At 30.5% G+C, this 141,791-nt stretch overlaps 15 protein-coding genes, 1 long non-coding RNA gene, 1 other non-coding gene and 2 pseudogenes across 28 annotated transcripts in view; 10 read left to right on the top strand and 9 right to left on the bottom strand.

The window, feature by feature from the left end:
- The window catches only part of SRD2 (snRNA activating complex family protein), a 5,599-nt gene extending 1,888 nt beyond the window's left edge, over positions 1–3,711 (top strand). Inside the window, exons 3-12 of one of the 2 annotated variants that reach the window (XM_089759991.1) lie at positions 118–170; positions 292–358; positions 458–519; positions 816–999; positions 1,347–1,435; positions 1,522–1,612; positions 2,198–2,293; positions 2,628–2,753; positions 2,848–3,108; positions 3,348–3,711. In XM_089759991.1, the coding sequence (XP_089616117.1) occupies positions 118–170; positions 292–358; positions 458–519; positions 816–999; positions 1,347–1,435; positions 1,522–1,612; positions 2,198–2,293; positions 2,628–2,753; positions 2,848–3,108; positions 3,348–3,629 (1,311 nt within the window). In that variant the 3' untranslated portion in view covers positions 3,630–3,711. Of the gene's footprint in view, positions 1–117; positions 171–291; positions 359–457; positions 520–812; positions 1,000–1,346; positions 1,436–1,521; positions 1,613–2,197; positions 2,294–2,627; positions 2,754–2,847; positions 3,109–3,347 lie in introns of both variants that reach the window. The other variant, XM_022877649.2, reaches the window with a different exon arrangement.
- A 360-nt stretch (positions 3,712–4,071) lies between these two features.
- LOC111287254 (REF/SRPP-like protein At1g67360) lies at positions 4,072–5,182 on the bottom strand. Of its 2 annotated transcripts, none has more exons than XM_022877656.2 (3): positions 5,047–5,182; positions 4,711–4,941; positions 4,072–4,634 (listed from the first exon to the last, which is right to left on the bottom strand). In XM_022877656.2, exons 1-3 carry the CDS (start codon positions 5,053–5,055, stop codon positions 4,257–4,259), a joined length of 618 nt encoding a protein of 205 aa, XP_022733391.2. In that variant the 5' UTR covers positions 5,056–5,182; the 3' UTR covers positions 4,072–4,256. The 2 variants fall into 2 exon arrangements, with proteins under 2 accessions (XP_022733391.2, XP_022733390.2); XM_022877655.2 differs by having other exon boundaries at positions 4,711–4,944; positions 5,047–5,181.
- Positions 5,183–8,217: 3,035 nt separating this feature from the next.
- On the bottom strand, positions 8,218–15,373 carry LOC111289022 (meiosis-specific protein ASY1-like). Its single transcript, XM_089760270.1, has 24 exons — positions 15,329–15,373; positions 15,010–15,224; positions 14,429–14,447; positions 13,183–13,239; positions 12,425–12,521; positions 12,260–12,328; positions 12,064–12,156; positions 11,843–11,969; positions 11,661–11,730; positions 11,521–11,562; positions 11,120–11,248; positions 10,921–11,034; positions 10,753–10,795; positions 10,601–10,642; positions 10,294–10,418; positions 10,127–10,139; positions 9,917–9,993; positions 9,733–9,828; positions 9,259–9,409; positions 9,086–9,162; positions 8,945–9,002; positions 8,692–8,858; positions 8,467–8,595; positions 8,218–8,356 (listed from the first exon to the last, which is right to left on the bottom strand). The coding sequence occupies exons 1-24, from the start codon at positions 15,371–15,373 to the stop codon at positions 8,303–8,305; spliced, it is 2,109 nt and encodes a 702-aa protein (XP_089616396.1). The 3' UTR covers positions 8,218–8,302.
- Positions 15,374–18,067: 2,694 nt separating this feature from the next.
- On the bottom strand, positions 18,068–23,087 carry LOC111287253 (uncharacterized; annotated as a pseudogene). The gene is made up of 8 exons (XR_016341893.1): positions 22,948–23,087; positions 22,374–22,450; positions 21,530–21,680; positions 20,498–20,637; positions 20,130–20,266; positions 19,817–19,901; positions 19,295–19,690; positions 18,068–18,761 (listed from the first exon to the last, which is right to left on the bottom strand). The product of XR_016341893.1 is annotated as an uncharacterized LOC111287253 (transcript).
- Positions 23,088–26,921: 3,834 nt separating this feature from the next.
- On the bottom strand, positions 26,922–29,826 carry TOM20-2 (translocase outer membrane 20-2). Of its 2 annotated transcripts, none has more exons than XM_022879416.2 (6): positions 29,593–29,826; positions 29,255–29,333; positions 28,990–29,159; positions 28,851–28,898; positions 28,192–28,278; positions 26,922–27,301 (listed from the first exon to the last, which is right to left on the bottom strand). In XM_022879416.2, exons 1-6 carry the CDS (start codon positions 29,689–29,691, stop codon positions 27,173–27,175), a joined length of 612 nt encoding a protein of 203 aa, XP_022735151.2. In that variant the 5' UTR covers positions 29,692–29,826; the 3' UTR covers positions 26,922–27,172. The 2 variants fall into 2 exon arrangements, with proteins under 2 accessions (XP_022735151.2, XP_022735150.2); XM_022879415.2 differs by having other exon boundaries at positions 26,980–27,307.
- An 883-nt stretch (positions 29,827–30,709) lies between these two features.
- Positions 30,710–33,744, bottom strand: LOC111287409 (uncharacterized). Of its 4 annotated transcripts, XM_089759990.1 has the most exons (6): positions 33,520–33,709; positions 33,313–33,412; positions 33,101–33,195; positions 32,752–32,789; positions 32,250–32,326; positions 30,996–31,253 (listed from the first exon to the last, which is right to left on the bottom strand). In XM_089759990.1, exons 3-6 carry the CDS (start codon positions 33,134–33,136, stop codon positions 31,180–31,182), a joined length of 225 nt encoding a protein of 74 aa, XP_089616116.1. In that variant the 5' UTR covers positions 33,137–33,195; positions 33,313–33,412; positions 33,520–33,709; the 3' UTR covers positions 30,996–31,179. The 4 variants fall into 4 exon arrangements, with proteins under 4 accessions (XP_022733685.1, XP_022733686.1, XP_089616116.1 ...); XM_022877950.2 differs by lacking the exon at positions 32,752–32,789 and having other exon boundaries at positions 30,710–31,253; positions 33,520–33,744; XM_022877951.2 differs by lacking the exon at positions 32,752–32,789 and having other exon boundaries at positions 30,710–31,253; positions 33,313–33,409; positions 33,520–33,723.
- Positions 33,745–58,666: 24,922 nt separating this feature from the next.
- On the top strand, positions 58,667–59,305 carry NF-YC13 (nuclear factor Y, subunit C13). The gene has a single exon (XM_022879564.2). The coding sequence runs from the start codon at positions 58,763–58,765 to the stop codon at positions 59,192–59,194; it is 432 nt and encodes a 143-aa protein (XP_022735299.1). The 5' UTR covers positions 58,667–58,762; the 3' UTR covers positions 59,195–59,305.
- A 7,662-nt stretch (positions 59,306–66,967) lies between these two features.
- Positions 66,968–76,855, bottom strand: LOC111288157 (flavonoid 3',5'-methyltransferase-like). 4 transcript variants are annotated; one of them, XM_022878930.2, is made up of 6 exons: positions 76,460–76,855; positions 68,645–68,678; positions 68,434–68,519; positions 67,939–68,083; positions 67,665–67,796; positions 66,968–67,258 (listed from the first exon to the last, which is right to left on the bottom strand). In XM_022878930.2, exons 1-6 carry the CDS (start codon positions 76,717–76,719, stop codon positions 66,968–66,970), a joined length of 948 nt encoding a protein of 315 aa, XP_022734665.2. In that variant the 5' UTR covers positions 76,720–76,855. The 4 variants fall into 4 exon arrangements, with proteins under 4 accessions (XP_022734665.2, XP_089616112.1, XP_022734662.2 ...); XM_089759986.1 differs by lacking the exons at positions 67,939–68,083; positions 76,460–76,855 and having other exon boundaries at positions 67,665–67,789; positions 68,482–68,519; positions 68,645–68,658; XM_022878927.2 differs by lacking the exons at positions 66,968–67,258; positions 67,665–67,796; positions 67,939–68,083; positions 68,434–68,519; positions 68,645–68,678 and adding exons at positions 72,913–73,777; positions 74,260–74,355; positions 74,449–74,745 and having other exon boundaries at positions 76,240–76,823.
- An 8,853-nt stretch (positions 76,856–85,708) lies between these two features.
- Positions 85,709–93,903, top strand: LOC111287506 (uncharacterized). The gene is made up of 21 exons (XM_022878116.2): positions 85,709–86,048; positions 86,334–86,419; positions 86,533–86,634; positions 87,319–87,425; positions 87,516–87,616; positions 88,014–88,101; positions 88,422–88,510; positions 88,749–88,888; positions 88,997–89,159; positions 89,280–89,415; positions 89,609–89,705; positions 89,816–89,945; positions 90,370–90,429; positions 90,524–90,642; positions 91,316–91,440; positions 91,745–91,969; positions 92,188–92,348; positions 92,891–93,054; positions 93,155–93,237; positions 93,325–93,410; positions 93,522–93,903. Exons 1-21 carry the CDS (start codon positions 85,836–85,838, stop codon positions 93,663–93,665), a joined length of 2,619 nt encoding a protein of 872 aa, XP_022733851.2. The 5' UTR covers positions 85,709–85,835; the 3' UTR covers positions 93,666–93,903.
- A 217-nt stretch (positions 93,904–94,120) lies between these two features.
- LOC111289021 (respiratory burst oxidase homolog protein C-like) lies at positions 94,121–97,215 on the bottom strand (annotated as a pseudogene).
- A 3,076-nt stretch (positions 97,216–100,291) lies between these two features.
- On the top strand, positions 100,292–102,266 carry LOC111287361 (large ribosomal subunit protein uL22y-like). Its single transcript, XM_022877875.2, has 7 exons — positions 100,292–100,371; positions 100,455–100,491; positions 100,593–100,633; positions 101,367–101,597; positions 101,684–101,786; positions 101,867–101,934; positions 102,022–102,266. The coding sequence occupies exons 1-7, from the start codon at positions 100,369–100,371 to the stop codon at positions 102,088–102,090; spliced, it is 552 nt and encodes a 183-aa protein (XP_022733610.2). The 5' UTR covers positions 100,292–100,368; the 3' UTR covers positions 102,091–102,266.
- Positions 101,007–101,136, top strand: LOC149519350 (small nucleolar RNA snoR74). The gene has a single exon (XR_016341963.1). It is a non-coding gene; the product is annotated as a small nucleolar RNA snoR74 (small nucleolar RNA).
- Positions 102,267–113,298: 11,032 nt separating the features above from the next.
- LOC111288162 (signal peptidase complex subunit 1-like) lies at positions 113,299–114,775 on the top strand. 2 transcript variants are annotated; one of them, XM_022878934.2, is made up of 2 exons: positions 113,299–113,601; positions 114,249–114,775. In XM_022878934.2, the coding sequence occupies exons 1-2, from the start codon at positions 113,440–113,442 to the stop codon at positions 114,522–114,524; spliced, it is 438 nt and encodes a 145-aa protein (XP_022734669.1). In that variant the 5' UTR covers positions 113,299–113,439; the 3' UTR covers positions 114,525–114,775. The 2 variants fall into 2 exon arrangements, with proteins under 2 accessions (XP_022734669.1, XP_022734670.1); XM_022878935.2 differs by having other exon boundaries at positions 113,550–113,789.
- A 316-nt stretch (positions 114,776–115,091) lies between these two features.
- Positions 115,092–117,437, bottom strand: LOC111289020 (small ribosomal subunit biogenesis GTPase RsgA 1, mitochondrial-like). Its single transcript, XM_089760269.1, has 5 exons — positions 117,249–117,437; positions 116,608–116,700; positions 116,287–116,420; positions 115,908–116,102; positions 115,092–115,272 (listed from the first exon to the last, which is right to left on the bottom strand). Exons 1-5 carry the CDS (start codon positions 117,435–117,437, stop codon positions 115,092–115,094), a joined length of 792 nt encoding a protein of 263 aa, XP_089616395.1.
- Positions 117,438–124,077: 6,640 nt separating this feature from the next.
- LOC149519349 (uncharacterized) lies at positions 124,078–124,642 on the top strand. The gene is made up of 2 exons (XR_016341734.1): positions 124,078–124,142; positions 124,421–124,642. It is a non-coding gene; the product is annotated as an uncharacterized LOC149519349 (long non-coding RNA).
- Positions 124,643–125,266: 624 nt separating this feature from the next.
- On the top strand, positions 125,267–127,665 carry LOC111287471 (F-box/kelch-repeat protein At1g67480-like). Its single transcript, XM_089759984.1, has 2 exons — positions 125,267–126,110; positions 126,815–127,665. The coding sequence occupies exons 1-2, from the start codon at positions 125,581–125,583 to the stop codon at positions 127,440–127,442; spliced, it is 1,158 nt and encodes a 385-aa protein (XP_089616110.1). The 5' UTR covers positions 125,267–125,580; the 3' UTR covers positions 127,443–127,665.
- Positions 127,666–127,800: 135 nt separating this feature from the next.
- On the top strand, positions 127,801–131,279 carry LOC111287472 (nuclear pore complex protein NUP54-like). Its single transcript, XM_089759985.1, has 9 exons — positions 127,801–128,433; positions 128,532–128,585; positions 128,837–128,896; positions 129,011–129,121; positions 129,715–129,780; positions 129,853–129,939; positions 130,298–130,399; positions 130,486–130,635; positions 130,865–131,279. The coding sequence occupies exons 1-9, from the start codon at positions 128,047–128,049 to the stop codon at positions 130,979–130,981; spliced, it is 1,134 nt and encodes a 377-aa protein (XP_089616111.1). The 5' UTR covers positions 127,801–128,046; the 3' UTR covers positions 130,982–131,279.
- Positions 131,280–133,279: 2,000 nt separating this feature from the next.
- Positions 133,280–134,445, top strand: LOC111289019 (receptor-like protein EIX1). The gene is made up of 2 exons (XM_089760268.1): positions 133,280–133,784; positions 134,144–134,445. Exons 1-2 carry the CDS (start codon positions 133,280–133,282, stop codon positions 134,443–134,445), a joined length of 807 nt encoding a protein of 268 aa, XP_089616394.1.
- Positions 134,446–136,652: 2,207 nt separating this feature from the next.
- Positions 136,653–140,487, bottom strand: LOC111288093 (uncharacterized). Its single transcript, XM_022878856.2, has 4 exons — positions 139,972–140,487; positions 138,298–138,375; positions 137,620–138,061; positions 136,653–136,863 (listed from the first exon to the last, which is right to left on the bottom strand). The coding sequence occupies exons 1-4, from the start codon at positions 140,135–140,137 to the stop codon at positions 136,845–136,847; spliced, it is 705 nt and encodes a 234-aa protein (XP_022734591.2). The 5' UTR covers positions 140,138–140,487; the 3' UTR covers positions 136,653–136,844.
- Positions 140,488–141,791: the final 1,304 nt, after the last annotated feature.

Below are 141,791 nucleotides of genomic sequence, written 5' to 3'. Positions count from 1 at the left end.
CTGCTATGGATTACCGTTAGGTTTTTTTTTTTTTTTTTCAGTTTCCTCTTTTAGTCTTCATTGTTACTTCTCTCTATGCACTTCTGTTTTTACGATAACTTTTTGGGCTGTTTATAGGAATTAGAGGTTGAATTGGATTCCTTTCAAATTGCTGAGTATGAGGATATTTGGTTAGTATTACTCCATTTTCATTTTAATTTTGTTTCTTCTCTCCTAAAACAATGTACTCACGGCATCTCTGTCTATCTTATGATCCTGATTCATTTTTACTATTAATTCTACTCTTTTCAGTGTTGATGACCTTAAAATTATTAAGGAGGAAGAGTTAGTAGAAATGGCTCTCAAGGAAGCGTTTAAGGTATGTGCTGATATTATAATAAAGGATAGTATCTAGTACTACAGCTAGTATTGCACTAGTTTAGTTTGTTTTCTGATTTATTTATGGGTTTCATTGCAGGAGGATGAGGATGAGCATGCTGCAAATGCTGCTCAAGTTTTAGAAAATGGCTCCAATTTGGGGTGAGCTATACGTGTATTTCTTGTCAATCATCTTTACGTTTTCAATTGATCTAAAATGCAGCTCATATTAAAAAATGCTTTTGTATTTCTTCGAATGTATTTTCATGATTTTGGGATTTCTATAATGATTTTCACTTCCTCCTTTATCCTTGAGTAACCACCTTTTACTTTTGTGTCTCTTAGCTTATGTTATTTCTTTACTTCTTAGCTATAGATAGGGATCCTCAATTTTTTCAGAGTGATATCAATCCATTTTCCAGCTTTAGTTTTACTCACTTGTACAATTTATGCAGCAGCAATCGTAGAAAATCTAGAAACAAACATGCAAATCTAGAGAGCTCCGTAGTCGAGAATGCTTCAACTTCTATTGAGTCCTTAAATGGGTGTCCTTCTAATACTAATTTGGATGGAGCTGCAATGGAAAGGAAAAATGGCTCAAAGAATCGAAAGAGAAGGAAAATGAATAATCACCTTGTTGAAGTATGGTACTGGTCATGTTGAATTTCTCTTACATTAAAGTATTATGATCTAATCATATTGACTATTATATTATTATTTTATTCTTATTTAATTATGTAGAAATTTGACGTTTTGAAATTTTAAATTGTTTGCTGTTCCTGCTAAATGTTTAGTTTTCTAGCTTGATGATTTGTATCTTTGTTGTGTGTAAAGTCTAAATGTGAATTGTTTTCTCATCAGTTGCTTTCTTGGCTAGTATATCGTTTTAATATTGTTTCTATTGAGTCCTAAAGGAACCCTATCAAACATATCTTATAATCTTTGTTTCCATTTCCTTCTTAACAAATTTCTTGCTGTTGCATTTCCAGAATACATACATCAAAAAGGTGGAGGAACTTGCAAAGATTAAACAAAAGCAGGATGAAGACAAAGCAACAGCAAGGCTACATTCTTTGAAGTTTGTGTTGAGATCTGTCTGTGATATTCTCTAACTGATAAACCCTTTCTGATCCCTGCTAACTGTTGTCCATAAATTTGGTTCAGTGCCATCAGCAAGATCAGTGATTGTGCCATTCCATCCTCCGATAAAATTGAAAGGATGAAATCCCTCCGGTCTATGAATTCCTCTGGAAAGGTTTGTCAAAAGGTTCCTTTGTGTATTTATTGCGGATGGTCTTTTCTAAATTTAACTTTGAAAATCTGAAGTTGAGCTCAAAGGTGCTTTAAGATTTTTCTTGTATTGACACCTTTTTGTTATGAAGCATTGGTTAATTCTGTGATTCTATTATGCCATTGACTTGTTTAATACTGTGATAAATCTAGAATGCTTCACAATATATGTTACTATATGACATTTACATCTAAGTACTAAACAGACTTGAGTTTTAAAAACACTTTCTCTAATAAGAGGAGTTTGTGGATGGCCTTATAAATGTAGTGTTGGAATTTATTACATTGATATTCTTATTTCACTTTGTTCTTTAAGAGAAGAAATTGAATTGATAATAAATTCAACTTGTGTTCCAATTCAAACCTTTGGATACCTGCCTCTATGGTTTGAATAAAATTTATTTGCTGTGATCATTTAAGATAACACAAGGATGGCAATCTTTAAGAGGTTCTGAGGCAAGTCAATTTTAGGACTGAAGCTTGGGTTTATTGTTTTCATTCTTCATGATACTTAAGTATTCTTTCATATTTTCCTTCTGATGAATGACAGGTGAAGTCAGTGGATGCTGAGGAGCACATACCAGTTTTACACCCTGAAGTTGTTCTTTGTGTTGAGGTCTACCATAACATACGAAAATGGTCAAAGGTGAGGTATTTTGCCTCTCATTTCTAAATCACATAGCTGTTTGTATCGGATTTTTATTTTTCTTTTCTTCTAATCCACTTATATTTGTTACTAATGAGTTACCAGATAATAAGCTTCTGCTTGGTTTATTTCTGAGAGTATTCAGTAGATGAAATCAATAAGGTTTTATTATATGCTTGAAAATACCTTAGCATATATAAGAACCATCAAAAATTAAGTTCTCTTAGTTTGTATAATGTTGCTAACACTCAACTTTTACAGTATTATTTCTTTAACCATTTAATCTTTTGCCCCTTTCATCTGCTGGTGTTAACATCTTCTTGAATTGTTGTAGATCCAAGAGTTCTTGGTCTTGGGCCATCAAACCTTGACTGAACTTAAGGACAAGATATATTGCCTGACAGACCAGGTGATGCAGAAGGCTGGCCAGCATGATCCTTCTGGATATTTCCTTATAGAAGTAAGAAACCCGATTCACTCAGGACATTGTCCCTGTGGAGAATTTTTTTTTTTTTGTTAATTATAGTATCTAATTGACGGTTATAATTCTGCAGGATATATTTTTCAATGATTTGAGAGATTCCTCTGCTATAGATTACAGTAAAACTATATTTGATTGGCTTAGAAACTCTAGGGATGATGCTCTTAAAAAATGGGAAAGCATTGTAACTGGTGAGTTGCAACAAAAGCAAAGAGCAATTTTAGGCAGTGTAGAAGCTTCAAGATTGCCCCACTTCAAAGCTGTTGACATGCACAAGACGCGGTTTTGTGACTTCAGGTTTCAACTCGGTGCTGGATATCTCTATTGTCATCAGGTACAGCTTTTTATTGTTCCCTACTTTCATTAACTTCTAAAGTAGATGTATTCATCTTATCAATTTGTTTTGTCTTGATATCTCTGCTATGTTGGTAGACTAGATGTCATTTTCCAAATCAATGATCAAAATTGGATTATCGGTTTAAGATATTGAATTTCTATCTGGTATTAAACGATGATTGTGCCCTTTGATGTGTGTTAGATCAACTTTTTGTTTGATGGAATCAATTGGTACAGGGTGACTGCAAGCACACAATCGTGATTAGGGACATGAGGTTGATTCATTCCGAGGATGTACAAAATCGAGCAGCTTATCCGATACTCATCTTTCAACTAAAACCCCGTGTTCAGAAATGCCATGTATGTAACATTACCAGAGCTACAAAAGTAACTGTCGATGACAAGTGGGCGAGGGAGAACCCTTGTTATTTCTGTGATTATTGCTATTCCCTTCTCCACTCCAACGATGAGTCTCCTCTATATGCCGAATTTTCTGTGTTTGATTATGTTCATGATTAGATGTCCAATTTTCATTGTAAGGATTCTATTAATCTACTGGTGGAATACCCAAAAATAAGTAAATTCATGTTTTTAATCCCTAGCCAAAGCCCCTGTATCTTTATTATATATGTATAAATTGTATAACCTGTCATTGGTCATTTCTGTTGTTTCTATTATAATTTTCTATAATATCAAAATTGCACTATCATATACTATTTTTTATTAAATGGTCATGGATTGTTAGATTCTGATTAACACATCCTCTTTTTGGGTAAATTCAAACAAATTTATTTTTCAACTTCTTGAACGAATTCAAACCAACCATCTTGGTACTAACTTGTACCATTTGGAATTGAGCAAACACAACCTAGGAGGGATTGTTACTTAAGACAGCAGTTTGATAAGATCTAAGAGTATGTGGAAAAGCATGTGGCTGGATGATATGATCAGGGACAAAAAATGACGTCATTTATAAGTAGACAAAGCACCAAAAAGGACAAAATTCACATTGATTCTCACCTTTCAAAGAAATAAAACCAAAGCCCAAATTTACAATGGCAAACTATCACACTATCCACATTACCCCACACCACAATAACACCCACCAACCACTTCTAGATTTCTCCAGACTAGAGACAACCATCCCTAATCTGAATCTGGCTCATCAACAGGTATCAAAGGCGGATAGTCAACCACAGAATTACCTTTCCCACTGTTGTCCTTAACTACGTGGTTGTACTTATCCGACAAATTTGTAGCTGTGGGAATAACTTTCTCGGCCACCGAGTGGAAAGCTGAATTATTATTCAATTTAACCCATAACTTGGTTGAGGTCGCCAGAACAAACTGCTTCAACTCAGCTGCGGCGTAGTGCAAAGCTCCTCGCGCTCCGTTGGTTCGAGCCTCACCAACTAATTTCTGAGCCTTTTGTGCTGCCTTGTGAACCAAATCTTGGGCTTGGCTAACCACTTGCTTAGCTGCTGCTGGTCCATGCTCATCAAATTTGTGTGAAGCCTCATCTACCTGCAGTTATTATAATCAATCCGGTCTTTAAATTCAGAAACTTTTGATCCAAACAGGGTGTTATAAAAACCGTTACCTTCTTATCAAGAAAGCCAAGAAGATGATCGGGAACGTCCTTAAATTTCTCGTAGACGGGAACCACGACGGTAGTAACGGCGCCCTCGACGGTCCCAACCGTGGATTTTAATGGCCCGGAGTTCTGTTTGGCGTACTCGTAAAGGTTCGACAGGCAAACCAGCGCGTGGATCGCAGCCACCCTCACGAAGGATAGGTGCTTTAGGTCTTGATTCTTGTTCTCAAACTCTACCTGCTAAAAGTGTAATAAAAGAAAAAGAAAGCCGTAACGTTTGCAAAGCACAGAAAAGGAGAAGACCAAGAAACAAGAACAAAGGGAAAAAATGGAAATTAATACCTTCTCCATGGTTGTGAGCCTTTTGATCTAAGATTATTGCTGGAGTTTTTTTTTTTTCAGTTTTCTGAAATGCGCGAGTGTGCTTTGGCAAAGGGACTTGCGCTTTATTTTATAGAAGGTTAATGTTAAGTAAAGTATAACGTCTTATCCTAATTTTAAAACCGCTTAAATTCGTTATTTGAATTATAAATTTATTAATTAATATAATATTAAAAATTATTTATATATTGTATATCAGTATTTAAAATTAATTATATTAAAAATAAATATTATATTAAATATTTCACAATAATTCTTTTATAAATAAAAATACAAAATTCAATTGATACAAAATTAGAGCTCGTGAGTTATAATGATAGATTTAATAATTTATATATTTGTATAATTTAAAATAATAAAAATATTTATATTAATATTATATTTTATATAAAATTTATGTACCATAATTAATATTGACATAAAAAATACAAAATACATATTTTTGTTTTAATTAAATTCATATATTTTTTGTTAAAATTTTATCTTATGTCACTTTTATATATTTTTACGTATAATTTTTATGTAATGTCATTATATTATATTTTGAAATGCTTTGTTTAATTGCGAGCAAAATTTTTTTATTTTATCATATATATTCATTGTATTTCTATTTTGTAAAAAAAAAAAAAAATAATAAGTGAGTTATTTAAAGAATGAAATTTAAAATATTATTTATTAAATATATAAAAAAGAGAAAAAAATTCAAAACTGAAAAAAAAAAACACACGACATATCTTTAGCGTAAGGGAATCTAACAAAAAAATTCTAAAAGATAAATTAAGCTTTTCTGAAAATTAAAAAAAAATGATATCAAATGGATTCGTAAAAATATATATTAAACATTTTAAAAAATAAATAAAAAGCGCGGCACAAAAAAAAATTTTAAAATGCAAAGAAAAGGCGGATCTCACAAAAAATAAAATAAAAAATTATATCAAAAATTAAAAAAATTATGAATTATTAAAAATATTAAAAAACTATATAAAAAAAAAACTCAACAATAAGTGGGTTTCACCGCGTAATAAACCTTTAATATCAAGTGAGTTACTATAAAATATAATTTAAAATTTATTTATTAAATATATAAAAAAAATCAAAAAAAAAAAAAAAACTCACCAATACCCTTGGTGTCAAGTGAGTTTAAATATATATATATATATATATATATATATAACATCAATTAAATTTGTGAAAAAGTTTATCATCAAGTGAATAAAAAATTATATATTAAACATTAAAAAAAAAAAACACGGGACAAAGAAAAAAAAAAGCGAATCCCGCATGCAAATAAAAAAATTAAAGCACACAGTTAAAAAAATCATGAACCATTAAAACAAAAAAATTGAAAATGAAAAAACAAAACAAAAAGTGGATCTTACAAAATAGTAAGGGGCCATTAAAAAAATAAAATAGATAAAAAATAAATCTTAGAAAAATAAAAAATAGACACAACTATAATAAAATATAAAAAATAATAAAAGGAATATATAAAATATAAAAATAATTTTTTTAAAAAATAAACAAAAATGAGAAAAACGATGTGGGTCCTATTGTAAAAAGGGTTTTTTAAATAAAATATATAAAAAATTAAAAAAAGAGTGGATCCTACAATAAAGTTTCGAGCTCCACTGAATTTGTTTTTATTATGAAACATATAATAAAAAAAATGAGTAGGTTTCACTGTTTAAAATATTTTTTATAATTAAAGAAATTAAGCAGTCAACGCATGGTCTATACAGTACCAATCGATCACAATATTTATATAATAGATATAAAAAGTAAAAAAAATAAAATATAAAAAATAAAATGTTCAAAAATCTAATTAAAGGAAAAAAATAGATTTCACCATTCAAAAAATAGTAAGCTCCGAAAAAATAAATTTATAATATTATACATTTAAAAAATTTAAAAAGGAAAACATTACAATATTAAAAAAGTCAAAAAAGAGAAAAATAATAAGTTAAATTTAAAAGTAATAAAAATTAATTTAATAATATTTATATTAAAAAAAAAAAAGAAAGTTGGTTCACAAAAGTTTGGAAGACCTATTTGAAGAAAATTAATTTAATAATTTAAAAACAAAAAATGGAAAACGAAAAAAAAGGACGGAGAAGTGGGTCCCACACAAAATGATGACTCCGCTTGAAAAATAATTTAACAATAAAAACAAAAAACAAATAAAAAAAGTGGGAGTGACATGTGGCAGACAGTACCGCCGTACATCTGCAATATTTGTATAGAAGAAGTGTCTAACGGTAATGGTGCAAGTGACAGTGAGCCTTAGACAAAGGTTTCTCGTAGAAAAAAAAGTGACCATTCTCGTATTTCGTCATGTTTGTGTCAAACAAAACATGAGACGAAGACACTATATAAATTATTAAAAAATAAATATTATAAATTATTAAATAAATTAAAATTTTAAATATAAATATAATTTATTTATCATATATATTACATATGATATAATATAATTAAAAATTTTAAAATTAATTTTTATATGTTTTTTTAAAAATTAATAAAAAATAACTTGACATGATTAAATATAATTAATATAATTAAATACATTAGAAAGGACTAATTTTAACATAACATATTTATAATTTATTTAAATAATTTTTTTTATTAATAATATAATTTTGATATAAATATAAATAAAATAATAACTCTATAATTTACATTCAAATTAAAATTTTAAATGTACCATCCAATGCTAACTTTTGCCCAAAATTTTTTTTCTTTTGAAAAGTTTACAAGCTAAGATAATGATAACTGTTGTTTTGAAAATAAAATGGGTTGCCATCCTTTTTTTGCCACTTGTCGACAATAAACAGTCAACAGATTGTCATTTCTTAATTCATGAGCCACTGCCCTTGTTCAGTCTTTTTTATATTGAGAACGACATGGCCATGCCAATGACTTCCTTTACATGAATCTCTGCTACATTTGCATATAAATCTCACCTTTGGGCAAAAAATATTTACCATCTATCAAATCACAAAACATAGCACTAGAAAGGCTGCATTGGTAAATTCTCATTTACTAATACATCATTTTGGGAGATAAAAATTGAAATAAAGCAGTTGATATTTGCACTTTGGTTACCAGAGTCATCGGTAGAGAATGGGAGCGGTAACTTGTCTATTATTTACTTGAAAAGGAAATTCACCAACCAATCTTGAGTTTGGTTCACCCATTGGCGTTACATTCCCCATTCCTTTCAAACAGCTTGAGATTTCTGGCGCTTCGTGTACTGTAGGATAGGCTCCTTGACCTGCCAAAGAATGAAAAGGGCAAAAGTGCCAATATATGAGGATAGAATTCTAGTAACCGCTGTTGGAGCTTCATGCGGCAGTAAACTACAAGGTATTTAAAGCGGTATACCGTGCTTGCTTTCCTGGCTCGCTTGTCTTGGGATGTTCTACTACACACCACGATGTCTACCTCATCGCAGTTTCCATTTACTCTGTTGGTCTCACATCCTGGGACAAAGCTCTCCCTTGAAGCTATTGGCTAGACAATTCCAAGGGAAGTATCTTAGTTAGCTCTGCACAATACTGTCAAATCAGACTAAAAACTTGCTATGATGATTCCAATTTTGGCACTAACCTCAGTCCTGCTTATGGGGGTGTTTCCATTATCCCACGTCTTTGAGATAGTCTGCTCACTTCTGATTGCACCTTTTTGGTTTATGTCAGATCGGCCCCTCATGCGTGTGAGATCTGAACCAATGGACCGGAGGACACCGCAAGTAGACGTATCCCTGTTGTTGCTTCCTAATAAATAGAGAAATATGTTCCTAGTTCGAAACTTACATTCTCGGCTAAACTCTTGACAATAGGAAATAGGTTCAATGGAGTACCAGTTGTAGGAAATTCCAGATGATTGGTCTTGTTATGTGGTTCATGGGCATCCACATCCTGCTCCATTAGGAAGAGTTGGAGAATAATTAAATATTATGCAGAAGATGCATTGTAGGACAAGTAACAAAATTAATCATCACCATAGCATCATTGTTTAAGGCTCTCTTGATTTCCAGTAGCTTTTTCTCAGTCAGAATGGAGTGGATGACACGCTTACCTGTGTTAACAATGGATCGACGACAAAGTAAATTTACCAGGATTAATCCTGCAAAATCATGTCGAGCACATGCTTTACTAAGGTGGCAACACATACCTAGCCTACGGTTGCCTTTAGCTGCAAGAAAACCATCTCGAATCATCTTATTTATAAGTCTTCGAACAACAGTCTGATTTGCGTGTCCGTCCAGCTTGTTCTGAAGCTTTGCAACCGACACATATTTCATTGGAAGAGCATGATACAAAGCCTAAAGTTACAATAGTGAAGTCAGAATGTGCCATAGGAGTCATAGTCACAACTCACAAGATTGCTATGGGCTATGATATATTTGCAAGCTAAAAAGACAACAATTAGGCAACGCTATGCAATTCGTAACTGAGAATCTCCGTGCAATTCGTAACTAAGGATCCTAATAACAATTTGGTTGTAGTTATAAAATGTGAAAAAAGGCATACGAAAACAGTGCAAAACAATATGTTTCAGATTGTAACAGATCATACAATTGGCCAAAAGACAGTTAAGCTTCTTATTGATCAGTCAGAAAATATAAACAGAACCAAACTCGACTACCTTCAAATACATGTGATCATCAACCTTTGGAGATCCCTGAACAATCTGGACTTCACCATCCATTTCTTCTTTAATTGTTAACTCATATTCAGACTTCTGGCATTCTCGTTCATCAGATCAAGGAGAGTGATAGAAAGCAGGAAACGAGGATACACATTTTAAATTAAGCCCAAAAGAAAATAACCTTCTGATTGTTTATGATGTAGCTGTCTTTTCCAGCGCTTTGTAAAACGCCTTTCTTTACTAGTTTGTCCACTATTTCTGAAATCAATCAAAAGAAATTAAAAACATTAGCGGCCAAAAAATAGAAAAATTATAGAAGTTGAAATCCAGCACAGTAGTGTACTCCCTTTCTGTTAAAACTTTAACATGGACCACCAAATCTTTCATTTACCTTCAGTCAAAACCTGTATTTGTGCAACATAGTATGATTGAAGTCTGAAATATTATGAAAATAAGAACGGATAAAGAAACTGCGGGATATAAAAAACAAAACTACCCTACTAATTTCTGGCCCCATCGGTCAAAAATAAATTTAGGAGAATAAAATAGCACCCTTACCACTGAGATATCTGGGAAATTTGAGAGAACATCAGTAAGTTCAACAGTATCAAGATGATGATTATTGATCCAATCTTTCACCCTTGTCAATTGTTTTTCATCTTCCATGGGATCTTGAGTATCATCTATGCGACGGGTAAGAGATTATTTGTTGTAAACGAACCCAGCCCAGATATTATCGAAGAACTTAAAGAGTAAGAGGTAAGGTGGGAGGAAAAGCGAGAAAACCATTAATGGCTTTTTCGTCATCTTATCAATTTCAAGGGATACAATGTCTGACTCCTTGTTGATAATTTTAAAATGTTACCTTCATCATCCATGCTACTATCTTCTTCTGGTCGTTGCTTATCTGGCAGAATAATCATTCTTACTCGTTGATCAAATTCTCCCAATAATAACTTATAGGAACAAGATAGGGGGATAGAATGACTAGTAGGATCTCTGAAACAATTTAATTACCTACTGGTAACACAATAAATGGGTCTTCCTGTGATTCATTAACCTGAAATCAGGAGAAAAAAATTAACAACACCTCAACACAACTCAATTTATTTTATCATTTGGTTACATGCAAGTGCTATACATGCTTTCAAGGGCAATGGTTCATAAATTATACTGTCATTTTACCTCACTATCAGAGTCGGAAGATTCATCTTTTTGAACAGAGTCAGCACCTAGGCTTTCTTCATCATCTCGAATGTCATCATTTTCATTCCCACAAGGATCAAGTACACTTTTCACCTGTATAAGTTACCAGTTATGAAAACTTTGATTAATATACGAACCACAATCTGATCCTAGCATCCAAAAAGCCTTGAACCCTAACCTTGAGAGCTAACACAAAGTGCTTGCTGTTGACATTTCCAACCTCCATCTTTAAAGGATTTTTGGTCCACGGGTTATGAGCTTCCTCTTCCGTGCAGCCTCTAAAGAATGGAGGCTCATAGTCCAGTGGCTGTGTTTGGTGAAATTAATGCGTTACCGTCTTTGTTATAGTTGAATACTTTCATTTGGAGAAGAGAAAAGAATCTAAAAAACTTTGCCAAAACAGTTCTATGAAACAGGAAAAATGACCACATAGACAAAAACAACGTTCCCTGAGTTCCAATGCATTTCGTAAATAATTTACCATCCCTTATTGAACAATTGGAAAGTTTTAAATAAAATTAGCCACCAAGTTCAGGAACAGGAAACCAAGCCTTCAGGAGGAAAATAAGAAAGGTATACCGTCACATCATCATAGTAGAAGAGTTTCATCAATATAGTACGCTGAAACAGAAGATAGAACAAATTTATCACAATTAACAACAATAAATATGGTTCAAAGTAAAATATAACATTTAAAAAGCTTAATTGCTAAAATTTACCTCTTCAGGCATCCTATCCAGAGTTCTCATCAACTGAACGAGAGTACGGACCATTTTACAAGCAGAACTCCTGAAATTTAACAATATCACAGAAGTTACAACTTAAAAAGGGCAATCTCCAAAATTCCAAACAATAATAGACAGAAAATTATACTATTTTGAATGAATCGTATTTACATCACCTCATTTGATTGGGAGTAACTTCAGTGGCGGAGTTGCACTTGAATGTTCCCCCTTGTTTCTTGTTTCCAGTGCGATTAATATTCATCGAAACCTCTTGGCTATCAGAATTGGAATAACTAAAAGAAACTGCATTGAGAAGGCAGATTCAATTTGTTAAATAAAGAATTGAAACACTAAAGCTTTGAAAATGATTGTGGAAAGGGTGACTCAAAAACTTTACATGAGTATTCCTCAATCATTACTCCATCTGTTGATTCGCATATGCAGAACAATAGTGTTTTCAGGTATTTTTTCTGTAATGCATCGTAGACACCTGAGAAGAAAAGATAAATTAAATAATTAAAATCAAGGGGGCAAAAACAATGACAAAAGAAATTTTTTTAAAAAAAGTGAAGAATCAGATGAAAACAACTTGCCTTTCTCCATCCAATCAATCAGTCTACGAGACTCTGCATCCAACGGCATTAGCTTCTTGATCTTCATCTCTGTTGATAATTATCGCAATTTTTTAAAATAATTATCCAAACGGATTTTGGAAATTTTAAAATGAAATTTGAGAAAATCTTAGAGGAAAAGCTAACCTAAAGCAGGAATGGATTTATCGTTGAAATACTTTTCGGGAAAAAGGCCTCTGACATAGCTAATATTGAATATAGCAATACGAAGCAAGTTCCTCGTCTGTTCAGAGAAAAAACAATCAAGAAAAATGAGATCAACTTAAAAATATTTATTATCAAAGCTTCAATTTCAAAAGCTCCTAGGTCTAACTATTTGACAATAAAATAAGAAAATCTGATCCATTTTGCAGCAAAATTCACTAGAAAAAAAAAAAAGAAAACAAAAGGATATTTTCTCGTGAAGTTGGAGATGAAATAAAAGAAAACAAAATTTAAAGAACATAAACGGCGAGCTTAATTGTACAGCTCAAGTCACAAATTATTGGAAAACAGACTAGAGATGACCAATCATTGTCAGCCTTGCGCAAAAACTTCATCAAAGTTACAAAGCGAACGCAAAATGTTCAGATCTGAAGTATATTAGGTGCATATAAAAGCGTTTAAGATACGAGTTTCTTAGAATGGTTAAATTTCAGCGAGAAAACGAGAAGGGAGATTTTGATTTCTGCCTATGTTGCATTTATCAGAAAGACTATGATCGGCAAATTTAAATTTTGAAGGGGAAAAAAAAAGAACTACAATCCAAACGAACAAGTAAAAACAGAAAACAATTAACCAAATTAGTATAAAACAGAGAACAAGCAAACTCGATGCTGTATTGAGCAATCAAATAAAGGCCAAGAAAAAATTGAGCTAAAACTGGATGATTTGAAATTGATTACCAGAAGAAGCGAGTCCTGCTGGGTGATCTCTGCTTCTTTAACTTGTTGTGCAACAACCTGAAACGATAAGCCAATAAAAGTTGAAACAAGACTGAACTATAAAACAGAGAATATAAAGAAAACCAGAGACCGTGAAGATGAACCGAAAATGAATGAATTCAAATGGATTTCAAAGCTCACCATTGTTGTAGAATTCTAAGAGACAGAAGGAGAATTTGGGAGACAAAACTAAAGACCGTTTGGCTTGGAAATTTGAATCAAATTAGAGAAAAAAAAAATTGTAGGAATGGCGGGAGAGAAATGAAGTTGAAGAGGCGTTAACTCATAATAGATCGGCAAATGGAATTTAACCAAGGTTGTGCGATGAATGAGGGTTGAAATTGTCATTGTACATAAATACTAAGGGTGTTTTGGTCTTAGAGAACTGACGTGGTAGCTTCTACCTGGCTCATATGTCATCGACTAAGCACTCATTGTGTGTTGCAGCATTGGACCCACTTTTCAAACGGACGTCTCAAGAAAAACGAGAAACGGTTACATGAAAAATTCACGTTGGTTCAGCTCCAGAAGAGTTGCAACTCACAAGTGAGCTCGCTCATGAAGCTTTTGTCACCATTTTAAAAACCAAAAAGCATTTTACGATCAAGTCTCCCAAAAATTCTCAAACGTTTTTCAAATAATGGTATTGATACCATTGGAGCATAAAATGTTTTCGAAGAATGTATTAATACTATTAGAAATATAAATAAATTATACTGTTCAAATTAGATTCGATAATTACTTAAATATAATTTATTTACTGTTAAATTAAATTCAAGCTTAATTATTTAAATAATAAATCAAATTGAATACTATAAAAAAATTCACAAATTTAATCAAAATTTTATTTTATAACATAGTTAATATATATTTATGTAAATAAATAATGAAAATGTAATATTTATATTCACATCTTACCGAACTTAACAATCAAAACTCGATAAATTAAAATAAATTATAATCCAAACTTGACCATGCAAAGAATCAAGGAAATTAAATTATATGTCAAACTCAAGCACAAAAATTAGAATAAATTACAAATCAAACTTAAACGTTAAAAAATAAAGCCTCATCAAGAATAGACCCTCGAGTTTATGGTTATTTTGGCTTATCTCCATTTAAAATGTGCTTAACAGATTATTCAAACACCTATGAACAGCCCAACGCCAGGGGTGAGAAGGTTATTTTGAACTCATCTCCATCTCACCTTGAGCAAAGTAGCAGGTCTGACAGAAGAGGTTGATCCCAGTCAAGCACTCACAGAAGCATTTGAAAAGAAAAAGGAAGCGCTGATTTGTTTTCTCAGAATAGTCATTAAAGAAATTAGCAAATAACAATAATGTAATTTCCAAGTCCAAAATTTACAGAGGCTCTTGATTGGTAACAAAATAATCCAAGAAAGTTGTGAAAGAAGGGATATTTTTAATTACTTTTCAACCCATAACATAATTCTATAAATTCTATTTTTTTTATTACAAAAAAAAAATAAATTTCTAGGCTAACATCATTCAGAGAATGAGAGTTACCTACAAAGTAGTTTTGCACACTGTCAACGTTGTTAATCTTCTCCGCCTGCCAGACGCACGGCTGCACTTTGATCTATTTTTCTCCTGTTCTGGTTGGAAACTTGAAATCACACTTTTCATTCCAAATCTTTGATCATGCGGACCCTCAGGAATCAACAAAGAGAATGGTATTCCTAGAAATAACTGCGGATGGTACAGAACATATCAGTTCCATTCAAACAATATAGCCTGCACTTGCAGTTCAGTTCACACTGAAGTTCACCTTTCAAAGGGGTCTCCCCTGTTCAAATGTAAAGGAGGATACACAGCCACAGCTATTTTCTCCCTAAGATTGAATCTCCTTGCAATCACTGGCCTGACATCTTCAAATCCAACCAAGCTCACCAAAAATGGAAGTAGTAAAAGCAATTCTTGATCTGTATGGTCATCAAACCAGCTCTCAATTGGTATTCCATTGTCTACTTGGAACCCAAATGCCTTAGAAGAAAACCAACAAGCACATTGGTTAAATTTCAGTAAAAATGCTTATCATGTCTTCAAAGAGTGTACACCAACTTTAAGAACTTGACAAAGCTACATACAGTTTCAAATGCATGAGAATTTGTGCCATTATCAAGAAAGATCATTACATTGATCATGATATTTAGAGTGTTATTCACCGACAGGAGGAAAAATATCAGACTCCGCACTCTTCAATTCTCAGTGTTCTTGGGCATGATCCCCAGAACCCCGTAGTATAGATGCCATCAGATAGACAAGCATAGGAAGGATTAAATTATACTCACTTTAAACTCTCCTTAAGAAAAATATTAACTGTCTGCCAAAAGACAGACTAAGAGTTCCACAAAGAGATTGCAACAATGGGTGTAGGCACCAATTTTGTTCTTCTTCTTCTTCTTTTATTATTATTATTATTATTATTATTATTATTATTATTATTATTATTTAAAACAAAAGGGAAAAAGTTTAAAAAAAAAGATCTTTGATTTCAACTATGGCAGCGGAAATCAAGCTGACGGAGTGATCTAAATTTCTCTCTGACATTACCTAACTTGACAGCATAAAATTCGGTGACCAAAAGTCACCGGATATACCTTCAAATTTTTCACAAAATGATCCCAAAAGATTTGGGATCTTGAATTCCAAAAGCTCTGCAAATAGAGCTAAATTTTGCAAAAATAGAGAGAGAACAAAAAAAAAAAAACACAATAAAAAAAACAACAGCAAACAAAAAAATAATTTTTTTTTCGAGAATAAAATTTTCGATCTAGGGAGTTTGAGATTTTTTTGAAAAATCTAGGCTTGAAAAGTGTTTAGAAAGCAAAAAGGATTATTGGGAAAATTTTTGAGAATTTTTGAAAATTTTTTTGGGTCGCCGGAATTTGAAAAAGTTTGAATTTTTCGGCCACCGAAATCTGGGATCTTTGAATTTTCGGTGCCGTTGGAGTTTTCGGCCACCGTTTTAAGATAACGACAGACCGAAATCTGGGTTATCACGACGGCCGACAAAGGATTCTAGGATTTCCGAGAGAGGGTCTCTGGGTAGAGAGAGAGGGGAAAGAAAAAATTAAAAAAAAAAAACTAAAACAGGCCTTTTATAGGCCATCCAAAACGATGTCGTTTTGGCATTCAGACCAAACTCGATCCGCGCAGGATCCGCACATCGACCCGACCCGTTTCGCGGGTTTTTCTTCTTTTTTTTTCTTTTTTTTTTTCGTTTTGATTTTGATTTTGATTTTAATTTTTTTATGTTGATTTTTATGTTATTTTTTTATGATATTGTTATTATTATTATTTTTATTTTATATTATTACTAATAATAATTTTTTTAAAAAAAATAAATAAATAGAATAAAAATAAAATTGAAATAAAATAAAGACCTAAAAAATATAAATAAAAAAATTTTATAATAACAACTACTTAAAGGAAATAAAATTTTATTATAAGCAAAAATATTATTAAAATTTCACTAAAGTGTTGGGATAATTTTTTTAAAAAAATATTTTTGCTAAGTAAATAATAATAAAATAAAAATAAATTGTTTAGATGAATCTTCTAAATGTAATTTTTAAATAAAGTTAAAAGAGTTTAATTTTCTTTAATTATTACAAGTAAAAATAATTTTTTCGGATTTCACTAAAGAGTTTGAATAGTCCAAAATTATTTTTACTAGAATAAATGTTGATTTAAACAATGTAAAGCAATAATAAAAATAAAAAGAAAAAATAATAATAATTGATATTTTGGATATTTCGTTTTTCTTTAATACGAGCAAGTTATAAATATTTAGATTTATCTGGTGATTTGAGATAATCTAAATTTTATAATAAAATTAAAAAAAAAAAATTGTTTAAATGAATATTTTAAATGCAATCTTTAGAGAAAGTTAAAAGAGTTTAATTTTCTTTAATTATTACAATTAAAAATAATTTTTTGGATTTCACCATGAAATTGGGATAATCCAAAATTATTTTTACTAAAATAAAGATTGGTTTAAACAATATAAAACAATAATAAAAATAATAAAAAATAAAATAATAATATTTTAAATTTTAAATTTTTTTAAAAAATATAAAAATTGAAAATTTTTGATTTTCTTTAAACTGAATATTAATATTTAAATTTCACTAGTGAGTCGAAATAATCTAAATTTATATTTTTATAAAAAAATATAAATAATTAATAAATACTAAAAAAATTTTAAAAATAATCATAATAAAATTAATTAATAAATTCCTTTAAGTATATAAAAAAATGATTTAATTTAAGATATTGTCAAAAAAATTAAGATAATCCTAAAATTTGCTCAAATTTTGTAAGATTTCACTAAAAAATCGAGATAATTGTAAAATTTATTTAATAAATTTTGAAAACTTATCAAAAAATTGAGATGTTCCTAATTTTTTTTAAAACAAATAAATAAAATATCTTATGATGAAATTTCAAAAATTTTATAAATGATCAATTTTTTCAAAATATTTTCTAAATAATAATTCTCTATAAATTCCATCAAAACGTTTGAAAATTTATAGAATAATAATAATAATAATAATAATAATAATTTTACAAAAAATATATTTTTAAATAAATTTCAAGAAATTAATTTTAAATAAAAAAAATCATATTATCAAAATTAAAAAATTATACATGTTTAATTGATATCATTCTTCAAATGAGTGACATAAATCCTCAGTCGTAATCATATTCTCATATCTAACCTTAATTTCACAAACCTAAACTTTTTTTAATAATTCTTAATTAATTTTAAAATTTTTACTAAAAGATAATATTTTGAATAATCACTCACATTCTATAAAAGATTAATAACAACTTTGAAAAATTTTTATTAAATCTAAGGAATGAGTCCCCCCAAACAATAAATCATTACAACAATAGATTTCATCAAATTTTATGCCAAAGTATAATCAACCACACAATTAAAGTAACCAACAAGAAGATATATTCATGTGTCTGCGTCTGTCTTATGTGTTAAGCCTGGAGAGGAGAACCACTGTAAACATCATTTTCTTAATGCTAATTCTGTGACATTCATGCTGAGTGTGCATTGGTGTATTTGAAAGTAAGGTTTCCACCCTTGTTTCAGTCCTTTATTTTTTCCAGTGCGTAGCAGAAGCACTAGAACAAAGTCCATGTAAGAAAGGAACTCTGAAATTACCTGCGGAGAGTTATCAATAATGACAACACATGCCAGATCACGGCCAAGGACTGACAAATCTTTAAGGTAATTGCCATCCACAAAAATACATGATTCTCGGAAAACACGATGGCGAAAAACTCTCCTCTTTGGATCAAGCACATTTAGAAGTTGCTCTGCATAAATATTTTGACTAGCTGTAAATATAATAATCTAAAAAAGACTGGAAACTCTGTCCATGAAATCTCTTAGGTGAGGACGGCATCTAACATAAACAGTGTATTCCTGGAGATTAAATTTTACAGGGAATGTGAAATCTGCATCTTTGCAAGGTTCTAGCAAGGAATGCACCAAAGTTTCTGGCACACAATGCAATTGAATCAATACCCGAGGATACTCATCACCAATTATAGAAAGAAAATTCAATGCTAATATACAAATGTTAAAAACAGACAAGCCTCGTAAATGTTAAGGAATAGGAATGACACTTGAAAGATAACATTCCAACAACCACACAGAATTATAACATGCTATGCCACTAATCAAGTAACATAATATTCATTTTGGAATTCAGATTCTGATGAATTATTATTGCAAGATATAAGCTGCCACGAAATTGACTGGACAACTCTAAAAAGAACCCCAAAAGATTTCTTTGATTGGAGAAAGCAGAAAAAACCTAAGGAGAATAAGCTGCAGAAAGTACTACACTATAATTAGCATTTAAACTAATTCAAGTCTAGGAGCTTGAGAGGAGATTTAAATATCAATCCAAAACTTGTTGCATGAAGGTAAGACTTAAAGAGTCAGAATTCATGTTTGATAAATGCTGCCAAAATCACAACTGTAAGCATAAAAATTCTTCCAAGTAATCATCTAATAGTATTCCTACCATCCAAGTCCAAGACAAGAGTGGTGGGCGGGCAACTCCGGGTCTGCTTAGGCAGAAGCATAGGCCGAAAAGTAGGGACAACAGATGACAACTCTGGTAAGTTCTTTATAAATAAATAAGGATCAAAGTCATCAAATTCCTCATAGTATTTATCCTCCACACAGACATCAGCTGACATAGATTCTTTGCTATGCTCATCAGCACATTCTAATTTTGAGTTTTTCATGGCAAGGTATATGGGTGAAACTTCAGATGAAAAGACAGCTCCTGAATCTGCATTACAAATCACAGCATTTGTGTCTACACCAAGCATCTCCTCTCCAGAAGTAGACCTAAGAGCATCTCCAGTAACATGAGCATCCAGCATATCAATCTGTGACTCATCTATTCCCCTGTCTTGATGGATTTTTGAGTGTTCCCTCAAAAAGAATTTGATAAAGTCAACTAAATAGGATATATGCATTAAGATCACTTAAGAGAAAGCAAAAGCACACTACAGGTATAATGCTAAATATAACGTACCTCCACCTTCAATCTCACCTCCACAAATCTTATGAATGTGAAAGCGTGGAGAAAATATAGTACCTGTCAGATGGTGATCCCTGCCCTGCAATATAATTAAGAAAATAAGCAAAATCTTAACCGCATAGATGGTTATCTTTTTCTTTTTTTTTCTGTTCTTTCTTTTTCTTAGGAATTCTCACCTTCCTAACTAATTGCACCAAGCAAAAGCATATTTTAAGTAAAAATATGAAAAAGAATCATAGTCAATCACTCCTCTCCCTCAGCAACATCAAAGAAGATGCATAAAATAAAATAGCGCTAGACATATTACCTTATGATCTACATGAGAACCATTAGCTGAATCAAATCCCAAACAAGCATCAGAAGTTTCATCTCGCAGCAAGCCACATCTAGCATTTAAATTTGTAGGCCCAACAGGCTATTCATTTTTCTTTGGGAATGTTCCGGCTGAAAGTTCCATAAATTTCATAATTTAATTACACAGCAAATTTGACAGTCAAGAACAGACTTAGAATTGGAAACCAGAGTACATTAAACCTATTGAAATTTTTTAATGGTGCCAAAATTAAGAACAATAAATAAACCATTATCACTGCAATGTTTTCCTTTTGACCAAAAAAAAAAAGGAACACCCTTTTAACCAGAATACAAACTTAGGAGACAAATTTAGCAACATACCAAGTTTCTGCTTCCTAACAGAAGATGTAATTAGCTCCGATACTTTCTTCTCTGGACCTTGTACCTTTTCAGATTTTTTCTTCCGTGGTCTTGAAGCTTTGGGACTGGCATGTTCTCCAGAAGCATTTCTTCCAGAAATTCTAAATAATTAAAATTTCCAGGGTTATGATTCAAACTTCATAGCATTTAAAATACACTAAAAGGTTTTTAAATGAAATTAAACTCCCAATATACTATGTTCTGGATGTCTAATGTGGAGCGTGGAGTGAAACAATTATAATAACAACTATGTAAAACCTTCAGCTTTAACTTTTTCTAAGTAACTTTAAAAAAAAAAAAATTGTCATGGAAAACTCTTAGCATAAATAAGGAAGCTCATTCAAAATTTCTAACTTACATTACCCAAAACAAGTGGCTTTTTCTCATTTAAAATTATCTTCGTACGCTAAAAACTAGATCATACTCAGAACCCTCCACCAAATTTAAGTGTATAAAATGCAGCTCTCATTCTGGGATCTTAACTTTTACACACTACAGCCCCCTAAGGATTCAAATTTCCCTAGAACATGCAAGCCAACTTCAACATGGTAAATACAGTGTACCCGAAAGAACAGCAAATTACTAATATGAAAGAGTCTACATCTAATAGAGCAAACCAAATTAGGACATGCTCCAGCAAGAACATTTCCGATTTGGATGAAGAAAATTAGAGCAAACCATTCTATTTAAATCACCGAATGAGGACAAAATACTAAAACCCGAACTAACAGCAGCTCCCTCAAACAGAACATTAAACATCCAAATTTTTTGAAAAAAAAAAAACCATGATAAATGCATCAAATCAACTAAAACCTATCGATTCTCGAACAAGAATCACGAACCAATGCCAAAAATAGAGCATTTCAGTTAAGTTAAATAGAGTAAGCATGACAAAAAATTTAAACCCAAGAGAGAAAGAATGTACATCGAAACTAAGTTGCAACCAATAACTAAAGCTACAAGCTTAAGCTAAAGGTGACCTTAATTACTTACTTGAGAACAGAGTCGAACCAGGCAAGATCAAGAAATGAAGAACAAGCAAGTTCAAATAAAAGAATTGAAGAGAAAAATAGAAGCAAATTTGAGTAAACTAAAACCCTAAAATTTGTTACGAGTAGGAGAGAGCTTTGTTTTTGGGGGTTTTCTTTTTAGGAGTTTTCCTTTCCCTCCAAAGACGGGAGAAGAGAGGGAAAAAAGAAGAGGATTTTTGCTTGAAAAAGATGTTCGATCTTAAAACATTGAAAATAATTTTAGAAAATATAGTGCTTATCAGAAAACCACCTACTCGCGATTGATAATGAAAAGAGGTTACTCGCTGCATTTGGCTTACATGGAAAACCCGGCCGTATTGTAAGGCGAGTGCCTTTAATTGCTATATTTGGGAGAGTAGGACTTAAGGTTCTCTGTGCTTGCTTCAGCCTTACTAAGCTTAAAACGACGCCGTTCAAGAGCGGTTTCCTTCTCTAATTTGCCTTGGGGAGAGATTTTTTAATTTGCTTTCCGTTTCCAATTTATTTTCTTTTATAAATTCCTTCTTTTTTTTTTACTTTGGATAATTGTATATTTGAATCAAACTTCTGGTAATAAAAAATATTTTTAAAAAACATCTCGGTCAAACATCTATCTTTGAAAAAGATGAAGGGTCATGGAAAGAAATAACTTTACATTGGGTTGCTTAGGTATATGCTTTTCGTTAAATTATTGCAGTGGCTCGTGAGACGAATCTTTTTTAAATTAAAAAAAATTAAAGTTAGCATCGCTGTCTGCACGGTATCAACAAAAGATGACCTGTCAGAGATTGAAAATGTGCCGAACAAATTTGTATGCCGTATATTACGCCAGGCCCGAATCCAGGACTCTGCAGATTCTGTACTAACAGCTAGCTCGGAAGAAAGCGCACTCCCAGTACGATTGCTTTTTCATCAAAAATTAGGCGTAAAAAATTAATCAGATTGACATGCTAAATAAATCAAGAATACAGAAACAAAAATAACAATTAAATTAAATAATGCAATTGCATTATAAGATCGTAATTGAACATATCGTGTAAATTCAAATTCAGGTAACATAAAATTTATTAATCCGAAAATATCGTGGTGAGCAACAAATGTCCACAGACCACGATATAGCCGATGCTTCAAAGCTTAAGCATTACCCTTTATTCTATTAATTTTATTAAACTCCAAACAAACAATATAAATCCACGAATAATCGTTACATTATTTGATTATTATTCTATATATATCAGGGTGACGTTTTTAAACTTCCTTAAACGGAGTTAAGGTATTATCATGTGATAATCCTTTAACTCCGTTGATGAAATTTAAAATCTCTACCATGATATATTATTTTCAATAATTTACTCATCAATGAAGAAAAGTCATTTCATCTCTTAGGCCTCCTCTTCGAACGCTGTCACCGGAAAACTCTTTGACAGTCCCATGGGAGTAGTAAAAGTGATTTTGGTAGGATTATTATGATCCACGGAAATATCAGAAAGAGTAATCCAGATCATCATCTCCTCGCTTTTGACACCTGTCAACTTCCGCATCCTACGATCCTCAATAAACGCCGTAATATCGGGACCAAACGAGGAGACTCCAAGGTCCTTGAACCAAAACTTGAAAGTCTTGTGCTGTTTCAGCCAGATGAAGCCTGTGGTCCGGTTGAACCCGACTTCGTCGAGGTTGCTTAAGTTATTTATATCTATACAATACTTTTAAAATAATTTTTAGAAAATAATTTTTAAAAAATGTTTGGTATGAGGTGATTTTTTAAAAAATTATAATAATTTATATTCAATAATTATATCATTTTATTTTGTAACAATTTAAAAATCTTATATGGTCATGATCTTAATTAGTAGGATAATAGGGAGTGATTTGATTTTTAACTTAAAAGATGAAAATGTTTTATTGCTACTGAAAAGTAATTTTTAATATTATTTTTAATTAATTTACTCTCACAAAAAATATATTTAACATTACCTCAAGAAACTGGTCACTAAAGCTTTAAAAATTGATTTCTTTAATCGCTTATTCTAAAAAATTTATATTATAGATTTATATTGATTAGGAAAAATATAATGAATTTATCAAATAATTTTTTAAAAAATTATTTTTATCAAAATTGATTTATACTGTTTAGTTTTTTACAAAATAACATTTAACTAATTTATAACTTATTGATTCAATAAGTATTAAATGTTTTACTTTTTTGCAAGATTATTTTTTATATTTTGTATTATATAGCTTATTTTTCACATAATAATACATAATACAGTTATTTATAATATTGTATCAAACAAAATAATTTAAGATCACTTATAATTAAATTACTTTGGTGATCTTATTACTATGATTATTAGATTACCGTGATTTTGAAAATGATATCAAACTTTATCTTAATGTAGTTTTTAACATTTTTGGTAAGATTATCATGAAAATGTAATCACTAAAATGATTTTATTACTAAAGCAATTTTATCACTTGCAAAATTAATTTATTTGATTAACAATTATTAATTTTTAAAAATTAAAAACAATTGTATTTGATATTAATAAAAATTAAATATTATTTTATTTAAGAGTATGAAAGTTAGCATGTATATTATAATAATTACTCAAATTAATAATTTTAATATTGTTTAATGATAATAATTTATAAAATATTAGTAATATTTAATTTATTTTATAATAAAATATAATTAAATTAATAAATATATTTATTAACAGGTAAATTAATTTTTATAATATAAATTATTTACTTTGTTGACACATGGCAAAAGTTTAAACATAAATAAGGCTTTTGATATCTAACAATAATCTATTTGAACTTAGAATTTTCTACCATGATACCATGTATCAATTTTCAGTCTATTATTATTTTTTTTTTGGTAAGAAAATTTTGAAAATAAATACGTTTACTTAATCCTTCAGGTCAAGATAAAATGTGTCGTATCTGATAATTTAAAACAGGTGACTACAGATTATGTATTCGAGATGATTTTAATAAATGATCACCGATAAAATTTAAACTTAAAATTTATTTGTCAAGAAAAACGAATTTAACCGATTGAATCAACTACTTATAAATTTTTAATCTATTATTTGAAACCTTATGTCTTTCATTTTCTTTATTTATTTTTTGCATTTATTAACCTGCCATTGTTTTTCGAAAAATGATACTCTTTCTGCAACTCATAACTATACCCATGCAATTAATTGAAAAAAAAAGCCACCCAAGTTCTTCTTCTTCTTATTTATTCTCCACTCGGCCGCTAATAATTACACCATTAACATTAATGGGAAAAAAAACCCATCCAACTTTTTTTCTTTATTCTTGATTTATTTATTTATTATAAAAAATTCAATCATAATATATTGCATTTGCTTATGTTATTTATTTATTTATTTTTTTTTTTAAATTCAATGGTCACTCCTTGCAACCTTTTCAAGAAAAAAGTTTCCTTATCCCCAGAATTCAATTGTTTGATTTTTTATTTGCTTAAAAACAAATGTTCTTTTATCTTTCATTTTTCTTTTTCCTAAGAAAAAATCATCATAAACAGCATTTCATTCAAATTGAAACCGCTAAATATTAAAGATTGCCAAAGAGATCTACGTTATTTTGTCACTAACATTGGAAATTTAACTTCGAAAAAAGGTAAAATTTATTAACAAAATATTTTTTTTACATGATTAAATAAATGGGTTAGTTTTCTATTTCAATCTTCTTTGGTTTTCTCTTCTGATTTTTCTTCTTGCATAAAAAATAAAAAAACAAATTCTGTGATAATACAACATTTTTAATTATTTCTTGTAGCTTTTTTTTTTTATTAAGTGAAAAATAAATTTTAAATCAATTAATTATTGCCAAGTATAAAAAATATAACCTGGGGATTCTTTTCAATATTTTATTAATTTTTTTAATTTACTTAATTTTATATAATAAAAATATTATTTAATATATTATTTTTTATTATTTATTAATAAATTATTTTTTGATATAAAAATAATTTTAGATATTTTTAATATTTTATTAATTTTATAAATATTAAATAATTTGAAATTTTGTTACATATAATTTTTAATTTAATATACTTAATTATTTTTTTTTATAATTTATCTTACCGTTATGTATTTGCATCAAAACATATCTTTATATTATTGATTTTAATCTTACCATTATAATAATCAAATTTACCTCTATGACTATTTATCTCACTGTTACCGTTACATTTACATCAAATCACTTATTTTTATTATTGATTTTAATATCATCGAAATCAATGTCAACACCTATCCAAATGAACCTTAATTTATCTTACCGTTATTGATGTATTTGCATCAAAACATATCTTTCTATTATTGATTTTAATCTTATCATTATAATAATCAAATTTATTTTTATGACTATTTATCTCACTGTTACCGTTACATTTACATCAAAACACTTATTTTTATTATTAATTTTAATATCATCGAAATCAATATCAACACCTATCCAAATGAACCTTAAATAATTTAAATCTTTTTATTGTGACTGACCTATTTGTCTATGAAATTCCAAGTCGTGATTAAGGATAAAAGCGAACAGAACTTTTAGTGAACCATTCATAGACATGTTTAATTTTTATTCGTTTATATTCATTTCTTAAATTTAACAAACAATTTTAAATTACATTATCATCATTTACCTTAATTATATTTTAAAGTTCGTTTATATTTGTTTAAATTTATTTATGTTCATTTAAGATCTCTTGTTAAATTTATTTATTATTTATGAATGTGTTTATTTATTTATATTTGTGAAAACGAGCTTATTTAATTTAATTGAACAAATACAAACAGTATATAAACAACTTATTATTTAAACAAATAAACATGAACAAATATAATAATTTTTTTAATAAACATGAACCAAACACGAACACTTTTAAAAATAAATGAACAAACACAAACATACATACAATCATTCATTCGTATTCAATTCGTTTACAACCTCAAGTCGTGGCTTAGAGTATTATGCCGTGGTTTCGCATATTATGTTTTGCCCATTTATCAAAAGCAAAAATTCCATTAAAAATAACTTTGTTATTAAAAAAAAAACCAATTGCCTCGCACCAATTCACCTAGTACTAAATGACTCTTCAAAAGTTAAAAGTAATATGATTATTCTAACCGGGTCAGCTTTTTATACAATTATTCATCATTATTGGCAGTAACATCTGGTGGAAAACAATTTCTCTTAATAGAAAATGCTACAAAAGATATTTGCATCGTGTCGTGCAGCAACAGACCCCTCCATAACTAAAATCATCAAAAGTCAAGAAAAGAAACATGCAAAACTAACAAAAGATAAAGGCAAACAAGGAAAGGCCAAAGTCAAAACAAAATACTTATTATATCTATTAAATAATTAATTCATAATCAATATCCGAGATAGCCATCCTAATCAAATTGTAATAACATTAAGGGAAAAGAAAATGTACTAGAATCAAAATCAAAATATGACAGCAAGCCACTTGCTCCAATTTTCTAAAGCGAACCAGGGTGAACTTTCTAATGAAAAAGGTATGAACCTTCCACCAAAGTAACCAGAATGGTTACCTCAAGTACTAGTAAAGCAAGACTTTTTATCTTGGAGGAGGTGGAGGAATATGGGATTTCGCCATTCCCACCCATGCAACAATTCCAACAGCAAGGATTATCCATCCAAATATGTCATACTTTAAATCACTGTTCTTCTTCTTCTTTTTGGCAGCCTGAAACTAAAAGAAAGAAATCAGCAAGAATATTCTATTAACTTCATGTATGCATAAGTTCATAGACAACATAGCCATCAATTACGAATCTATGATGCATTGAAGGCTTCTCCTATTAACGGCTATTGGCTAATGTCAGGACTCCGGACACTGTTACATGGTTCACCTTAGGGTGAGAGATGGAAGCAGGGGGCGGTTAGAGTTGAACTTTTGAAATACTCAGATTCAGTTCAAATTCAGTCCACTTGGTTAAGAAATGTAAGCAAAACAAAGCTCAAGACCTAATACATTATAGCATAAATTATGTTTATTTTAACGTTTTCAGTCATTTAACAAATCAATCAATTTATAGTAAGGATGTATAAAAAAACTGGGAATGAAGCCTAGAAAATGTTTTTTCTTTGACAATTATGATTCCAAAAACTAGAATCAGGCCTGCTAAGCAGCTCTATTTCATTACCTAAACCTCACAAAAGCCATCATCAAAATCTTAATTAACATCTACTTCAATAAAGAGATGGTTTATCTTCGCAGGAAAATATTGTCAGTCCCTAAAACAGCCCTATGCGAGCCAAGCCTTTAACCTTCCATTACAATAAAGAGAAGAAAGAAACCCTAAACCAGAGGATTGTTTGTGCAAAGAAAGGAAAGGTTTCAGAGAGAAAACAAGAGACTCTAGTTGTATGCAGCCTATAACAAGAAAAATTTTCAGGAAATTTAACAGTTCAGAACAGAGATAAATGATATCCTATTATAGAGATGGACCTATAATGAAGAGGCAACCATGCCTCATGCATCAGCCACAAGGCAGAATATGTCCATTTCATGTATGAATTGGATGCAGTCGCACACTGGGAATCAAAGATGAATATAACAAGAAGAAATCTCACATTTGCAGTTGACGAAGCAGAAGGTGCCCCAGCCATAGCCTGTTGATCAGCTGCAGCCTTTTGGAACTCCATATGTAACTCTGGGGCCTAAGAAAACAAATAAAATCATCAACAAATATCAGTCATCAGATAAACAAGATACCCCCTGTAAAAACTTAGCCAATTCACAGAATATAGTATCATGAATAGCTGTCTGCATAAAGTCCAAGCTTGTGGTATCACCAGGACCCCACTACTCAACCCGCACTCATTTTGATAATATTTCTTCCTTTTTTCCAAGAAAATAAAGACGGCCATTCGATGCAAAAAGGGACTTATAGAAATTCAAGCCAATATATATGTAAGTAAAACAAAAGGAAAACACCAATCTGACTAAACTTATCAAGCACAGGCTGCTAGAAAACCAGATATACACTAGCCATAACCTTATCATTGATGAAGCAACCTGCTTCTTCTCTGTAATCTAAAGTCCAGATTATCACATCATCAAAGTTTATACCAAAATAATGAACACGGTAAACAATGCGGCTAAAAAACATATATAAACTGAAGTTTTATATTTCTGAGGTTTATTCAAACTGAAGCATACATCTTTATCCATGAAGGAAAAATTCTCAAGTTACAGCAAAACAAGAAAAATCAAGTATATATGTATATACCTTAGCTGCAACTTCTAAAGACTTCTGATATAGCTCATTGTCCGGATCCTACGAAGATTTTACAAAAAAATCCCCAGAATTAGCCTCCAAAACCTTCAGATTCGGAATTTCAAAATATACAGAGAGAAAAAGAAGTTACCGCATCTACTGCTCTTTGAAAAAACTGAGCAGCCTTATCAAAAGAAACCTTAGCCTCATCATGATCCGTAGTCATAAATGCAGAAGTGGAGTACGCATTTCCCATGCACCACAAAGTTTCGTGCTTGGAGGGATTTATCATCAAAGCCTCATCCAATTTCGAAATTGAATCTATAGGATCAATATTCATTGCATTAGCAAAATAATAATAAACAAAAAGAGAAAAAAAAAAACATCGGAACAAATTCAAGAAAAAGATAGAATACCAGTTATCATCTTCTTTGCATCTGAAACGGTCTGAAATTGAGCTAGTTCCAGTAACGCTCCTCCCCATTTCGTTAAATTCTGCAACAATTATTTTGAAAAGATAAAGATGAAATTCGAAGTAAAACAAAAGAATAAGACAAGAATTTAAGAACCAGATAACTAAAATTTCATTAGTATAAAAATTAATGAACAGAGAATAGAATGAAAATATTTAAAAAGAAAAAATAAAGCAATAAACAAGAAAAAAGATAAACGTATGGGACTAAAGTTGAGTACGTATTTGCAATGCTTTACATGGAAAAGGAAAGGAAATTTGAAAAAAAATAAAGAAAAAAACCTCGGCGTCAAGAGGGTCCTTCGCGTAGTTAAGTTCAGAGGCTTTTCGCGTGTGTTCGGCGAGTAATAGGCGATCGAAATCGGCTTGAGAAAACTCCATTTTTGCCTTTTTTTTCAAGTTTCTAACTACGAGTGCAGCCGCTAGGGTTTTTTAGTGGGTAAGAGAAGTAGAGAACGGAACAGAATAGCAAAGCGAAGTTGGATAAAAAGACCGGATGGCCCTTGAAATTTGGCGGTACTTTCCTTTCGCCTCCTCACTTTTCTCTCTCTTTTTTTTTAACGTCGCGGACGGCGAAGCCTAGCTTTAAGTTTGGAATTTGCACATTGAACACCTATAAGAGGAAGACGTGCAAATGAGTAGAACTTATAATATATTTAATTTTTGTTTGTTTATATTTATTTATTTATTTTAATAAATAATTTTAAATAATATTTTATATTTATTTATTAGATAAATTAAATATAAATAAAAATTTATTTAATTTATTTATATTTATGAATATATTAGTTTAAAATTTATTCATTTATAATAATATTAATACAATTATATTTTTACCTTTTACTTTTATCTTATTTTACAATTTAATTATATTTATTTTGATTAATTTATATTCATTTAGGGTTCAATTTGTTTAAATTTATTTGTTATGATTTACTTATTATTCATAAATATATTTATTTATATATGTTTGTAAATATATTCATTTAATATTTATAAATAAATTCATTTAATTTAATTAAATCAAACGTAAACATTTCATCATTTAAACAAACTGAATTCAAACAAACAAAATGCTTTTATACCGAACACAAATCAAATCCGAACACTTTTAAAAATAAACAAACTATAAACATATATTTATTTATATTCTATTCAATTACAACCTTATTAAAAAACAACTCTTACAACCAGCTCAACTCTTCACTTTTTTTTTTTTTTTTGTAAAATATAAAGATAGTTATTTAATTTTGGGTTATTTTTTAAATTAATCATTAGTTTATGAAATTTAATATTTGATTAATTATTTTTTCGCTTAACCGTTTGTTAAATTGCCACATTCTTTTGATTATAAAAGTATACAATCATACCAACTAAAAATATCATGAGCTCTTACCACTTAAAAAATCAATAAATATATCAAATGAAAACACCATTACCATAGCAACATAAACCATGCTGGCACAATTCATGATGGGCTAAACCGTGCTGTGCGCTTGGGTTGTTTGCACCTCTAAGACACACGAATACAATTAACATTTATTTTCTCTATTTACTACTACAATTAATTCATCGAAGGATGGGTTGTACTTTGTAAATATCCAGTGTCTTGAATAACTATAATACTAATACTAATACAACTCAAGAGTCCTAACATTATGTGGCCAATTTGAGTTGCACAACTTACTTAACAATGAAAACAGCTTCTATCCGTTGCTTCAACTTGTCACCCAGAAAACAACAAACGAGTCCGAAGAAACAATGTGATTATAATCCTTCATGAAAGCGTTCATATGACAAAAGCAGACTAACAGCACTTAAAATGGAAACCCACAATGGCAAGTTTCTTAGTAGACTACTTGAATGATATCAAGCAGCATTTGATGCAAGAAAAGTTCTAATCTTATGTAACAGTTCGGCCTTCACAGAATCAGGAACAGATGCTGCACAGACACGAGTGATGATAGGAGTAAACCTTAAGTCAAAAAATTCCAAAGCAAGCAAGAAAATAAAATGTATGGCAGATATGGTGCATATTTTTTTTTTTTTTTGTTGGTACATTGCAGATATGGTGTATATGAAGACACTAACTAGTAACTAGCAACTGGTAACAAACAATTAGCCATCCTAAAATAAATAGTTAATAACATTCTTTTTGGATCATACAAAAACAAAAAGGGTAGGTGACAGCCCATTGCAGTGAATTGGTAGCTTCAATACATAGGTTACGGTGAACATGAACAAATGGGTTCCTATTAAATTATTTCTGTAGGTCAATAAATAATGTCTAAATCATATTCAAAGAACCAGAATGGTAGTATATAAGTGAACCTCAAAGAATAATAAGCATAACAAGTAATCAAAAAGACAAACAACTTGAAGGCAGTGATCTGTCACAGCTTTCCAAACAAACCTACTACTATCATAAATAAATTGGAAAAGCATTAGAGTCATCGTATTTTCTTGTACTTTCTTCTCCTGATTGAATTACAATTAAACTTGAATGCCTGATCAAATGCATCTTTGCAGTGAGTTTCTTCCACTCTAAGCTGTCTCACTCTCCATTTTCAACAGTATTGATTTTAACACAATCAAAATTGAATGCTTAAGCTCAATTTGCAAACGTTGTTGCAACTTGCAATGCACTCCTTTAGACAGTGGAAAACAAATACATTCATTTTAATTGCAAAATTAAGCACCAAACCCAAAAGAAAAAACATGTAGATAATAAGGAAGCAAGTTCTCAAATAATAATCAAATACTCAAGCATCCTTTCACACCAAACTGCTATGAATACAGGATTAGAAGTAGCACATTCCTTCAATCCCTCCCTCTCTCTCTCTCTCTCTCAAAGTTTTTAAGGTATTCTTTTGTGTGTGTGTGTGTGTGTGTGTGTGAGTGGGGGATTGAATAGAGAAGAAGGAGAAAGATAGACCCACCTCTACCTTTTGGGGTGATTACATGCACTAGGTCATCCACTGTAACATTGTTCCTTCCTTTCTTCCTTGTAAATGCCCTTGGACCAAATTATAGATATAAAAAAGCATGTTATTTTAGGAGTTTGAAAGACTAGGTATGGAGAAACACAAATAGTGGAATGGAAACAATCAATGTAAGAAGCAAAACAAAAGCCAAGACTAGCATATTGAAGCACCTGTCATACAAAACAAAGGAGCTTGTTATCCATTATCAAAAGGGCCAAAAAAAAAAGCTATAATTACACCTAATTTTGTGCCTGAGATAGTGAGTGATATAACCTCATAGAATCCATTAAAGAATGATACTTGATATCAAAGTTGAAAGCAACACATTACAAGTGCACTTTGCATCAATTCTTAGACTTAGATATACAGAAATCTTATGTCATTCATAAATGTCTGGCAAGAAGAAAATACTATATATGCCTAGCCAGCATACCAAACAAGCAATTTGAGATGATACCTTAGAACACCATTGGAGTTGGACATTCGAATGCAGAACTAAAATATCAAAGAACACCTCATTAGCAGATGTTTTAGCGTCTATGACAAAATTAACAAGCAAACTAAAAACCTACTTAGTTATAGATCTTCATTGATTTCTGGATTTATTTGTTCATATCAAAGAACAACAGAGATAACCAGATAAGTTAACAGATTTTTGCACACACAAAAAAAAAAAAAAAAACCCATTTTAAAAACGGAAACATGCAAAAACGCATTCATTCTTCAAAAGCCTAGAATAAATAACCAATGTAAGAAATTAAAAAAAAAAAAAAAAAGAGATTATCGAAAAGCAAAAGAGGGAAAACCTGCAAAGAGCTTTCATCTCGTCTCTCCAACCGCATTCTATAAGCCTTTCCCTCAAAAGCTCCTTCAGCCGCTCTTTTTCTCCGCTCTCAATGAACTACATAGTAGATTTTTGTGAATTTTATTTTATAAAATTTTTTTAAATGCAAAATAACGCAGCATCAAATACAGAAATAATATGTAGAAATTCCAGCCAATGAAAAAAAATAAAAACCTTGGTGTTGATTTCTTGAAGAGAGGGCTTTTGATCTTGATGATCCTTGTTCGCATCTGGTGTTGGTGTTGGTGTTGGGGGACGACTGACTGAAGACCTCCTTTTTCCAATTACAAAACAAATAACTAGTTAAAATATAAGTATGCATTGTGGATGTAGCTAAAAACTTGATAAAAAAAAAAAAAGAATTGGGCGATTAATTATTACTTGATGACCAATTTGTGAGAGTGAGACATTTCCTAGCTGGGAATTACAAGTTTGGGATTGGGACGACGAGGAAAATGCGTTGCCCCACTTACGCTCGCTCCGGAACAGGTAGAGCTGCCTGAGTTGAGTTACCGAGATAAGCACAATTACAATTTACAACTCTATTCTCCTTCCCTAGGTTTTGAACCACATATGGATACGGACTCCTAACGACGAGAAAACCCCAGATTTTTTTATTCTCCCTTTTTTTTTTTTCTTTTTTCTTTTTTTAAATTGCTTCTAACGGAAAATTAAGATTTAAAATTATTTAAGTTTAATAGCAGAGGTAGCGCTTAGGGGTGTAATTGAGTCAAGTAGATATAATGATAAACTTAAGCTCGAGCTTGACTCTAAACTCGTTATTCGATACTTAGTTCGAACTCGATCGAATTTTATTTTTTTAGTTCGAGTTCGATTCGTTATCGAAATCGAGCTACTCGAACTCGCTCGATCAAGTTGGATTAATATATAAAAAAAAGTTTGATTTTTATACTAAAAAAAATCGATTATTTATGCTCGAGCTCGAGATCTTTTACAACTAATTTTTATCAAACCTAATAAATATTATGTTTTCAAGATAATAACAATAATAATAGCAACAATAATAACAATAACAACAATAATAATAATAAAAACTTACACACAACTAAATTTAAGCAAATAAAAGTCTCATTAAATGATTCAAATGCAACACACAAATATAAGACATAATGAAACTTAAAAATTAAAATCCTAATTGAAAGATATTAAATAAGTTCACAAATAAGTTACAATAAACCAACAACAATACATATGCTGCCTTTACAATATTATGTTTTCAAATAAACATTGAGCTCATATTGTTTTTCAATAAACATACACAAAAGGATAATTACAAAATAAAAAAATTATAATTAACAATAAGAATAACGGTAAAAGCACCCATGTAAGAAAAAGATTGTAATATTATTACAATGATCAATAACTTTAAATTTTTAACATTAGCATCAACATGGATTTTATCTTGTTAGTTGCCTTATAATCAGAGCAAAAAAATATAAACAGTATCTTGTCAATTGCCTTAACATGAGTTTCTATCATTAGTTAACCTATGGTTCGTAAACTATAATGCAAAAAGCTTAATCTAGACTTTTGGTTTATAAAATTCAGTATTTAAATGCAACTTCACAAAGAACATACTGTTTTTCACAAGTTTGCAACAAAAATAAAAGTATAATGTGATAGTGTTTGACAAACAAATCAGAATTGAAAAGATCAATACTAACAAATAGCTATAGCACCTTGCCCCCTTTCATTGTTGTTCTCGATCTGTATCCCCACAATATTCATAAGTGTATTTAATTTAGGCATTCGTAAGGGTATTTAATTTAGGCATTCTTATTTAAACCACCTTTTAGTGTGAATTGGAAGCCTAACATAAAAACATTTAATAAAAAAATGGCCCTCAAAAAGTATGTCATGGAAAAATATCCTCCCTAACTATATCAAACCTAAGTACCCATCTTCAGGTCCTAAAGTTCATGCTACCAAACAAAGTCCTAACCAAAGGCTATCATTCTCTATTATTAGCCACCCTAACTTTTCACTTTCACTGGGCAATCGTTCAAATTCTCTTATAAGCCTTCATATCTTTACCTTTAATGAGCTAGAAGTGATAACACACAAGTTCTCAAAGAGTAATTTTTTCGGTGAAGGTGGGTCTGGACCTATATACAGGTGATTCATTGATGACAATCTCAAGCCCTATTGTTGTAAAGGTCTTTGATTTGGATGGCACTCAAAGGCATAGGGAATGGCTGGTGGATTTTGACGGTAGCCCTTGTTTTGTCTTTCAGCTTCATTTCTCGAACCCGATGTGGAAATGAATACTTCCTATGCACTTTCAAGTCTTTCATCAACTTAAGGGTTCTCTCGGGGAACTTGCCCTTGAAAGTGGGTAGTAATAGATTAATAGGTAGCGGTAGGTGGGAACTCTTCTTTCTCACAACTTCAGTGAAAGAGGTTTTTTTCTTACTTTCGAGTTGAGACCAAGTCTCAACCCGTGATCCCAAATTTTCATGAAGATATTTGGAAAAGCTCTAACATAATGTTTTGATAAACAAAAAGGCAGCATAAGATAACTTTGTAAAACTATAACTATAGGACAAATCAAACACAAGAAGGGCAACACGCAAAAAAGCACTTACTGTGTAGAAGGGCAACACACAACAGCTTGTTTCAACTTTGATTTGTCTTGGATTTGAGTTGGTTTTGGTCTAAGCTAGCTTGGAAGACAGTGGAGTGGGACTCAGGAGGAAATTGCACCGCAAGGGTTTTTTGGTGAGTGAGAGAGACTAAAAGAAAAGAAAGAAGGAAAGAAAATAAAATTTTAGGGTTTTTTAAGTTAAAGGTAAAAAAGTAATTTTATAAATAAAATAATAAAAATAAATATATAATAGAAAAGCTCGATTAGACTCGTGAGCTATTCAAGCCAGGTATTAATATGCTCGAATTTAACTCGTTCGTTAAGTCGAACTACTTGAGCTCGAGCTCGACTCGACAATTATCAAATCAAATTCAAATTTTAATCAAGTCGAATCCGAGTAGCTTTCGAGTACTAATGTCTCATTTACACTCCTAGTAGCACCTAAACTTTCATATAAATTTTATTTCGATTTTTAATATTTAAAAAGTTATAATTAAATTTTTAATTTTTAAAAAAATTTTTATTTATAAAATTATCTAAATTGACAATAAATGTTAAACATCAAACACTTATATGGTACAAAAGATAAAAATAGAATTATCTTATATTTTAACAACTAAATGTAAAATTATTTAAAAAAATATATGTATTTCATATATATCTTATTAAAATTAAATTTAAAATTAAAATTATATATATTCTTTTGTAATATAATTTATTAGTTAGATGTTTTTCTTTAGATGAAAATTAGATATTCAAAATTTAAAATTAAATTAAAATTTTTATAAAATTCAATATGTTTTAAAAACAATAAAATAATTTTTTATTAAAAAATTATTTTTACTTATAAATCATAATAAAAAAAATTTACTTTTTATCCAAAATTTTTAATTTTTTAAAAATATTAAATATCTTTAGTTTTCCTTTTTAAATATATTTTATAAAATATGTTTTATAAAAAAAAAAAGATGTTTTAAATTATATTTTTATTTTATCTCAATATAAAGTTTTTGACAAAAAATAAATTCAAAATAGATTTTTTAGATAGAAAATAAATTTTTGAATAGATTAATAACCCTATTTTTAAAAAATGATATAGAAATTCGTACATAATATTTTAAAATGATATTAAGTTTTTATTCAATTTTTTAAACAGATATAAACATTTTTACTTAATTTTTTTAAAAGATATGTAATTTTTTAAAAAATTAATTTGAAATTTTTAACTTAATTTTAATCTTTTAAAAATCTAGTTTCTATTAAACTACAATTTATTGATAAATCATATTATAGTAAAATTTAAAAAATATATATAAATTAATTTTTCTTTAACTATTTTTACTTTTTACTTTTTTATTTTTATAAAATTAAAAATATATTTAAAAAGGAAAATAAATTATATTTAATATTTTAAAAATATATTTTTTGAATGGAAAATAATATTTTAATTATGATTTATAAGTGAAATAATATTTTTAATACAAAATATTTTTTTTGTTTTCAAAATGATATTAAATTTTTAAAAAAGAATTTGAATTTTTAACATAATTTTAATTTCTAAAAATCTAATTTCTATTAAAATATATATAATTAATAAATTATATTACAACAAAAAATATAAAAATATAATTTTAAATTTAATATTGTTTAAAACATATGAAACATATAAAGTTTGGAGATAGTTTCGTTTTTAATCCTTAAACTTTGATAAAATTATATTTTGGTCCATTTTTTACCACATGAGATGTCAATTTTTGTCATCACGCAAGTTGACATTTATTGTCAATTTAAACGATTTTATAGATGAAATGACAAAAAAAAAAAACTATATTGAGTAATTTCGATTAAAGCTTTTAAATATTAGGGATTAAAATATAATTTTGGATAAAATTTATGGATTACAGGTGCTATTAACTTAATTATTTAAGAAAAAATAAATTTTCAATCCATTTGCCTTTTTAGAAAAAAAAAATTGAAGGTGGCGTAAATAAAAGAAAGAAAATAGTGGTGAATAAAAGGGTTTAAGAGAAATAAAAAGAACTATATAATTAAAGTATAATTACCACAAATTAGAGAAAAATAAAAAAAATGAAATAAAGTATAGCTGACAACTTGAAAATACTACATAAATAATGTTAAAATTTCTTAAATATCATATTTAATGTATAAATATGTAATTAAATTTCATTAAGTATTGAGAATAAGAAAAGGTAGATTTGGAATATAGTTTTGCTTTTTTGGATTTTGATAATTGCTATTTTGAGGTTTTTTTTTTTTTTTTTTTTTAAAGTTTGCGTTAGGTTTAGATTAAAAAATTTTAACAATATTTTTCAATATATTATTTTATACATATATACATTTTTTTTAATGTACTTCTATAGGTTTTTGTCTAAAGTGTAACGTAAAAATTATAACACTCAAAATGTGTCTAATTTAATATATTTTACCACCGGTGAGTTTAAGTGGTAAAAAAAATGTTTTTTTATATTTTTTATAAATTGAATTCGTTAGGAAAATGTGAAAAAATAATTCCTCGTAAATCCATTAAATTAGTTATAAATAAATTTTTTTGAATCAAGTTGACAAGAAAATATACTGAACATGTCTAAAAACTTTGCTAAATAAAAAAATGATATATTTTTTGTTGTTTGCTTTGCTAGGATTATGGGTGTAATTAAGTCGAGTCGATACAGTGAGAAGTTCAAGCTCGAGCTCGAGCTTGACTTACAACTCGCGATTCGATATTCGGCTCGAGCTCGAGCTTGACTTACAACTCGCGACTCGATACTCAGCTCGAACTCGATCGAGTTTTATTTTTCAAGCTCGAGCTCGATTCGTGATCGAATTTGAACTACTCAAGCTCGCTCGATTAATATGTAAAAATAAGTTCGATTCGTATACTCGATAAGAGTTTGATTATTTATGCTCAAGTTCGAACTCGAATTCGAAATATTTTATTAATTAAAATAATAAAAATATATTTAAATATAAAAGCTCGATTACGCTCATGAGCTACTCGGGTCGGATATAAGAATACTCAAATTTGGCTCGATCGATAAGTCGAGCTACTCGAGCTTGACTCGATAATAATCGAACCGAATTTGAGTTTTCTTCAAATCGAATCCGAATAGCTTGCGAGTACTAATGTATCATTTACACCCTAGCTAGGATTAAGTTCAACTCTAATTATTATTATTATTATTATTATTATTTACAAAATGGTGTAATACAATCAAACCATATCAATAAAGTCTTTTTTCTTTTATATTTTATGCATGTAGTTATATATCTTGGAAAATATCAAATCTTATCTATATATAAAAGTCAATTAATTTTTCATAACTCGTTAGTAAATATTTTTACATTTGATGACTCTGCAATGAAATACTAGCCATCGGCTAGTTTTATATATACTATGAGGTTGATCCACGTTATGCTATGAGAAACATTTCTTTTTTAAACCATAAATGATTTAAATATTTGATTATTAATGGATTTAATAGATACATTATTTACATATTATTCATGTCGTAAAGGTTTTGTGTCTGTCTGACGAATTTGAAAAAAAATAAAAAAAAAGAGTATCCACTAATCTTTTTTTTATTAGATGCGATTGGTCACCTATTAAAACATATCATTTTAATGAAATCTTAAAATTAATTAAAATTTATCAAAAAGATAATTTTATGGTCTACAAAACAGTCTGAGTTTGGGAGTCGGTTGCGCGTGAAAAAAGATTAGCACCCTAACAGCACCCGTTTAAAATAGTACCAATTAATTATGTGTTATCCATTGATTTTAATAAAAATAATCTTATTTTCGGTGTTTGAAAAATAATTTTCTTGATTTTTCATTTATTGAAAATTGATTTTTTAATTTTATTATATTTATTTATTTTTTAATGCTCGAATTTTGTTCAGGAAAAATAAATTAGTACCCTTTTTATCGAAATAATTCTTAAAATGTTTTAGTATGTTCGTAACATTAGAAGAACATTTTATCACCTAGAGATTTCTGAGACATTGCTTCTCGAAATACCTTAGAATCTCATTCTTGGACTCTCGAATTTACTTTTCATAAAAACTTTATTAAGCATGCAATGCAAAATGCTGATATGTTGATGCATGTATTTTATTCTCTTTTTTAGAAAATTTATTGATTGTTTTGTTTGATTTTTTATTTAATTTAAATTTTTGTAGAAATTTTTTTTATTATATTGAGGTTTTTCTATAAATATTTTAATACACTGATAATATTTAAAGAAATCTTCTCACCTAGGGATTTCGTAAAGCATCACTATTTGTAATACTTTTAGAATCTCATCATTGGATAAATTTTTATTATTATTATTATTATTTTAATTTTAATTTATTAGTAAAAAAAATTTTTTTTATTGTGTTGAAAATTTTTTATATATACTCCAATACATTGGTAGTATTTAAAAAAATTTATCACCTAAAAATTTCATAAGTATCACTACTCGGAGTACCCTTAAATCTCATCATCGAATAAAAAAATTTTTTTCTTAATTTTTTATTATTTTTTAAAATTATTTAAGGTTTATTTTTGTTTTATTTTTATTTTTTAGTTTATTTTAAAATTATCAAAATTACAAAAAATTTTAACAAAATTTATTCTAACAAATACAAATAATTTAATATGCATAAATATTATAAAAATAACATATAAAAAATAAAAAAATAAAAAAAAAATTTTTTTTACCTAAATCGGACCAGTCAATGGTCCGGTTAACGAGGGTTCGATCGGTTTAGCAGCTTGGACCGGTCTAGTTGGTTCAACAGTTCAACACCGGTTTGGGTCAGTTTAGCTGGATTGGTTAGTGGTCAATGGAAAAGTGGGTTTATGGGTCGGGTGTGCGGACCTCGAGTCAGGTTACAAGTTGACGTGCGGATCCTGACTTAAAATGGTGTCCTTTTGGGCATTTAAATGAAACGACATAGTTTTGGGTCTAGCCTTCTATATAAAAATCAAAAAAAAAATTTCTTTCATTTTTCCCCCTTTCAAAAAAAAATCTCTTTTTCTCATTTTTTTTCAAATCGATCTAAGGCCGATGATCGTCCGCCTTGATAATCACCATGTTCCTCACCGTCAGTGAGCTTCGATATCTATTGTCGGTGTCGAAAAATTACAAGAAAACACCAAAATGCTCCTTACAACCTTCCAAGTCTAGATTTGAGCTTGGTTTTTGGAAAAAAAGACTTCAAAAGACACATATATGGCCTGAAAGTTTCAGCCAAAATTTTTTTTTTATGTTTGTTTTTTTTGTTTGGTGCTATGGTCCTTGTTTCCAGAGGCTGAGTTTTTTTTTTTTTTTTTTTAGATTTGTATTTGTATTTGTTTGGCTTGTTTTGTCTTGGGTTTTTTTTGTTTGACATAAAACTTTTTTTAGGCGAATCTACATAATTTTTTTTTTGTTTTTGCAAAGTTTTTAGGTATTTGAATCTATCGCCTTTTTTGTGCAAGAATCAAGCTCTATATATAGAGCTTTTTGGGATTCAAATCTCAGATTTGCAAGTCAAAATCCATTTTGCCAAGTTAAGTAGGGTGTCAGACGGCTATCGGTGGTGGCAGTGGCTGAAATTTTAAACTTTCAAAGAGGGTGCATTTAATGCATTCATATTTTAGTCAAATCGATCAGAACAAAAAAAAAGAAGAAAAAGAAAAAAAGAAAGAAAAATAATAATAATAGAAAAAAATAATAATAATACAAAATTGGTGTTTACAGCTACCATTTTTTACCTATTTTTGAGAATAAAAAATAAGGTAAAGACAAACAAACAACCATTTTATTCAGAAAAAAGAAATATTAAGCACAAAACCCTTTTTTTTAATTTAAAAAGCTCATCAATCAGAAGCTTAACAACTTTAAAAATTTATTTTGAAAAAAGCTTCTCTCAGCATAGGCTCAACAACTTTAAAATTCATTTTAAAAAAGAGGCTCAATAACTTTAAAAATTTATCTTGGAAAAGGCTCCTCTAAGCAAAGGTTCAACAACTTTAAAAATTCATCTTGAAAAAGCTCCTCTAAACAAAGGCTCAATAACTTTAAAATTCATCATGAAAAAGTTTCTCTAAGTAGAGGCTCAATAACTTTATAAATTCATCTTAAAAAAGGCTCATCTAAGCAAAAGTTCAATAACTTTAAAAATTCATCTTGGAAAAGGCTCATCTAAGCAAAAGTTCAATAACTTTAAAAATTCATCTTGAAAAAGGCTCATCTAAGCAGAGGCTCAACAATTTTAAAAATTCATCTTAAAAAAGCTCTTCTAAGCAGAGGTTCAACAACTTTAAAATTCATCATGAAAAAATTTTTCTAAGTAGAGGCTCAATAACTTTAAAAATTCATCTTGAAAAAGCTCCTCTAAGCAGAGGCTTAACAACTTTAAAATTCATCATGAAAAAATTCCTCTAAGTAGAGGCTCAACAACTTTAAAAATCTCATATGTTCTCAAAACTGAGTTCTCATCTTTGAACAAGTAAATTTCTCTCTTTTGAAATCTTTTATTTGATTATTATCTTCATTCGAATATCAAAATCTTGTTTTTCATTAGAAAATGAAAAGTCTCTATCCCTATATAACTGCTCATGGATGCATGTACTAAATGCTCTAAATGCAATACGTGTAATGCAATCAAAATTATTTATTGTAGTAAAAATGTTCTCGAAACTCTCACTTTTTGCTTATTTTATCAGAATTCTTCACAATTGCCATATGACCAATCTGTTATTAACATTTAACCATTGTATTCTCTCTTAACAATATTTTTTTTCTTTAAATAATGTCTTGTCATGTTTTTCTCATCTGCCTTTGTCAATTTTTAAAAGGTAATGTTGAGATATCTCATGTTTGTTTTTCTTTTCATCATTTTAAGTTCAAGACAAACAAAATGCAATCATACATTTTTCCTATTTATACGATGAATAAAAATATCAAATGAGAATAAAAAAATAGATAGGCATTATTTTCAAATAAAAGATAGCATATTTCATTAGACTGATAATAAGTGCATGGCAAAGTATTTGAGTCTAAATAAAGGTGCCCAAATAATGATCATAAGATAATCATGAACAAAATATTCTCAAATTTTTTTTCTAAAACTAAATCAAATGACTTCCTTGATCTTTTAAAGTTCATCAAACTACACTGGCCTTTGTGTTGTGGGATCTTCTCTTGATGATGTTTATCTTTTGCATCTAAGCAGCATTTTTTAGGTTTTTAGCTTAGATACGACATTCTTTTTCACTTATTATTTATTTATTTCTTTTTTTTTAAGTAAAATATTTATTTATAGCATCTGAATTTATCGAAATAGGTAAATCACCTCAATCCATCTCTGTCAAAATTAATGCCTCACTAGAAAAGACCTTTTTCACCACGTACGGGCCTTCTTAATTTGGTGTCCATTTCCTCGATTGTCATGTTGATTTGGAAAGATCCTTTTCAGCACTAAGTTTTATTCCCTAAAGTGACGGGGATGGATTTTCTTGTCATGTGCTCTCATCATCCTTTTTTGATATAATTAACCATGACAAAGTGCTGTAAATATTTTCTCTTCAATGAGGTTCAATTGTTCGTAGCAATTTCAAACCCATTTTGCTTCCTCTAACTCTACCTCCATAGGACTCTTAGCGAGAAAATTTTCACTTCGACTGGTAGTACAGCTTCTATTTCATATACCAAAGAAAATGAGGTGGCCTCAGTAGATGTTCGGACTAATGTTCTATAAGCATGCAAAGCAAAAGTTAACTTTTCATGCCAATCTTTGTAAGTATCATTCATTTTTTCTAAGATTCTTTTGATATTCTTGTTTGCAGCCTCCACTGCCCCATTCATTTTTGGATAATATGGTGTCGAATTACAATGATGAATCTTGAACTGAGTGCACACTTTATTCATTATTTTTCTGTTCAAGTTTTTGACATTATTAGAAATAATTATCTTTGAGAGCCTATATATGAACTTATATACCATTGATCAGGTCACACTAGCATATGATACAGTTTCTATCCACTTCATGAAGTAATCAATCATCACAAATATGAATCTATGCCCATTTGAAGTTTTTGAAGTAATAGGCCCAATGACATTCATGCCCCACATAGAGAATGGCCAAGGAAGAGCCAAAATGTGTAATGCTATTGGATGAGTATGGATCTTGTCAGTATAGATCTGACACTTATGACATCTTTTAGCATAACTAATACAGTCACTCTTCATTCTTAACTAATAGTAATCGACCCTCATAATTTGTCTAGCCATCATATGACCATTTGCATATGCCTCATAAATTCCATCATACATTTTTTCAATAATTCTCTTCGCTTTAGTTGCATTCACATATTTTAAAAGCACTTATCTTGACCCTTTTTATACAGGATATCTCCATCAAGGAAGAAACTCATAGCCAAACTAGTCCTTTTATCATTTTTTGTTACATGTTTTGGGTATTACTAGCTATTAATGTATTGCATAATGTCATAATATCATGGCTTCCCATCAATTTCTTTTTTGATACCTGAATAATATGTTGATTTATCCTTCACATCTAGCTTGATGGGTTGGATTTCAGTATTTACATCTATTTTAATCATTGCAGCTAGAATAGCTAATGCATCAACAATTTGGTTCTCCTCTCTAGGAAAATACTCAAATTGAACTTCTTCAAATAGTTTAACCAACTCAGAGATGTATTTATGGTACCATATCAACTTGAAATCTCTTATTTCCTATTTTTCTCGTAACTGATAGATGACTAGAGCTTAATCTCCAAACACATCTAACACTTTAATCTTCTTTTCAATCGCTACTTGTAGACCATAACATAGGCCTCGTATTCAGTCATATTGTTTGTGTAATTAAAATTCAACCTGGTTGTGATAGAATAATAATGTTTTTCAGGAGATATTAAAATTACTCCAATACTATGGCCTAAAACATTAACAGCTCCATCAAAATACATCCTCAAAGACTTCTCAATAGGTTTATTTTCTTCAATGGCCATCATATCTTCATAAAAAAAAATTCAGTTTCATTGGCTCATAATCTTCAGTTGCATGATTGACAAGAAACTTGACTATTGCATTTTTTTAATAGCCTTTTGACAAGTCTTCTCTGATCTTATCAAAAGTTTCTTAACATTCATCATTCCATTCTCTTGGATCTTATTTTCTAAGAAGCTTAAAAATGAGATCGCACTTATAGGTGAATTGAGAGATGAAACAAGTAATATAGTTCAATCTTCCTAGGAAACCTTGTATATTTTTTTTTGGGTATGAGGATGAGATAAGTTTTGGATGGCTTGTATCTTATTTAGATCCACTTTGATTCCTCTTTCACTGATCACAAAGCTCAATAATTTTTTTTAATTTAACACTGAATGTACATTTGACAGGATTTAACTTCAGTTGAAATCTTTTCAACCTGTCAAATAGCTTTTTGAGATTAACTACATGATCCTCTTATTTACAAGATTTTACAATCATATCATTGACATATACTTCTATCTCTTTATGCATCATATTATGAAAAATAGTCACCATTGCTCTTTAATAAGTGGCACTAGCATTTTTAACCCGAAAGGTATAACTTTGTAATAGAATGTCCCTCACATAGTCACAAATATGATTTTCTCCATATCATCTCAAGCCATCTTGATCTGATTGTAGCCTGAGAAGCTATCCATAAAAGGAAATGTAGAATACCTAGTAGTATTATCCACTAGAGTATCGATATGAGGCAGAGAAAAGTTATCTTTGGAACTCGCCCTATTCAGGTCTCGATAATCGACACACATTTATACTTTTTCATTATTTTTGGAAACTGGCACTATGTTGGCTACCCATTTGAAAAATTTTATCACCTCTAAAAATCTGGTATCAAATTACTTTTTCACTTTTTCTTTAATTTTTAACAGTATTTCTGGCTTTATATGCCTTGGCTTTTACTGTATTGACTTACATTCTGATTTCAAAGGCAACTTGTGCTTTATAATATCAGTGCAGAGTCTTGACATATCCTGGTAAGATCATGTAAACACATCTATATATTCTCAGAGTAACTCTTTTAGCTTCTGTCTTTTAACTGGTAAAAGAGATGCACAAACTTTAACCTCTTTTTTTTCATCATCTCTCAAATTAACTAATTTGATAATTTTTTGATGGGGTTTAATTAGCTAATCTTCTTGTTCTATCAATTTTAACAAATTAAGAGGTAGTGTGTAATTATCTGAATCTTCCTCATTATCAAGTTTATCAATTGAATTAAGTTTTCAAAATTAAATTTGAGATTATTGCCATGATTATCTTCTTGTTTATTATTGGGGACCCTGTAAATGATAAGATGAAGAGACTATTGGCACACAAAAATAGAATGACAAAAAAATGATGGAAAGAGAAAATAAAAAGCAAAATGAAGATAAAAACAATAGAAAAAATACTGATGCATCTTCTAAGTCTTTTATTAAAATGATAAATATAAAGACACCACAAAAGATCACCAATTGCTCATAAAAAATAATTATAGATTTAAAGTTTCACAATACATTACTTTTCAAAAGTTTCAAAGACAATAGGTAGCTCTATAATTTTCTAGTTATTCAGCTCAAAATCTAAAAGACAATGGTGCATGAACAGCTCTTCATCTTGCCTCTTATTTTTTTCGTCATCTACCATTTGAATGGCCAGCTCAAAAAACTCTTCCATGAATCCTACACTTAGGGCTCTAGATAAATCTGGGTAAATATATCCTTCCGAACGAAAAAAATCATAGAGGTATGAAATAACCATAGGCTTTGACTTCGGCTTATATCTCATAAGATTAGTCATTCTCTTATTTTTTTTCTCATTTACCATTTTCATTTTATCCCCTCTTGTTGGCTTATATCCTAAGCCAAATCTATCTTTCTTCTTATATACTACTAGTGGCTTTATGATTTTTTACAAGTTCTTTCTTAGTCCAGTTTCAGGTTATCATCCATTCCAGTAAGCTATTTAACGACTATTTTAAAAGTTGTAGACAGGTATGGTGAATATACTTTAGATCTTTTAACTACATATGTGATGTTAGTAATCTCAAAAGATCTATATGAACCTTCAAGGGCTTTATCTATTACTTTTACATAAGGAGTATTTATCGGTTGGGTGACCAGTAAATATTTTTCTCATACCACACATGTCAATTTTTCATCAATAATGAATTTAACTTTTTGATGTAATGAGGATGAAATAACACCCTCCATATGAATCCGTGAGCTATCCAACAAGCAACTGTACGAGAAAAAGATATCCATAACTTAAAATTTTACGTTAAAAGTGCACGGGTTAATCTGTAATGGCATTTTTATATCTCTTAGCATCTTTCTTTAGGTCTTATCGAAAGCTTGAACTATCATATGACTAGGCTTCATATAAGATCCATTAACAGAGAGTTTTGTTAGAGTAGTCATAGGCATAACATTGATGGATGAGCCATTATTAATCAAAACTTTAGCCATTATATGACTCTTACTCTTTACAGTAATATGGAGAGTCTTAGTACTTTTTCGACCTTCAAGAAGAATCTTTTCATCACTGAAAGAGATATAGTTTGAAATTGTTAAATTACCAACAAGCTATTTCACGTATTCAATAGATATATTATGGGACACATATACTTGATTCAACACCTTCAGTAGAGCATTATGGTGTAACTCTGAGCTTAATAATAATGATAATAGTGAAATTTTAGCTGGCATCTTGTTAAGCTGTTCTAGCACGTTATATTCGATATGTTTTATTAGCTTTAAAAATTCATAAGCTTCACTCTTAGAGATCGACTTCTGACATTCTTTTTTTGAGACTACAACAAGATTATTCTGATTTTCATATTCTTCTCTCACATTTACTTTCTCTTTCTTGGCTTTCTCTAAAGCTTTTAGAGTATAACATCTTTCACTTCAAGTCATACCTCCTACACCCATTATGTTCACAGTATCTGGGTTGACTACGATATCATAATCGTACTTTTACGATACTGCTTTGTCATTCTGATATGAAAAAAAGCTAAAAACTTTAATTATCACTATTGGTCAGAAGATGGATTTTTTTGGCCTCAATGTTGACTTCTCATCATAATAAATTATCACTGGTCTATGCACAAACTTATTCGTTGAATCAATAATAGACACTTTATTTTTCATCAACTCTTTTTTTTATTCGTAAAACTCTATCCGACGTATATCTATCGACTTCTACACCTCTTGACAAAATTGGTGACAACTCTTGATAGAATACCTCAAAGCACTTTTGTGATAACTATAGCTCTCGATTAAGTTAATCGCTTTAAAGTAATTCTGAGGTTCTATTGACTTTAATAAATCAGCCTTAACCATGACTTTAAACACTTTAGCCATTGGAGTCTTAACTTCATCTATATTTATCTTCACGTAACTTGCTTGCCTATCAATTAAAGCATTTATTGATGGTCTGATATAGTTTGGTAGATTCTCATTAACATTTAGAGTCCCTTGTTGGCTGATTTCAAAGTTTAATATCCCTTCATTGATTAACCTTTACACTTTGTGCTTCAAAGTAGTATAGTTCTCAATGGAATGACCTGGGTTTCCATTGTGATAATCACAATGTGCATTGGGGTCATACCATTTAGGAAACAAAGGTTTTAAGGGTTCAACAATAATAGCAGCTAATAAATGTTTCTCAATAAGTCGATGATATAAATCCATATATGTCATGGGAATAGGGTCAAAATAGGTTTTTCTTGGGTATTTCGTAGGGCTTTCAAACCATTATCTGGTCTGACAAGTGTAGCAGGACGATTGTAGAAATAGATAGGTGTTTAAAATGATGTCTAAAATTGAGGTGAATAAGCTGGTATGACTAATATAGATGATAAATAGATGTAATATTATTTATGAGAGGGTAATGGGTTTGGTAGATTGGTACAGGGTAGGGCATGAAACCTCTGAACTGTTACCCTACATAGTTCACCGTTTGAGCTTCATTTTTTTTTTTTAGAATTCCACCTTTTTTTGCTTCGCTTGTCTCTCCTGCATCGAGCTTGTCGTTTTTTATGGCATTTTTGATAATCAACCTGATATCACTATATCTGTAAAGTTCTTGATTGTATTACCTATCAGTCTCTTATAATATGATGCTTTTAGAGTGTTCATAAATAAGATAGTTATTTTTTTCTCAGTGAAGAGATGTTGTACTTGTACGATGATATCTCTCCATCTTTATGCATATTTTTTTAAGCTCTCAGTTATTTTTTTTTCATACTCTATAAAAATAGATGATCTGGAGCTAGATCCTTGACATGTTAGTATTATGTAAGAAATGCCATTGTGAGTTCTTGTCAGGAATGAATACGAGTCCTGTCTAGTTAAACATACCATCTGGTTACAAATCTAATAAGGTTATCTTGAAATACGTGCATTAATAACTTTTCATCACGAGCATGTGCCATCATCTTACAATAATATATGGTGATATGGGTCATTGGGAATTCGTGCCATTATATTTTTTAAATTTAAAGACCTTGAATTTAGGTGGAATGACCACGTCTGAGACCAAACAAAGGTCGGTTGCATCCGTAGAGCCATAAAAATTCATTCCTTCTATGGCCATAAGTCTTTCTTCTAATACTTTTATTTTCTGTTGGGCATTGGTATATTTTACTTTTTTAAGTGTCTTCATCCCTAGCTTTTCTTTTTCATTGGGATCATCCAAATCAAGAACTGGGATTGACTCAGGTGATTTTTTCATCATAACAGGATTAACAAAATTTTGGAATTATCCTGAAGTAGGTGTGGATGTCATTCCTGGATAAAGATAGGAATATCCACCGGGAGTAGGCATTTATACTCTAGTTCTTTGAAAAGATTGGGTCGGTCGTGGCTCAAACCCTAGAGGGTAAACAGGATCCACTATGTCTGGTGATTACTCATGAAAGCTGGGATTTCCTTCCATTGCTTTTCTCTTGTCAAGTTTTTTTAGCATATCCATTATCATACTAAGTCCCCTCTTAGTTCTTCTTGAGCTTTCTCGATTCTTTTCAAATCGACTGGCTTGTTTTTATTTCATGATTCTTGTTTGAGTCCTGGTATTATATGAATGACGAGTGGATTGAGTCAAAATTTTTGGTGGGTAAGCTATTCTTGAACTTTTATTACCATAAATTTTTTTAAAAAAATTAGAATGTCATGTGTTGAAATTTTTATTTTTTTAAAAATGATGCAGATGATGCATGAATGCAAGTAGAAAATATTTGCTCTTAGATAATTTTAACACTATAAATTTTTATAGATTTCATACAACTATTATTATATGAAATTTATCATTCGAGAATTATATCCATAAAAGCATTTGATTTATTCATAATGGTCCTTCACCTCATCTAGAAAGTTTACTATGCATTGTCTATATTCTCATATAGGATTGACCTCTCTTTTTAACACTTTTACCTTTTCAACCATCTCCCATACCTTTTTCACTGCCTTGTAAACTTGATTGGCCATGTGCATTATGTACTGTTGCCTCTTCCAATTTTCTACTTTCTATCTCATACAGGCATATCTTTTCGAATCACATGTGAAGATCCAATCTTTTTTCCTTTTATGCCATTCATATATTATTGTTAAAATATGATGCTTGTGGTCTTGCAATTGCATTTCTAACCCTTGGATCACTTGGTGAAGTGATTCTTTTTCATTCAATACTTTAAAGTACTTTTTTCTTTCTTTTACAAGCATGGCTTTCAACATTTCCTTTTCTTTTTGGCATTCCACTAATCTTGCTGAAGCTGTGGAATATAACCCCATCTAATTATGGCATTATTGAGAAATTCTGGTGGCCTCCTCTTACTTTTCTTAAGCTTTACCTTTCCATTAGTTCATTTCTTCTCGGAGCTCATCCATTTCATGTTGTTAACTAAGGTAAGACTTGGTGACTTTTCGTATTTATTTATATATGTTCGTGAACATGTTTATTTAATGTTAACGAACGAACTCGTTTAATTTAATTGAACGAACTCAAACAACCAATTATTCAAACGAACGAACATGAACAAATAGAGTAATTTTTTTAACGAATACGAACATCTTTAAAAATAAATGAACAAATACAAACATACATTCGTTCGTTCATATTCGGTTCGTTTATAACCCTACATGTATCAAAACCAATTTCCTTGGTTACTCTTGTTTTTTGTAACTATAGCAATCAGCTTAGAACCAAATTTGTCTTGAAGTTGTCTATGTCATTCTCTCATCATATGAATATCCTATGTTCATTGACATCAAGACATTAGAAACTTGATTTCTTGGAAAGAAATAAAAGAATGAAAAAGGAAGAAAAATGAAATGAAATTATTATACACACTATATAGCTATGTTTCAATCATCAATTAACAATCTGAGAAGGATTGGGTCTTTAATCCTTTGAATTTGCATAATAAACAGATTAAAGCTGCAAGTAAAACTTCTTTTGTCACTAAATAAGTGTAAATAAAGGAATAGCACTACACCTTACTTTGACATGAGTGATAGTCACTAAAATAAAATCGATCAACATATATTGGTCCTATCTGCAGCAAGCTCTTCACTGCATAACAGGCAGAAATGGAGAGAAATAAGAGATGAAATGAAACTTCTAACTAACTGGCATCAAACAGTAAAAAAAAAAAAAAACTTTTCCACCCCTTGCAAAAAGCATAGCAGAACCAATTGCTGAAACACAAAATACAACGGCATTATGCATAACTCCCAAATGCATCTTTATGCTTATATTTCCCACTTCAATGAAATGTGAAGGAGACATTCTGGTGTAGAAAATAAAAGTGACTTTGATTTCTTGAATCACTAACTTTGCAAAGAAACTTATATTTTATTAAATTATATTTTAATTTTGAACCTAATTTACGATAATGGCAAGTAACAATGGCTCTTACATTTGTATGGGTCGAGACTTGAGATAACTTGAAAAGGATAGTAATATGTCATCATTTAGCTGTATGTAAACACATGAAACACAAAATCTAACAAAAAGTGAGTTAAATCTCGTCTTATACAAATTGTACATTAACTTATTCCGATTGTCATTGATAGCAGCCTGCCCAAATATTTCGGCACATTTAATTCCTTTTCTCAATTGCAACATGGAATTTACATAAAGCATGCATTCAGAATAAGAGAAGTATACCTTGTATATCAAGTATAGAGTCATCAAGTTCATTCTTCTGAACCTTTGAAGTCTTATGTTATCCTCATGTTGCTTGATTTTAATCCTCAAAATTCTAAGATTGTCTTGATATTTCTGTATAGATCATGTTATATTAAAATTTACCTTAAAAACGCACAAACATAAAGCAAAAAAAAAGAATGTTTGCATTTTTTATGACTTCTAATGTAAAAAGAACCATATAAGAATAGATTACTGTTATTTTTAGTCTCAACTGAAACACCGCAAAAGAAAGTTCAAAACCAAAATAACCTCAGAACTCTCAATGATGGATTTAGTTTATGGAAACCCTCAATTTTGCATTTCATCCTGCGCAACGAAAAAGGCTTCATTCAAATCCACTTGCATTGGACTTGTGGAATCAACAACAGCTAATGCCCTCGATTGACTTGAAAACTGCAAAGAGTGAGAGTAATTAGCTTGCATCTGACAGCATCATTTCGACAGCATAAACAATCGAAACTCAAAAGCAACTTAGGCTTTAACATATCAGGAAAAAAAAGCCTAAACTAAAAAGTCTTTGACTTCAGCATGTGCATTACCCTTTAATGCATTTGCTAATCAATAGTTGTCTTGTATCCCAAAAAATTTTTAGTTAAAAACAACAAAAAATAAAGTTATATGAGTATTTGAACAACGTCCAAGTGAAATGAAAAGAGTACTCCAACTTAAAATTTCAACAATAAATACTAATAACTTAATTCATGAAATCAAAAAAATCTTTCCATTAAGATAAAATCTACTATCAAGAAATTTAAGAAATATTTTCTAAATTTTCCTTTAAAAAAGAGTTACTATCTTTTTATTTCTTTTTTTTTCCTTTTTGAATTGCTTGCCTTTGAAATTGAAACAATAAATAAGTAAAAACAAAGGAAATGAATGCATGCATGAGATTTTGATCTCCAAACGCCCGTTTGATCCAATACAAAATATCAAAAAAACTAATTAACAAAAGAATTTTGCATTTTAAAGTAATAAATGATAAAATTTGTGCATGAAATTCCAAAACGAAATAAAATTTTCAATTTTCTTTCTTTCCCCTTTTAAGCTCATTTTCTGAGTAACCGAAAAGAGCGTTGAGTAATTGAGAAGAATCGAAAGTAAGTGAGTGAACCCACCTAGGGGTTAGACGAAAATATTGCTGAGTTTAGCTTTGATTCACCTCTTTCTGGTTTTTCACTTTAGGAAATGCAGAGAGCAAACAACAGTTAAATTTTAATATGGCTCATGGAGGCAGAGACAATTTTATTCTCAAATATATGCATTAGTTTCAAAATTATCCCTCAAATCATTTTTTAAGATAAAAAATGATCTATCCTTTTTTTTTTTTGTCATTTAAAGGGGGCAGAACCTTACATTAAGGGAAAATGAGAAGGTTGGGATTTGAACCCCAACCTTGATGTCTTTTTGAATGCTGTTTTGACATTAGACCAAGCAATTGAAGACATCTATCTTTTTGTTATAATAAGAAGGGGACAGTTTTAATTTTAAGTATAGATATAAATAAGAAGGGGATAGTTTTAATTTTAAATATAGATGGGTTCTCGTGAATATTTATGCACTGACTAGAATTAAGGTGTTATTTTTTTAAAGATAAGGTTAAATAATTTGAAATTATCTTTTGCAAATACTTTTAATTGGTTTGATTACTTTTGGTTCTATTTTTTTTTTAATTCATAAGCAAAGTGGCAAATAAAATTAGATAAAGGAAGAGTAAATTGAGTTACTATCGTGGTCACCGATAGTGGCATAGCGATTATTAGCGAGAAGGCAAGAACTATGATTGCAGATCCCAGTGACATTATAAAGGTTTCTACAAAAAATCCCAATAGAGATTCTAAAACAAAAAAAAAAAAAAAACCATTAAAAATGATGATACCCAGAAGGTAATCTAAGCTTAAAAAATAGAAAGAAATGACTTCTTTGAAAAAGAACTATACTTGGACATGGAATTGCAGTGCTTGTGCCTAATGACCTGCCATATCACCTCGTCGTGCTGTAATTCACTTTTTTTTAATTTACTAACTCAATTCAAAAAGAATGGTAATGAAAATCTTGATATTCAATTTTCAAAAGCCCTGTACTTAGAGCAAGAAATTTGACAAAAGTAAAATGACGGCAAACAAGAAAAAGGTATTAGGATTTTGGGGTTTTACTTTTTATTTTATGCAAGTCAATAACCTGATTTTTAAACAAATAAATTGAGTGAAATACCATCAATTATTCATTGATTCAAACACAGGATTTTTAGGCCAAAAAGGGTACCATTGCATGTCTTTTTTATGGGCTAAAAGGCATTCGAGAATGCATTTTTTGTGAAAGACTTGATATTTTTTGCGAGACATAAAATCAATGCATCATGAATCATCAACGGCATGAGTTCTATTAGTGTTGAAACTCATACCAATTGGGATGTCAGATTAGGACTAATCTTTTGGACCCATTCAAGCCACTGCTGGTCTTCGATTTCTTTTCTCTTTCTTTTTTTGTTTGCTTTTCCCAAATGTCTCCTTCCATATGCTGGTGTCGAAGCTTATGTTGATTAGAATGCATGCATCGTCTAGCCATTGAGATTGATATTTTGATCTCCCTCCATAAGAATACTCAAACAGTCTCGATCTTTTGAAACAAATAACCATTTCAATCCACCATCATCATCTGTTAGAAACAATTTTAGAATTCAAATATAAAAAATCAAAATAATTTTTCAAATATAACAAAATTAATGCAAAAAATTATTTTTCTTACTTTTTTCACTTCCATGTCCTTTTCTTTCAATTCCCTTTAAATATCAATAAGCAAAGAGATACTTGACCTCTATAGCCCAGCTTGTTTCTCCCTTCCTCCCTCTTACACCACCTCTCGTTCTTTCTTGCGTTCTCTTTTTTTTTTTTTTTTTTTTAGTTTTTTCATGATGGTTTGTTTTGAAAAACTTTTGGTATTCAATCCTGCTTTTTTTCAACAATCAAATAAATCTAGAAACTTTTGAAAATATTTAAAATGTTATTCACCCGATGAAATCAACAGATGTCATAATGATTTTGGGACCGTCAAACGTAAAGTATTTTAAAATTGAGAAAAATAAAAGAAAAGGAGTTGAGACCAATCTTTGTTAGGGTGTGATTGGTCACCCAAAAATTTATCTTTTTAATAAAACTATAAAAACGGGTTTAAAGTTTATCAAAAAGATAAATTTCAGTCTATAAAAAATCAGGTTGGATCCGGAGGTCAGTTACGTGTGAGGAAGGATTAGCACCCCCACAACGCCCATAAATTGGTACCATTTAATTACGCGCTATTTTTGGTATTGGATAAAAATGATTTCAATTTGAAATTTAACACCGATTCCCTTCATTTGGAAAAATAAAATTTTGCTAAAATTTTTATTTAGAAATATTGAGAAAATCTTTAAGTTAAAGAATTATCTTAAAATTCTCTAACATCTTGGCATAATTTAAAATAACTATTTTTACTTAAGATTTAACACAATAATCCTTAAAATGAAATAACAATCTTTACAGAAAATAATTGTTAGTGACTCTCCAACATCTACTCAGAGTACCAAGAATTATTTCTTTCGGAATGTTATTTTTATTTTATTTTATAATATCACAAATTTTTTTTAAAAGTATTATTCTTTTTTATTATAAAATTTTTATCATCAGACAATAAATTAAAGAAAGAATAATACAGACAATTATCGATGATAACATGTTAACGTATGTATGCTAATGAATGTCATGTAAAATGAAATGCAATTTAAAAGTTGGGTTTTTAAGTATAATGAGACCACCTCGACTCTCCAATATCTAGACAGAGTTTAGGTGTGACTATTTATATTTAATATTCTAATTTTTTATTATATTTTTTATTTATTAATCTTATTATTAATGTGAATTAAGAACTCGTGTGAAAAATTTAATGAAATGAAAATTTTTAAATATCCCATCATTTAGACAACATTCGGGAACAAACCATTTCATGTGAGATTTTCACACGTATCCTTAAAGTTTTGAAATAGATTTAAGGTAAAGGTTTAGGGTTTAAGTTTATGGTTTAGAGGTTTGGGGTTTAATTAAAATGCAAACATCTCTAAAAATCCCTAACGTCTAGGTGGATTTTCGGAGCAAATTCAATTTTTATAATTTTTTAAAAATTAATTTAAGAAACATAATTTTTTTTATAAAAATGTTTTTTTTTTGAAAAAAAAAAACTTTTTTATGAAAACTTATTATCAAAAATATTATTAACTTATTTAGTATTTTTTATAATAATAATTCTCTAACATCTAGGCAAAATTATTATTTTTGAAACATGATTTAATTCCCTCCAACATCTAGGCAGGGAAAATAAACAAAAAAAATTTATTATTATTATTAATTTTTTTAAGCACTTTTAATATATTTCTAATTATTATCTTATTTGTTTTCATTTTTATTATTATTAAAACAATTAAGTATTTATTCTAACAAATTTAAGAATTTATCATGCATTGATATAAAAAAATACTTAAAATAATAAAAATAACAATATATAAAAAATTAGAAAATTTTAAAAAAAAAATTTTTTACCTGAATCGGATCGGTCAACGGTCCGATCAACGACAGTTTGGTTGGATCGAAAAGGGGTCAGTTCGATGCGCTGTTCGGTTGAGCTGGTTGAGGAGCGGTTCGAACCGATCTAGAAAGCGGCTCAGTCCGATCCGATCAAACCGATTCAGGGTTGCTGAGGAACCGAGTTGGCTGGTCGATTGCACGGATCCCGGGTCTGGTACGGGTCCACGCACGGATCTTCCCTTGCCTAATACGACGTCGTTTTGGCCTTTAGGCCTTTATATATAATTGAAAAAAAATTTTGTTTCAATTTTTTTTCTGTTTTAGGAAAAAAATGGAAGGGAGAGCTCCAGAGCTTCCTCACCGTCTGGTTGCCGGACCGTCGCACCAGTCGTCACTTGTTCACCGTCGACGGCATTGCCGGTGGTCGAAAAACTTTCAAAATACCCTAAAAATTTCTTTTTTTCGTTCTCTTTTCGGATTTGACTTTATTTTTACTAGAAACAGCTCCGATTGTCGTATATCGGGGCTTGAAATTTTTTGTCTTTTTTTTTTTTTTAAAAAAAAAGAGACTAATATGATTTTTGCTTTTGTAGGTAGTGTGGTGCTGGGTTTCTTCCTGCGATGAGGATTGTGTTTGTCTATTTTTTGTTTCTGTTTTCTTTGGTTTGGGTATCTGGGTGTGGGTTTGAAATTTGAGTTTTTTTTTTGTGGGGATGAGAGTTCTGTCTGAGGCTATTGAAAGTATTTTGAGAGGGATAATTCGTCTGAGCTCGAGGGTTTATGATAGGGGTGGATTGAATGGGCCTTTGTTTTTTTTTCAAAGAAAGTTTGAAACGAAAATGGGTCGGAGGTTTTAAAAAGTTTCAAATAAGGAGATTTGGGTGATTGTAGTCTGATTGTAGGTGAGCTGAATAAGGGGCTGATCAGGGGACTATTTGGGGGTGACAACGACATCGTACTAGTCATATGATTTCTGTCTTTTTTTTCTTTTTTTTATTATTATATTTTTTAAAATTATTATTATTATTAAAATTATTATCATTAAATTAAAATGAAAACAATAAATCCAAACAAAATCGATGTTCACAAAAAAAAAAAATTTAGATTCATCACAATAAAAAAAATGGATTGTACTTCAAATGGTGAATTGGCTGTACCATTCATTATATTTTTAACTCCACGTTAAGTTATTAACTCAAAATGTATACAATATTTTATTAAACGTACTAATTAACAAGTTATGAATTCTACGGTCTTGAAAAGATAAAAGAATTATTAAAAAAAAGGATGGGATAAAGGTGAAATTTTCATTACATTATAGATCAAAATTAAATTTATCATTATATTTATATTTCAAATTCATTGAACTTTTAATCTTATTGAATTTTGTCACAATACTTTTCAATTTCGTTGATTATTTTATATTTTTAATTTTATTGAATTTTGTTACAGTACTTTTCAATTTCGTTGATTATTTTATAAAAACTTAACAAAATCACAATATTTCATTAAATATTTTGTTAATGCAAATGTCAAATTTTATCATTATATTTTTAATTTCGTCGATTTTGAAAAAGCAAATAAAATATTTCATAAAATATTTTGTTAATAATAATAGTAAAATTTCATCATTTTTATTATTTCGTATTAAAAATCAACGAAATTCAACATAATTAAAACTATAATGAAAACTTTCAATATTAATATAATAGCCAAATCATTTTTCTTCTTTAATATAGTAATCTTAAAAAGTTTATGTTTAGTAAAACCCTTAGATTATACAATATTTTATTAAAGCAATTGTTATTAAAATATAAATAAATAAATATGTTAAGAGTTTACAATAATGTACATTTTAATATTTGTTGATTTAATTAGATTGAACAAAGTTTCATATGTGTTTTAGATAACTTTCTTTTTGGTTTTTAGATATTTTAGAAAAGCGAAAATATTCAAAATTATTCCTTTCACTTTGGCGCGAAAAATAGCACGATATATGGCGCGTAAAGTTTTAAATGGACGAAAAAACCCTCATCAATTGCCTAAAAAGACTTCACGTAATTGTTGAAAAACAATGTAATTTAAATTCGTCAAATGTACTTTTACCATTACAAAGAAAATTTTCCCGCAAAATTCCCGCCAATTGGAAACCCTAAATGCTCTTTTTATATTTGTTTTCTTTTGGTTCCAAGTTTCTTACTTTCCATCAATGGCAGACGATGAGGCCGTCAATCTTATTCGACCTGAATTTCCGACGGGGAGGGTCAAAAAGATCATGAAACTCGACAAGGACATCAACAAGGTCAACTCTGAGGCCTTATTCCTCGTCTCCTGTTCCACCGACCTTTTCCTCCGATTCCTCGCCGAGAGATCTGCCGAAGTCGCCACCGAGAAGAAAAAAAAGACGGTGAAGCTCGATCATTTGAGAACCGCCGTTAAAAGGCATAGACCAACAAGCGATTTCCTTCTCGACTCACTCCCGATGCCAGCCGAGTCTACGCAAGCCGTTGGTCGCTCGGTGACCGATCGAGATCGTTCCCGGCCTGTCGCTGATAAGCCCGCCCCGACTGGAACTCGCCGCATAGACCAGTTCTTTTGCAAGCCCGGAAATGAATCTCCGATTAAGATAAACGATACATAGCTTTTCCTTTTTGTTAACAAAAATTGCATTAAATGTTAGTATGGTTTTGACAAATTCCCTTGTAATCGAATGTTTTTTCGTTAATTAAATTAAACTAGTGCGTTCCAGTTACTTGTGCATTAAATCAGAATGGAATTGCATGATTTCAAGGTGACAAGGCGAAATTAGGTCGAGGAAATATCCTTTTTCCTCGCAATTTCTTTCCTTCTTTGATGACGGATATACTTCAGTTGCTGAGTTTATGCTGTTTGATCCTAACTGTTGGATACCCATAGAAAGCATACTGTTTAAACGGATTGCATTGCCAAAACCTCCATTTGAAAGGCACCGATTACTGGTGGCAGGCCTGGATGCAATGAAAATTTCTAGCTCAACGACTGCCTGGCTCTGCACCTTCATCTCCTGAAAAATGCTTCACCTTATTGGAAAGTAGGTATGGGTAACAGCTCATTATTAATGTTGAATTCTAGTTTGGTTGAATGAGGAATTATACTGACCCGTTGCCTTTACTTTTCATCTTCTCTTTCTTGTCTAAACATGTTGTACTCTTCCAACATCTCCAAAAGAGGGACCTAGATAACCATAGATGTCGTATCCCAAATAGCAGCTTGTTTTGTTTATTAATTAATCCTTGAGATATTATATAAAAGGGTTAATACGTAATTTCACCATTGAACCATTTTAACTTATATTTCTGCTAATCACTTTGCACCATTGATTAAGAGTTAAAATGATGTGGTAGATACATGATTTTGTTGGTTGATTTTTTACATGTATTATTAACGAAGTTGATGTTTTGGGATATTAAATCCCTGTGAAAGAAAGATTGCAAATTTGTTTGCTTGAAAAGCTTTTTCCCATTCTCTAGAAGGTTCCTACCTTTTCTTTGTTCCCAAAAAGTAACACATTTCCAAGCTTAAAATGTACATTTTCTCGAATTTAATTGTTCAATCATTTTTAATTAAATTACTGACATGTACAAAAAATTGGAGTTTGAGGCTCCTTTTATTGTAAGTAATAGATAGTAGATGTGTTCAAGATGCTTCTAATTTAACTTATTCAGGATTTTTTTTATTTCCACTATAATTCTTCCTTTTAGATGTATAACTAATGAATTTATCAAATAACATGAACTTCATGTCTAGGTATAACGAGCCTATTGTATGTAATGAACTTTGCATCATAGGCATAGCACACTTATCATGGAAGAGATAAAAATGGGAGCAGTGCTTGCTATGATACCATATTAAATTTTCTGTAGACATCTAACCTTAAATCAATCAATAACAGATTAACAAACTCTTATTATATTTTTATGCTTAAAAGATTTCTAATTTACCTAATTTAAGAATTTTTTTAGAATTAATTACATTTTTATACTTAAATTTTGAGAAATATACAAATTGGTATCTAAAGAAATAAAATGTACAATTTACAACCTAAATTTTCAAATTATATATCACATTAACCTACACTTTAATCCTGTTAACTACATTAACTTCTATATGTGGCATTTGAATAATATTATCAATTTATGTGTTTATTGCACATATTATCAATATCTTTTCTTTATATAAATTAAAAAATATATTTTTTATTTGAACCGTAAAAATATTTTTCGAAGAACGACTAATTATTTTTTTTCACACAACATCCACATGAAATTTTTATGAAATTTTAACATTTTTATTTAATAAATGACAATAATATAACAAAATTATATTGGTTAGATGCCTTATAGACAAGTTAAGTTAATAGTATTAGAACTTAGATTAAATGATACATTATTTAAAAGTTCAAAATGTAAATTGTACATTTTATTTTTTTACGTACCAATTTGTATATTTTTTAAAAATGTAAGTACAAAAAAATTTAATTAACCTTTTTTTGGCTAAAATATTAAAAGGGCTTATGAATTTTATCATTTTACTTAGATAAACCTTTATATTTTTATTATACCTAAATAATCATTTATTCTTTGATTTGTATTCAAGTATGCCCTTATTTCAAACAAAATATTGATATATGTTAAGGGTTTATTTAGGTAAAAATTAAAGGTTAATGACTTATTTGGATACAAATTAAAAGTTTGAGGGTTTATTTGTGAGTAAAATAAAAATTAAGGGTTTATTTAGATGTAATAAAAATTTAAAGATTTATCTAAATAATATGATAAAGTTTAAAATTTTTTTATTATTTTAGTTTTTTTTTATCGTCATACCCAATAAGTCTTACGTAGCCAGCCTTGGAAAAAAGAACACTATCGTTCATGAATAAGTTTCAATAATATTATCTTCCTTAGACCCTTATAATGGTAAAATCAAGGGATAATATTCCATTTAGCCCCTCAATTATTGTATTTGTTTTAATGTGGTACCTAAATTAAAAAAATTACTAATTAACTCTCAATCCTTGTATCAATATAGTCTAGGACTTAACTCCATTTGCAGCTTTGTTGACTTGTCCATTTTAGCCAATATAAAACAAGCATTTGGCCATAAAATGACATGTCATCTTAAGTGATTGATTACATGTCATCTTAAGTGGTTGATTACATGTTATGTTTTTGTGGCCAAAAAATTGATTGTCTGAAGAAAAAAAGTAATACTTTGAATGAGGCTTCCCTCTTAAATCGTAAACCCTCAAATTGAATATCCATGCCATCGTAAATCCCAAATTAGAAAAACTCTCTGAAATTTGAGCAAATTCAAAGTTGTTGACTTGAGAAATTGAAGTTGTTAGCTTCATGAAATCAATGGCAAATAAAGAAAGCAATATGGCAGAAAGAAGATATGAAAGTTCTATTGAAGATTCATCGAAAAGAAATGGACATTCTGGGCAATCATGATCAAGCTGTAGCTCGAGAATAAAAAATCATTTTATTTTAATTAGTTGTTATTGTGAAGTAATTAATGGCTCTAATTCATAGGTCAACAACATTGAAGAATCCATGAAGAAAATTTTATAAGTATGGAAAGTTTAAAGAGGTTTTTCATAAATTTTGCTGATTTATGTAGAGCTGGTTTTGTGTTGATGGATAAAATTGATTTTGTTTCTTTAAACGTTTTGTAGGGTGTGAATTGTGATTTTTTTTAGTGAGTTGAAGATGAGCATTTGTTTGACAATGAAAATGCAAATTAGAATGAGGAATTGAGATTTGAAAAAGATAAATTACTGGCTGAGAATAAACAGTTGAAGAAAGAAAATACTGCATTGAAGAAAAATGTAATAATAATGAAGTTAATAGGCTTTTGAATGAAGTTTGGGTGCTGAAAATGAAAAAAAAATCATATAAAGATTTGGTAGCAAAGGGTCGAAGACTAATATGATATTGCAAGATTTTGTTGCTAATGTCTTGGATGGTTTTTTTATTTCATTTTCATTTTAGGTTTAATTTTATGATGGATTGAAAAATTTTTAAAATTTCTGAACTATTGTATTTTTTTTGTAAGAATGAATTAACGAAATGAAAGCAATATCAAGTAGTATGATTAGTTTTCTTCATTTAATTTGAGTAGCCAAGCATGAACACACTATAAACAAGAGGAAACCAATTGATCATTAGACAAACAAGATGAAACCCAATTCATTGATTTAGATCCATCAATGATCCATAAACAAGATGATGTATTGGTTTCATCATCAATCCATAAACAAGATTATCTAATAAGATGAAACCAATTAATCAATTTCCTGTTCATTACACAAACAAGTGGATCATGATTATCCAAAAAGAGCAGAAACAACTTACATAATTGATCCATAAATAAGATGAAACAAGATCAAACCATAAAAAAGATGAAACCCATTCATTCATCATTAACTAAAACCAATTCATACAATATCCAATAGTATACCTTCATCACTACTCATTATACAAATCAATTGATCATAAATATCCAAAAAGAGCTACAACATTATTCATCTTTATCATAAACAAAAATTACAAAAAGGTATTATGTTCAAAAACAACATTCATATTAGTTCTTGAAAGTATTGTTGGACTTGGTGCTCTTTAACCTTTTGTTCCCAGCTTTGCTTTCTTGTGTACTTTGTATTGTATGTAGAAGAGTTAGAGTGTCATCAAGTGTTATTGAAGTTTGTCTTTTCCTTTTGAGGCCCTACAAGCCATTTCTTAAATCTTGTATTGAAATCATTAAAGTATTACCAAACAATGTATAAAAGTCTGGTATTACAATAACACATATAAATAGGTTACCTTGAAAAAATCAGATTCTTCATCTTCATATCCAATAACACCATCTAAATGGCCATCAATCTCTTTATTCAAAGAGCTATCTACAGTTGATGTTAATGTTGATACACCCTTTGCATTGATTAGAGTATAGATCAACATTTGTCTTTTTTGCCCAAGCTATTTGGTAAAACTTTATTCATTAGCAAAGATACATAAAATCATAAACAATCAAATAGCAAAACAAAAATTACATAATAAAGGAACCTTATATTTAATATCTGTAGTCCTATATTCTCATTAACATGTATGCCCATTCTTTGCATGATTTTCCTCCTATTAGTTCCAAGTGCTAAAAATTTTTCCATAATTTTTTGTTTTTCTTTTCGAGGAGCTAACTTTTAAGGTTGTGTGGCCTTTGGTACTACATTGGCTACTATTGTGTTTCTTTGTTGTCTGGCTACTATAGGTTGTCTTGATGATGTGGCTGCTATAGTCTATGTGGATGTTGTGGTGCTATAGTGTGTTTGGATGGTGTAGATGTACCCATTGTAGGTGGTGTGGCTGTTACTATAGTCTTTTTAAGTGGTGTGGCTACTACTATTGTTGTAGTCCTTCTAGGTGGTGTAAGTGGAGTAACTGCTGCTTCTGATGTTTTAGTCCTTTTAGGTGAATGAGGCATAGGTCTATTTCTATCTTCAACTTATCTTGTGTTACTACTTTGTAAGTTGTAAATTAAACATAAATAAAATAAACAGATGATAATGTACATTTTTGTGTGGACACTTTCGTGAATTGTGAACCAAACTTGAAATAGATTCAACACCTTAGCTTTCTTCTTTTCTTTGAAAACTTTGTCTCATTTAAGATTTCACCCTCTTATTTATTTTTGTTCTTTTTTGATCTACCAAGCATCTTTCTAGGTAATGGCAGCTCTATGTCTCCTATGTGTGAGGTAAGCCAAAACTTGTATCTAGGAATAGGTGGCAACACACAACTATGGCATTTCTCATACATTTTTTTCTTATATACATGTGTAACATATTCTTCAATTTTTTTCTTCTTAAAAATTATGACACATATGGCATGAGGACATAGTATCCCAATCAAATCTCATGACCTACATGTGCACTTCCTCATACTTATGTCTACCACAAATCTATCTTTATGACACTTAACCTCATATCCATTAAGACCATTCCATATGACATGACAAAAAACATTAAATTTTTTATGCTATTTTATTTTCTCACAAATTTTGAGACACAACAACTTAGTCCACTCAGTATATCTAGTCATATTATCAATAATTATTTGCATCACATAATGCCTAATTTCCTCAAATATTGAAATGATGGACATATGCCTAACATGAATAATCCTAGCATTGCATGCCTTAGCTATATTGTTATCCACAACATTAAACAAACATTTAGTACTAAAAAATACCTTTGACCAATGCTATAGACCTCTTTTTAAGATATCAGTTAATGATATACCTTTCAAATCTCCAAGTTCCTTTGTTCTTACTTCGATTTTAGCCTCTGTTGTAACTTTATTACACATCCAAAATTGCTTGTCTCTATGGGTTTTTTTTAATTAACAAACCAATGTCTTGCACAGAATCTGAGTTCAACTTCAGAAATAATAAAACTTATAGCATCAAATAAACCCTACAAAAGTAAATGAAAAATGTTAATTAAACATTCAAAATTATGACTAACCTTGGAAAGATCATACATACCTTTTGTTTGTTATTCATGATAGTGAATCTAGCACCAACCTTCATTTCAAGATTAACTTTCAAATTATCTAGAAACCATTATGCTTATTCTCCACTTCTACAAGTGCTTAAGCAATAAGATATATTTGATTATTGGCATCTCTACCAATAGCAATTAAAAGTTCGGCTTTTAAAGGTCCTTTTAGAAAACATCCATCTACACATTGTAAAGGCCTATAGTATTTCTTTAACCCTTCCCCAAGTGCATAAAAATAAACATACAACCTTAAAAACCTTGGTTCATGGTTTGGTGTTGGCCTTTCAAACCACCAGATCTACATGTCTTTTTCGATATGCCTTTCTTAGAATAGTAACATAATCAAACAACCTTAAAAACTCATAATGATATCTACAATTAATGGTTTCTAGAGCTCTCAATTTAACATTCTTACAAATTTTTATTGTGACTGTAGATGCCTAATTTTATCTAAGATATTTTATTTTTTAAAAAATTGAGTTTGTTTTTGTATTTGGGCTTCAATCATCAAATTTTCAAATTTATTAACGGTCTATTTTCAAATGCTTAAGTGGAGGCCTAATGTGGTCCTATAGTGAGATCTGTTGTGTGGGCCCTAAATGAATACCCAAAATGGCCTAATAAAAGCCCATCCTCAAAACCCAAATAAAGCCCAATATAAAAATAGAATAAACCAAACTTTAACAATATAAAAAATACAATCATGCAAATAATAATGTAGACAAACTGAGACCATATTGCAACATCCAAAAACAGAGTCCAACATGCAAATATTGACCAAAAGAAATGCTATGCCCACATAAAAATGTATATGACCCTAAACTAAACCCTTGAATAAAAAAGCATTTGAAATAAAAAAATCACCATTTTCAAAAAATGAAAACCTAAAACTAGTGAATAAAAAATTCAGCATACCTCAAGGGATTCAATCTCCAAATCAATTCTGATTATGCTCCACAAAATCGAATCCAAATACTCTCTAAATCTCCTTATGTCAATCGATGCTCCAGAATTGTCTTATTCCAACGAAGAAACCCAATACTTAGATGAGATTTTGTGATCAAATCTAACCTAAAATTTTTCAGTTTAACATACTTTCCATCAAATTCTTAAAATTGTTTGGGTTTTTTTATTGACAGATTAATAATTATGGGATTTTTTTTTTTGACAAATGAGATTTCAACATTTTTTTTTTTATTTCAATGTAGTGTTAGTAATTGTTTAGGGTTATAATTTTTACTTAATTAATTTTTTGACCCTATAAGCATGACATGTAATCAACCACTTAAGATGACATGTCATTTTGTGCCTAGATGTCAATTTTTTATTGGCTAAAATGGCCAAGTCAGCAAAGCTACAAATGGAGTTAAGTTTTAGACTATATTGATACACAGATAGAGAGTTTAAGGACCTAATAAGAAATTTTTTTAGTTTAGGTACCACATTAGAACAAATATAGTAGTTGAAGGGCTATATGGGACATTATCCCTTAAATTAAAAAACATTGTTGAAAGGAATACTTAGCTATAACGTGGACAATCAATGTCCAGTTACCATTTCATTTCTCTATATATAAAACTTGCCAATAATTATGCAGTTTTTCTCACTCAACAAACCCAAATACAATTCAAAATGCAATTCCACAAGATAATGCCCAAATTCAAAACAAAAGCCATGCTAATGAATTTGTCAAACATTATTCAAACAAATTAAACCATCAATATGCAACTTAATTTATTAAACCATCAAATGCAACTTCACCAGCATGGAAGAGTTCAACACTGGCTGTGGCTGTGGCTGACAAATTAAGGTTTTTGTTTAGTAGAGACGCCTGCAGAGAGTGAGACCATCGCCAATGGAAAGGATCGACGACTCAACTCGAGGATCAGCTGCAATAAAGCTATTGAATTCGATCACAAAATTTCTGAACTTCTTAATTAGGTCGTCCATCACTTCCTTCTCTGATTCTGCTACCGAGCCATACCATAAAGTGTTGTCGTAAGCTATTATTCCTCCAATCTTGACCAATTTTATGACCAGTTCATGAAATTTAAGATAATCACTCTTATAAGCATCCACAAATACGAAATCGAAGGTTCCTTCTTCCCCCTACAAAGTTTGAAAATCAAGACTCAATTATTAATAAAGAAAATCTCACATTAGTTAAATTTTGGTTTTCACTATTATATATATATATATATATTATCAATTGGTGTTAAATTTTAAATTTTTAAATGAGCTTTTAATTTAAAATCAAATGATAATAAATGAAAAGGTTCTTGTTAAATTTATGTACTTTGATTATTTTTAATTTAATAAATGTGAGATTTTTTAATACAAATAAAATAATGGTTAGGGATTAAAAAAAACTTACAAATGCTAGAATTTGAATTCGTAAAATATTATTTTTTAAAAATGATTATATAAATCAATTGGATTAACTTTCGAGTTCATTTTCACTTTAATATAGAGGATTAAATTCTTATTAATTAAGCATGATGATACATATACTTACATTTTTTATCAGATCATCTAAAACTAAGAAGGCATCGGATGGGATGAATTTAATCTTATGCTGCATGCCGGCTTTCTTCATAAATGTTGATCCGGTCTCATAGGCTTCTTTGTCAGGATCAACTGCTATTACCTGCCAAAATGATGATTTACTTCGGCACTTAGGAATCAAATCAGCTCACTGCAAGATCATTTTACTAAAAAAAAATAACGACAAGTATAAGCAACAAAAAGAGAAAAACAGAGTGATCGCTAAGAATAACATAAAATCATACCTTGCCATCGTCGGGCAATGCCAGAGCGGTAGCCAGCAGGGAATAACCTGTAAAAACCCCAATTTCCATGGTCTTCTTGGCATTCATTAACTTCAGAAGCATAGATAGGAACTGTGCTTCATCAACAGGCACATTCATGACGCTCCTGTATAGAAAATCAAGTACATATATGGCATTTTTGAATGTGTTATATTCTCTAAATTTCTCTTCCAAAATAATGTTGGTACCAATAGCAGCAGATTCAAGATTTTTTAGTATCCACTTATAATATTATTAAAAACAATTTATCAATTTTATTAACGAATATGATGTTTAAGGAAAATTTTTGAGCATGTCCTGAACAATTGTTTTTTTCCAATTTTTTTTATTTTTTAATTTTTGAGTTGTCTATAAATATCCTACTATCCCATTTAGATGTGCCACCGGGTACAAAAAAGATAGAGTTGACAAGAATATTATATCAAGGTAAAAACAATAGAAATACGATAAACTTACAAATCTTTATACTTCTTGGCACTGGCCTCTCTTAATTCCTTCAATTGCTCGTGCTCTTTGGGATAGGCACTTGTTTGGTAGATGTACTGCAATACGATGAGAGCATTAATTATTTTTTACCCCCCAAAAGTTAAAAATTATAGACATTGTAATTATAAAAGAAAAAGAAAAAAAAAGAAGAGATGCAGATAACTCATGTCATATGATATACCTGTAGAAGGGCATCGTTTCTAAGGATGGTCTTGCTGGTCCAATCTGCCATGGTTTAACACTTTTGCAATATGGCTTCAATGACACTTCTTTTTATATACTGAAATGTTGCACCCACCAAATAATTTGTTAGTAGGTGATTTTATTTTATAGTAGTGGTTGAAAAATATACTATGTTAGAACAAACGTGAATCTAGGGAGAAAGCTGGGGTCATGACTCCCAAATAGATTTGATAATATTATAATATAAAACTGAGCGCTCCCTTCCTAATTTGATTTATTATTTTGGTAATCTTTGATGATTTTGTTGATTTTGTTGATTTGGTCCCTTAGAATCATATCATCAATAATAATAAGTGGGTTGAATAGTTATTAACTTCAAATTATTTAAACATACATGTCAATTTTAAGTTAACTTATTGCTTTCATAAACATTGTTTAGTGGTAATGATCAATCAAACAATAGAAAAGAAAATTTTGAAATAGGCACAAAAATCACTGCTAGCATAAAACAAAAAGAAAAATACTAGAGATGGTTTGCTAAGCCCAAGAGTTGACGACTTAAGAGAGGCTATATCTCTGACGCACACAACTTTGCGCCAAATGTGTGTACAAAGCAGTAGCCGCCTTAGATCTCCAACGACACTACTTGTCCCATTTAAAATAAAAAATCGTAATTTAATAACAAAATTATAAATATTTTGACTCAAATTTTAAATTTTTTAAGTATTATTTTTTTGAAATAATTAATTAAATTAATTAAATTGCAAATCATTCACTCCAAAGACAAAGTCAGGATTTATAATAAGTGGAAACAAATACTTTAAGTTAATTTGAAATTTTTTTCATTGAAATATAAATTAATTTTAAAAATTACAAATAAAATTAACACGTATAATATTTTTTATAAATGAAAAAAATTGTTTTGCAATATAAATAATATTTGCATAATTAATTATATAGTTTTTGATGAATATAGTCTAAACATTATTTAAATAAATCATCTATCATAATAAACACACATATATATAGAAATATTAATTTAATAAAATTTTACTTACAAAATTCTTAAAGATAAACATAATATGTGAAAAAATGAAATAAAAATTAACATGACTAATTTTATTATTTACTCTTAATATGTTTATTTTATCATATGCTTTTAATAAACAAATATATTTGATTTTTATTCATTATAATTTGCAAAATAAAAAATTATTCTTTTTCTTACATACAATAAAAAGAAGAATGAAGATGATTATTTATTTTATTACTTCATTTTTTTTATTTTTTGTGTTAAAAAGTGATTAAATCATTTAAGTAGTGCAAGCTCCATATCTCATTATCCTTATAAGATCAGCTTGTATTAATTTAAATAAATTATTATAAGAAATTAGAAGTTTAATAATTTCAAATTCTCTAAAAATAATTTATTTTATTTTTTACAAACTCGAAAATATACATAAATATATATATATATTATAATGATATTGCTTACCAGTTAAAGTGTTAATGTTTAATTATTAGATAAATAACGAAAATTTTTATGTATGAACCTTAAATTAGTGGAGGCAAATATGATCACAAAGAATTTTTTTATAAGGGCAAAATTTTAAATTTTTAAAACTTTTGATATGTTTTATAATAAACCCAAAAGATTTTACGAACTCAGTAGGGGCATCGGCCCCCACATGCTTCTACGTAGATCCGCCCCTGATTCCCGCCTGTTTGGTGGCTATTGGACTGGATCACAAATTTCAAAATTATCAACATTTTATAAAATCCCTGTTCTAGAAATTCGAGAATGGATCCTAGTTGGTCAATTGCTTGAACTTTCATCCAGCTCCTACAGTAGTCACCTCATATGTGAGAATTCGGCCTAATTTTTTTTGGTTATGCCAAAAAAGAGAAGCAGTAATGGCAATTTCATCTGTCCGTGAGAGCAAATTTTAATTGACATAGTGATAAGTTTGGCACTGAAACTATTAATAAAATTCATTTTGATCTCTCATCTCTTTTTAGGGTCAATTCAACCCTATTCTTTTATTTTTATCCATCGTAACATTTAGTATGAAAAAACTTACCTATTAAATAAAAAAATATAATTGATAAATATTTCCGATGTCGTTGACCAGATGTCATTGACGTGATACTAAAGGACCGTCGCGATCAAATCTGGTTTTTCCAGATTCTTGGGCTTCTGTTGGCAACCAAATCTGGTTGCTACATTGCTGGTGTTGACCGAAGCAGCGCACACATGACCAGATCCATTCGCAGGCGACAACACCACTCAACAACACAAAATCAAGGTGGCTGGAGTGATTTATTAATCTATCCAAAAGCTCAAGGTTTCTTCCACCCCACATTTTTAGACAAATTGTGGGCTTATCTTTGTTTAATGCATAATAAATGCATGGTTTAGAATTTGCTTTTCAGAAGAACCCAGAATCCCAAAAGATGAAATTTGATTCGTATTAGAACCTCGGTGAAGCTTCGGTGAAGCCGGTTGTAGGTTAATTTTAAAAATTATCATTGTGTATAAGTATCTATATGTGGACAATCAGCTATGACATTCAATAATCAAATACCATATAGCACCGTCCCTGGCTCTCCAGTCTCGAGACAGACTTTCAACAGCCGATTCAGATACAGATGGCATCGACATTTATTGAGTTAGTAAAAGCAATAGTCGCAGATTACACCAACTCATCCAAATTTTGATTAGATTTAAGTGCGCCGAATAAACCCTCAATTGTGTTCTCCTCTACTTTTTTAATTCTTAATTTATCTTTAAATTCTTTATCCTTAATGCATTGAAATGTTTAAACGTTAACTTTAGTTTCATATTAGTTTATCTAAAAAGTCAATAGGCTTTTTCTTTATTCTTGATATCTAAATAAACCATTAAACTTTACATTAAAATGTAAATAAATTTTTAATTTTTTATTATATAAAATTGAAATTATTAATTTTTATTTTATTATAATTATACTCATTAAGTTTTAAAATTAGATGAATAATTAATTTAGTGCTAGTTATCCGACTCTATTATAATTACAGTGCTATATTTATTCTCTCGTGAGAAAAAAACTTTCAAGCTAGACAACTTTTTTTTTTTTTGGACACAACTCGAACATGATACTCATTTTCAATTTTAGAAACTTAAAACATGTCAGACTACTTTGCATGTTAACATTTAAGACCCCCCTATTAATTTTATTTTATTATTTTTTAAAACTTTTAAGTTAAGATTAGTCTCTGGTGAATTTTGTTAAATTTTTTATGGGTATTTAATTTAAAATTAATTAATAATGAGCAGAGAGATTTTTTGGTTATATTTATGTGCCCAATTTATGGTAATGTATAAGACGTGAGAATTTTTTTTTTAATCTTTCATTCTAACATTCTCCTCACAACAAAGATCACATAATAACAATAACTCTGGAGGGAGTGAATAGGGGTTGGCTTCCAAAGATCAGAATGAATTTTAGAAAAAGGAGCATCACTTCTATTTTTTGAATTCAAGATAGTTATTATAATTTCCTGAGATTATCATTTTTTTAATTTGTTGTTGGTTTTGTGTTTAATTAATTTGCAAAATCCGAAATTAAAGCAAGAGGGGCACTCAATCACTCTCCTCTGAATTAAAAAATAAAAAAAAAAAGTGGTGGTAGAGATGGATTAATATTTGCCTCTGAATTTTATAAGTTCTATACTGGTTTTTCTGGAAACGTCTAACAGTGGTTTAGGTACGGCTTTTACTTTCAAGTTTTTATATTATTTTTTTTCTTTTATTAATCCTTTTGGTCTTCAAAGTTGCTAAACACGCTGTAGGCTATTGGGACTTTCAGAAGCATTTGCTGGCCAAGACGTAAAAAAAATGTCCCAGATCGATCAGAAATTTGACCCGTAATGAAGTTTTCTTGGTCGGTAATCAACTTTGGTCAGCAACGAGTTGGATGGTCACATTCCCAAAGTTTTTTTCATGGCTGAAATCCAATCAAATGGAAGCAGAGAGGGCATGGGGATGAGGAAGCCTCATTTTAATAATTTTATATATAAAAGCTAAGCCTAAGAATGACTTTCTACATGAAATATGACGGCTTCCAACTGAAATCCTCAGTTCGGATCGTTGAAGATCTCAATTGGAGCAGTTGAAAAAAGGTTCTAGAATTTCCAGGTGACAGCAATATTTCACCGACTTTAATACTGAAATTGCATCCAGGCTAAATCAATTCTAATCTTTCTTAAGGTCTCACGCCAAGGCAATAAAAGAATGTAGTAGTTTTCTCTGGTACATGAACTAGATTGATCACTTCAAACGAATAACTCTTATACAATATTTGAATGCGAAGATTAGAACCTATTCGAAACAACCTCTCGCATTTTTCTTGATGTGTAAATCGTATTGTCATTACATTTTCTATAACTCGCTTCTGCACCATCAAATATGATGAAAAACATTATAAGCTGTTGCCAGACAAAAACTGGGAATAAATCTTAACTGACGGCCTTCACTATAATGCTGGGAAAATTGAGAGGGAAAAAATTGAAACCAGGATCATCGTAACTCTTGAGCTCGGTAAAGCTGGCCCATGATGTTGGGTTGTGACTTCTGAATACCTTTGCTTGTTGCCCGCCATGAGATGTCACCGTCAATGAAAAAAAAGATTGTGGTGTACAGTATCATAAAAACAAGATTCGGAAATCATCTCTTCTGCCGCCACCAATCAGGCACTTTCAACCTTTTACTTCTGTGTTGGGCTAGTTGGACCCCAGGAAGCTTGTGCTTTACCTGTCTCCACAACATATTGACAGCATCTTCCTTCTTCGGAGGATACTGGAATTCGTAATGACGGGAAATATTCTTAAGTTGCCTCCACATTTCAACCCATCTATCCTTTGGAAATTGACGCAGCTGATTGACCAAATAACCTGGTTCTAATGCCTCTTTCATAGAGAAGAAAATTGAGAATCCAGTGTAGTCTATTTCATCCTCATAGGGAAGCTCAATTCTGTCACTGACAATCACAGGAACACAATGGCTCACGATAGCATCAAATAGTCGGCAAGATGAAGGTGTGTCTCCTGCAGGGTGCAGACAGAACTTTGACGAACGCATCCCTTCTGTAGACTAACACAAAAGAGGATGAAAGAAATAAGGGAATGGTATAGTTATAGCATAAAATTTTATTGAAAAATGCAAAATGACTCCAAAGTTTCCCTACAGCTGGATAAGGAGATTATTTTGTTTCAGATTTTGAATACTTTTGAAAGAATCAGTAACCATTATATAGTGAAAAAATGTTTCCATTAATAGGTCTTCATTACAAATTTATTGTCAGAAACTAAGATCCAGAAGTATCACTCCATGTCAAAACATCCAAAGAGAAAATATATATATATATATATATATATATATATAGAGAGAGAGAGAGAGAGAGAGAAAGCAGACAAGGTAACTTAAACTTAGTACTCATGGTTGTTGAAAGCCACCATAACATGTATTGACAAGCAAGTCCATTTCCACTGCCAAAAAATGTTAGTTGGAAAGAAGGATCGCCACTTTGTGATTTGAATGTCTAGAAAATAGTAAACATCTTAGGGCCAGCATACCATTTTAATGTTTTTTGGAGTTGCTATACCCTCTTCGTAATGAACGTCATCACTACCGGCCAGCAACGTTGCCAATTTGACTCGAATTTTGCCTTCCTGCAACAGAAAATGGTCTCAAGTTGTGTAATAATATGCAGATTAAACAGAAGTTTTATGAATGGAATATTTGTCTCTTAGGAACTATCATACATCTTTCCTAAGAGTATTTCCCCGGAAGAAAAGAAGTGTAGTTCGAGACTCATATGGGTCCAGAGGGTCATCATCTGTGAAGGAATCCACAACGTGTACATATGGGGCAACCACATCTTTGCTTAGACTTGACATGGTTCTAGGATAGCGACCAAAATCTACAACAACAAGAATAGATGCATTCAACTGCTGTCGAAGAAATCTGAAAGCATTTGGATGTGTCATGGGAATTACATGGTCTCTGCCTTCAGATCTTTGATAGTACTTGGATTGTCGCAAGAATTCAAGTAACTCAACCTGAAATGAGAAGCAATTCACATTGGAAAACTGAAATATCAAATAACAATAGAAGTGTATGGTACAAGTAAAACTCAAAGATTGAATTAGAAACTGGAGAAACTCATCCCCACCAGTGGGGAAAAATAGTTTTTTAGTATTGCCTCCACATATTAGTATCTTAGTATAACAGAATCCTAATGACGGAAGCATGATAATATTTACAGCAACCTGGGTCCTAATTCTTTTGCATTGCTTGCTTGCAGATAGTAAAAGACAAGATATAAATATTTGCTTTAACCAAAAAAAAAAAAAGATCAAGACAATAATAATAAGCATTTATTCAAAATAATAGCAAGAAGTATGCATAAGTCTTTAGGGGTGTAAATGAATAAAGTTTTTGACAAACCGTTCGTGAACATGTTTGGTTTCTATTCATTTATATTCGTTTATTGAGCTTAACAAATTATTTCAAACAGCATTTTTACGTTCGTTTATTAAACGAACTGAATATGAATAGAGGTCTGTTTGGTTCATTTATGTTCACAAACAAACTCGTTTAAAGTTCATTTAAAATTCATTTAAAATTCATTCGTTTATTGTTCATTTATAACAATAATAACAAAACTACATTTTTATCCTTTACCCTAATCTTAATTTAGGGTTTGTTTATGTTAGTTTAAGTTCGTTTAGGATTTGTTTGTCTAAATTTGTTTGGTTATGGTTTGTTTATTGTTCATGAATATGTTCGTGAACATATTCGTTTAATGTTCATGAATAAGTTCATTTAACTTAATTGAACCAAATATGAATCGAACATGAATATCCTATCATTTAAACAAACCAAGCTCGAATAACTAGAGCAATTTTCTTACCTAAGATAAACCAAGCCCGAACACCTCTAAAAATAAATGAATAAACCACAAACATACGTTCGTTCGTTTATATTTAGTTCATATACAGCCCTATAGGTCTCTAGTAATCATTTCCATCAATGGAAACATTGACTAAGGACTGGATAGATCATGAGCAAAAAATTAACTCAAGTTATTTACGTGTATGGATGTTTGAAAGCAACATTTCATTAATCAATTCCAAGAAAAATCCAACCATTTATCATTCCACAATGCTAGTTCCTAAACAATTGGCCAATTTTTCCAACAAGTCAAAAGCACCACCAAAGCTTCATTTCCTTTCATATAATCAATTGTTAAATGTACCTAAAATTCTTAACATGCTCTTCTTTTACAACTTCCACTGATACCAACATCTAATCTCATCTCCCAGAAAGCCAAAGTCTCCCATTTTACTGGAATTCAATAACCAAAGAAGTGATTTAAATTGGAATCACAAAAAAAAAAGTAATTTTTTCCTTTCCTCAAACATAGTAAACCATTAATAACATTATTATTTAAAAACAAAAACTTCCAAATAAAATTCCAGAGTGAAACGCTGCTAAAGAAACAAGGCAACTGCGAAAAAAGCATTAAAGCGACCAATTAACATTTTAGGTACCTGTAATCGGCGATCGACCTCCGTTTCAGGATCCGTCATATTATGACCGTGCGTATTTACACTCAACGAGGAAAAAAATGGCACAAAAAACGCATCTGCAGTTTCGGGATCGGAAACCCTAACGGCCTCCCTCTCTTCTTCGCCGTCGCCGTCGTAAATAAGCGATGCCATCAGCCAATACTCCACGCTGTGCTGCCTCCTTATCCCTGAATTCGAGGGCCAGGGCGGCAAATTCTCCATGGTCACGGGAGCCGCCTCCTCGGAGCTCAAACGATCCATCATGCCGACGTGGAATTTCCTAGGGAGATCGTACATGTAAACGCGGAGGGGACGATCTGTTGCACATAGTGAGAGTGGAACCGGGGACGATTGTAGTAAGGGGAAGAAGTGTGATCTGAGATCAACAGTCCCGATATAGATTGAACATGAAATCAGGAAGAGAACGGCGAATGTTAAACAGATTGCAGATTTACCGTACATTGTTCTGAAAAGGGCAGTTCGAGAGATAGAGAGAGATCTCCCTTTGGTTTTTGCTTACTGTTTTTTAAACTGCGCTTCCATGTCTTAAAATGTTTTCGTTGATTGTCTTTTAGCTCTCATATTTATCCATGATTGAAGCAAAACAAAACAAAAAACTTAAAAGCATAAAAGCATAGGGTTAAAAAAAATTTTCAAATAAAAATTTAATAAACATTTAAATTCATAAAATTTTATTACAATTCATCAAATTTTAAATATTTTATTTAAATCAATTGAAACTATAATTATATATTCAACTAATTAAATATTTATACATTTATTTTCATTCAATTAAATCTTTAATTATATTAAAAAAATTAATACTTTTTTAATTAAAATTTAATTAATAAAAATAGATATTTGATGGTTTAATTGATTGAAAAAAATAAAAATTTAAATGATTATTAAATTATAATTTTAAAATTTTTTGAACTTTTTTATCAAAAAATAAAATAAAATAAAATAAATATTTTATGTACTGTTATAATTTCTAAGAAACGCTAAATTTATACTTGAAATAGCTGGAAATTATGAATTTATAGTAACACTTTTTTTCTGATTTTTCTATAATTAATTATGCTTAGAATAAGTAGATTTTAAATAAATTTGATCATCCTTGTGTTATATTTTGTTTATTTCGTGGTAAATATATATTAAAAATAAAATTATCATATAATAATTTGTATTTATATATTAAATACAAAATATATTTTTAAAATTTTTATTAAATTTATGTATGATTTTATTAAAATTTTAAATAATATCACTTTTATTTATTTATTTATTTGCATGTATTGTATTCAAAACAATCTAATTTTAAACTTTAAGATATATTTTGACTTAATGAGCATTTTGCTTGATTTTTTTGGGTAACATGACATTTGTGGTGAAAATACATTAAATGGTGGGACATCAAAATCATGATGTGGCATGATGTACCGGCTGCAAAAGAGTTACTAAGTTCATGATTGCGTGAAATTGGGTGAGTAAAAAATTTTGTATTAATAAAAAGGATTGTACTCTTAAAAAAACTTCAAAATTATATTATCAATGATTAAATTAATTAAGATTTTTTTTTATAAAAAAAAGTTAAACTTAAAATTGATCGGTAATTATTTATTAAAATTATTTTAAATATATAATTTATAATTATTTATTTTAAATTATGAGATATGATATATTTTATTTTAATATAAAAAATTAATCAATCTTTCGACCTCGAAATTAAAAAAAAAAAAAAAAAAACTGACGTCGTTCGCAAAGAAACATGATCGTGGCATTGGATCGCTCTTTGATTGAGGCTATGAGCTGTGGGCAAAAAAAAAAAAGTTGGTGGGTGAAAAGCAGCACCAATATTTTGATAATAGTAACTAGTAGTATATACAATGAATTAACTTTAATTGCCATGGCGGTGGCTCGGGGGTTCGTAGGGCTTTCACCAATTTTAGTATGGCTAAAATATTAAAAATTTTAAAATTAACTTTTTAATAAATTTTTATATTTTTATTATATTTAAATAATTTTTTATTTTTTAATTTTTATTTAAATGAGTCTTTACTTCAAATAATTGATTTATGTTAAGAAAACATTTGATTTGTGAAAAAATTAAAATTTTTAGTCAGATTCTTATTTTTTATAATTTGATTTTTTATTTTGATTCATATAATTTTTAAAATTTTTTAAAATTTTTAGTAGTGTCAAAAAAGAAAAAAAAAAAAAAAGGGAGAATGAAAAAAAAATTTTCTTCCTGCATTTTTTTTATTTCAAAGAGAAAGTAAAAATTATACTTTATTCTTTCTAATCTTTTAAAATTATAAAATAAATATGATTTTCGTTATTTATAATTTTAACAAGTATTACATTTTTAAATTAAAAAATATAGTGGATGTTGAAATTATATTTTTAAAATTTTAAAATTTTAACACATACCATGTTTTTAAGATAAAATAGTAGAAGATGTTGAAATATTTTTTTTTTCAAAATTTTGGAATTTTAACAAAAAATCGTGTTTTCAAAATAAAAATGTAATAGATATAAAAATATATTTTTAAAATTGTAAAATTTTAACAAAGATTATATTTTTAAGATAAAAATATAGTGAACGTTGAAACTATATTTTCAAAATTTTAGAATTTTACCAAATATTATGTTTTTAGGATACAAATATAATCGATGTCAAAGCTATATTTTCAAATTTTTAAAATTTTAACAAAAATCATATTTTTAATATAAAAATATAGTAGATGTTAAAACTTTATTTTTGAAATTTTAGAATTTAACAAAAATAGTGTTTTTAAGATAAAAACGTAATGAATGTTGAAATTTTATTTTTGGAATTCTAAATTTTACCACATACCATTTTTTAGGATAAAAAAAGTAATGGATGTTGAAATTTTGTTTTCAAAATTATAAAATTTTAACAAAAGATTGCATTTTTAATATAAAAAACATAGTAGATGTTAAAACTTTATTATCGAAATTTTGAAATCTTAATAAAGATTATGTTTTTAAGATAAAAAAAATGTAGTCCTTATTGCTACTCATGACAAAATTAAAATAAAATGTAAAATATATTTACTTAATAAGATAAAAAGGTCGGCATGTGTTTTTTCTTTATGTAGGGACAATTAATGTAAAAGTAGTAATTAGAATTGTAAAATTATTTTTGTTGAAAATATGAAATTTTTTTAAAATTATTTAATTTCAACGAAAACAACATATTATTTATGTGTAACATATTATGAATGTCACGTCTTATTACGTGTCATTAGAGATAATATAATAAAATATTTTATCAGGTAATTTTACATTCCTCTAAATCAAATATAAAAATATTATATTTCTTAAATCAATGAAACTAAAAAATTATACATTCTCCTTCAATATCATTTGTTTTCGAAATAACTTTTTCTCACGAAATCTAAAAATTCGCATACCAAAAGACTTTTAAAGGCTTATTTAATTACAAATTAAAGATTAATAATTTATTTGGATGCAAATTAAGAATTAATAACTTATTTAAATATAATAAAAATATAAAAAATTTATCTAAATAAAGTGAATTTTAAAAGAATTTTACGTTATTTTAATTCTTTAGTAATTAGTATGCAACACAAGAGCTATTTAGGTAAGGATTATAATTAATAATATATATTATATCAAAGTAGTTACTATTAATCTTTATTAGTTCCAAGTCGTACACTAACAAATAATGACTAATTAAGGATAAATGACAGTGATTTATGTAACTACTAGTAGTAAAGATAAAATAAGGGTAAATAGCACCCATTGTTTTTAAATTTTAAGGCATATATTATTTTTATTTTTTATATTTTAAAAAATCATTGGTTAAATCTCATACTTTTAAATTTATAATATTTTGATTTTTTCAACAATTTAATATCAATTAAGGCATAATGTCATACATACAAATACAAAATAGAAGGCATGGAATATTTTATTTTATGAAATAATTTTTTTAATTAAAAAACCTAAATATCTTTCATTATATATTTAGATAATGGTTAATATTTACATTTTTATAACATTTTTATTATATATATGAAAATTGTAAAAATACCGCTAAACTAAAAACTATATATGAAAACACATTAATACTTGTACATACCAAATCAAAATAAAAACTATTTGTCCACCGATATAGTATTGACTATTTTGATTTTTGGATCACTTTTTTATTGTTACAAAAGCAATATTGATATGTTTTTAAATGAATATAATGTAACAATTTTAAAGTAGTTTTATAGATTTTTTACATAAAGAAAATTAGGAAATAAAATATTATAAATGTTAAAATTTAAATCTCAAATATGTTAGATACCATATGTTAAAGTTTCCAATTTTAATATTCAATATATTAGAACAAAAAATACATGTGAGATCTATAAGTTTTTTAATTAAGTTTAACCTAGACCTAGAAGCTGTTGGAAATATTTTCAAAATAGTGAAAGAAAGTTGATTAAACATAAGACTTAATCACAAATTATGAGAAATCAAAGTTAAGTAAGCATAAAACATCTTTTGGAATAATGTTTGAGTTGAAAAAGTGAAATTTTAGCTAAAGGTATTCAAATGCCATTCTTAGGCATTCAAATACCAACTTTTTGTTTGACAGTATTCAAATACCCTCATAGGACATTTGAATGCCCATTCACTGTTTCATGATATTCAATAGAAAATCACTAAGGCATTCAATACCCATGAAGGGAATTCAAATACCATCATTGTGTTTGACCAAAAAGTGTGACTTTTTTAAATGATTATTTTTGGAATGAGATAAGTGATCTTTCACTATAAAAAAGGTGAATAATTCTATCCATAATTATTCATAAAGGTGTCTTTAATATATAAAGACATGTTACTTCATTGAAATGACACAAGTTAAATGACACAATCTTTAGGTTCATTTTTTATAAATAGAAATGGCTAGAAGTACTTTGTAATGAGTTTTTAATGCTAAAAATATGTGTAAAAACTCTGTCAAATTCTTCTTCCTTTCACTCTAAAAAAAAGACAAATCTCTTAGACTTTGTTTTGCTACAATAAACTAGTCTAAGACTAGACATTTTTGTGCCTTTTCAAAAGTGTTAGGTGATTTAAATCTTACTAATGCGATGTGAATTCAAACAATACTTCATTGTATCTCATAAACTATTTTAACAACTCTTGTTGCTTCCCAAGAAATGGTGTAGGCAAATAAGTATAAAGGAAAGTGTTTTCATAACATGACTTAAAGTCGTTTCCTTTTAGTTTTCGATTTTCCATTTGGAGCCAATATTTAACAACCGGTATAAGGGATGTACTTTAACAAGGAAGGGACTTGGAACCATCTTCATTAAAAGTGATCGTAATACCAACAATCTTTAGACTTATCCAGTAGTAAAAGGTCTACAATAATAAGATTGGTTGATTTGCATATTTTGTTTTTAATAACCTTTATACTAATTTTGTGCTTTTTAATATTGGAACCGATATAGAGAGGTTTAAGACATTTGAGAGTGATGAAATGCATTTAAGATGGCTATATGGATTCATAAAGGAATAACTCCCACCAAAAATATGATCATGATAGTAGTCACCAAAAATAAATAAGTTTTATTTACTTATGAATTGTATGTATGATTGTTTGATACATGAATTATTTATTTAAAATCATGCATTGATAACTTTTATGTTATGAATTGAAGATGAATTTTTCATAAATCTAAGTTTGTCCTTACTAATCTAAAACTTCCATCATCATGTGATAAATTTTAAGAAAGTCATTTTGTATAAATAATAAAGTAACTCTTAAAAGGATTGTATAATCTTCAAATAAGAAAAATTATGACACAATGAACATGATAAGTATGTAAGACTTAATTGTCAAAGTACATGAGATGTGGTTAGAAAGAAAATATGGAGATGTGATTAATTCTATGCCATTTATTAAACTTAGGTATTTGAGAGCACTAGTGAGGAAAGAATTAGGTATGCTTGTAACTTTTAGTGTATGCAAAGCAGCAAATGGGTTGATTATTAAAAAAAATGAAAGAGAAATATAATGAAGAATTTAAAGTTTTGAATGATTACGTAAATAAGCTGAAGTGTACAAACCCTGAAAACATTATCATTATTATTTTTAGAGACCAATACTAGATTCATTACCTGTCTTTTAGAATATGTATGCATGTTTTGGAGCTATCAAAGAAAATTTTTTAAATGGTTATAGACACATTATTGGTTTTGATGAATTTAAAAAAAAAATAGTTAAAGGTCAGTTACTTATGGCAATATGAAGGGATAGAAACAATCAAATGTTTCCAATTGCATAGGCAATGGTAGAAACAAAATAATATTGATAACTGGACATGGACATGAAGTGGGTATTTATCATATTATTATTTTAGTTTATGTTTAAGCTTGGACTTGTTTTTAAGTTGAATATATTAATTAATGTTGTAGGGTTGTGGTCAAGGTTCTCAAACCTTGTGCAAAGAAATCAAATAAAAAATTTGCAACCAGTAACAAGAATGTACTTTTCAATTTGTGTCAAATTTTAGTTTGTCATAATTGGGTTAATTATTAATACCAAAACAATGTGCTACAATTTGCTACAAACAGACTTATGTCCATTTAAAAAGAGGTTGAGATAAAATCAAAAAAGTAATATCTAGACCCTGATAATGGATTATCTATTCTCAATGTAAGTAAGACTTTAATCATATTTCTATTCATAATGCCTATAACAGTGTGATATTGGTAACTGAAACAATTATATAATGTTAACTAAAACAATTCTATTCATAAAGCCTACTAGATCTTGTGAGATAATTATTAGAAAAAAAATAAGAAAACCTACTTCATGCATTACCACAGATCGATTACTGGTAACTAATTTAATGCACATCAATTATTTTCATTCAATATTATTCATTAGGATTGGTAATATTATATTTTAATTTTTTTACTATTAGGCACAAAGGAATCAGAAACAGACTGAAAGTCAAAACAAAAGGAATCTATAAAGGTTTTCAAAGGAGTTCTAGAGTTGTCTACAATTTTTACACAAGAAAATGTTGCAACTACATCTAAGAAAGGAAAAGAAAAAGTTACGGAATTATAAATATTGTTAGGAATGGCGTGATGTTTCTACTATCGGCATTTTGGGAATTTGTTATTAGTAATGAAATTTTTTTGTATGTAACATTTGTTATCATCATGTTTTGTATATAACATCTGCTACTAGTATAAGTTTTGGAATGATAATTGATGGAATTTTTTGTATGTAGCATCTGTTGGTCTCATTTTTTTTATGGTATATTGAAATAATAGTGATGGAAATTTTCTGTATATTAGAAACTAAGCAATTTGTGACATTTTGAAAATGAAATGAAATTATACCTTTCCAAATTATGTGTTATTGTGCTTTATTATGTTTTCAAAGTATAAAATTATACTTTATAATGTTTGAATGTAAATGCCAAAAAACAAGGTATCTTAAACAAAACCATTATATAGCATAAAAATAACCATTAAAGCCATATAACGTAATGAGTTGTTATATTTTTGTTCAAATTATACAACCACTATGGCAAGCCTAACAAATCATTTTGTATCATATCATCACTACCATGTTCTATTCTTGAAGAAAACAATATTATCCAACTAAATATCAAAGCATATTTATAAAAAAAATTTCTTTTGCTTTTCTTCTTCCCTCAACCTTGGCATTCGTCAAACCTCCATGAAGAATCTTAATTTCAACTTTTAATGTAGCAATTTCATCCATCAAGTATTCAATGTTGATTCTAGAAGACATCTTTTACCTTACACATCTATCTTTACTCTTTAGCTCAATTCTCAATGCTTTGTTATCCTACATCAATTTAGAATTCTCTTGTTTTAACCTTTTATTAGCATATCTTACTCAATTATAACTGCTTTTACATGTTTTTCATTTAATTCCACATCATACAAAAAAAAAATCCATAACATTTAACTTGCATACAACCAACAAATTTTATCTATGAGTTTTTCTAAACTGTCTTGAAATGTAACACAACTAAACATAACCAAACCAAACTAAAACCAATGCTGTCCTAACAAACAAAATTGCATAACCAAGTAGCATTCATTCAATTTAATCAATGAAATCTTAAGTTGTCTTTATAATACCTCATTCAAATTAACCAAACAAATCCTAAGCTTTCCTAAATGTTCATCATAAGAGAATCATCTATTCCATCCATCATAGCAAAATTAATTACCTGATAGTTTCTACAATAAATAAAATCTTCTTCCAAGGTTGTCATCACTAGTTGATGTCATTAATGGAGCTTTAAGTCCACAATAGCAATACACAGTATCACTTTTATAATCATAAATGAAGGTTGCATGTCTTAACATATAATGAGTAGAATGAAATTATTAACAAATTAGTAACTATTATTCATAATTATAAACGCTTGGTTCATTTGATTATGAATCATATCTTTTTTGTTATTTTAATTATTGTAAACAAAAATTAGTAGAAAATTTCAAACCTACCAAACTTGTTTTTTGTATTCGACATTTTCAAATTTCACTCTTCTAGATTTTAATCGATCTTAACAATATCATCTACTCGTCCAGACTTCTTGTCCAAACCTCAACCATACCTCTCTAACAACCTAATTTTCAATATGGTATTAGACCTTAGCAACTCTTAAAACCCATCTGCTACTCAATGTTTGGACCTCAATTGTATACAATATTAGTTAAGTTAGATAAAATTAAAAAATCATAGCTAGGTAGAAGCCATTAATACGAAAAACTGTGGAAAGTAAATGGGGTTGTTTTAGGGTTAATAAGATTGGAGAGAAAAAAAAAAGAAAAAATGGAAAGAAAAAAATCACGATGGAACAAAAAAAAAGGGAAAATGCTAATGTAGAGCTAAATTTTTTATCACCTATATAAAAAAAATGACAGAATGACTTTTTAAAGTGAATGAATAAAAATATTTACCATGTCAGTATTTTTTTCTCAAATAAATGAGATAAAATTACAACATCAACATTTAATGCACAAGTGGATAAAAAAATTTGTCATATATATAAAGTCAAGTACTATGTTAAACAAGTCAACACCAACATCAGCTATAGTAATTGCAGCAGTTAACCACATTATTAATTTTACTTAATTATGCGAATTGTTTTTGTATATATGAATTCAATATCTACTATTTTTAGTGAAGGGACTAATTTCATCATTTCAATAAAATACAAGGAGCTTCTCTGCAATTGGACGATAACAAAACAAGGTCCTTGGAGGGAGTGCCGCAAAATTTTTGTGCCCACTGTAGAAGATTCTTGGCTCCAACTCTGCTTACCAAAAAAAAAAAAAAAACCATGTTTGACCCGCCTCTCGGTCCTTTTTTCTTTAAACAATTATACGAGCCTTGTTTGGGGCTGGGCAGGCCTCTCAATCTCAGAACTTTGGTTATTCTTTCAATTACTTTTTTTTTTTTTTTAAAACTTGATAAAAACAAAGGAAAGACAATACTGTGAGATTGAGGTTTCGGTTTTCTTCGTTAGACAATGGCGTTAAGGTTCGACGCCAGAGATGTTTGCGGATTCAAATTCTTGTTTTCCTTGGCGATCATGTACGGTCTCATGTCGATTCTGGTTCACTCCGTAATTTACATGAAGTTCATCGAGCCGTTGGGGATCGACGCGCCTCTCGATCGCTTCTCCGAGGCCAGAGCTATCGAGCATGTTCGAGTCTTATCACATGAGATCGACGGTCGACAAGTGCGTCATCATATCTTTAACTTCTCTTTACTTCTTTATGCCCCATGAGGATTTCGATAATTTCTTCTACTTATTTTTGTTTGTTTTGACTAGCTTTAAGTTATTATTACTAGTTTTTTCTCATTAATATTTCTTCTTAAATTCAAATTTTGATTGGTTGGAGGTTACTTAGAGCGAAGGTGAACTCTGGGGAGAGTTGAATTTATTTCAACGAAGCTGAAATGAAAAAAATAATGGAATAGGGATTTATATTATTGATTAGATGTTTGTTTTTTTATTCAATAGGAAGGGCGTCCGGGTTTGAGAGAAGCGGCTCAGTACATTAAGGCACGGTTGGAAAGGGTGAAGGACAGAGCTGGGTCTAATATTAGGTTGGTATACATTTGTTTTAAGGCTGAACTGTCTAATTTCTAAATGGGTTTTGTATTTCTCATTAATTGTTTAGAGTTGCTTGCTCAACTTGATTTAATTCATGAACTTGCAGAGTTGAGATTGAAGAGAACGTTGTTGGTGGGTCATTCAATATGATGTTTTTAGGCCACAGCATATCATTGAGTTACAGAAATCATACCAATATTTTGATGAGGTAAATTTCTGAAACTGAATAGGATTCTTTGGATTGGATTTATATTGTGGTACTATGTCAATCATTCAATGAAGGATTAGGAAATTTCCTTACCTTCCTTTTGGCTGCATCAGTTATTACTTATTATTGTTGGCATCCATCTTTGCATGTAAGTAGGGAGTAGGGACCACTTTTAATGATGGGACCCGCTTAAAATCTACAGCGGGCCATTTTGTTCAATCCCTTTGAAATGTAATGAAAGAAATAATAGTCGGGAAAATCCATATCCTTTTTTGGTGATAATGGTTCTTTTATACTGCATGACTAAGACATAGTTGCACTTGCATCTGCCATATCATTTAGGGTGTTGAAGAAGTGTGTGAAACTTTGTTATTTTAAGCTTGATCATGGATAAAAAAACTGAACACTGTATTAGAAAGTTTTAAGGCCTTTGACTCATGAAAAATGAAGGGAAAGAGTTACTGATATCATTGTTTAAGGCATTCTAGCAGTGGTAAGTAGTGGCTTATCTTAATCATGGAATCAATGTCAAAAGATTGATTATGCTTTAGATTCCCAAATTTTTTAATGTTTTGTGCTTTAAGAGGCAATTAACCATTACATTGTAAAGCACTCTGTTTTAGTATTGCAACTTTTTGGCAAATCACATCATCTTCTTTGTTTTTTTTTTTTTAATACTGACAGGATATCCTCAATAGATTCACAAGACACCGATCCATCAGTTTTAATGAATGCTCATTTTGATAGTCCACTTGGTTCCCCTGGTGCTGGTGATTGTGGTTCATGTGTTGGTAAGTACATTGAATATTTTTAGCTTGATTGCTGAAATTACATTGGCTATTTTGTTGAAGACATCTTCCTTATGCTTTGTGTTTTTGCAGCAACAGTGTTGGAAATTGCAAGACTAACCATAGACTCTGGCTGGGTCCCACCTCGGCCTATAATTTTATTATTCAATGGTGCAGAAGAAGTTTTTATGTTGGTAAGGAGTATAATAATGCTTTGACCATTATTTCAATTGAGACTACTGCAGTTTTATATACAAAATATATATATATATATTTTTCATAAGTGATAGATTATAAAACTTCAAGAAATAATGCCTAAACTTGTGGTAGCAAACACTTATTTTGGGACATAACATACCAAAGAAGAAACTTAGTTCATTCTTTTGGAAGAATGGGAAACGGTTGACAAAACTTTAAACCCTCTCAATAGGAAGGATAGCAGGGAGTTATGGCAGGGAGAAAAGGAAAATGTAAATGAAACTGACAAAATCAAACCTCAAGCTGACATTATTTTGTTAACTTTGTTTGAAGATATAAATCTTGTTGAATATCATATTCATACAGACTTATGAAGTGCTTCTGATATTTTAGGGTGCACATGGCTTCATGAGGACGCATAAATGGCGTGATTCCATTGGAGCTTTTATAAATGTGGAAGCTTCTGGGACGGGAGGTCTTGGTAGGATATAAGGCAATGCTAATGCTTTTCTTTCCCCGAGTGCTAAAATAACAGTTCATACCCAGTGATGATGCCATTGCCAGGGAATAAAGCTCATTTTGTTTTGGTGAAGTAATCAAGATTTGTTTGTGATAAATAAAGTGATACCTTATTTCATACTATAACTGCTTATAGTAGAGAATATTCTGTGAGAACATTATCATCATGGTTTCTTAAAATGACCTTAATCTGGATAACCATTGAAAATTTCTGTTGGTAGACTTGCGTGAAGTTCCATTTTTGTTTTCCATGCCTAAGTTACATATTTGTTGACACTACAGATCTAGTCTGCCAATCTGGACCTGGTTCTTGGCCCTCTTACGTCTATGCTCAATCAGCAATATATCCCATGGCACATAGTGCAGCTCAGGTTTTACTTTATCCTTTTTTAGTCATATCTATGCTCTGGTGAGCAATTATTTTCTTGGAGTACTTTTTTACTGTATTACTTCCATTTATAGTTTAAACATGTTTCCTTGTGAAAGTTATCATGATGTAATTTATTTCTGCTGTCCCTGAAATTGTGTATACTTGGTTCCTGTCCTGTTAATCCAGTTCCTGTATATTGATGGTGTAACTGAATGATGAATTATTTATTATACTTGCAGGATGTTTTCCCCATTATTCCTGGAGATACAGATTACAGGATGTTTTCCCAAGATTATGGCAGTATTCCTGGCTTGGATATTATTTTTCTTCTTGGTGGTTATTATTACCATACCTCCTATGATACTGTGGAGAGACTATTGTATGCATTACATCTGCTCCTGTGGCATAGAATCACTTTAGTTGAAATTTATATATTTTGGTATTAAGCACTTCCACTCATATATATGCCTTCCTGTTTTCAATACAGACCTGGTAGCATGCAAGCACGTGGAGACAATTTGTATAGCACGGTTAAGGCCTTTGCAGAGTCTTCTAAGCTTAAAAATGCTCATGAAAGAGAATCCCTTGGTGTTAGTGATGACTACAATGATGAACGAGCTGTTTTCTTTGATTACTTAACCTGGTTCATGGTGGGTATTGTGCATGTATAAAATATGCACTTTGCTCTAGAATTATTTTTTCTTGGATAATAATTGCCTATCATCAATGATGGGTATATCAATTGTTTTATTTTGATTATGCTGTTTCAGATATTCTACTCAAGAAGGATAGCTGTGGTACTTCATGGCATTCCCATCACCATCTTCCTCATTATGCCTTTCTTTTTACGTTGGCTGAATTCTGGGTTATGTTGTTGTTTTGCAGCCTTCTATGACTTTGTAAAAGGTAAATGACTGCATATCATTAATCTATTTCAATTTATTTATTTGGCAGTTTAATTACTTAGTCAATATACTATTGTAATTCATTAATAATTTCCTGTAACAAGTTTTGCTTCTCGGTTCTTAATATCATATTGGTAGTCCTCTTCAAGCTGTTTTGGACCGCTATAATTTTTTCAAATTTGTTGATTATGCAGGAATGATCCTCCATGCTACTGGAATTATACTGGCTATAATTTTCCCAGTTATATTTTCCATCCTGAGATTGTCATTTTCTAGTTATGGAATGAACTGGTTGGTTGTACATCTTAAGCTGGAAGACAAACATGGGATATTTTCTCATAGTATTGATTGAATGATCAAATGTTTGAAATATTAGTTGATGCGCTGAAATTGATATGCAGGTTTGCGAATCCCTTCTTGGCTTTCTTGATGTTCACTCCCATCTCACTTATTGGTCTGTTGATCCCAGGAATCATTTTTCGTGTTTTTCCCCTCTCCCAAGATTTTTCAGTTCTCAAGACATCAAAAGAGGTCAACTTTGTAGATTCAAATTTTCTTTAAGAAATTGACTGGACCTAGCTTTTTGCATGGTTTTTTTTTCCACACAAATTGTTCATGTGTGGTTTTGTTATAAAGGAGCTTAAACTGTTATACCCTGTAAAGTTCCCCAATTTGCATTCAAGTTATTTCACACATGAATCTCACTTAACCATGCTTAATGCATAAAAGCCGAAATACTGAATATCTAATTCTAAGTGGATCTGCTAGACATGATAATACACTTAATCTTGCCCACTTATGCATAAATTATATAATGACTAGCTCAGCTATGATGCATGCAAAAGTTTTAGCTGTGTTTGAGTAAAATTGTTTATGTGTATATATATGTATGGTATGTGGCTACTGAAGAGGTATGTGGCTACTGAAGAGGTATATGACTAAATGAATCCTATAGGCACTATCTGATGAGGCAAGATTCTGGGGAGCATTTGGATTTTATGCTTCATTAACTTTGGTATGTGTTGTGATCACTGTCATTCACTAGTTAAAATCATGGGTTTTCATTGCATTGATTTTCTCAAATTTTATAAACAACTTTGAAATGGCAGGCTTATCTTATAGCTGGGTTAAGTGGGGGTTTCTTGACCTTTTTCACATCTGCGTCTATGCTTCTTGCATGGATCTCCTTTTACCTATCAAACAAGTTTTGTGGTCATCAATCAGTCAGGTATCATTTCCAGTGAATATGCATTAGCATATCCACTTCATGATCTACAAGCATATGGTTGGTTTTAGCTGTTGCCAATCATTATTTGATGGAGCTAATTGTTAGTTATTTGCATCTTATAACCCCCACCTCCTCTTTCTCTCTTTCTTCATTTCTGTCATTGTGCCTGCCCGTGTATATTGGTTGAATCTACTCATTAGTGGCTCACAGCAATCAAGGAAAAGAAGGAATGATACAATTGCACACAATCTCAGAACTATTTGTTAGCTTTTCAAGTGCCTTCCTCTTTGTTACCCATTTGTTTGAAAGGGATTTTAACTATGAAACAAAATAGCAATCTGTTTTGGTATTAAGGAAAGTAAAAATGCAGTATCCAGGGAATTAGCAATTACTTTACCTCCAGCACCTAAGTTTTTACATCAAAATTGCTCAATAAGGTTATGAGAACTTTTGGCCGAATGACTTTCAGTTATGATATGACAGAAAGTTTTGTGATTCCATCTCTTTGAGCTTAGGAATTGGAGGATTGACATTGTTTATTTTTATTCCTGAAAGTTCTCATGTTTGGAAGTAAATTTCCCCTTTCATTTGTGTTCCTTCAGTCTTAAATTTCTACTTTCTATTAATATATTAGTAAACACTGCATATAGACTGATAATATTGTTTCTTTCAGGTCAGCTGTTTTTTATGTGATAACTCTAATTCCTTGCCTTACATACTCTGTTTATTTTGGTGGGTTTCTTGTTCAATTTTTGATTGAGAAGATGGGTATGATGGGTTCTCTTCCACCGCCTTATGGTTAGTTTTTCTGTACTTTGTAGCTAATTTTGGTTTTAGAAAATTTGCATGGATCTGGCAAAAGGATTTACCTTAATGGATATTTTATTGAATCAAAATGGGAGTCTTGCTTCATATGTTTGCTGCTTTTGTCCAAATAGCTATGCATTAAATTTTCAGTACATATCACATTTTTTTTTCTTTTTTTTTGGTATAACAAATTGATAATTTAAAACATTTGATTATGCTGTATAGGAGTTTTACTATAACAGTATTCCGAAATACACAATGGCAAAATACATGATCTTTAGTTTTTTGCCTGCAGGTAATTACATTCCTGATATTGTGGTGGCAGCAATAGTTGGTGTTGTCACTTGTTGGTGTGTGGGCCCCCTATTATCTATTTGTGGCAATTGGTTAGCCAGGTCGTCCATCTTGCAGTTCTTGCTACATCTTAGTGTGATTGCTTTGGCTCTGTCTTCACAGTTCTTTCCATATAGCACGGATGCACCTAAGAGAGTTGTTTTCCAGCATACATTTCTGACAGCAGGTATTTAAAAACTACTTTGCTATTCAGAACCTCTTGAAACCTGTATAAGTTTAGAGTAATAATGTTACAGTCCTTAATTTATTTATATAAGCAAATCCTTTTTGTTAATGATGTTGATGACTCAATTCATGGTTGATGTTTAGAACTCTAATATCTTCTATGCTGAAAAGTTGTAATGCTGTTATTTCTAAAAACTGTTTTACTTCTGGGCTTGACAGATGCAAATAAGGTTGTTGATTCAAGTTATGACTTTTCTGTGGTGGATTCCAACTCTTTGCTGTTTCTTTTCAAGTATGCACCTGAAGTGGCAAGGGCGTTGCACATTGGTCCAGAGTTTTCTTTTGAAACTGCTAAAATGTCTAACCAACAGACTTTTATGGTATGTTATATTTAGTTCTCATGCCAATGTTTTATAAATTATACATAACCCATAATAATTTGTGGATTAAGAAGAGAAAAAATGGCCTCCCTTTTAAAACTTGGATGCATATGCTTGTAATGGTTGGTTCGTTATGAGCATCTGCATTACATAATTGCCTCTACTCTTCTCCCCTCCTTTGCTGCTACCTCTCAGGGCTGGTTTGGTGTGATATCATTTGCATTCTCCAAGCAAACTTCCTGCAAGGGAAGTTCCCTATATATCTGTTTATTTTCATCCACAACCAAAGCATTGCAATAAATTCTTCGTTAATTTATCGAAAGGTTCATTTGGGCTTCCTTCATTGAAGGTCTTGTATAATGTCTACTTTCATTTCATGGCAGTCTACTTTATTTGGTTTTCTAATCATTTTTTTATGCGTCCACCATGTTAGGTTCACTTGCCTTTTCACATTTTTACTCATTGAAGTTTATTACATATAACAACACTTTTAAATAACATCATCTGTGAATTTGACTAATGGAAATTTTATATCTTTGCAGGCACTTTTTCCAGTGTCCTTTTTGTTTTCAAGAAGTTTGAAGTTCCCTGCAAGAAGTGATGAGGTTTTGAAGCAATATAGACATTTTCCTCATTTGTATACTAATAAGCCACAAATGATGTCTAGCGATGGATCTCGGAGAGTTTATTTGGAACTTTCCTTAGGGTGAGTTAAGGCTTTTGAAATCTGACCCATGAACTAGAAATTTAATGGTACTGATTCTTAAGTTCTATAGACATTATTTTTTACATTTTCGTCTTTGCAGTTCCTTAGAGGAGGTTTGGGTTACAGTCCTTAACATTACTGGCCCTTTATCCACTTGGTCATTTGCTGACAATAAGCTACCAGGTATGTAAAATGTTTTCCTTTCTATTCCACTTCTGCATTGAAGTGTTGTCTGGTTTTCATGATTCATTGTAATGATAAATCTTGCAGTCCCGGAAACCGCTGAAGGCGGTCCACCTTCATACATATGCAGACTTAGTGGAGCCAGTCATGAAAATTGGACCTTCTGGTTGGAGGTACAGTTCTATTTTCAGTTACGCATTGTAATGAAAATTGAAATCAAAAGAAACTTTTGGTTTCCCTATATGTATATGATCCATGCCTAACTTCTTACATGGGGATTGCAGTCTAGCAATTCTGGAGATTTAAGGGTGGATGTGGCGGTGCTTGACCAAATTTTGGTTGATGAAGCAAAGAAGTTGAAGGGACTTTTCCCACCTTGGGCAGATGTGACGGCTTACTCTAGTTTTTTGTCCAGCTACATCATTTAGTCTTTATACTCCTTCCCAGTCATTCTTTCACTAGATAATAAGTTCATTAAAATACCTCATCTCAGTTTTAAAATTCATATATTCTTCACTTTTTGATTCCTCTTTCATTCCAATGTTGTGAACTGTATAATATAACAATACATTAACCCCATCATACGCTTGCCAAAAGTTTCTCTCACTGAAATTCTTATATGAATTTGAGTGCAATGTGAGAATACAAATACCATCTGTTGGCTCATGTGACGAGAAATTGATCTCTGAGTTTGAATATGTTAGGTGAATGTGAATAAGGTAATTTCTCATTTTCAGGAATTCACTAGGCTTAATGTAAATAAACATGCTTGGATCAGTTCGAAAAGGGATATCAAACGAATTCCAAAATTCCTTATTTTTGTGAGAAAATTTCTTTTTAAAAATGGAGATTTAAAATAATGAAAACAGCTCTGATATTTCTTTTACTTCAATTGAATAACTCTCATAACTAAAGAAGTGGTCTCCTGCACATCAGAAAGCAAATATTTTCTGATCATTGCCGAATAGTTGTTTGAGTATCTAGGAAAAAGGAAAAAGTTGGAACTACTCAAAGAAGAAGATGAAGAATGGTAAGTACTGAAACTGAAGAGAAGCAAGAAAGAGATACAAGTTGGCCCTAACCCACCACCAGATTTGCCTGAAAACTTCAAAAAGCATATCGTTGGAAAAATGGGTGGGTCGGATTGGGTTCTGGTGACACAAAAGCCAATATTTTACTCTGACAAAAACCGACAAGCCAGTTGGTTCACCATACCTTTTTCACAACTCAAAACTTATGAGTTTCCCAACAAAACAGATGCTGAGGATTTGGAGGATGAAAAAGCTATCCAGGTTTGCTTGTTGGAACCATCCACGGAGGAAACTGCTCTCACTTTTAAAAGGTAGAATACGAAGAAAAGCTCAACGTATGTCCTGAACACTTAACACTACGTAGAATTCAGTTGTGAAGAATAATCGACTCAAGATTGATGACATTGTGCAGCTTTGCGCTTTCCCAGTCAAATCAATTTTGTGCTTTGCACTTGTAAAACTGAGTAAGAATTATTTTATGTTAATTATAATCAAATATTATGATTATATAAAAAATTGAATGATCAAATATTATATTATAATTAAATTTTAAAATATTATGTTTATATAATTAATTGAATAATCAGCTTTTATATTATAATTAAGCTTCAACGAAAAATTAGATCATAAGAATAATGAGTTAGCCAGCCAAGTAGCATGTATGAGTTGTTTAATGAAAACGGCTTAATTTTCAAATTTGGATTTATAAAATTAGCTTTAGCTTCATGACCAACTATTTATATAGACTAGAGAGGAGATCTGCACGATGCTGCGGCTTTGTTTTACTCATATTAATAAAATTATTAGCTATAAAAATAAAAGATAAAAATAAAAATAATTGCATCAAATTGATTTTAGAATAGTTGAAAAAAAAATAAAAATTATATTAATATGCACCTTTAAGAATACAGTCTTGAGTTGTTGTGTCCAATCATCAAAAGTTCTAATATGAACACTAAGATAGTCATCTCTGAGGAGATAGTCATCTCTGAGGATGAAAGTAATAAAAAATGGATGCCTGTAGGTTCCCATGTGATCAACAATCATTGTCATGTTAAAAACAAAAGTATCCCTTTGACAATGTTTGTTCAAGGTTGAAAAAAAAAACAGTTACAGGATATGTGCAACCATATTTTGAATCTAACATTTGAACGGAGACACCTTAGTGCAATAGACAAACATGTATTGTCCACTCTTGTATCTGAATCCATAGGGCTTTGACATGTAAAGTGCTAGTACATTTCCAGGATAAAACAGTCATCTAGAGATTTTAAGGATAAAAATATAAATCCTAATGAATTTTTTTTTAACCCAGGAAGTTAAATATTGCATTGAATTATGTAAAGTGAGAAATTGCTTACCTTTTATGTTGTAACAGCCTTGATGCTTGTCTAAGCAGTCTGATCAATTTTTCACATAAATAAAGGATAACTGGAACTGCAAGTACATTCATGTTTGTCATTTCCAAAAGAATCAAGTTAATAAGGATGTTTAATATATATAGCATTGACTTATTGGAATTTGATTTCGTGATCATCGCTTACCATTTTTTTTTATCATTTGTGGGTCAAGAAGAGCTTAATTCCATGCACAATGGGGAGAATGTAAACAATGACAAATAGATAGTGAGAGTACCAGAAAGCGTTGAAGCTAGTTAGCTTTTTGGGAAGCTTGGCGAAGTTCATCCTACCCCGCCTGAAGCAAGGCACAACTAATGTGAAAGCTATGACTATTAACACCACCATTACAATCCCAATTACTCCTTTTGTGTGCTTTACAAAATGCCAGTAGCTTTTAGGTTGTTCTCTAAAATATTTTAACATTGGTTCATTCTTATCAGGAGTGGCATGAAGCAGGCGAGGAAAATTACATGCCAAATAGGAAATTGCATGTATGGCAACCCTAATTGAAATTTCGACTGCCGTCACTTGTAATCAAGTAATCAAATAAACTCCATTAATGAATTTAAAAGGTTATAATTCTTAACATATATGAACACATGTTCTCTGTTACCTTTTGAAAATTGAGGTTGTTGTCAAAGGGAGCAACAACACCTAATTTTGTCTTGTTCCTTAACCAGGTGATGGTGTTACAGTAGATAGGTAGCACAATTAGAGCCATATTCAATTTAAGTGTCTCAACTGCACTTTTAACAAAGCAAACACAATGCCCCATCACTTCAAATACATCTTTCCTCCTTCGATATTCGATATATTTGTATGTACATAGGCCACACACAATCCCAATCCATAGAGCTATTACCCATGCTTTTTGCTAGGAAGCATTTTCAAATTGTTTATCTATTTAAAATATAAGAATTCTGATCATTGAATTAAAGCCAAAAAGTAAACATAGAGCCAACAACAATAGTGAAAGAAATGCTTCAATTTACCATGATGTATCCTAGATGGTCTGGGTCTAATTCTTCCATAATCGAGGTTGCATATTCCTTAGCTTGTTTCTAGATATTGGAGAGTTTGCTTGTAAAGGCACTGAGGCTGATGATTTGTAAAAGTATACCAATAGTGAGATAAATTGTAAAAGTACATCAACAGTGAGATAAATTATGATTAAAAAATTATCAAAAAAATTTGACACAAAGTACATGCTTGATCGTACCTTTCAAATTTCATCTTCAGTCATTCTTTCATTTTCATCTTTATACACCTTATATTTTGTTAACCATTGGATTTAAGACCAAGCTCTGAAGGCTATACAAGGTGTACAACTTATTGATAAACAATTAATCTATGAAAAGTTCTTAAAAGAAAAGAAAACATGAGCAAATTTAGATGTCAAAGAAAGTGTGAAGCTTGGCATCGAAGCTTTGATTTGAAATTTAATCCCAAAACTCTTTTAGGTGAACTCTATCAATTAAGTCACCTTGAATATTTCATTTTTAAGCAAGTGCATCAAACAACAACCCTGCAAACTCCTTTGATTCCATTCCATCGATTCACACAATTCTCATTGAATTAAAACATTTGTAACTCTTTACTCATTTTTCTACTCCCAAAGGTACCTGTGACTGCACATATTTCTTTCCCAGTTTTTTTGGCTATTGCTTGCCTACCCATCAAGATCTAACAACACCAACCTCCAAAATCACATTAAAATGGCCATATTAAAGCAAACGCATAATCAAAATGGTCATAATAAAGAAAATTCATCTTCTAAAAAATCCAAAGTTCCTATAAACTACATTGTCAATAGTCCGCTTTTGGCCATTATAGTAAGGTTATATAACTATATTGAATACATAGATTGTTATTCTTGACATTTATCTTTTTAAAGTTATAGATTGTTATATTAAGTTATATTATCTTGACAACTTTTATATTAAATTATAAATTGTTATAAATTTTGATTAAAAACCCCAAAAAGTATTTATTAAAAGTTTACAATCATGTTTGCAAATATGAATTTTTTTCTAAAAAAATTTCATGCAAAGCAAAATAAAATGAGTATACTAAACATGCAATGAAAATAAAAAAAGAAAAAAAAGGGAAAGAAAAATTACCCATTTATAGATAATTCAATTTTAGATAGGCATTGTAGAAATTCCAATTCAATTTTGATTTTTGCCTTTTTTTTTTTATATGAAAGATAAAAAAGATAAAAAAAAAAAAAAAAACAAAACTTGAATTTTGAGAATTCTTAATAAATAAAATAATAATACTATTTATCTAATGGAAAAGAAATTAAAAGAGAATTGGGATTTGCAGAGAACAAACCAAATAAAGTAAATTGGGATTTGCAAGAAAATAATTATTACCAAATTGGGTTTTTTTGTTGTGACAATTTCTTTCATTATAGTGTGGGAAAGATGAAATACCAACATCAACAAAATCTTTAAGATCTATCATTTCATCCAGTATACAAGTTAGCATAGGAAACTAAAAAAAAAAAAAAAAAACCCAAGCAATGATAAGATAACATATCGCCTCTGTTCTAAAAAACCTATATTGCTATTGATTCATTTTAGCTAGGGGCTACGTTATCTACTGTGTATTTCCAAATAAAAAGTTAGTATCGTTAAACAAGTATAAATACACTTTATCTACATGTCAAAAATGTCAACAAATTTTTCGATCTAAGAGAAGCACTACTCACCAATAGTCATATATAAGAGCTTTCAAGGACGGACCATAACAAATAATTCATCAATGTAATCAAATATGCACTAAAATACTTCATCAAAAGTTGTTGATGAAGGTTACATGAGACGAAATAAAATTAACCAAATTACATTCATTCTAACAATTTCAACAAAATTGAATACTGAAAATTTTGATGAGTTAAGAGGGTTTAACCAAAAAAATTTTGCAGGGATCATGCAAAATCAAACATCTGGGAAAATCAAAACAATCGTTACATTTGCAGAAAACATGCAAAATCAAAACCAAAAAAATTTACAAAGAAACAAACAAATACTTACCTGAAAAAAGAAGATCGTCACCACCTATTGCACTTGTGCACTACTTTTATTTGATTTTTTCTTTCAGATTCAAAAAAAATAAAAATAAAAAGAAAAATATATATTTGCTCACAGAAGAAAAAAAGAAAAAAGAGAAATTGAAAAGGAAAGGGAAAGTTTGAAAAACAATGAAACAATTGGGAACATCAAATGAACAATTGAAAAAGGTTTTACCAAAATTATCCTTCCTATCATCAAATAATACATTACTGAGCTATCTCCATTAAAATTAATTAGAGACGGCATTTATATTATGTAATAGATTTAAGTGTAGTGTGGGAATTGAAACAATCTTAATATTTAGTTTTTAAGAATTTGTTTAAGAATACTTTTAAATTTAAAAAATTTTGTTAATCAATTTATCTTTTTTTGAATAAAAAATTGCATTCAAAATGGGATTTTTCTAATTTCTATTTAATAGTAGTAAAAGAGTATATCGATTTATATATAATTCAAAAAGAGGATTATTATATACTTTCTTTGTCCTATTTTTTGGTCTATTTTTCAGATGTCTTAAAATTATATCTTATTTTATTTTTTGAATATCTTAAACTTTTTTTTATATTTTAAAATTTTTTTTAAAATTTTTTTTATTTTTTAACATTAAAAATCATGAAACTTTAATTTTATAAAAAAATTAATTTTAATATTAAGTACATGACAAACATTTATCATATAAAAGAGTCAAAATTTTTTTATTTTTTTTAAAGTCCGTGAAAGTTAATACATGAAAAATATTTAAAAATTAAAGGAATATAATTTATCTCAATTTCTCTAATATATCCCTCAAAAATTCGAAAGTAACAAAATTTCGCTTTACATTCTATCAAACAAAGCTTATTCATTAAAAATAAAGTTGATATTTAGCATGGTGGTTAATCCAAGGTTCTATATTATTTTAATCCCAAACTCCAAACTTCAAATAACCTATAAAAAAAAATTGTATCATATATTTATTTGAGATTCATAAATATTAGTGGATTATCCATGCATTGCCGTGGGGTTAAATTTTATAGAATAAATTTAAAATAATTTGGATATAATTTATTTTTTAAATAACTATATTTTTTACATATCTTAGCATAGGTTTATTTTTGATAAATTTTTATATTTTATTATTTCTGTACAATTATCTTAAATTATAAATCTTTCAAAGAAAATATTTAAGTAAAATATTAATATATAAAAAAAGAAAAAAATAGTGCTTAAAAGATTTCAATTTTTTTTTTTATTATGGTCCCTTAATATTGGATTCACTATGCTTGTAGATGTTTTAAAATGTATGATGAAGTAAACAAATTTAAAAGTGAAAATAGCAGAAAATTATGTCTAAAAGATTTCTCTTCCTTGTATGGTTTTAGGGTTTATCCAAGAGTAATTGGGCCTTTAACCATGACTTTGGGTTGGATCACGGCAACAATCCATTTATCTTTCATTTTATTTTATGTTTTTTTAACCAAAAAGCCCAAAGCTTAGCCATGAAAGGGAACCCTAAAAACCCTAGAGTCAGGAATCAATATATTTGTTAGATTGTTACAAGGCATTAGCCGCTGTTTTACTTCTGCTAGGCAGACCCGCTAAAAAGCTTCTTGGGCAGCAGAAGCAGCTACCAGATCAGCCGTCATGGTACGCATTTTTCTTCAATTGATTCCTCAATTTTATGTGATTATTTTACAACGCTGAACTCGATTTTGTTTTGAATCGTTCAGGTGAAGTATTCGAAGGAGCCCGATAATGCCACCAAGTGTAAACTCCCATTTGTTCCTTTTTTGAGTTTTTTTGTTTCTTTTTATGGATGCAAATTTCTTGGTTGGAAACTGATGATGTTTGGTGTTGATTTTTTGCAGCCTGCAAGGCAAGGGGCTCTGATCTCAGGGTTCATTTCAAGGTATTATCATCATTACTTGATATAATTTGATTTAATTCTTGATATAAAGTTCTGGTTATTGGTTGGTGTTGTTGGGAAACCTCTGTCTACTATTATATATGGTGGAAGATCCAGTAAATTTTGTGACACTTAACAACTCACTGTTAAATTTAGATGTAGATTTGCTTGGTACAGTAGTCTTCCTCATATTGTTATCATGGTTGATAATTAGATTAAATAATTGAAGGCTGCCGTGAAACTGCTCTGTTTTTTTTTTATTATTATTTTCATTTTTGCTTGAGGGAGGAGTTTTAAGTAATTTTGGTAACCTTTTTAGGACGTTGTTTATGGTTATGAAATTTTTGGTTGAGTATTTGGATTCTTAAACCTGATGAAAAAAGCAGGGTCTTGTTGCCTTTTGTGAACGAGGCTCTCGTAAAGTTCAGGAAAATTACTTGCATTGTTATTGGGTGAACCTCTGGATTTTCTTGGTGACTGAAGGTTCAGTAAATGATGCGACACTTTGTAATCCTATGGAAAAAATTTAGTTTTTGGATTAATTGTGATATGAGAATGAGTTTGTTTAATTGTTTTTTGGCATGTCTTGATGTTGGTTGGTTGCTTTTGTGAACTATCATAGTATTGGTTTTATGATATATATTTCCCATCTTTTTTTGGATTTTCTTACCCATTTTGTGCTGTACTGTTTGGTGGTGGTCATCCATGAATATCATACCTGTTTATTGTATTATAGAACACAAGGGAGACAGCTTTTGCCATTAGAAAGTTGCCTTTGGGTAAGGCTAAGAGGTATTTAGAGGATGTTATGGCCCACAAGCAGGCCATACCTTTCCGACGCTTCTGTGGTGGTGTTGGACGTACAGCTCAGGCAAAGAACAGGCATTCTAATGGACAGGGTCGCTGGCCTGTAAAATCTGCCAAGTTCATTCTAGATTTGCTGAAGAATGCTGAGAGTAATGCCGAGGTATGCTTAATCTTTGGTTTTTTTAGTTTCTTTTTTTCTTCTCTCTATTGCTTTACTTTCCTAACAATTGGAAATTATCTTCTCAGGTCAAGGGATTGGATGTCGATGCACTCTATATTTCTCACATCCAGGTAAACCAGGCTCAGAAGCAGAGGCGTCGTACCTACCGTGCCCATGGAAGAATCAACCGTATGTATTAGAACCATGCACTCGTTGTATAGATTCTGTTTCGTTTTCCTATGTTAAAAGGACTCTGCTCTTTTTGCCAGCCTACATGTCTTCTCCTTGCCACATTGAGTTAATTTTATCTGAGAAGGAAGAGCCTGTCAAGAAAGAGGTAATTTAATTAAACTTAAATTTCCTTAATGAATGCAAATTATGACGTTTTTTAATTTTTGTTGATATAATCTTCCTTTCCTTTCAGCCTGAAACTCAATTGGCAGCTGGCAAGTCCAAGAAGTCCCAAGCTCTGCGCAGTGGTGCTTCCTCTTGAGTAAAAGTTTTAAAGTTTAGTCGGTGAAACAGTACTTTCTCACCTTTGATTTCTTACTTTTGAGCAAGTTTTGGTATTTTTCAAAGTAGAATGAGTTGTTATTTAGATGTATTGGATGGTGGGTTCTTTTGTTTTCAAACCATGTTTAGTCAATGTTATCTGAGATTTATCTTGCAGATTTTTTGTTCAATCTAGTCAGTTAAAAATGTTTTATATAAGTTGCATTCTTGATTAAGTTATCTTGTTAAAAGAATAGTAGTAGTAGATCTTTTATAAAAAAGTAATACATCTGATAATTTTAAATACGATAAAAAAATAATATAAAAAAGGACATGAAAGAAATACAATTTAAATTACCAACTAAAATAACAATTTATATTTGGGTTCGTTGGATATGAGTTCGAAAGAGATAATGCTAGGAATGTTTATTTCAGTTAAGCAAGCATAAAGGTAGAAGGGATAATCCATTGAATATCAGGTAAACTCGGCAACTATAATCGGAGAATTCGACTTTTTAGAAATTTTCGTTGTTTCTTCTGATTTGTGATTTTGGAAACTATTTAATCATTTGATACTTGAATCTTGACATTACTCTGTTGTCTGAGTGACGATTTTCAAGTTTCAACAGGCTATTTCAGTTTTTTTTTTTTTTCAATGTGATTTAATTATAAATTGTACTTTTTTATTAAATATAATGGCAAAATAAAAGTAGATAGTCATCAGTTGTCGGACTATTGGATTTTTAATTCTATCGTAATTTAAATTTTAATGTTTTTAAATATAAAATTTTTAATAAATTTTTAATTAAATCAAAATATAATGATAAATTTCAATATTCGTTTCTAGTTCTGCGAATTTACTCTATAATCTCATAACCATTAATCAATAAAAAAAGTCAAAAAATATTTTATTTCATCTAAATTAGGCGTAAAATCTTCCGACCCATGTTTATATTTTCTCAACAGCGCGACTAGATCGTCTATCATTGCTTTTATTTAATGAAATTACAAGTATCATTATTTTTTTAACGAAATTACAATCTAAACAATAAATTTTAAATTTTTTTTATGGGATTCACTTGATATCGAGAATATGTCATATTTGTGATTTTTTTTTCCTTTTTTATTATTTGTATTATTTTTCTCTTCTTAAATTTAATAAACATTTTAAAAAATGTTACGTAAAGTATATGATAATTTTGCATGGCATCAATTTGACTTTTTTTAATTTTTTAATTACATAATTTTACAATAAAAGGTAACAATTAATAAAATTGATAAAATAATTTATATTCAATGAATTTTAATTTATCTCAATTCGATTGAAGATAATTTTTTCAAATCAAAATCCACTTCGGATGAGTCAAGTTTTTAGAGATATGAAATCAAGAAAAAAAGCATATTTAAAGTGTTTTATCACAATCAATTTTAGGATATATATATGTTTTATTATTAGCTTTATCATATATATTATATTAATAAAATTATTATTTGATACATTAATAAAAATAACAATATTTTAAACTCAATAAAAGTGTCAATGTGATGTCTTTTATTTTTTTTATTTTTTTCAATTCTTTTTTTTAATTTTTATATTTTAATTAAATAAAATTTACAAGAAAATGAGGTAATTGAATTATTCATTATCACCTCTATTTGACTTTTTTTACCTTTTTTTTTCTAATTAAATAAATTTTACAATAAAAAATTAATAAATAAAGATAACAAAAAAAAAAATTTAAGCCATGGCAAATCATGCTAGTTATAAACTATAAGATAAATTTTACAAATATACGGAACACAGGATTTTTCATTGGAAGTGCCATGTGACGACTTCATGGTTTATCTTTTTTTTTTTGTTTTTTTGTTTTAACAATATCTGAGAAAAAGAGAGGAGGAGTTATTCCTTAATTTAACCAAAGAGAAAATGAGATAAGAGTATGTGAAAGATTTCTAACATCAACAACCAACAAAGATCACATTTTGACATATAAAATGTAATTAAAAAGCTAGCAAAGACCATAATTTTGGTTTTTGATGCGTAATTTTTTAATACAATCCAAATACCATGTTTCTCATATAGAAACATAATCATTGTAAAGCCAAAACAGCTTCCACCCATATGTATTTGTCAGATCCCACTTTTAACATGCTATTGCTTCATGAGCTTTAAGAGTAAAAGAAGATGTATTGCTTTCATGAGCTTTCATAAGTTCACCCATAATTTTTTTTTATTCTAAAAAAAATTCTTGGCAAAGTAAAATGAGAAGATTTGATGAGATTTTGATGCACAAATATTTCGTTTCTTACATAAGAAGGGTAGTCTTTATAGTTTTTTATTGTAAAAAAAGTTTTTGAGATAATAAAAAGAGAAGATTTGATGAGATTTTAATGCATAAAGAATACCTTTCTTACATAAGAAAGGTAGTCTTTGTAATTTTTTGTTGTAAAAATTCTTAGAAAAGTAAAAGAAGAGATTTGGCGAGATTCATTGACTTACCTTTTCCTTTATCACTTTTGCTTGTGTGCATAAAAACTACATCTCTTACATAAGAAAGGTAGTTTTTATAGTTTTTGGTTATGAAAAAAAAAAGTTCTTGAAAAAATAAAATGAAAAGATTTTGTGAGATTTCGGTGCACAAAGATTACATTTCTTACATAAGAAAGGTAGTCTTTGTAATTTTTTGTTGTAAAAATTCTTAGAAAAGTAAAAGAGGAGATTTGGTGAGATTCGTTAACTTACCTTTTCTTTTATTACTTTTGCTTTTGTGCATAAAAACTACATCTCTTACATAAGAAAGGTAGTTTTTATAGTTTTTGGTTATTAAAAAAAAAGTTCTTGAAAAAATAAAATGAAAAGATTTTGTGAGATTTCAGTGCACAAAGATTACATTTCTTACATAAAAAAGGTAGTCTTTGTAATTTTTTGTTGTAAAAAAAAAATCCTTAGAAAAGTAAAATAAAAAGATTTGGTGAGATTCATTAACTTACCTTTTCCTTTATCACTTTTGCTTTTTTAAGACTAAAAAAAAAATTCACCAAAAACTACGTTTCCTAAATTAGAAACATAGCATTTAGTTAATGTTACAAACACTAAATACTACGTTTTTAAAATTATAAACGTAGTCTTTAGAATAAAATTCATATAACAAATCCATTTATCCATCCATTCATACTATTAATTTTACTAACTTTGACCTACACTTCACCTTAGCCTATGCAAGTGTCATCTAAAATTTTTTTTTCTTTCCCTTTTCTTTTTGCTTGAATCTGTTTTTCTTCATCTTATCCATATCTTCACGTAACAGAGGACAAAAGAATTTGGATCTTTTTTTTTCAAGAATTGCTACAGCCTATCGTTACCTCTTTCGATGAATCCTCTAATGGTATAAACAATTCACTTCTCATGCCAGGAACATTTTAGTCGTTTCTTCTCCTTCACTTTTATGTTATTATTATTAGATTAATTTGTTGATTTCAAAGGGTGGTTAGCTATGTCTTTTCATTCTCAGTTTTATTCAAAACAAAAAAAGTTTTTTTTTCTTTTTAAAAATAAAAAAAAATGATTAATGGTTTATCGATTCTATTTGCAAATTGCAATGCAAGTACAATTTTAAAAGGGAACAATGTTTTTTAAGTAATGAAAATTAACCCAAAGTGAAATGAAAAGTGCTTTGGTTAGCAAGTATTAAAATAAGTTTGCAACTTGGATTTTGATTTTGATTTTGCAATATCAATAAAACTAGAAATGTTATGTTATCACTTCAATCAACAAAAATGAGAATGAGAAAAGAAGGCATTGATGATCCATTTTGTTTCACTAATTAAGAAAAATTACGACTATGATTGGTAGAAAATTATTACTGTTATAAGTAATTCTAATAAGTATTACTATTTCAATATATAAAATTCTAAGTATTTTAATTTTTTTACCTTAAATACAAGATTTTAAAGTTGAATTTTTTTGTTTTAATTATTTTACTTCTTATATAGCTTTTTAGCCTTTTGTTAAAGGATTAAATGTCAAATTTTCTTATTAAATCAATAGGGTTGAGTAAAGATTTTATTTTAGTTTTATTTCACTTTGAATTTGTTAATGTAAGCTTGATGGTAATGTTTCAATTAAATTCATTTATGGTTCATTTTATGTTTTGAATAGCATCCAAAAAGATCTATTTCTTGATTGAAATATTAATTTTTCATTTTTGCTTGAATTTAAGTTTGTAGCTATTTCACTTGATGAATATTTTTCTTATGGTATATTATCCTTTTTTTTTTCTTTCTTTTAAGTTTTTATATTTTGTTTATTACATTTATTTGATTGTTTAATTTGAAGTTAAAAGTTATTCTTTTTTGTGAACCCATGAAAATGGTGATAACATTGCTTGGCTATTTGGTTTGATCCTTTTTTTTTTTTTGACACAAGGAATTGATTTTTTTCTCCATACTTTTTGTGCATATGTTTTTTCTTAAGTTATTTGTTTAGTATTTTTTTTTGTTTAGTAAATTGATTTTTTGTTTGTTTACTTTTTTAGGTTATTCTCAATTTGATAGAATTATTTTGAGTGTGGGTAATGTTTTTTATTCTTTATGGTTATCTTGGATTTTTTTTTTGTCAAGGATTTATTGATTTTTTAGATCACTTTAAATGCATCTAAAGGTATTTTGCTTTTTAGATTTTTTTTTCTTTACACTTTAAATGTTGGACTTGTTTGAATTTACAATGTTGCATTTTTAGATAGTTTAATTTTTTTACCTTATGGAAATTCAATTTATATTCATATGGTAGTTATGGATTAATCTTTTAATATATTGATAGTGTAAAAATTTTTAATAATATATATTGATTTTATTAAATTTTGTTCTTTTTTTCACTAGCAAGTTTGCCATGCATTGTTGGCTTTTAAGGCTACTTAAATGCAGCTGAAGCTATTTTGATTTTTATATTTTCTTTATGCTTTGAAGGTTAGATTTGTTTAAAGCTTACAATATTATTTTTTAAAAATATTTAAAAAAATTTTACCTTATGAAATTCAATCGATGTTTATAGGATAATAGGACTAATCTTTTATAATGTTGATATTGTAGAATTTGTTTCATATATATATATATATATACTATATTGATTTCATTAAATTTTGTTTTTCTTATCACTGGCAGGTCTACTATACACTATTGCAATTATTCTGATATAGATAATTATAAGAAATTTATATTTTATTTTTGTTATTAATTAATTGATTTTTGTGGATATTTATTCTAAACTATAAATGTATTAATGTTGCTATTTTTAAGACATAGATAATCAAGTGGCCTTTATTAATCTTTTTAATTTTAATTTTATCTATTATTATCATGTAGTTTCTTTTGCAGGGAAATTTGTTTAAGTTTGAAGATCCCTTGAATTTTTCTGTGAGTCATTTCTTTTTTAACAGTTAGTTGTCTTTGAAATTATTGATAATAATATATTTTTAGTTTCATTTTAATCATCTTTTTTAATCATATTTGGGTTTATATTGTAGATCCAACATTCTTTTGTCATCACCTATTTTTATTTTCATATTAGTAATTGCATATGTTTGATTTTGTTTAATTTTATTTTGTATTTTCTATTATGATGCTTGATTTCTATTATTGCATTTGCTATAGTTATTTTTAAATTTAAGGGTAAGGTATTACCAAAGTTTCCTATATATGTATCTATTCTTTAAAGTTTTTGGGCTACTAATTTAAAATCATGATTAAAATCTTCTACTTAAACTAATGGTTTATGTTCATTTTAAATAGCTACTAAAACTATTGAAGATAGTCTTATAAGAATAAATATTGAAATTCCTATAATAGTCATGTTAGCTCTCTTATTGAGTTGTTAGTTCTAATTTAGAATTTGTTGATTAGTTTTTTAAGTTCTTTAGAACTTATTCATTAAATGATTGTTTTCTAGAAATAAAATTACAATAAAATATAAACCTTAGTTCTTTTGTTACTTATTTATTTATGAGTCCCCCTTACAATTAGTGCCAAAGACTATGTTCCTAAACTTTAGAGATTACACTAATTTAAATCCTTTGATTATAAGAGATATGGTACAATCCCTAATTCTAAGGGATTTGATATTGCAGCACAATCTTTGACTTGTTGGAGTTATGCTGAGCATCAAGCCTTTTAGAAGCCCCCAATTTGATCTTCCTAAAATCATGTTCAAGCGTGCTCGTGTTACGAACCTAAGGAAGAGTCCTAAATCTCACATCGAACATAATAAGAAGGTCACTGGGATATATAAGGGTTCACACCACCTCCACCTTGTAATGCGCCTTTTGTAAGACAAAACTGTGAGGCCAGGGGGGTCAGAGCGGACAATACCTCACAAGGGTGTGAACCATGGCAGGAAGGCTGATCTAGGACGCCGGAAGGGTGAATGCCCGGGTTTCAGAGTCGCGCGAGTTCGGAGCTTAAGTCTCGACCCGTGATAAGTGGTATCAGAGCCAACCCTAAACCGTTTGATCCACGTCAACCACCTCGAGGGAGGTAGGCAGGGAGGCCAACCTCCGTGACGAGGACATCACGAGGTTGGGTGTAGAAGAATGTTACGGACCTAAGGAGGAGTCCTGAATCCCACATCGAACATAATAGGAAGGTCACTGGGATATATAAGGGTTCACACCATCTCTTCCTTGTGAGGCACCTTTTGTAAGATAAAACTGTGAGGTAGGGGGGGCCAGAGCAGACAATACCTCATAAGGGTACGAACCGTGGCAGAAAAATTGATCTAGGACACCGGAAGGGTGAATGCTCGGGTCCAAGAGCAGCATGGGTTCGAAGCTTAAGTCTCGACCCGTGACACTCGCACTTGGATCCAATTACGTGCCTACACCTCGATCATCAGTACCTTCACCTTAATTTGACTGTGTGTCCACACATTGCTCACTAGCACCCGCATCTAGATCAGTTTAACTGTATAGAATATGAACACCTTACTTGAGCCTTTGGAGTATGAATCATTACCTGCATCACTATTTTGGGTTAGTTCCCTGTAACCTAGACCTCTAGTGCTTCTCAGGGCCTAGTCCTCTTAATTATTAGACTTAGTCCTACTAAATCTAGAACTCTTACTAGATTTAGAAAGAACCCCTAGGCCTGGACCAGCTTATTGACTATGACATTCTCCCCTACTTATTCTAGCAACGTCCTCATTGTTAAGTAAATAATGCGCTCGCCTTACACATTGATTTCTATTCCTACCCTGCGAACCAGTTTTCCAATATTTTGATACCATACCTAAACATGTACTCTATTGGCTTTTATTATTCTCAATCCTAAGTTCCTCAGAACCTTGCTGCAATGGTCCTTTTTGCCCTGTGCTGTCGATACTTCTTCTAAGTCGCCTAGACACACTCTTTTGCAAGGAATTTAACTGCACCCTAAGACTTATATTGTGGCACTCAGTTGCCATTGCTTTCCCTTCATTAGATCCTCGAGAAGCCCCAACCGCTTGACAATCTCGAATAGCACCTAGTTATATCTCATTGGGCTACTTTTTATGCTATTCACCGCTGCTATTCTTATTTTTAGATAGCCCATCCACTCGCTTGATGGCTAAAAGCTTCAGGCACTCTTTAACCTAATGTGGATCAATACAAAAATAGTAAGTCAAGAGTTTCTTCTCGTTGCCCCTACTAATGGCTCTGTCAGTTTTATGAAATCTAAGTTTCATTGCAATTATTTGCTCTCCTAAAGAACAAACACCAAGCCTTTTCCTTAGGCCTTGAAGACTTAGTGCACTCAACCTAAGTTATTGCATGACTCTAAATTACAACTCTGATCTAATTTAACTCTTGCATGCCTCTAAGTTACAGCTCAACCTTTACCCACAGTTTTAGACCATCCATGAAATACTTAGGCACCTCCACTCTATGACCCAAGCCCGCACTAATAATCACAATAATTCACAATACAACATGGTTAACCTTGAGCCTGGTTAGCTCCTTTCGCTATATATGCTTCTCCATTACCTTATTCAAGAATCCCTTAACGTCTTCGAGCCAATATATTAACTGAAGAATGGCTTTTTCACACTTCGCCAATCGAGTGTTTATCGGCACATATCTTTCCTTAGCCTTCCTCCACTTGTCTATAAATGGGCACCCATCGCGTACCTCATTTGGGCCTTCATCTGGTTTTCTCTAGTCATACCATAGCCTAAAACATACAAACTATTAAACCAAAAATATATAAACTAAAAGATTACCTCAACTCTAGTAGGCACTCAAGTGATCCGAGTTTTAGTTTTCGTACACCAGTCTATCAACACGACACACTAGCACAGCACACATTATTAAGTACTAATTTGTACACTAACTTAGCAAACCCTACACTATTAGTCAGGCATTAGTCTACACACCTGTACAACATACCTAGCACACCCACAACACATAACAGTAATCTATCGAGCACCTGTTTAGCACTCAGCATGCTTACACCTAGCACACCAGAGGTGTTTTACCAGTATACAAGTATAGTAACCCTTCTAAGATACCCATACCATGCAACAAACTACTCGTTTCACATAGTTAAACTCCTACACATATAGTAGGATGTCTGCACAACTCACCATAATACTTGTACACCATACTAAGATGCCCGCACACAAGGTCTCTGACTTACACCAATGCCAACTCTGGCATCCACAGCAACTTTGGCTCTTTTTGTCACGAGCAGGGTTCTGTTACACACTCTGAATTAAGACTCTGATCACCACCTCTAGTTTGAACTAGGCTCTGATAACTCTAGTATCAAGTTCTGTTACTTACTCTAAAAATTCCTTCGAACCAAGCCTGATACCACTTATCACAGGTCGAAACTTAAGCTCCAGGCTCGCATGACTCCAAGACATGAAAATGGACTTTTTCACGTCTCAGATCAACTTAACACAAGATATGATGCTCAGGCACTTAATACTGTAGGGCTTGACCTCCCAAAACATTGTAAAACAAAAAGCATAAAAAGTGCTTAAAGAAAAGCAAACAAGAACAACAAAAAGTTAAGGCAAAAGTAAGGATTTTACTCTATGGTTCTAGTATGTATAATGAGGGTGAGGACTCTATTTATAGCTAAGTCCCTCTTACAATTAGTACTTGAGATTACATTCCTAAACTCTAGAGATTACACTGATTTAAATATCTTGATTCTAGAAGATATGTTACAATCCTTAACTCTAGGGTTTTGATACTGCAGCACAATCTTTGAGTTACTGAAATTATGCTAAGCACTAAGCCTTTTAAAAACCCCAAAATCTGATCCTCTCAAGACGGTGTTTAGGCGTGCCTATACCTTGAGCATCAGTGCTTTCAACTCAATCCAATTGTATGTTCGCACATTGCTCACCAATGCCCATATCTAGGCCTGGTTTAATTTTACCAAATTTGAACATCTTGCCTAAGCCTCTAGAGTCTGGATCAAGATTTTTTAATTAGTGTTGTATATTTTTGTTGTTACAAAATAACTTTTTTATTATATGACTTCCAATTAAAGTTTTATAATTCTTATTATCATTGTTAAGGGAATGATAATGCAGTTCTTTTAGTATCCTATATTAACCTTTTTCATACGGTAGACAAAATAAAGCTATATAAATTAAGAAATGAATCTAAATTATTATATTTAACCTTTTCATATGCTAGGCATTGTTTGTACATGACACCATAAAGGCAACATCTACCTTTTCTTTTATGATTGTTTTATTAGTTCCTTCATTTCCTTACAAATTTTGGGGAAATTATAATGACAATAAAATAATGAATATCAAGGTCTTGAATTTTTGAAACAATGTAACTATCAAATTAGAATAAGTTAATTTTGATAGAGAAAAATATCTTTACTTGCAAGATGTATATAATTTACTCTAGGTAATTGAATTTGGATGTTAAAATTAGTGGCAATGACTGAAAACCCCATTGGACATGGTTTTGCAACCATTCTTTTAATTTACAACAATACAAATTTCCCATATTTTTCATTTTGTTGCTATAACACTGACAAATTATTTCATTTTCTTTTTTTCCTAATAATCGAATAAATTTTCAAAGCCAGCAAAATGATTTGGGAATTGAAAAGCTTGGTTGTTGGTACCTAGTAGTCATGGCCTTAAAAGTTACTACTTAAAGCCTTTGTATTTGATAGGAACTTTCCTAGACCCAAAGGGTTCATAATTACCATACATATGCACAATCACAGTAACTTAAGAACAATGTCCAATGTGATAGGTACAACGCGTGGGCCTAACATCCATGTCTTTTAAATGTTTAAGTTTTAATTTTTTTTTTCAATATTTTGATGTTTTCATTTTCAAGTTTTTAAGCTCCAATGGAATAAATTTTTGATAGGCTTAAAGCTTTTAGTGAATTTAAGGTAGATCAAAAGGATTCTTTTAAATTTTAAATTTTAATGAATATGAATTATTATTTTATTTTTAATTGAATTAATGAAATATAAATAAATTGGCAACAAATATAAAATGTTGAATCTTGTTGTATTTTTATTTTTGTTTTTCATTTGTTTAGGATAATCATGATTTATAGTAATGGAAAATGTACTTTTTTTTTTAATGTGTATTTGCGTGTTTGAATGCTATGTAGGAATTTGTTTGTATGTGTGCATGTTAAATCTTATGCTATTTTGTTCTTATGGATTGCTTTCATTCAAATATTCTCTTTTTGTAGATTATACTTTTTGATAAGATTATTATTGAAGAATTGATAAAAAAAAAGTACATTTTTGATTAATTAATTCAAATATAGTTCTATGATTTACATTATAATATTATTTGTTAATATTAATTGTAATTGGTAGTATTAATGTCTTTTTCATTTTTAAAAAAAAAACATAAATTACATTCGAACTATGTCGGAATGTCATTGGTGATGAAAATAGAAAAAAGAAGTTGTGGATGAGATCCATAGATTAGCAAATATGTCCCATTAAAAGTAGAAAATAGAGTGATTGCATTTATGTTGAAAATTTTTATGTCTTTCTTTAAGTAGTTTACTCTCCCAATTGATGTTTTATTCAGACTTTTTTCTTCTAAAAGTAGAGTTTGAGTTATGATCAATTGTGTGATTGAAGATAAGTTCATTATTCACTTTCTTTTTATTAAAGGATTTTATAATTTATAAAAGTGAATTAAGTTAGAAGATATGACAGAAAAACATCTTTATGCACATTACTAATGGATTTATTTGTTGATATTAAGCCCATATGCAATTCATATTGTTTATCTTCCCTAATTGATTTAAGAGTTTCTTTTAATTAAATTATCTATTTTATTTAATTTTACATATTCTTATTAATCAATATGGGGTTGTTTAATTACATTCTACTCCTTTATGAGCCGCAAAGAAGAGCGGGTATCATCATGCTGGTAAACGTTATGATCATACTCGTTGATTCTTCCTTGTTATTGACTTCCACTTTCAGACATCTTTCTCCCTCACTCCACTCTTCACGTTGCTTTCCCGTAAGTTTTGCTTTTTCTACTCTCATTCATTAGAAAGTCACAATTCTATGGCTAGAGTTTCCGATTCAACTCAATTTTTATTTATTTTGCTTGTCTTCGGATTTTCTCACAAGTTTTATGGTGATTTCCGCTTTGAAGGCTATGAGGATTTCAAGTTTATTTTCTCTGAAACCAAACATAGACATAAGGTTTAGCCATCAATGTTTGATTCTCAATTTCCTATCTTCTGATCCCGAGTGATTTTGATGATCCTAGAATTTAGTGAACAGTTAGCTTCCGTGACTTTGAGTTTCTCTTTTCTTTTGTTAACCAAACAACATTTAGGGCTTTGGTTTAGCGATCTTCGCTCCCAAAGTCACAATCAATGATCTCTAAGGTTTAACAAAGAACGGAAGCAATTTGGGGATTGGGATTCTTGTGTAGTGAATTGCCCAATGTCCCTAAACCCCCAAACCATGGCAGCATATTCGAAAATTATATCATTTTATCTAGTTGCTTGACAAGTTTTTCTAGGAGAAATTCATTCATCTGATAAAGCTTCAGTAAGGATGGATGTAGTTGTAGTTATGGTTTCTTTAATTGTTTTGGGTCATTGTTTTTGTGGTTACTTATATTTTGGGTTATGTTGATGTTGAATTGGATTGTAGATGGATTGGCAAGGGCAAAAGTTTGTGGAGCAGATAATGCAGATAAGTTTGTTGGTGTTTGCAGTGATTGCATTGGTTGCAGGTTATGTATTGGGATCGTTTCATCTGATGATGCTCGTGTATGCTGGTGGTGTGACTCTCACCACATTGATTACTGTTCCAAATTGGCCTTTCTTCAATCGCAACCCACTCAATTGGTTGGATCCCAATGAAGTTGAGAAGCATCACAAGCCACAGGTGGCTGTGAGTTTGAAGAAGAAAGCCACCCAGAAGTAAGGTCAATTTAACTTGATCTTAGCATCACTAGAGTTTGCTTGGAGGCTGAATTGAATGTTTTGTGCCTTTATGTGCATCAATGGATACTGTAGTCCACTTGTTTCCCCGAAGTTTCTGAACTATGAAACAATTTGTTGAAAAGAATTCTTCTTATGCATCTTTTTCTCTTTCTTCTTGTGCCTCTAATATATTACTATGAAACAATTAGTTGAAGAGAATCCTTCTTATACATCTCTTTATCTTTACTGGAAGCTGAGATGAAAATGTCTTTTTATTGGGTTGTGCTTTAGATTTCCTTGATTTCATTGTGGTGGCTGTTAAATTTTGTTGGCTTTGGATATAACTTAGGGACCTCATTTGTCGTTTGGTAGCTGAGGACCATATCTGCACTCTGGCAGCTGAGTAAAACCCTGAGCATGTCATCATACTGCTAAAAAAGACTGGACAAATCTCATTAGCATCAAAGATTTAGATGCTAGTGGAAAACATCAAATTCACATTCTCATCCACGAAAAAGGGTTAAGAATCTTATTATTCACACTGTACAGTACAAGGTCAGTGAATTTCCTATTGGTTTTCATTCTTTATTGCTCTTACAATTGGATCATTTTCTAAGCTATATTCATCATCCAGTTCATCTAATTCATCTAATATTGACTGGTTAATCCCTTTCCGCTGTTGTCTCCTATGTTTTTCTGGTTCCAGTTGAGGTTCAGCTTGCTGAACACCCATGTCTCCAACCTTGTACCTGCAAATGGCATTTCAGATTTCAGAACCAAAGGGGATATGTTCACAATTTTGCTAGTGACAGAACCTAACCCTATCTTGGATGAAAATCTGGGAAAACATCAAAATTGAAGAAAAAAAAAATGAAAGCACGCTTTTTTCTTAAATATTAACAGTACTTCATGAACAGTTAAAAAAAAGAGCATGTAATAAAACATGGGTTTGGGTAATTTCCAAGATAGATATTTGTTACATTAGTTTTGTGAACAAAGACACTGTTTTCTCATAGTATTTCAACTCGAAGGAAATTGCTTAGAAATGTAAATTTTAAAATTTTGTTTAAGCATTTCTCACTAGATTATCATTTCAGAAGTGTAAAACCTGGTGCCAGTTACCAGTAACACAATCCTGAAGATATGAAAAAGCACTGGAGAAGTTTGAAAAGGATTCCTTATTGCAAGATTTGATGTCAAATTATCTTATTAGAGAAAGATAAAAGCACTGAGCAGTGGGCAGTTTTCGTAATGTTTGTACCTCTACTTGAATTATGTGAAGTTGTCTCCACTCTACAGATTATATATAAATATATGAAAAGGATATTCCTTAAGGCAGAACTTTTAGGTGATTTGCATATGCCCATATCTTGGTTTTACATACCTAACATCACCCTCTTTCTTGGTCCCAAATGTCCTCAGCTCAAATTCCTCTCTGATTCTAATCTCATCAAGAAGTTGAAAGTAGTATGTATATCTTTCCCAATCCCCTTTCAAAGTGCACCTTGGTTCACCGAGATGTAAGCAATCATTGAATGAGCATTTCTCAGGTTCACTGTCTTTGTAGCATTTCCCGGATCTGGAAAGAGGAGTAAAAGAAAAATCAGATGAAACAAAATGTACATTTGAAATTGATGCAGTGAACATAGAGGGTAAAGTGCAACCAAATTGTGTATGATATATACAGTCAGCAGGCAAACAACCTCAGGGAAAGCTTGGGCAAGAGATTGCTTTGTCACTTCATCCAACTAGGTTGGTTGAACCCAGGAGTATCAGCGAGATAGCCCCCTCTTGACAGTGGAAGCAAAGAAACATGTCGAGTACCATGTTTTCCTCCGCCACTTCTTGTTGAAACCTCCCCAACAATCTGATCCTCAAACCACTTGCTGCTCAAAATCTAAGGAAAAGAGCAGCACTTAATCATTCTCAACACAGAAAGGAGAAATGAAGAAAGACGTCTTAGAGAATAAGGAAACAAACCCACAGGATCAAACCAGTTATCTCCTTCAAGGAAATCAAGGTGATTACTTCTCAGAATATTAGTAAGGCTTTGATTTCCCAACCCCACTTGGACCCACGATTACAGTTGTTTGGTCCCTCAAGTAAAACGCAAGAGAATCAATGCCATTTTTTTCTCGACGCTGCAAATACGCGGTTCGTAATCCCAACTTCCCAACCTATTATTCCATGAAATAAGTGTCTGCACATGCATTTCAGAGCCCCAATATGTAATTTTCCAAGAAAACCACCAAACAGAAAACAAGAATACCAGAAACAAGAAAAGAAAGACAAATTTGTCAATAATTCGAAGTGAATAACAGTAAGGACACTAAGCAAAAAAACACAGAATCTGAAACATAAATAATTTAATTCATTCAACTACTTTAAAATTAGCATCAAACAACTTTGAGATTTAAATCTCCGTATAATCCATTCTAATATCACAGGTCACGACTTCTTAGTAAAAATAAAATAAAATAACACAAACTGCAATAAGCATTATTTTCAGCAGCAATTCATTCATTTCTTTCCCAAAGTAGAACAGATTAAGTAAAATTACCATATCATAAACAAACAACCAGCGATTACAGAAACTTCAATAAATAGAGTAGAGCTAGAAACATTATGGAAAATTCTATTTACTCCAACACGTTTCTCTCAACTATTTGTCCTATGATCCATTGTTCTACTTCCAATGTCTTATTTATAAATTTGTAAACTCTACCGTTGAAATTATAATGCTAAAACAAAGAACGAACAATTGTGGTAACTTCAACGAAGAGAGTATCAATATTCGAAACTCTTCATCAAGGAGTTCCTTTTTGTTCAAAGAAAGCGTGAGGGGAATTCCACAGGACTCAGCTTCAACTAAGAATCTTGTACGCATAAAGGGCTCGATCGTCGGCTGCTCCATCGAGATAAGCACGAGCAAGTGATCGACATTGGCGACGGTTGGGTCCCAGATCTCGGAGCTCCGTTTGAACACGTTATCGATTGGAAGTTTTAGGGCCCAACCAAGAGGCCCTTTTAGAATTCTTTTCTTTTGCCCTTGGCCCAGACTTTCTGCATGCGAAACTCCGATAAGAAATATTGCTGTTGTTGGATTGGGTAAGGAGCAACGAGTTTCCAAGCAATTGCAGAAATTGCTTGTTTAAGTCGATTTAGAGATTATAATCGAATATTTCAAATCGAATTTGGATTAAATCATTTTGGTTATATTATTTTTTGGAAATAAATTGGGGTTGTTTTAGGTTTAGATCATCTCAAGTTAGTGTATTTTGAAGTTGATATTCAGATTATTCATGTTTAAATTATTAAATTCGTATTTTTCGAATCTAAATTATTGATTTTCAAATTTAATAAATTTAATTTTGAATCATTTTGAATAAGTATTTCAAACCTTTTGAATTTAAACCATTTCAAATTAGATTCTTATGATAGTATATATTTTCATTATTTGTCAGTCGGTTTTATAAATTGCATAGCGGACAAAAAAATTGTAATAGCAACCTTAAACCATCTCATCATTAAATTCTTATATTCCAGTTGATTTTGGCTTCATAAAATAATAAATATAACGCACTGAAAATTTTTTAAAATTCTTTTAAATTTTTGCGTCACGCATCCAAAGTGATTTTTAGTAAATTGATACGTATAAAAATAAAATAATTATTAAAAGTGATAGCGGTTTAATTTAAATCAAATTTGATTTAATATTTTTAAATAATAATAATATTATAAATTTTTAAAATTTGATTTAAATTTAAAATATATATATTTTTAAACCAATATGATTCAAATTGAATTTTATTAATTTGATTTGTTTTATTAATTTTTATATTTTAAATTTTTTATATTATTTTAATAAAAATTTTAATGTATTTAAATAAATTTATAAATAAAATAATTATTTTTATTTTATAAAAATTTAAAATATATAATTCGATTTGATTTGATTATTTTTTATTTTTTATATTTTTATCTTAAATTAAATTCAAATTTAATAGATACATTTAATATCAAAATTTTATTTGAATCAAATAAAAAAAATTTTATCTAATTTAATCGAATATTATAATTTTAAATTTTTTTATTATTTTTTTTCACTTTTAGTAATTATCAGGATTTTGCAGACGAAATTATCTGTAAGAACAGAATTAAAAGGCCGCTTGGCGTGCCAAAGGATCATTAATTCTTACATGACTTGACCCCAAAATTATGTTTGGATGTAATGACTTTATTTCTAGGGAGGGGTGGAAGGTGAGTACCAATTTTAAAGTAGGTTCAGGCATTGGATGAATATATGAAGAAACTTTCTAGGAAAAACTTTCACACAACAAAGTGAGGTTAAAAAATTATACACTTGAAAAAGGTCATATATCATAGGATAGAATCAAATTCCCACGATGATTCAGCATTGGATGCGAGAACGAAGTCAAATAAAAAACTAGCGAACCACAAGCAATGGTGGGCAAGCGCTGGTCGGCAGGTGTTTGACCAAAAAATTAAAAAAAAAAAAGAAACTGCTAGTCGCAGATAAGATCGAACTCCTAGTAATCTCCAGCAGGTAAATAAGATTTAAGAAATTAATTGGGTTGTTTCCGAGTATTTAATTGGTTATGATTTTCGACCAAGATTATGACATTCAATTTTCTAAATCGTGCTCCGAACTGAAATAACGTTCACGTGCCTATCACATCTATTCGCAACTCCCAGTTGGCTGGTTTTCAGATTAGCACTCTGATTTCCTTTTCCCTATAATGAGAAAATCTGATAACGACAGCCTTTATAAATGTTAATTGGTTGGATCTAATTGAACTAGGTATGTACAGAGAAAGTTAGAATTAATAATTTTAAATATAACACAATGATATTTAATGAGAATGATATAAAAATATATAAAAATAATATTATCTAAAATTTTAATTATATATAAATTTAATAAAATAAAATATTATATTTTTAAACATAAATTTAATATAATAATTTTAAATATTAAATATATTTAATATAAAATAAAAATAATTGATTATTTTTTAAATTAATTAATATATTATTAAAATTGATATTTAAAAATTATAAATTTAAAAAAATTTATACTCCGTAATTTTTTTTTCAATAAAGTAAATAATTGAATAGAACAAATTTAAGGATAAATTAAAATTAAAAAAAAAGATAAATACGAAACAATACATGAATTAGGAAGCAACTTGTCAATGACATTTCCATATAAAATAGTAACAATAAAGAAAAAAAAAAGAATGGCAGAATAAATTGTTAGTCTAATTGTTTTTCCATTTTTCTATCGTAATTTGGCTATGGTAGCATGTGGGTTGGCTCTAGCCCACTTGGTGGGCTGTACACTTTTACAAATTAAGAAAGGCATTGATCTCATCGTTTCATTGTTGAACATTTGGTCTTATTTGGATATACGTGAAGGTAACTGTGGAGTTTTTTTTTCTTTAAGATAAGGTAAATTAAAATTTTTATTCTCAAACAGAAGTACTTTTTTTTTTTTTTTTTTATAGGTATACTTCAAGCTATATCATCATCTACGTGTAAAACTTTTCAGGTTTGCATCTACTTTTTTTTTTTCTCTTTTTCCTTGATAATATCTAATCCATTTGCAATTTTTGGTGAAACTCATTGGAGAAGTGAGCCTTTCTCTTAAAGACTTTTGCTAATGCAAGCGAACTCAAATATGGTTCAGGGCGAATAACTCAAAGCTGGCAAACAATTTTTTTTTTTTTTTTTTCACATTTAGATTGCAAATAGTGAAAAAATAGTCTCTTTAATTTTTAACAATTTTTGTAAAATGAAAGTTACATTAAAATTTTTTTCTTTTTCTACTTTATATTTTTAGAAAAATATTGTTGGTGTTTTTTTTTCTCAAGATTGATTTAGTTTTCTGTTGTATCCATAAAAATATAAAAAAAATTAATAAACTTTCTCTTTTTAAAATAATTTATGATGGAAGTTTTGTTAAAATTTCATATAAAAGAGAATAGAAGAGAGAAAAGAGAGAAAGAAAGAACTTATGAGTGATGACATGCACTTCTTTTTTTTTTTTTTAATCAAAAACATCTTATTTCAGGAAATAAATATAAAAATATCTTATTTTGAAAATAAAGATTTATAAGAGCACGGAAAAGTCAATGAGATTTTTACTTAATGATAAATAATAAATTTTAAAATTTTAGATTTAAGTTTCATTATAGATAAATTTAATTATTTAATTAAATTATAATTTTTAGGAATTATTTGACATTATAATTGGAGTTTTTAAATTTTATAAATGAGATTAATATAGTGATATGTGTTTTAAATATATATATATTAATAATATATTTGATTTTTTAAATAATTTTTTAATTAATTAATTATATAAAATATAATATTTAATTACGAATGTAATTTAAAAATTTTTTAAAAAAGTTTGGGAAAAAAACTCGGCATCTGTGTGCTCTATCAGTGTGCAACCATGCCCATACATTGGACCGCATAACTATCTTGAACCAGCTATTTAGAGTCTTAGTGCTCGGCGGTAACCAGGCTCCCATTACTCTGCCCGACCACACCTCTCTGTCTTTCCTTTTAAATAATACCAAGCTAATCCCAGCCCTTTATTATGGCCTCAACGGGCAGTCTAAGCTACCCCGCCCCCATCGACGTGGGCCCACCAAGATCCAAATCGCCTATTGGCCGTCAACTTCGACCGGACTCCACCACGCTCTTGACCCCAGAAAGACAAACTCAATGTTACAGCCACCACCAAAAAAACCTTTATCTTCCCCCAAAACAAGCTCACTCATCTTAACGGAAATTACGTCAATGCCATGCACCAGACGTAAATAAAAACTGTCCAGTTGATGTCATCGTGGATTTTTATCGACGACGGGGCCACCACGAAGGTGATCGGCGCACGTTACGTAAATTGTTATTTGTTTTATAGAGATGTCTTTTTTAAAAGATAAAATTGTTCGAGTAATTTTTTAGATTTTCAGAATTAATGACATTAACAAATCTTAAAAGCACCAAGGATAATTTGATCATTGCAAAATGAAATTGTTTTAGTGGAAATAGGAAAAATATCAGCCACTGCTTTTGGGAATAAACAAAGATAATGGATGACACTGAAAAAGAATAGATAAGCAAATTCTGCGGTCAACCCTTGCCTTTTTTCTTTCAAAATCATAAGCATATGGATGTGATAGTATATTTTTTTTTATAATGTCGCATCACGAGAGTATTTGATGAGAATTGATTAATTTAAAAGTCACAATAATTTGAATTTAATAATATATTTGTTATTAAATAGTAATTTTAAATCTTCAGAGTAATAAAATTATTATATTGATCTGATTTCAATTTTATAAGATAAAAGAGTTTTATTGTTGTAAGAAAGTAATTTTTAATATTATCCTTGATTAATTTATTTTAATAAAAAATTTAATAACATTGTCCCAAAGTTGGTTAATACAAATTTTTAAAAATTGATTTTTTAATCACTTATTTTTTAAAACAAAATTTAATTGCAATTGAATAAATGTTTATTGATTAAAAATATAATTTTTTAAAATTATTTTAATCAAAATTGATTTATAAAAATTATTTTAATCAAAATTAATGTATACTTTTTAATCTGTTATAAAATAACATTCAATTATTTTATAAATTGTTTATTCAATAAATATTTAATTTTTAATTTTTTGTAATGTTATTTTGGATATTTTATATTATGTGATTTATTTTTTATATAATATCAACCACAATTATTTAAAATTAATGGTGATTTAAAATATTACACAAAACATAATAATCTAAGATCACAAGTGATTATATCTCCTAAGTGATCTTATCAACATAATAATTAAATTACCATTACAATCTTAAAAATGATATCAAACATTATCTAAAAGAAATAAAAATTACTACTAGTATTTACTAAAGATAATTATTTTATATTTTGTTAGTAAAATTTTTTAATTGTAAACAAAATCAAAATAATATCACATAGGACAATGTTTCATTATTTATATATTAAATTATTAAATTTTAATCATACTTTAAGGAGATATATGAAAAATCTTATATTAAAATTTAAAACTCAATATATTAAATAATTTTACACTTGGTAATCACGTCATTAAGCGGAATATGTTAGTAAATTTAACATGTCAATGTTATTGAAAGTAAATCTTTTCTCACTACGTTCTTTATGGTCATAACATTTTCATTGCAACCCAACCACGCATATACTTGTTTCTACTAAATAAAATTGAAAACTATTATACCTTCATGGTCAATTTATGCAATTAGTTCTAATACTTATATAAAATTTAAACTTTAATCCTTATATAATAGTTTACAAAAATTAAATCTTTATATTAGTTTAATTTAATAATATTGATCAAATTGATATCAATGTTATTTGATTTCCTTTAAATAATTGACATAATCGTTGACATGCTAGTGTAGCATTAACTTGTTGACATGATAATTGAGATTAATTAAATTAATTATTAAATTATGTAAATGATATTTATATTTATATGAAATTTAAAATTTAATCTTTATACACATGAAATTTAAAATTTAATTTTTGTACTTGTATAAAATTTAAAATTTAATCTCTATAATATAAAAAAATTTTGAAATTTTTTAGGTTTTTTCAAAATTTTAAATTTTAAAATTATTTTAATTCCTCTAATATATTAGTTTTTATTATATATAATTAATTATTAATAATATCATATTAATAATATTATTATCATTTATATTAATCAATTATAATATTAATAATTTAAATTAATATATCAAAATTAATATTATTTTAATTAGTATAAATATATCATAATGAGAACTTTTAATTTTTTTTTGTCTTCACAAAAAAAAACTTATTTAAATAGTTAAGTTGGAATCTAACTTAATAACTTTTTAACAAGATTATTAATTATTAATATAAAATTAATACAATAAAAATATATTAAAAATAATATAATTAAAATTTTATATAATTTATAATTAAATATATTAAATATTTACTGAAAATAAATTTTAAAATATATAATTTTTTTTTAATTTTAAAATTTTCATATTTTTATAAACATTTGATTTATTTTGAGTCACAAAATTTTTAATATTCTACCGATTATAATGATAAAGGAAAGTATGAACTTAAAGTAAAAATATAATATTATAATTTTAAATTTTTTTTGACAAAAATAATTTTTAAAAATCTAAGTTTTGAAAACTAAAATTTACAAATTATTATAAATAACTTAATCACTCTTTAAGACAATGATTTTATCACTTTAATTAAGATTACATACACGTAAAATTTTAAAATTGCTGATAATATAATTATTAAATACAAATTACTGTAATTTCAAAGACGATAATGAGAATAAAATAATAACAATAATTATTTTAATTTGGGAACAGAACCTTTCCTCCTGGGTAGAAATCTCATTACCGACGTGGTCATGCCCTGTCAGTTCTATCTTCCCTGCTATTTTATGCCTATATATTCCTTCCCTCATCCTCGCACTTTTGTATCAAACAAACACCCCATTTCTGCTTATCTTATAATAATAACGTATTATTTCCTTTTTTTCAGGTAACCTTATCTTTACATTATCTGTATAATTTCTCTTATCTTTCCTTTTTTTTTTCTTCTCTTGATTTCCATATATGAGATGACAGTCGGATTTCGATAAGCTTTTACATGTGTTTATCCAAATTCTGTTTTTTTTTTTTTTTTTGTTCTTTGCTCTTTCTAGTTTAGATTTGTTTCGGTCTTTCTTTTTTCTTTTTTTTTTTACATTTGGTCTTTTGGATGTTTTAGTGTTCATGTTCAGATCTAATGTTTCTCAATATTCTTCTCTCCATGCGCAGGGAATCTGAATTTCATTGTTTTGATTGATTTTTTTCGGCCCCAGTTCGAAATTCAATCAAGTTTTCCCTTAATTACACACGTCTTTGACAATTTGAGCGCTCTAATTTGCTGCCCTCTTAAATTTTTCTGATTTTCTGATATGTTTATGATGATTGAGGAAATTGCACCTGATCTCTGATCTCTCCATGATTTTAGTGAAAGTTGATTCTTTTTTTCTTATTTTTATTTTATTTTATTTTTTTAATTTTCAAGAGAAAAAGAAAGTAGTCGCACACTTATAGACATAATATTTCATATTCCGTCTGGTAGGTGGGTGGTTGAAATCGAGATCTGAGCCCTTATAAGTTAAAGGGAATATATAGTAAGGCCTTTGACTTGTTCTCCCGGTTTGTCTATCTACCACTGCAGAAAAAAGTAATGCTTTTGGAGTCAAAAATGGCAACACATTGAAATTTTAAGTTTAGAATCATAGAGAGGAGGTTACCAATATTAGTATTTTCTATTTTGTTCTTATGATTGGATTTGGATGTTTCCAAGCAGTTCTGTAGATGCTGGTGCTGGCCTCCACAAGTGTAGTCAAAATGTGTTGTGTTAAACTTTTTATTCTACATGAATTGGTGTTTGGTAAAATTTTGGTTGACCTTTATTCATTTTACTTTGTATGTTAAGGTGATTACTGGCTCCATCAAAATGGACGTTACTGGGGGCTAAAACTTGCTGAATTTTATGGTCTTCACAGGTATGATTTTTCTGACTTCTTAGACTATGACCTGTAGGTAATTTATTCTTTCCTTGGTTTCCTATCTTTATACTAATTTGCTATGCTTTGGCACTCTTGTATTTAGATATTTGGGCGATGTGTGGGCAAAGGAACAAGTACAGAGGTGTGCAAAGAACTTTACCCAGTGCAACAGGAAGTAACTACGCAAAGAGCAGGGCCTCTGGCATGGAATATGAATCAAACTGGATGAAGCATAGACTATCCTCAGCATTTGCAGCTCAAGTGATCCGTACTGCAACATCGCTTATGCCTTGGTGTTGTAAAATTCCTATAGGTGACGGATTTCATGAGTTTCTTTAGTCAGTTGTCTAGCATTTAAAAGTGTTGAAGCATTCTTTGGGAGATATATTTGTACCAAATACAAGAATAATCTAGAAAATGCCTGGTTTTGTGAGAGGAAAGAAGAGAATCACAGAACCCAATATGTGTCTGTCCTCCCCGGTTAATCAAGATATACTGATTCATCCAAAAGGTAATCCTCATTCATCTGGTCAGGCCACTGATGAATTAGACAGCCCACTGCTTCCGGGGCTTCCAGATGATGTGGCCAAGTATTGCCTTGCGCTTGTTCCTCGTTCCAGCTTCCCTGCCATGGGTGGTGTATGCAAGAGGTGGAGATCATTCATCCGAAGCAAAGAATTCTTAACAGAGCGAAGAATAGCTGGAGTGCTTGAAGAGTGGCTTTATGTTCTAACTATGGATTCTGAAGGAAAGGAAAGCCACTGGGAGGTTTTGGATTGTTTTGGACAGAAACATCAGCTTCTTCCACCAATGCCTGGTCCTGGAAAAGTTGGATTTGGGGCAACCGTCCTTAATGGAAAGCTTCTTGTCATGGCAGGCTGCTCTGTAATCAATGGGACTGGCTCTGCCTCAGCTGATGTTTACCAATATGATTCTTGCCTTAACAGGTTTGTTTTCGATTTACACTTGATATAATGAGGCTTGAAATTCTCCCTACGACTGGTTTGGAACTTTACAAACTGAACCATTTTAGGTTCAGTGATGATGTTTAATCCTTTTAAATATTTTAATTTCTATCAGCCAAAAACTAGGTTATTAATTTAAAAGATTTGGTTTAAAACTGTTTCATAATTGAAGTTCTCTAATATTATAAGATTGATTAGAGTGGAACAGAGTTTAAGGTTTCTTGAATGGCCCCTCTTGTTATATTCGATTTAATGAATCCTATCTATTTTGAACAGTTATCAAATTAACTTGTGATCAGTAATAGATAACTAACTGCTAGTTGGGTAGGGAAATTGATACGTTCTTGCAATAACTATTTGGCAGTCTTCAAGCATTTGAATTAACCACGACTGACTATATGAATGGTCTCCCATTCCATGGTATTTTGAACAGTTATCAAATTAACTTGTGATCAGTAATAGATAACTAACTGCTAGTTGGGTAGGGAAATTGATACGTTCTTGCAATAACTATTTGGCAGTCTTCAAGCATTTGAATTAACCACGACTGACTATATGAATGGTCTCCCATTCCATGGTACTCTTAGAAACACCCTCCCTCTTCCTCCTCCCCCTGCCTAACATGTGTGAAAAGAATTGCAACTGTTTTCATTCTTGTTGCTTTTAACACATCTTCATAATTGCAGCTGGAGCAAATTAGCAGACTTGAATGTTGCTCGCTATGATTTTGCCTGCGCGGAGGTAAATGGCATGGTTTATGTTGTTGGAGGCTATGGGATTGAAGCTGAGAGCCTCTCCACTGCAGAGGTGTATGACCCTGATACAGACAAGTGGACCCTTATTGAAAGTCTACGCCGTCCACGATGGGGTTGTTTTGCATGTGGATTGAATGGAAAACTCTATGTCTTGGGTGGAAGGTCTAGCTTCACAATTGGAAATTCAAGGTTTATCGATGTGTACAACCCTGAGAAGCACACGTGGTGTGAGATGAAGAATGGTTGTGTCATGGTCACTGCCCATGCTGTGCTGGAGAAAAAGCTTTTCTGCATGGAGTGGAAGAACCAGCGGAAGCTGGCAATATTTAATCCAGAGGACAATTCCTGGAAGATGGTTCCCGTTCCATTGACAGGAAGCACGAGTATAGGGTTTCGTTTTGGGGTACTGGATGGGAAACTTTTACTATTCTCTGTGGAGGGAGACCCTAGTTACCAAACACTTTTGTATGATCCAAATGCAGCCCCTGGTTCAGAATGGCAAACTTCTGATTTAAGGCCTTCTGGTTTGTGCCTATGCAGTGTGACAATCAAAGCTTGAAAGAATCATTGCCAACTACACATATCTCATTTGGCAACATCATGCATAATATAATCAAGGATCTCCATGAATTCTAGAATGTTTAAGTTCATTTGAATGTATTAAGTTTCTTATGGCAATTAATTTCTTTGGGAACAATGAACATGTCTGGTTCCAAATCTTTCTGTTGGATTATTTTGCTGATGTTGTGCTAATTAATTGGATTTCTTCTTTGTTTTCTTGATTGTTCTTTCTTACATCAGGCTACCTGTTATTGATCCTGCTTCATTGTTCTTTGGTTCCTGGCACGCTAATGCCACGTTTGTGTTTGGTTTACTAAAAATAGAACAAAATGAAATGTAATAACTATTTCGTGTCTGCATCCAAACAGCAACCTCCGCTTCAAACGTATTTCTGTCACAAACATTTTTTTCTTTTGGGCAAAGCCGCATACCCTCTAAAATCTTTTTAAAAATAAATAAAAATTTAAAAAATCCAAAGAGGAAAATCGAAGCAGCAAATTGAGCCTCATTGCGAATGGCGACTTCACCATAAAAACGAACACCGCCTCCCCTTCCTCGTTTTGAGCTTTCAACAACAAACTCGGTAATCGAGAGATCCTACAATGTTCGGAGCTCAAGTTTCCACGCCAGCGTTTGGCACTCCTTCCACTCCTGCCTTCGCAACTCCCTCTTCGACGCCGGCGTTTGGAACTCCTTCTTCGACTCCGGCGTTTGGTACTCCTTCTTCGGCGCCGGCATTTGGCACTCCGTCAACTCCGTCTTTCGCTACGGGATTTGGCGGCTCCTCTCTTTTCTCCACTCCATTCTCTTCTCAAACGCAACAGCAACAGACGCCATTATTTCAGCAGCAACAGCCAGCCGCAGCAGCACCTTCTAGTGGTTTTGGATTCCAGGCTCCATTATCTACTCCCTTCCCCAATGCTCAATTGACAACTCAAATGGCACCCGTCGCTCCTCTCCCTTTCTCTCTCGCCGATCGTGATATTCAAGTAAATTCTCTTTCTTTTTAAATTGCTAACTCTAACCCTAACCCTAACCCTAGGTTACTTTCAGTTCTTTAATTATTGTTCTTCTCTTTGATTGTTAGACGATTGTGGATGCTTACAAGGAGGAGCCTGGGAACCCTAAGTATGCTTTCAAGGTTCGTTTCCTTCCCACGTCTAATTCAAATTTTAATTATTTTCGATTAAATCAAGAGGAAGACCAATTGTAATGTTGTTATCTTGAAGCTACATTGTTTCTGTTTCCTGTGGTTACTTAACTGTGAGAGATGTAATTATTTCGAATCATTATTTTGTTGATTTTCTTTTACGTTAACGAATAAAGCATTAGAGTTTTAGGAGTTTTAGGTGGTTCGCGTGTGTATTGATGGTTGAGTTAATTTTTGTGCAGCATTTATTGTTTAGTGTAATAGACCCGCAATTCAGGGCAAAACCAACTGGTATATCGGATGTAAGTTTTCTAGCATTTCCTTGTGCAATTTTTTTACTATTAATCTTCTCTTCTTTTTGTTGGGTTCATTCAATTCTACTTTTACTAAGATTGGATGATAGTTTACATTTGTAGATCATGTGGGTGGAAGCTATGGCAAAACTGGAAGGTATGGAGAGTGCTGATCGGGAAAGACTCTGGCCTCAGTTTGTTCACGGTTTTAAGGATCTTTCACAGCGGTTGAAGGTAATTATTGTTTTTATTTGAGATGTGGAGTGATTTTTCTTATTATATTGTTTCTTTGTGTTGTTATTGTCTGGAAAATCTTCATTAGGAAGTGATTCTTAGAGCAATATTTGGATGCGTATAAATTTTGAGACTGGTAACTAATGACGGCTATTTCAGAACGAACTTATTCTGATGTAACTAATTAAAGAATCTCATGTACTATTGTGATTGTGCATTGCGTAACTGATGGAATTTTGTTTGTCGGTGCCTCTGACTTTTAGAATCTGCATGGAACCTTGAAAGATACTGGACAAGGATATAACAAAGTAGATTTATGTGCAAGGATATAGAAATGGGAGAGCTTTTACTATTCTGGCTGGACAGGATAGTTAGTTTGTTATTACTTTGTTGCTAATATTTGGAAGAAACGGTGATAAATGTGGTCAAATGTATACATTATTTTTTAACTTTTTAAGTTCTATGAGCACTTACATGTACCCCAAGTCTTGGTCTTTTAGTAGCCATGCATTTTCACTTCTCATTTATTTTATTTTGTGAGTGGCCTCTGTCGGCTGAACCCTTGACATTTTATATTGCTGGGTTGCTGGCAGCTACAAGACGAAGTCATCCTTTCAGATGCTGAGAGATTGCGAATGACCCAGAGCAATGTAAAAATGGTACTGTATCCTCCATTGATCTCTGCAGATTACTGTCTGGAGTTTGTTTTTCACGTGCTATTCTTTTTGCAGCTCCAAAGGCATTTTCAAGTTGAAACTCTTCCCTGGATCCAGAGAATGCGACAAAAGGAGCAAAGCCTTCAAAGGCGCCTCTTAAAGGTGGGAACAAATTTTGATTATTTTTTAGCACCAATTAGAAATGATAGGCATGGTCGTAGGCATTGATAAGAAACATAATTATTTTTGGCAGAAAAGCCATTCTTCCTGTTTTTTTTCTTGCTTGATGATCTGCCACCCCTTTTCCCGCCACCAAAACTCAACAAAATAAATAAAAAGGTAAAGGATAAGAGAATGTGCTTGGTCCAATGCTAGTAATTACAACTGCCTTAGGTGTGTGGTAAGGCTGGATATGGAGTTAGTTGTAATGTAGTAGGGAAGTTTTTATGGTTTATGCTAGAATTTATGCATATTTTGGGTGTAATTATGTTGACTTTTATTTTTGTATGGTGGTGTTAAGATGATGAGAATCGTCGAAGCATTAGAGGATAAGGGCTGCAGGTTGCCTTTAATGAAAGGGGAAGTTGAATTGGCTGAGAAGTTGGCTGCAATAACTAGACAGGCTAGCCTTCCTATCCTCTGATCTTCTTATTTTGCGTTTTCTATGCTGTCATCAAGAGTTTGTACTGAAAGCAGATGCAATCACAGTTGAAAGGATCTGGAGCAGAACTTTCTAGGAGGGTTCAAAACCTGCTCACTGTGTCTCGTGTTCAAGCAAATGCTATTGGTGCTGGAGGTTCTCTTTATCTTCCAGGATCAACTAAAATACATGAGCAGAGTCTTGCTGATATGCAGGAGGTACGACTGAGCAATTTAGGCGTTCTTGCATATATTTGATTGGAAAGACAGTACCTGTCATCACTACATTTTTTTTCTTTATTTTGCAATGATAATACATCTACAGGCAATTTTTCACAGAATCTGCTGTCTGATATGCATCAGTTATCGAAGAATTTTGCATATTGCCTTTCTATATATCATTACTTAATCTGCTGACTTGAAATTGAACGGTCTTTTTTGGGAACAGGTATTACAACAGCAGACAGAGGCCATTGCAAGGCTTGGCAACGTATTGAAGCGGGATATTAGGGATATGGAGATAATAATGGCTGAAGACACAGATATGACAGAAGATGTGAACTAGAGGGCCCATACCTTTCTGATGATTCTTTCCAGTTTTGTAGGTGGATTGAATAGGAATTTGAAGTTGCTGTTTTGACTGTTCTCACCAATGTCTAGTGTTGCAAGTGTGTTATAATCAATTCTATCATCATTAGATAATTATCCTATATAAGTAGTATTTTCTTCTCCCCCGGAAGAGGATCAAGGAGCTGGACTCCAGAGGTGGGGTTAGTCGTTTCTTCAGTTTTGCTTCTGGGATCTAATAATTGTACATTGACTTTTACGGGCACTTAATGTGTTGTTTACTTTTAGCCACCAAATTTTTTGTCGTTCTTGATCAAGGCTGCTCAACAAATCATCCCGAGTTTCATCGTCCATCAGGAGATAACAAGGCTGTTGAACGGCGAAGGACCGTGGACTGAGAAGAGGTTTTTGTTTCAATACGCTTGGACCTGGACTGATGGGTGAGTTGGGCTTTTAGCTAGGGTGTTCAGCCCGATTTAACAAAGATTTAAATTACAAGCCCAAGTGTTAATGGGTAGATGTAAGCTACACGTATAATGGGCTCATTTAAAGAAGAATCATGAATGATTTTAAAAATATTTAATATGATATTTGAGTTTAAACAATTTTTAATGTAATTTCTAAATGTGACATATAGAGGGTTTGAAATTCATCAAGCAATAAAATGGAGTTAAGTCATGGTCTTTCCCAAGAATTGTTATTTTGCTTAAATTCTTTGGAATGAGATTAGTCGTAAACAAGAGAAGGTTGAGTGGTACAAATTTTTATGGTTCTAGTATCATATTACAAAACACTTGTTAAGTAAGTATTTGCCTGAATTTTTTTTTAAAGCAATTAAGGTCATATTTGATATATAAGATAATAGATAGAATAAGATAATAATTATTGTATATTATATCTAAAAAAAGAGATAGGATTACAATGAGTTATTAATCATCCTTTTAATATATGATGATTCAATTCACTTAAAGTGAAAATGATTATTTTTAATTTATAGGATTAAACTTATATGTTTTACTATACTTTTAAAAAAATTATATCAATAATGTAAATTATATAAACTTTAAAAAAAGATAATTTTGACCAATAAATAAATTATCTTATTTTAATTTTTGCACAAATCATACACAAGATTGAATAACATTATTTAATCTAATTTTATCATATCATAATTTTGTGTACTAAACACATCCTAAATATAATAACTTAATCCAATTTTGAGACAAAAATCTCTTTACACTTTGGTGATTAACTACTCGTTTCGGAGGAATGATTACTTCTACTTCTTTTTCTTATAAAGTTAAAAGGTCAAAATGGAATCAAATGCTCAAATACAAATGGATATATTTACTTCTAACTTTTATTCATTATTAAAATAATAGATAAACTTAATGTGTTGATCATATGTAGAGATGTTTATAAATCAAATCAAGTTAGACTCAATTGACATTTTTATATTTTTCTTAAGACTTAAATCAATTTATTTATTTAAATTCAAATATATACAATTAAATTTAAAGAAAAATAATTTTTTATTAACAAATAATATTTTGAATTGAACCTATTTAAAAATTTCTATTCAAAACTTAATCCGGATTGAGTCACACTCACACTTGACTAACAATATGATTCATGAACACTTTTAATCGTAGGGAGACGCTTTTTACTAGCAAGTAGGAAAGTGATGGGTTTATTAGTGGCTGCCAAATAAAGCAGATTATACTTAGTACTTGTTACCCTTTCACTTATATTCCCCTCCTCCGTGCACGATTTACTTCAAAAATCAGCTTCCATGAAACTGATAGAAATTAAAATATAAACATATACTATCTAGTTTTGTCCTTTCTAAAAAGAGGGCTCACTCTAGTGAAAATAATTCCCTCTATATTTAATTACAAAGAAAGAATCCTCCTTGAGATTTATTAAAAGAAATTTCAACAGTTGACGTTGTTTTGATTAATTAGTACATTTTTCAGATAGAATGATGATTCTGAAATTTTAAGATTCTTTTGCCATTGACCGGTGACAGCTTTGCCTAACATATCGCTAACTTTGATGGGAATAATCTTTTGATTAGTACTAAGGCCTATGCATCAAAGAAATTTGGTAATTGAATTTTCAAAATTGACTTTGATAATTCACAGCTGGTTCTAGCTCTTGCATGCTAAGAAATAAAACAAAGTAGCTTTGTAACGTGGAGTTAATCTCTTAAGTTAACAACAAAAAAAAAAAAAGAAAAAAAAATGTTGCCAGGGATAGCTCAATCAGCGGCAATATAATCCTTTAATCCTTTACAATGGCTCATGTTTTCGCTGCCTGGCGAGAAATGGCTAGCAGAAACACGTCCTTCCAACTTCTTTTATTGTTCTTCCTTGCTCTTGTTTCTAGGTTTTATCACCTTGAGGCTGCTGGATTCAATCCCAATGTAGGTTGCATCGAGATGGAGAGGAGAGCCCCTCTTAAACTCAAAGACGGTCTTATTGATCCCTTTGGTCGACTCTATTCTTGGATCGGTGAAGATTGCTGCAACTGGTCAGGCGTAGGCTGTAGCAATCAGACAGGCAATGTTATCATGCTAGACCTCAGCAAAAAGTATGACTGTCCTTTGCAAGGGGGAGATTCGCTATCGCCTTATCAGTTCTGTCAATTAGATAGTACGTTAAATCCTTCTTTGCTAAACTTGACACATTTGAATTACTTGGATGTGAGTTACAACAATTTCCTAGGAATTCCAATCCCAAATTTCATTGGTTCACTCAAGAATTTGATGCATCTTGACATGAATTGGGCAAATTTTTTTGGTATGTTTCCTCCCCACCTTGGGAATCTGTGAAATTTGGTTTATCTCGATCTCGAAACGGGGATTTCAGATTCAGAAGATCTTTGGGTGTCAGAATTAGAATGGCTCTCCATCCTCTCTTCTCTGCACTACCTAAACTTAAGATATGTAAACCTCGGTTAAGGCATCAACTACTTGGCTAAAAGCCATAAATATGCTTCCTTCATCATTGGAGTTGTATTTCTCTAGCTGTCAACTATATGACCTTCCTCACACTCTCCCATTTATCAATTTTACATCGCTTCAAAATCTTGACCTCTCTTTAACTAGTTCAGCTCTCCACTGCCACACTTGCTGTTTAATTCACCACCCTCGTTGAAGTTAGACTTCTTAGTTCTAATCTTACGGGTCCCATTCCGAAGGTTTCAGTTGGAAACCTTTGCAATTTTCAAGTTTTAGATTTATCATCAAATTCTGTTGAAGGTGAATCTGGAGAACTGATTGGCACTTTGTCAAGATGCAGTAATGGTAGCTTGGAGACATTAGATTTCAGCACAAATAATCTCGCAGGGAATCTGCCTGATTTTTTGTGGTCCCTTGAGAATTTGATGTCTCTTGTGCTCTACTCCAACAAATTTACAGGGAAATTATCTGAGGTCCCTGGGTTATTTGGAATACGTTGAACTTTCCAACAATTTTTTTTCGGGTCCACTTCCAGGATCAGTGGGGAATTTGTCACAAATGGCAAAGCTCGATCTAAGTTTTAACACGCTGAGTGGAACAATCACCGAAGGTATTGGTCAACTCCCGCAGCTGTTTCAGCTGGGTCTATATGGGAACTCTATTGAAGGAGTCATAACCGAGCTTCATTTTCAGAATCTAACATATTTAAGCGATCTTTCTTTATCATCTACCAACAAATCCTTGGTGTTTAGATTGAGAGATGACTGGATTCCTCCATTGCAACTGGACCAAATTGCAATCAATGATTGCCAATTAGGCCCTGCGTTTCCTCCGTGCCTCAGAACTCAAAACAAATTATCTCAAATTACACTCTCCAATGTTGGCATTTCAGACACCATTCCTGATTGGTTTTGGAGATTAGTACCAACGATTTGGTTGCCGCATCTTTCTTATAACCAATTGAGAGGGATGCTTCCTAAGTCGATGGCTTTTACCTTTGAATATAGGGGCATGGATTAATTTAGAATCCAACTACCTGGAGGGTTCAATCCCACTTTGGTCAAATGTGACAAACCTCTCATTGAAGAACAATTTATTTTCTTGACCTATTCCCTCAAACATAGGCCATGAAATGTCATTATTGCAGAACTTAAATCTTTCTGGGAACTTTTTAAATGGTTGCATTCCGCCATCCATAAACAATATGATGAATTTGAATTTTCTTGATCTATCGAGCAATCAGTTAACTGGAACAATTCCAAGGCAATGGCAGGGTTTGCAATATTTGATGTTTTTAGATCTTTCTAAGAATAATCTATCAGGTGACATTCCGAGCTCCATGTGCTCTGTTCCTTCACTAAGCTGGTTGAAATTGAGCAGCAATAATCTTACTGGGGAGCTCTCTAGGTTCTTGTAGGATTGCAAAGTTTTGTTTGCACTTGATCTTGGAGAAAATAAATTCACAAGGTCTATCCCTGAGTAAATTGTGGCAAACGAATCTCCAATGGCCCTTTTAAGCCTACGAGCCAACATGCTAACGGGAAGCATTCCTGAAAAACTATGTCACCTCTCCAACCTCCACATCTTGGATCTAGCACAAAATGATCTGTCAGGGTCCATTCCTAGTTGTTTGGGCAGTTTGCCACGTCTGAAAACTTTGCACAGCTTCTTCAGGTTAGGACCCTCAACACAAGACATGACATTCAACAATCACATGGAGTTGGTCATCAAGGGAAGAGAAAGTGTATTTACCATAATAATTCCACTTATAAACAGCATAGACCTGTCCAGCAACAATATAGTGGAAGAGATACCAGAGGAGATGACAAATCTTTCGGCCTTTGGGTTCTTGAATCTCTCTTGAAACCAACTAACGGGAAGAATACCAGAAAATCTTGAAGGCTTACAACTGTTAGAAGCCCTTGACCTTTCACATAACCATCTCTCAGGTCCAATTCCTTCAAGCATATATAAGTTAACTTTTTGAACTTGTCATACAACAACCTGTCTGGACCAATTCCATCATCCAACCAACTGCAAAACATTGGTAATCCATCTATTTATGAGGGTAATCCAGGACTCTGTGGGCCGCCGTTCTCAATCAGCTGCACCATATCCAGTGTTATTGGACCCTCCGAAGACAACGATGGTGAAGACACATAAAACTACAGTTCTACATAAGTGCGGTAGTGGGGTTCCTTGTGGGATTTTGGGCCATTTCTGGCACTTTGGTGATAAAGAAATCTATCAGACATGCCTATTATCGGTTCTTGGATAAGAATAAGGATGAGCTCTCGGTTCTGATTGCTGTTAACGTGGCTCGTTTGCGAAGGAAAAATGGGATGGCGAGAAATTAAGGTAGACTGAAAGGTAGCATTTGCTTCAATCCGCATTCTCTCCTATCTCACGATCGATCTGTGTTTTCCACATTGTTGAACATGTCTCCACTGGAGAAGATGGATGTTGGAAGATAAGAAATTCAGATGAATAAAGAAAGATGGACAATGATATGCTCATGGTAATGGATGAATAAAGCTTGACGTGTATTCTTTGCGTCTTTATTGTTATTTTTGTGACGTTTCACTTCTCTAGTTGTACCTTAACTACACTGTTTGTTGTATCTCCACAGCCGAGTGATTAAGATACTTATGAGCAAGGCGAACTTCAAAGAATGTAATTGTCATATAGAAGACTGAATCATCTTGTTTCCATAGTGTTTGTATGTAGGTATGTTTGTTCCAGCAATCGATCAATTCCTGACCCTGGTTAATGCAAAACATTTGGCTTTTGTGCAAAAGAACCAACTCCATTACTGAAATAAATAAAAAGAATAAAGAGCAATATTTTGTTGTGAAATAATACTTCGACTTCAACACCATTGAATCCATATGATCCAATTCTAGCAGTGCGACATAAATCTGTTCAAATTGTGAAATGAATAAGTAATCTTTGAAACGAATCCTATCTGAAATTGAAGAATCAACTTCAAAAATAAACATAGATTAGATGTCCTTCCCAGAAAGAGGACTCATTCTAGTCAAAGGCAAAGAAGGAGCAGCAAGAACTGATTTATTTACGACTAATCAATCTCTTCTCTTACATTTTTATGTATTTTATGTGGTGACTGATGATTTTGAGATTCTTCTTCTGTCATTGACTTGAAGCCATTGCAAGGCTGGCTGATTGCCTAACAATCTAATGTATGATGGCAACCTTTTACTCTGTTCTTAATTTTGTCCGATGATTTAATTAATCCTACTACCTTTTCCAGCTCATCCCGTATACAGGGATTTCAATGCTATAGCTTTCTTTCTTTCATTAATGATAGAAAGGTGTTACCCATGTTGCCAAAATGCCTATAAGGGCTCAATTCATTATTTCAGACAAGGTCTGTAAAACCGGAGGAAATAAAGGGGAAAAAATTTCATCTGCCTGTATGATTTCGACCTTTCTGCAGACTAATCATTAGAAAAGACAAATGACTCAAAACTGCCATAACCCCAAGCAACTGAAACATAGAAATTTACCAATTTCTCATTTTACAGATGTAGTATCACTATAAGAAAAGATGAGATGCAAGCATTTGAACAATATATTGCAAAAAGGTTTTGAGATTGTAGCTTGTTTAAGTATAACTTCTCAAGAGATTTATACAGAATAAATATCTGGCTTACCGTCCATCAGTTTTGGCAGGGCTTAGCCTTTTCTTTCTCTCACCAAAGCTCATGTTGCGTACCAGACTTGGAAGGCAGCACTGCGGAGACTGGGCTGATTTTTCTTTCCTAGGGAGGTGCCCGCTGTAAGGAGATGCTTCACTACTGCGAACAGAGTTCGGGATAGATTCATATGGACTTCTACTTGTAGACTTTGGAGGGAGGTTGAAAGTTGTAGGTTTGTCTTCCAACTGTTGTTTTAAACTTGGATCATTATTTACAGCATCATCATCATCATCGTCGAAGCTCTCACGAAATAACTCAATTAGTTGCTTTTTTGTATCATTTGGAGAATGTTCAGCTACTGCATCATGTGCACGGTCCATTGAATGATTTTTATCACGCAGAGAACTTTCCGTGAAGCTTTTCTGGTGGTTTGGGCTGTTACCACAAGAGGTAGAATCTGGATGAAAACAAGCTTGTTAAAAGCACTGACAAAAGTTAAGAAACATAGCAATACAATTCCCATCAAGAGCCGTGTGCTATATTGGTAGAGTGCTGAACTCTTAATTTGTTCAAATCTTGGCAGCATCTAAGTATAAAAAATCGCAATATAATTCCCAGTACATATACTTCTTTTCATGCGATTACAATAGGGAAATGTACATAATTCTCTCAACAAAAGTAGGGAAATCTCACCACCATTGACACTGAAGAAATCTTCACAGTCAGATTCTAGACAAGGCTGGGAATCGAAAAAATTCTCCTCGGTTTTACCTGGATAGAAATTATAGGTACACTTCAATTAAAGATACTAAATATGAGTGAGTTTCCAGTTAAGAAGAAAGGGTAAAGAATCTGCAAAACGTCACAACCCATTCAAAGTTACGTAAACATTATTTGCAAAAGCACTAATTCTAATCTGTTTTGTAGCAAACAATCCACCATCTTGAATCCTGCAAGAATTTGCCATCGCGTGCCACGATCAATAATCAGACCTTTATAGGTTAATCAAAAAGCACATAATAGTTGCAAAGAGATTCTGTCTGAGGTGCATATGTCCCTAGTTGAAAAGAAGTTTCCAACTATATGCTAACCAAGTTTCCTGATCATTCTATTTTCCTAAATATGAGAGCAACTGTCAGTAATCATACAGAACTGGGTTAAAATTCTGATGCACCATGGGAAAACTGTCACCACCAAACCATCTTAGAGCGCTCAGGCAGCCTGAATACACTAGTTGTTTCTATCAACGTCTTTGTTGTTACCCTGCTATTAACAAAAGTCATAACCGATTAGGCTATGATTATAACAAAACTTAATTTCACCCTCATAGCTTCTACACCAATCTAAAATGGGAAAAATCAAACTGTCCATTCCAGGAGACATCTGCCTGGAGGATATTTGATATCTCAGTGATCATAAAAGAAATGTAAATTATATGAAATAAAAGGACCATTTATGACTGCAATATTGTAGAACATGCTATAGTTTCTGATATTATCGGAGTTAGTAATAGAGATGGCTTCCAGTTACTTTAGATAATCTGGAAAAACCAGGGGTTCCTATGCAAGGGGGGAAAAGACTATTTTTGGATAACTTTGTGAACAAGAAAATTTTGAGCTGGAGACACTTGGGAATTATGAAGAGCATGGGGACAAGTGACAAGCAGATGAGGACTGGTTAATTTGGTTCAGATTCTCAACTTCAAATCAGTCCTTTATTTATTGGTTAGCAGTTAGGATAGACTTTCAACTCTGAAAAGACAGAAAAATGGGAAGTTACCATCAATAAACTGTTTGCCTTCTGTGTAAAAAGGAATAAACAGCAAAAATTCTAAATTTGCTAATGTGACAAATCCAAAGGGTTTTGAGCCTATTTGTGAAAGTTTCTCCATCACCCAAGCTGTTGGGAGTAAGTTCAGAATTTAAGTGGGCAAAGAAAAGAACAACCTGCAGAAGAAATTTTCTGCAGCTATGTTTTAGTCTGAGACTGCCACAAAAATGGTCACATTAAATTTGTAAATTATATGCTAGCTTATGAGTCTGCTTTTGCCTGGAACAAAGTAACAGAATTAATAATTTCCTGAGAGAAAATAGACAATTGAACCATATAATATCATGACAAGGGGACAGCTAGCCACTAAATCAAGTATTTTTACTGGGTTCCAAATTAGACCTTGATCATTGAAATGATCAAAGGAAACTTCACAATTATAGTGCCATCCCAATCCAAAATTTGATTATCAGAAGTCAACCAATCTGACATCTTAGATCAAACTATCCAAAGCTCAAACATAAGCACTAATGTAAGGCTGAAACAAGAACAAAGAATGATGATAAATAGATCAAGAAAGCCAATTTAGAAACATACTCAAGTCTCGGAAACTAGTATCCATTGATGACAGCTGAGACATGGAACCGAGTTCAGCAATTGACTGCTCCCTTCTGACAAAGTTCTCAGTGGGCAGTTGAATTTGGGCACTGAGATTCATGGCTGCAGGATCTTTGTTCTTGTAAACTGTAACACAATTGCCCATGTCTTTTTGACAACAACAGTCTCTTCTACTCAATGATGAGACATAGCACTTTAACTAGCCTGTTTTCTTCAATGCAAGAAAAGAAAAGAGAAAAGAAAATTGACTGAGAAAGGAACAGGACCATGGGGTTTTAGCTTTATGCTTGAATAGTTGAATTCACCAACCAAAATGTTTTGAGGAGACTGAGGAGTTGATTGGTCTTGAAAGTAAAGTAATGGCACTTGCAGGCGTGGGTCCATATTCAATGATCTTTGTTTGATTGATTTCTTTCTTACAGGACTAGTATTTTTCTTTAAGGCTGCAGCAGCGGGAAAAGAAATAAAAGTCTGCTTTCTGAGTGGCTCCTCTTCTCCTCTTCGGGATTCGTTAACTTTAATCATTGGTTCGCCCACTGAAGATTTTCTGAACATTGACCTCTTTTTGAACTTTGTATGCTACATTCAGTATATATACCATATACAAATATAGAAAGCCTAAAACTAAAATCAAATTTCCAGTTCTTTATTTATTTATTTTTAATGATTGAAATTAAGATTCCAGCATTCTGGTTCTTTGCATTCTTTACTATCTTTAGCATTAGATTGGATATCTTTTAAGAACAAAATTGAAGTATTGCACAATGCTTTATTCCAACAAAAGTAGCTACAAAGAAAGAAAAATGCCAAACCCACTAAAAATAGGGGACAACCCAAAGTGTGAAAGTGCCATTAACAAAGGGGAAGAAAGACCAAATCAACCAAAGCAGTGTTTACTACTAGGCTGGACCACTGGTTAGTTGATTTCATCTTTGCTACAATGATGAAGGCTGAGGTCCACCAGAAATTAATTGTTTGCAAGTTTAGGGCAGTGATGAAAACTATGGTTTTCTAACTTGTCTCTTTCAGGTGGTTGCATTAGTCCCGGCAAATGTTAAGTCTTTTTGTTTGACAAAAAAACTGACCTCAGCTGCCAAATTCCAGAACAAAGTATCCCACAATGTTTTGTTTTTTTTGCGACGAGTTCCGTTGCTGATGACGGCAATGACAAGGTTTGTATTGTTTATTGGAAGGGTTTAGAGGGATTCATCTGCTCTCTCTATTTTCAGTAATTTTACCTTTTATCATAAATTTTTACTCAATTTTTTTTTTTTACATTTTATACTTATCTAATATATATATATATATATATATATATATATTACATAATACATAGATACCTAATAAGATATATCACATCCATACTTACGTAAACAATCCATATTTTTTACATGTAAAATAATAATTTAATTTAAAATTTTAACCAAATAATCCCATTCAATAATTATTTTATTTTAAAAAATATTTGAAAGTTTAAAAATTAGATTTATTTTAATATTTCAAGAGTTTTATTTTCATTTAAATCAAATTAAATTTATTCCAAGCTCACTTTTTTCAAATACATTTAGAATAAAATCAATAATTTTGTTATTTTTTTTAAATGAACTATTAAACCATCTATATCTCTTTTTAAATTTTAAAAAAATATATAATTTAAATTTATCCCTAACAATCTAAATATATGATCTCTTTTTAAATATATATAATTTAAATATATCTTTAACAATCTAAATATATCTATTTTAAATTTAAAAATTTTAAATATAAAATTATTTTTATTAATTTTTAATAAATTTTAA

This window comes from Durio zibethinus, chromosome 4, assembly GCF_047325235.1.
Source record: "Durio zibethinus cultivar Kanyao isolate XHJ-2024 chromosome 4, ASM4732523v1, whole genome shotgun sequence".
In the NCBI taxonomy this organism is placed as follows: domain Eukaryota; kingdom Viridiplantae; phylum Streptophyta; class Magnoliopsida; order Malvales; family Malvaceae; genus Durio; species Durio zibethinus.
Note: the sequence above shows the minus strand (reverse complement) of the source record. Positions and strands in the feature narration are given on the sequence as shown.

Bases quoted from the DNA above. Each gene is read 5' to 3' on its own strand.
- LOC111288162 (XM_022878934.2), top strand. From the start codon at position 113,440: ATGGGGTTGTTTAATTACATTCTACTCCTTTATGAGCCGCAAAGAAGA. The intron at 113,602-114,248 runs GTAAGTTTTGCT...ATTGGATTGTAG, and splicing joins ACTCTTCACGTTGCTTTCCC to ATGGATTGGCAAGGGCAAAA.
- LOC111289019 (XM_089760268.1), top strand. From the start codon at position 133,280: ATGGCTCATGTTTTCGCTGCCTGGCGAGAAATGGCTAGCAGAAACACG. The intron at 133,785-134,143 runs GTATGTTTCCTC...CCCTCGTTGAAG, and splicing joins GAATTGGGCAAATTTTTTTG to TTAGACTTCTTAGTTCTAAT.
- LOC111287361 (XM_022877875.2), top strand. The intron at 100,492-100,592 runs GTAAACTCCCAT...GATTTTTTGCAG, and splicing joins GCCCGATAATGCCACCAAGT to CCTGCAAGGCAAGGGGCTCT. The intron at 101,935-102,021 runs GTAATTTAATTA...CTTTCCTTTCAG, and splicing joins AAGAGCCTGTCAAGAAAGAG to CCTGAAACTCAATTGGCAGC.
- LOC111287506 (XM_022878116.2), top strand. From the start codon at position 85,836: ATGGCGTTAAGGTTCGACGCCAGAGATGTTTGCGGATTCAAATTCTTG. The intron at 89,706-89,815 runs GTTGGTTGTACA...ATTGATATGCAG, and splicing joins TCTAGTTATGGAATGAACTG to GTTTGCGAATCCCTTCTTGG. The intron at 92,349-92,890 runs GTATGTTATATT...ATATCTTTGCAG, and splicing joins CTAACCAACAGACTTTTATG to GCACTTTTTCCAGTGTCCTT.
- LOC111289020 (XM_089760269.1), bottom strand. From the start codon at position 117,437: ATGGAGCAGCCGACGATCGAGCCCTTTATGCGTACAAGATTCTTAGTT. The intron at 116,701-117,248 runs GTAGAGTTTACA...ATGGAATAATAG, and splicing joins TTAGCATTATAATTTCAACG to GTTGGGAAGTTGGGATTACG. The intron at 116,103-116,286 runs GTTCAACCAACC...TCCTCTTTCCAG, and splicing joins TATCTCGCTGATACTCCTGG to ATCCGGGAAATGCTACAAAG.
- LOC111287409 (XM_022877950.2), bottom strand. From the start codon at position 33,548: ATGTCTCACTCTCACAAATTGGTCATCAA. The intron at 33,196-33,312 runs GTTTTTATTTTT...TCTACTATGTAG, and splicing joins TTCAAGAAATCAACACCAAG to TTCATTGAGAGCGGAGAAAA. The intron at 31,254-32,249 runs GTGGGTCTATCT...GTGTCTGTGCAG, and splicing joins AATCACCCCAAAAGGTAGAG to CATCTGTTCCTGATTCTGTG.
- LOC111287471 (XM_089759984.1), top strand. From the start codon at position 125,581: ATGCCTGGTTTTGTGAGAGGAAAGAAGAGAATCACAGAACCCAATATG. The intron at 126,111-126,814 runs GTTTGTTTTCGA...TCATAATTGCAG, and splicing joins TATGATTCTTGCCTTAACAG to CTGGAGCAAATTAGCAGACT.
- LOC111287254 (XM_022877655.2), bottom strand. The intron at 4,635-4,710 runs GTAACGGTTTTT...TAATAACTGCAG, and splicing joins TTGGCTTTCTTGATAAGAAG to GTAGATGAGGCTTCACACAA.
- NF-YC13 (XM_022879564.2), top strand. From the start codon at position 58,763: ATGGCAGACGATGAGGCCGTCAATCTTATTCGACCTGAATTTCCGACG.
- LOC111289022 (XM_089760270.1), bottom strand. From the start codon at position 15,373: ATGATCTTTCTTGATAATGGCACAAATTCTCATGCATTTGAAACT. The intron at 9,410-9,732 runs GTAGTCGAGTTT...TTGTAACTTTAG, and splicing joins ATGATCACATGTATTTGAAG to GCTTTGTATCATGCTCTTCC. The intron at 9,163-9,258 runs GTATGTGTTGCC...TTGTTAACACAG, and splicing joins TAAAGGCAACCGTAGGCTAG to GTAAGCGTGTCATCCACTCC.
- TOM20-2 (XM_022879415.2), bottom strand. From the start codon at position 29,691: ATGGAGTTTTCTCAAGCCGATTTCGATCGCCTATTACTCGCCGAACAC. The intron at 29,334-29,592 runs GTTTTTTTCTTT...TAATTGTTGCAG, and splicing joins AGGACCCTCTTGACGCCGAG to AATTTAACGAAATGGGGAGG. The intron at 27,308-28,191 runs GTGAGATTTCTT...TCTTTCTTTTAG, and splicing joins CTGCTTCGTCAACTGCAAAT to TTTCAGGCTGCCAAAAAGAA.
- LOC111287472 (XM_089759985.1), top strand. From the start codon at position 128,047: ATGTTCGGAGCTCAAGTTTCCACGCCAGCGTTTGGCACTCCTTCCACT. The intron at 128,586-128,836 runs GTTCGTTTCCTT...ATTTTTGTGCAG, and splicing joins ACCCTAAGTATGCTTTCAAG to CATTTATTGTTTAGTGTAAT. The intron at 129,781-129,852 runs GTACTGTATCCT...TTCTTTTTGCAG, and splicing joins CCCAGAGCAATGTAAAAATG to CTCCAAAGGCATTTTCAAGT.
- LOC111288093 (XM_022878856.2), bottom strand. From the start codon at position 140,137: ATGGGCAATTGTGTTACAGTTTACAAGAACAAAGATCCTGCAGCCATG. The intron at 138,376-139,971 runs GTATGTTTCTAA...ATTTCTATCCAG, and splicing joins TACTAGTTTCCGAGACTTGA to GTAAAACCGAGGAGAATTTT. The intron at 138,062-138,297 runs GTGAGATTTCCC...GTTTTCATCCAG, and splicing joins TTTCTTCAGTGTCAATGGTG to ATTCTACCTCTTGTGGTAAC.
- LOC111288157 (XM_022878927.2), bottom strand. From the start codon at position 76,719: ATGTACGGTAAATCTGCAATCTGTTTAACATTCGCCGTTCTCTTCCTG. The intron at 74,746-76,239 runs GTACCTAAAATG...TTCTCATTTCAG, and splicing joins AGGTCGATCGCCGATTACAG to GTTGAGTTACTTGAATTCTT. The intron at 73,778-74,259 runs GTATGCTGGCCC...CTTTTGTGTTAG, and splicing joins CTCCAAAAAACATTAAAATG to TCTACAGAAGGGATGCGTTC.